Source organism: Strix uralensis, chromosome 2 (assembly GCF_047716275.1).
Source record: "Strix uralensis isolate ZFMK-TIS-50842 chromosome 2, bStrUra1, whole genome shotgun sequence".
Taxonomy (NCBI): Eukaryota; Metazoa; Chordata; class Aves; order Strigiformes; family Strigidae; genus Strix; species Strix uralensis.
In genome coordinates, this window is record NC_133973.1 from 135,610,756 (window position 1) to 135,754,934 (window position 144,179).

Here is a 144,179-nt window from a genome sequence, read left to right on the forward strand (position 1 = left end):
ACTTGATGATGCAATGGTTGATACTGGAAAGAAAAGTGGTCTGGTAATTTATCAGAGCTTGCAAAAGAGAAAGAAATGGTTGAGTGTGGGTCCAACTTCTCTTGGCAGAGATGCTACCACTGAAAGTTTGTGGCCTCTGGAGCACCACACAAGTTTGCCTGTCAGCCTTTTGTTGCTGTTGTTGTCATCGTACATACACAGAGACACCTGAACAAAAAAAAGCAACAAGATGCATGTTCTTTGCCTTTCCCTTACTAAAAACAGGGTTCATTAGAAAAAAATCAAAGGTGGAAATCATATTCTCATGTTCCTACATGAGAATGCACCTTATATCAGAGTTTCTCAAGGCATGGTGTGCAAAGCTACATCTAGTAATGCATAAAAGATCAGGAATGATAGCACCTTCATAATATTTTCAGTTTAAAGTTGCATAGAAAGGTGAAGCTTTATGAAGTTTCAAGAACTTTGAAGGTTTGTGGACCAAAATAATTGGGACCCCCTTCTCTAGACAATAAGAAATGGGAAAGGACTGTCCAGCTTCTGAAAAAACTAGAGTATCAGGAAGACTCTAGAAGATAAGCAAATACCTTGTGAAAATTAATATCTAACCCAGCATAGTCTTTCAAGCATAATCTAATGTAGTAAACTAAACACTGTGAGGACTCAGACTCTCTGTATTGGTGTCAGTGCTGCTAAGCTATCCCTAGCACACGTCTGCCCTGGGTGAACCAGCCCTCTTCTAAAGTGCCACTAAGAACAGTCTGAGAAAAAGCACAAGATGTTCAGACACCATGTTTTGGTGACAAATAGACTTTAGCAGTATGGACATGGGCTATCCCGTGCCAGTTGGCCTCAGTGGTAGAGAGCAATCATGGGCAAGTTCAATTTGCTAGTGTAGACAGAGCCTTGGAGAATGAATTACTCAAGGCACGCTCAGAAGACAGAAATAACTGGGGCTCTTTGATAGGACAGAACTTCTGCAACTTCAACCCAAAAGAAAGGAAGGGTCCAAATTCATTTCCTGAGCCTAACAGAAACAATACTTGTGCCTTCAGGGAAAGGACTTGCAGAAATGCCAACATCTTTAGCTATTTGGGCTGAATATGGAGGTCACGATCAAAATATATTGAATAGTTGCTTACTGCTCTTAGATCAAACACAACATGACAAGACCTATCAGCATCCTATTTCTTCCTTGTTTTTGCTGTGCAAACACCCCTTCTTGCCACTTCAGAGATTTGGCCTGGCTGCACAAAGTCAACAGTGAAGGAGATGAAGGAGCAGTGCTGACACGTCAAACAATTTTGGTTTTGATGAAGAAACCCTTGCATGGGCACAGATTGATACTACTCCACCCATCATGAGTGCAATCTGTTCTCGACAATGCCAGAAAACAAACTTAGGATTTGAGTCCTAACCTGGTGCCCCAGTGTCTCCAGCAAATAAACAAACAATGAAAAAACTAACAAACAAACAAAAACCCAAAAAAGGAAGAACTTCTGGTAACGTCTGCCTGGAAATCTCGCTGCAGTGGCTGCAGATAATTGGTAACAATATAGACACAAAGCAGACACACTGTCCCAGTATTTGTTGGCAAGAATTGTCCAGCAACTCAATCCAGACTGCTGAAGGGAGGGTGAGATGGGAAGGGAGCCTGAACATGTTGCACAGAGGAATTTCTATCACATGCTATGCTTCACATGTGGTGTTTTTCCCCCCACCTACTCACACAGTAGGTTTGTGACTTTAATCTGTTTATTTTTAGTGGGAAGCATGAGTAGGTAAATATGTGCTCTGAGCTGATATTTTAGGCAGGGAGGTTTAATTATGTATGTGTGCTAATTGTTGTTATGTTTCTGGGTATTATTGATTTTGGACTTGCTCCTGCACACCCCCACACCCCATAAGAGAAGAATAAGTTGTTTAGCTGCTATCACAAAGACTCACTGCTACTACTGTACAAAACGATCAGGGCGAGGGTTCCCCCGCCTGGTTCTTTTCTAAAAAAGTTGGAGCTGTTGGAAGCTGCCAAATAGGTCTTGGGAAAGAAGCCTCTTGTTTGTCTGCAGAATGAGTAGAGACTATGGCCATGCACGTTGTCCCTACACCCCACTGGCAAAATGTAACCACCAAGATGTTCAAGTGAGACACGCACTGAGCATCTGCTCTTGCTCTGCATTTGCTTCTTTTGCTGCAAAAAGTGATGAGCTCAGCTCTATCGGGAGGGAAACTGGCTACGAGCTTTGCCCACCTTGCTAAATTCTTTGATGACTTACACCTCGTCGCCTCCAACAAGTCAATGAAGCTGCTCAGGACTCAGGTCAGTAAGAAATGGAGTCTTCTTCCTCCTGCTCCCATGGTAAGTCTGAAATCCTTCAAGTAGTTGTGTAAGCACTTGGCCATGCCCCAGTCACCCCAAATCCCACAAGAAGCACGAGATTGCTCAATCATGCACAGATATTTCCTAGGACATCCTTGCACGGGAACATTTGCTGATGAAAACTTTACAACCTGGTAAATTTGCTCTGAACTTGGGATCTCTGTGCAGCTCTCTCCCGACTACCTATTTCATTCAGACTTCTTGGGTCAAAACCTCTGAGGGTAAATAGCCATTTTTTTAGAAACAGTCAAGTTCAATTCCAAACTTGATCTACATGGTTTAGGTTACATCATAAGAATAAAACACAATATAAATAATGCTGAAAACCTTAAAGCATATAGACAAAGAAATTACAAGGTACTGTAAAATGTCATGATTTTGATTAAAACCAAGAACAGAAAGGCAGACGAGAGTTTAGTCTTCAAATGACCCAGGCCAACTTGGACTAGCTGAAGACCTGTCTTAATATCAACCAAAGCTTTAGCCTGTTCTACTTATTTTCTAGATTTTAAATCAAACTCTAATTAATCACCGCCACCCCAAGCAAACAATCTCCTCTAATCACCTTGTCATGACAATACATCTTTGTAATATTGCAGATGCTTAGGGACATTTTATAAACAGGATGTAAGTGAACATCTATTAAAAAATTAACTAGATTACTGCAGTTGCTAAATATTATTACAAGTTTCATAATACTATGTGCTTTATGGCCAACATATAAAACAGCAGCTGCTGTTAGAGGAGTTTGTTTTTCCACTTATAATCAAATTTTGGCTTGTGGAAGGGTGTTATTTTTCTACCCTCATTCTTTTTCTGGGAATTGTTACACCAAGCACAGACAGAAAAAAAATGTCTTCCTCAATTTTTTTCCATGGGTTTCTTTATTTTTATCTTTAACCCACCCAGCTACTCCCCCATTGATTACTGATAGCTCTCCTCTGTTACTTTTGTGCTGCTAGAGACAGCTCATTGTGTCTGCATTTATATTGCTAAACCAGGGGTTTTCCCAGATCCTGTGTCTGGGTAGGTGCCCCAAACCAATTCCTGAATCCATATTGAGATGCTAATTTTTTCTCAGGTTCTTGAGTAAATTAAGCAATGTCGTGGTGGGTTGACCCTGGCTGGACACCAGGTGCCCACCAAGATGCTCTATCACTCCTCCTCCTCAGCTGGACAGGGGAGAGAGAATAAAAGTTTGTGGGTTGAGATAAGGACAGGGAGATCATTCACCAATTATTGTCACAAGCCAAACAGACTGGACTTGGGGAAAATGAATTTAATTTATTACCAATCAAATTAGAGTAGGATAATGAGAAATAAATCCAAATCTTAAAACCACCTCCCCACCCCTCCCTTCTTCCTGGGCTTTACTTTACTCCTGATTTATCTACCTCTTCCCCCCGAGTAGCACAGGGGGACGAGAAATGGGGGTTATGGTCAGTTCATCACCTGTAGTCTCTGCTGCTCCTTCCTCCTCAGGGGGAGGATTCCTCACACTCTTCCCCTGCTCCAGCGTGGGGCTCCTCCCACAGCAGACAGTCCTCCATGAACACCTCCAATGTGAGTCCTTCCCACAGGCTGCAGCTCTTCATGAACTGTTCCAGCGTGGGTCCCTCCCACGGGGTACAGCCCTTCAGGAACAGGCTGCTCCAGTGTGGGTCCTCCACAGGGTCACAAGTCCTGCCAGCAAACCTGCTCCAGCGTGGGCTCCTCTCTCCACGGGGCCACAGCTCCTGCCAGGAGCCTGCTCCAGCGTGAGCTTCCCACAGGGTCACAGCCTCCTTCGGGCACCCACCTGCTCCAGCGTGGGGTCCCCCACAGGCTGCAGGTGGGTCTCCGCTCCCCCATGAACCTCCCTGGGTGCAGGGCACAGCTGCCTCACCATGGGCTGCACCACGGGCTGCAGGGGAACCTCTGCTCTGGCTCCTGGAGCACCTCCTGCCCCTCCTTCTTCACTGATCTGGGTGTCTGCAGAGTTCTCTCACATATTCTCACTCCTCTCTCCAGCTGCTGTTGCACAGCAGGTTTTTTTTCTGCCCTTCTTAAATACATTATCCCAGAGGCTCTACCACTGTTGCTGATGGCCTTGGCCTTGGCCAGCGGTGGGTCTGTCTTGGAGCTGGCTGGCATTGGCTCTATCGGACACAGGGGAAGCTTCTGTCAGCTTCTCACAAAAGCCACCCCTGTAGCTCCCCCACTACCAAAACCTTGCCACGTAAACCCAATACAAACATAAAGATGGAATGTGCTTTTTGACACATATAATTTTACCCAAGGGAGAGAGCTCCACCAGTGCTGCCAGAAGGGTGACAACCCACCCTGGATCAGCTATCAGGGAGGAAAATCTAGACCAGGATATGACTTTCCTTTATCACTGCAGCACCCTGAAGGACCTGCTTGACTCACAGTCAAAGTATAAAGGGGCAGACAGACACAGACAGGGGAGCACAAGGAAGCACTGAGAGCAACAGTCATGCCCAGCAAAAGACATCAAGGTTTCTGCATGCATTGATGATGTAGGTCTATCTGCAGGTGTTTATAGGGGAATTTTAACAAGGATAAGGCACAGAGTGGAAAAGCACAGCCTTGTGTTTTTGGAAGTCTAATAGATAAGCAATGATAGCCACATCCAGGCAGAAGCAGTTGGTTTTTCCATGGTGGGTGTGAGAAGACAGAAGGAACAATGTCTGCAACAGAACAGAGGTGGAGTTGGTGTCCCTGAACATTTTCCTACAGTCCCTTCTGCAAGAGCTCCTCTATCTCTAGTCTTATTCTGTGTATTGGTGTTGGACTGGATCCTGATTTTGGTCCTCTGTGTTTCCTTCTATCCACCTTCTCTCCTGACGTATTTCATCGGTGCTGCTCCTGCCATACAGCCATGACGCTGAACCTCGGCACTGGGCTCCAACCTCTCTTCCTCCTCTATCCTGACACTACCCATGGGGACCTTCTCCACCAGGCCCTGCAGTTCAAGCACACTTTTTTCCAGAAATAAACACATTTTCCTTCCAGATCCCACCTCTCCACCTTCTGTTGACTCTCAGACCTTTGACTCTTTTTCCTTCTTTCCTGTCTTTGCTGCACCACATCACTTGCTCTCTTCTTTCATTCCCAAGTCAACACTTCCCTCCTGGAGACCAAGACCTCACACAGTATGCAATCACACACTTGAAGTTATAAACACAGCTGTCCTAAGACCTCTCCTTTTCTACCTGCACTGCCCCCAACCTTCATAACTTCAGTTTTTCCTGCCAGAACCAAGGTCTAGACCATTACTTCTCAGCGCACTGGCTTATCTCTATCTTCTAATCTAATTTCTTTTTTTGTCTCTTCACATTCTTGGCCTTGTGCCTTTGCCCCTGCCCTGTGCTCATCTGTCAAACGTCCTCTTTTCTTCAAAGCGCTGCTTAAAATTCAGTTCTCCAAGCAGCACTCCTCTTTTCTAATCACTGGTAACCGCAGATATTTTCTCATGTTCTGCCATGTGTTTAACTTGACTACTTTAGATTTCAAAGTCTCCTAGACAGGGAGTATGTCTTATCTGTAATCTATAAAATACTGTTCACATCTATGCTACTCTGCAAATGTTATCTAATAAACGGAATTCATTGCAGTGTATTTATGATCAGCTACAAAAGGATGAGGAGGACCAGCTAAGAAGTGAAGTTAACCATTTAAAGCCGTAAAAAAAGAACCCAGTCACATGAAGAGACTAATTTTGAAGTGAGATTTTGCTTTGTACTATAAAGAAATTATTATTTGCAGCTAGATTTGAGCAAACAGCTGGGTTTTGTTTCATTGCTTCTATCCAGGAGGAATTTACTCTGCAGCATGTGCTCAGATTTGTGAATAAGCATCTCACATTGCTTTGCACTAAGAGCAATTGCTGTGCTAACAGTTCAGGTCTTGAAAACCACAGCAGCATGTTCAGGACGATGTTCTGACCCTGTTTGGCTTTTTGGGAGAGTTGTAGCCCAGGCTGCTGGGAGCATGTGTACTGCCATAAGTCAGGGCTGTAGGGAATGAGATAGAAAAGATAAAAGTGGCTTTTGAAAACTAAGAATCCAGGCTGACCTTCAGTTCTGTTATAGTCACTCAAGTAGAACCTCCTCACCTTCTGCGTAGTGGGAGGATCATTTGGGAATAGAGGGAAAGGCAGTTTATAGTATTAGACCCCCACTGAAGCATCCTCCAGCTCTAAAAACTACATCACTGCAAACATACTCAGCATTTGCCCAGCCACCCTCAGCAAATGGTTTAGCAGAACATACGGCAGCAGCTGCTGTATCTTGCAGAGTCAGCACCTAGATTGCTTTTCCCTGTAAATTTAAGTTACAATGCGCGCCCGTTCCTAACATCCCTGTATTCCACCAAAGGGAAGGAGTCTGGCTGACCCACTGCCTTTGCAAGCGTAGCCTTGATGCTGGGGCCAGGAGGAAGGAAAATTAATGTTATCAGCAGCTAATAAAGCCCAATTGCTGCAAATGTTCCCCAGAGGACCTTGGCATCATCAGTTGCTGAGCCATGCAAACGACCGTGGTGCCAGGGGAGAAGCAAGGAATTGCTTTCATGTCCTTTCAGAAAGCAGTACGCTTAACCAATCATTAGCTGATGTACGCTGCTCAAGATACATATATGCATTTAAATATATATAAATATATAACAGTTGCCAGAAGTGCTGCAAACCTGGCTTCTAGCTAACAGCCCTGAAAAGCCCATATTCTCCTATAGTGTATGCATGTGCGCAATAATCTCCTTCTCATTTGAAAAATAAATCTCAGCATATAATTAATTGGAATTGAGGCTCTTGAGCAGGTTTCAACTAGTGTAGCTCTACTACTATCAGCACATGCTGATTGATGTACACCCCCGTTTGAACCCAGACAAATCCTCTTGCTTGCAGAACACTTTATCTCAGAACTACAAACCTTATACTTCACTCCATGGTAATATTCGTATAGTTGTAGCTATGACTTCTGAGGATTCTTCAGTCTAACTCATAATTCTGGCCTGGAATTAGGCAATAAAGATTATATTTTTATATATAAAGATTATCTATATGTATATATACGTAACTTAATGGAAAAATAAGGCTAAAAATGAGCACTGCTCATTATCAATGTCATAAGCTTCCTCTGAGGAGCAGACAGTGCGGGGAAAGCCCTGGAAGAGGACGTCGGTCACGTTTTATTGTTCAGGCATCACCCGGGGACCTTGCGGGGAAGGGAGGAATCATGCTGGAAGAGGGCAATGATTTGCCAATTAAAAGCTGCCAATTAGGGAGAGAAGTTGCAGGGCCCTGTGGGGAGCTGCTGAGCAAGGACAGTAGATGAGCAGCAGCTTGGGATAGCAAACTGGCCCGAGGAAAGACACAGCAGTTGGTTAATTACATGAGGAGGGCTGGAGACCAAAGGGAAGACTGTAGAAGGCACATTTTTCTATTTATTTATTTTTTATTTAGCCCTAAGTCCACACAGTATCTAAGCAACTCAGAATCACAAATGGATTTTATCCTTACGCTACCCTGTGGAGCAGGGAGATGGCCAAATGCTTGGAGAGCCAAGGCAAAGAGCAGAGCAAGTGATTTATTTGCCTGGGGTCATAGAGACCATCTAACCCAGATGATGTGAGCCCTAGATCAGCATCTTCACCACAAAGACATGCTTTCCCCAAAGAAGGGAAGCTGGTCAGCAATCTGCTGGTATTTGAGAAGAAAGGCCTGAAGATATGCAAAACACTAATAGAGGAGAGAGAGAAATTTCTCACACACACACACAAATCACCTTGTATTTTTGCCAGTGGAAACGTTTTATAACATTATTATATGTGTCCACATGCTGGGGAGAAGCTCACAGCACACAGCACTGTTGGGTCAGCTCATGAAACAGGGTACTGGGATGAGTCCTGATGAGAGGCAAGACATTGGTCCACTATGGCCATCCATGGGTTTTTTCCAGAGGCTTCATGAAAAAAACTTCTGCATCCTTCCTGACCTGGAAGCCACAGGTTTCTCAGCTGTGCTTTGCATTATCTGAACAGCTTGGTGAGCATAACACATTTTCCCCAACACAGAAGCACTCCCTTGTGGTTTTTAGACTGGCTGCTTAGTACTGATACAAAGCTGACCATTTCTGGATGATCTCCTAGCCACTCAGATCCAGTACGGTCTTTCTTGCTTCAGTGAAAGGCTTCCATGCTTAGAGGCTCTATTATGAAAGTTCACCTGAAAAAGCAGACGCATCATCTATGCAAGAGTCAGAATTAGTCCTTCTCCACCATGGCTGCTCATCCGCACTTCTTCATAAACAGGAGTTTTTAATTTTCCTCTCCCACCAACATTTTACATCACCCTCTGAAAAGTAAGCTGGATGGCAACCATGGAAATGTAATGATCACCAGGACACTAACCATGGCATCCTCATGACTCACAGCAAGTTTTGCATTGGGTTCCCTACAGGACCTCCCATGGTTTTGCCCTGCCCAGGAGTCTTCACCACCACCTCTCCTTAGAGACCATTAGAATATAACAAAGTGCAGTGGACTAAATACCAGGACATATTATCTTTGCTCAGTTCCATCTCTCAGAAAACTCTGTGATGTTCACCAGGAGAGCTGCTATACTAAGCAAAGTTAACTTGCCGTATACAGACAAGAAATTATGATTTCCCTAACTGCATTCCCTCCAATCCTCATTCCTCTTATATACGCTACTTTCAGTGGTTAACATAAGCACTTAATTCCATTACAGGAAACTACCATCCTTCCTCCTTCTCATCAGGACAAATAACTGAGGATTTTCCACAAATATTTTAACCAGTGAACTTAATCCCATTGCAGTTTCTTCAACTGTGGACTTTGGAGAACAGTCTCTTTAAGATGCTTCTGAAAAGAATAAGTTTTTGATTCCTATGCATATCACTTAAAGGGTAACATTTTATAAGAGTTGCAAAAAAACATAGAAAGAATTAAACTGGGCTTTCACCAGAACCTTTTTTTGTTCAATCTTGGACATCACTTCAAGTGTCAAGGCATTAACAACAGAATAAGAAACTAAATGCAGATCAGTAAAAAGCATCATTTCTCTCTTCCAGCTGAGTGTGGGAAAGAAGCAAAGAATTCACATTTATAATGTCATGGTACATGGTGTGACCAGATTAAAGAATTTTTGGGTTTTCTGGTAGTAATTTGATTTTTTGAGCTATTTCCTTTGTCAAGTGATCATGAAGGAGACCAGTCTGCCACCAAGCTCTAAGAGCAACATAAAAAAGTGATTAAGTATTATTGTTCTTCACAGGAAACTGTGTTTACAGCGGGATGCAGTTTGTGCTGTTCCGGCTTGGGTTCGCTGTGAAACATCTGCATAGGATTGTTTATGTTCCTGCAAAACAAGAGCAAGCTTGCAGCATGGCTGCAGAAGCCTGGCTTCATTCCTAGAGAGCTTCACACAGGTGGCATCCGATAAAGACACCTGACCCTTTGATTTGTCTTTTACGTCAATAAGTACATGTTTTTGAGGGCAGGGGGTGGGGGGTGGAAAATCATATGTTTAATTCAAAACTCACGTACATTTTCTGCCAGCTCAGTCCTTCAGTATCTATAAAAGAAAAACACAAACATACAACATTATGGGCTCATGTTTCAGAAATGAAGCATCCAATTAAACAAGTCAGTCTTTCCCAAACAGCAGTCTTTCTCCACTCCCATTATAATAAAGTTCTATTATTTTGTCAAAACAATTTTTTTTTTTTTTAATGAAACAATAAATTCTCAGTAGCTGAACCTAAAAGCAAACAGAAGTTGAAGTTGTGGTACAGAAACCCATGGAAATGCAAAGTAACAGTGGCCTTTAGTTTCTTGGTTTAACCCATTCACACTACACACGGCCCTGAGCTCCTCATTGTCCTTAGTGCATTAGAAATCTCAGGGACTCCTTGCTTTTTGACTACCACAAACCAGGAGTATCTTATGTAGTTCAGAAGAGACTGCTTCCACCTAAACAGTAATGGAAAACTAAAATTGCGTGCTAATACAAGACTGTAGGGGAAAGGAAACAGGAGCAAGTCCCAGAGTTTCTTTCACAAGTCACAGAGTTTCTTTTGTGGTGACTCCTCTCTGGATCAGATCAGCAGATGGATCCATCAGGATCAGCACAAGGCACTAACATTAAGAGGAAGCTTTTCAAAAACGGATGGTTTATGGAAGAACAGGATGAATTCGCACACACCATGACAGCAAAGTGGGAACATCACTGCCACAAACTTGGAGGAACAAGGCTGTAGCCAAGACACTATGCTCAGCATGGAGTGTGTTGTGTCAACACACAGCTAGGCTGGGTCCCTGCCAAGCCGACCAGAAGGTATCTACACTAAGCTCTCTTGGGTTGGATTATTTATGTTTTGGTATTAAAATCTGACAAATAAACCTAACAATATTTTTGGCAAGACTCCAACAGCAGCAATAGTAAGTGTTATGTTAACATAAGTTACTACTTACTACGCTGCAGTTTGCAACACATCTGGTCACAGGAAGCAGAAGACAAGTCTGCTGGACAAGTCACCCCAGAGAGTGTGGATTGCAGGAGCGAGGCTGCTCCATTTCACTGGGCTTCTTGGAGTGGTTTGGTGGCAACAAGGGACATGCTCTCTACAATGAAGAGTATGATGAACAGGATGGGTGGAATATAATAAATGAAGGGCTCAAATCACAAGCATTTGCATTTTGATAAATCATCGAAACAGAGATTTAGAAACAGAACAAAGAAATCTTAAGTCTGTAGGAGAAACAATCACCATTTTTCACAGGAACAAAACCCAGGCTCTCCAGGGGCATCCTGGCATTCCCACTGCCTGTTATCTTCTAGGATTCATGAACGATCTCAAAAACCAATGAAGGAGCTGTCACTACTTTAAGGGACATTGCCACAGGATGCTGTGGCAAATGGGGTGTCTGGGAAAGGGTGAATGTTTTTGCAGTGCAACCTCATTCATTTGAAGAGAACATCACCAAAGAGCACACAGACAATAAACAAGGTGAAGGATGAAGGCACATAAGATTCCTCACAGGAGACTCCACAGGTCCTTGGGAGCTGGTATCATTTCTATCTTCGCTATTGTATGGTAAAATTTCATCACATCCAGGACTCTTCGCACATCCCATGGGACAGTGGTAGTGATCGCATGGTTGATGTCACCACACTTCTCGATGGCATGACCGACAACCTGACATTTGCAAGCTCATGTGTCAATTCACCTGCTGAGCTCACCTGTCCTAGGCTACAAAAGAGGTCCCCTCCCTTCCTTCCCTCCTTCCTTCTTCTCAATGGCCCCATGAGCTTTATCTACCTGTGGGGTAGCTCATGCATCTCTATCAAGACAACACACACGTGCAACACAACATCAACACCTCTTTGTGCCATGCTGTCCACATGCCACACACACTCTTCCCAAATGTCCTGTCCCACAGTAGGCCTCTCTTCTGTGTGGTGGTCTCCAAGGTATGGGAATTTAGATCTTCTAGACCTATGGCGAGAAAGCGGCCTCATGTTTTTCCACAGCTGTCCTAACCAACTGAGCAATTTCTTGGTGATTTCCAAGGGGAACTTCACTTAATTTGACCTGAAAACCTCCATTCATTACATTACAGACATCCTGCTAATCTCTATGTTGTAGAGATTACTGTAGCATGACCATAAAGTCCGGCAAGAAAAGGACAGAGAAGGGAAAGGAAAACCATGAAGTCCTTTGGCAACCACACAAAGGACATCCTTTCTGTCAGAACCAAGAACAAGGGTGTGATTTATGATGAAAACAAACCTCACTTTCATAAGAAAGTTGTTGAACAGGAAAAGTGATTTTCAGTAGCTTTAAGAACGAAGTTGGGGAATTTAAAGTTTATTTTCTAGGGGTGGAAGGTGAGGAGGAATGAGGTAATGGGGTGCTTAGTCCACCTCAGTCAGGAGCTTGACAGTTTTGTTTTCCTTTGAGAGCTTTTGTAAGCTTTGCAAACAAGTGTGCCACCACAAAATCAACCATCTGGGTGCAAACCAGGACTAATCGTGTGTCACCGTAACAGGAGCTGCAGTTCTGAGTAGGGGATTTTGGTAGCTCCCCTCCAGTTGTCCTGCTGGCATCTGTATGCCATCATTTCCCACATCCCACTCACCATCTGTAGATACCACACATGTCCAAGGCAAGTAATTTCCCAGATCACTTCTCCTGCTCAACTCTTGCAACGGGACTAAAGCTCCAGGGCCCGAGTTGTCCTTGTGTCTTCCTGCACCTTGATTGAGAGAATTGAAATAGTCCAGGTTACATTTACCCTCAAGTTCAAAGTTTGCAACCCCCATTCCCCCAGCTTATTTCAGCATGAGGTTCCTATTTTATTTCCAAACATGGCCACAATAATCTTCCATAAAGCAACTGTGCTAACCTTAACCCAACGGTAACTCTGAGCTCCATGGTACATTCACAGTGGCTGATCAGACCAGGAAAATGCTGAGTCCATCCACTAATATCAGTCTAACTTCATAACAATTATTTGTAATAAAGCCCTATCCTGTGCCCTCTTTACTCAGCCAGCTCTGGTTTGCAGCATCTTCCTGGGTTCTTTATCTTAAGATGCTTTGGCAAATCTTTATTATTATTTTGGTCTCCTCAATCCCATCTATCGCAGGAGAACTCATCCATCCCTCAGGACAAATTCAGAGGGAGGCACTGAAGCAGTATCAGCAACCAAATGAGTTTGTGTGACCTCAAGGCAAAGCTAGCCAGGCTCCATCCTGTCCAAATCACTTCTTTACAGAGAAGGCAGCCCTCCATTTCTCAAATTAGTCCTTCTGGGCTTTCATGTTGCATATTTGCATGGTAAGTTTGAGCAAAAGCCATATATCAGAGCTAAAACTGTGTTGCAGTCACTCATGGATCTCCATTATATATTTTCATGCAAGAAGAGGAGGCTGCACAGCGCTCACTAACAGCTATTGCTTCCAACTGTAGATTGATGCGGTTGAAAAAAAACATTTCTGAGCACCCAAATCCTTCTCCACACACTTTTTCAATATTAAGAAATACTAGAAAGTGGGAGCTCACTACAGTGCTTTGTTAGTTCTCTGCGTCACCGCAGTCCAAACGTGGCTGCAGGGAAAATGTACGAGGAAAAGTCCAGAGAGGAAAACAAATATCCCTATTTCTGGGAACACTGCAGCTACAAAACTTTGTTCTCACTAAACTTGTGCTACTTCCTACTTCTTGTGGTTTGTTCTCATGCTGTTTTTAACCTCTTCTCAAACCAATATAGTATTTCTATTTCATGTCCAAAACAAACCAAGGAAAAAACAGAAAACACACCACATACAAAAAACAATTGAACTGAAACCTTTTCACTCCCAAAAGGATTTTAGCCACAATTTAGGTCAATTCTTTTCTTTTTTTCATAATGAGTTCACATGTTCCTATTTTAACTTATTACAAAAAGCAGCACCATAGTGCCTCTAAATAAAGAATAGGCTCTATTTTCCAATAAAATAACAAAAGTTGGTTTGGGGAAAAAAAAAAAAACCACACAAAATAAAACTGAAGACAAATTTCCAGCTAGACAGTCTGCTTTAAAGGTGATTTTTCTTATGTCATTTCTACATTCTCATATTAAGTAAAATGACCAGATGGGATGAGAAGGGGATGTCCCCCCACATGCTTTGAGAACCTGTGAAACCGATGTATGCAGAGAGCAAATGCTTTTTTATGAGCTATTGAAGCAGCACTTCTTTTTCTTGACCCTTGACATGGGATTTTAATTTCAACCACAGTGGGATCCTACTCTTGCAGGCACCACGCACACTCCAAAGTCCCTTCAAGCTCAGTCCTTGTTAGGCTGGATGCCCCTTAAGGATGCCCTTTAATTCCTGAGTGCAGACTGCTTGCAGAATTTGCTAAGCATCAGAAGAGACATGGCAATGTAGGACAATAATTCCTATTATCGTGGACTATTGAAATAATTTCTTATTGCTCAAATAGCTGTTGAATAACTTCTACATTTTGATCTAAAAGCAACATGATCAAGTGAATGTGAACCAGCCGCATTCCCAGCTGTAGCAGTAAGACACATCCAGTCTTCACTGTGACAATAGAGGGAAATAACTTGCATTTTTTTCTTCCTGCGACCACCCTTCTCAGCAGATGCTAACAGGAGAAGGGCTGAAAACTGATGAAAGAAGAGAAGGTCTCAAAGGTGTAACTACAGAGGGAAAAGCATCATCTTCAACCACCTGTCAGGACAAGGAAAAAAGCAATCACAACAGAAAAAAAAATAAATCTCACTTTGGCTCAGGATCAGTAATGCTTTACGCAGTCCCAGTGTCCAAAACAGCACTCCCCCTCCCTCACAGTACCCCAAAATAGCTGTTTATACTACAGGCTCTGCTTTTACTGCTTATTTCAAAACAAACCTTTGCCATTTCCTGACCAGAAAAGTTGCGCTTTTAATTCTGTGCTAGAGACTTTGAAAGTCAAGATACTGCTGCTTTCCACTATAAATAGCCCAGGCTTGCTATGACATCTCACTGTGACATTTAGTTCAAACAAAGAAAAAAAATCTTGACAGGAAAGAAACAAACAAAAAAGATACAAAAAAATAAAAAAAAGAAAACCACACGATAAACCTGGGAGAAATTAATTTCTGGATAAATCCATAACCTTGAACAAAATCCTGGTTTTTTTCCAGTCTTTGGGACATGTAGACACCTCATAGGAAGTGCCTGATCCTGACTTTGGAGGAGGCAGCATCTTCTCCATGTGATACACGACAGGGAAATCTTATTCCAGCCTCTCTGGGTATAATTTCAAACTATATCCTGGTGTTATTTTCACACTCCCAAAAGCCCATGGCTATCATCCCTCCAAGCTGCCTTGACAATGGTTATAACTGCATTTATTTCCCAGAGCCCCACAAGCAGTGGATTTTGCACTGCTTGCAGCTGAAATCCTCCCACCAGCGAGGACTCACATCAGAAGCTGAATATCCCAAGACAAGTGTTATGCCTTGGGCCAGGTTATTGAAAACTTAGAAGTGATTTCCTCCATGTATTTTATATCACTGGCTTTGCAGCCATTCAGGTTTCTGGGCATAAGGCTGAACAGGGATCTCCTCCACTGATAGGGGTGTAAAGAAGACGGAGCCAGATTTTTTTCAGTGGTAACCAAGGAAAGGACATGAGATAATGGGCATAAACTCAAAACCAGGAAATTCCATTTAAATATTAGAAAAAAAAAAAAATGAATGAGCATGTGGTCAAACACTGGAACAGGTTGTTGAGTTTCCATCATGGGAGATTTCCACAAGCCCAACTGGACATGGTCCTGATCAGCCTTCACCCACTGACCCAGCTCTGAGCAGCGGGGTTGGACCAAACGATCTCCAGAGGTTCCTGCCAACCTTACCGACCACGTGAGTGCACTGAGAACCGTTCCCAGACCTTTGGTGTATTCAGGTCTCAGGCACCGAGAAGTTTCTTGCAAGGAAGGGGTGCGAGCATTCTCATTCTCTCCAAGGAAATTATGGAAATTATACACAGCTTGATCTTCTTGCAAGAAGAATGGGAGATAGCAGGGCAGGTTACAGGTCTGAACTAAACTTACAGGGAAAGCAGCTTCCTAGGAACAAAGAGAATTAGGAAAACAGAGACCTGAAACAGAGACCGAGCAAAAGATACCCTTCATATTGGCTTGCTTTGCTTTTAAAAAAGGCCGCACTATCAAAGAGTAATTTGGCAGGTAAGGATTAACTAGTCTGCAGGAAAATTCTGGCCAGACCAAACATCCAGCTCAAAGGGTTTATGCTTACGGAGACAGCCAACAGCCATGGTGACAGCTACAGGACAGCAGTGACGGACTCACTGCCATCTCTAGAGACAACCAGCCTGTTATACAATCCATATGTATATATTTTTAAAAAGCAGCATCCTTAACAGCAATAAAAGCCTGTGCAAGAGACTTCCAGAGTCTTTAGTTGGCCTCTGGTAGAGACTGACATGAAGAAAGTCCCAAAGTACTGGAGTCCTACGAGACTCCGTGACAGTTCTGGCTGACAGCTGCGAAAACCTGGATTTGTTACCACAAAGACAGCAATTCCTGAACAGTGCTTCTTCTAAGAAGTAATGAATTAGGCTCTCACACTAAGAATTTTCAAAGTTTTAGCAAAAGCTCCATCACAGAGGATTCATGTTGGGTAGTCTGGGCATTCAAGGTGCATGATTACATGCTCTTTAAAGATCCCTTCCAACCCAAACCATTCTATGGAGTCTAAATCCCATACGAGGTCCATGAGAGGCTGGCTGACATGCCTACCACACTCTGAAGGGTTCAAGCATAACCCAAAGAGCCCATGGTCCTAATTACCCACCCCCAGTTAGGTGATACGAGTATCTTTTCTTTATGACAATAAAGGCAGGTACAGAAAATGGGATCCCAGAAAATTGTGAAACTCCTAAAAACTTACTGAGAGATGGAAAGCTGAGAAAAGCATCCAAGATATCACAAAAAATTCTGTTTTTCAAAAGCAGCCAAGTACTGGGCAAAACCAAAATCATGTAAGTTTTGAGTAGGCCCTGATCTGGAGTAGTATTTATTGGACAATTCTAACAGCCCTGGACTCCAGAAATTATTAAAGATCATGGTGTTACTCTTCAATACTTAAAAACTTCTTATCTTTCCTGACTCAAATAATTCAAAGACCCTTTTCTCTAGAAGTGATGAACAAGTTCCCAGGTACTCATTATCTTATTTACAACACTTCAACTTTTTACCCAAGTGCAGTGAAAGAGAAAACCCACCACCACCACCACAACCCACCCAAGATCACCAATCACCTCCACTTGCCAGTCACAGCTCTAGCTGCCTCAAGGTACAACCAAGTACTATTTTTTTTTTTTGCATAGTTTAAAGCCTTGCTATACCAATGCAACTGTCTAGTTTAATTGCCACTATATGAGATATGAGGTCACTGGATTTCAACCTGCAGCCTCTGTGCTCGTTGGAGAAAAAAAAAGACTCCAAATGACAGAAAACACAACACTCCCTGTTAACTCTGATTAATTATCCTCAATCTTGGTATTGATTTTTCCAAGTTTCCATTTCTATGCTTCTATACCAGACTGAAATGCCCCTAATGACGATTTCTTCTTGCATAGGAACCCACAAATACATCTTAAGGTACTTCTTCCCTAACTTTCTCTTCGATAAGCTACGTTAAGCTCTAAATTTATCATAAGATATGTGTTGCATTTCTATTAGAAGAAGCTCAATTCACAGATTTTCAGGACAGGGTAGGGGAAAAAACTCTTAAGTCCCACAGCACCGAAGGAAACTTTGCACAGGCTGTTCGCATTCTTCATGGTTTACATCAAACCTAGGGAGAGGAGCAAGTCCTGAGCCCAGCATAGACACACAGGCACTAAATACACTATTCTTCCAATAACAGCAAATCTCTAAATAGTCTGATTTTTCCAGTTCCTATCTTAAATTATGATCAGATTGAATATTGCCAAGGTGAAACCATCTGCTTTTGCAGGGCACCTTTGGGGATGCATAACCACCTTCATCTGTGAACCTCTTAGACTTCAAGAACTATTTATACACTAGAGACAAAACCATAGTCTTTAAGTTTCACAGAATCACAGAATCATCTAGGTTGGAAAAGACTTGAAGATCATCCAGTCCAACCATTAACCTAACATAGACAGTTCCCAACTACACCATATCCCTCAGCGCTATGTCAACCCTACTCTTCAACCCCTCCAGGGATGGGGACTCCACCACCTCCCTGGGCAGCCCATTCCAACGCCCAACAACCCCTTCCTTGGTGCAACTTGAGGCCATTACCTCTTGTCCTATCACTTATTACTTGGTTAAAGAGACTCATCCCCAGCTCTCTGCAACCTCCTTTCAGGGAGTTCCCTGACTTTTGATTTTTTTTAAAGGTCTTGTGTGTTAGGGTTCTTAATTCCCATCTATTTAGTCATGCATTCTGTTCAAAGGGTCCTCGACATGTAAGACAGCACAACTGCAAGTAACTTTTTTCTATTTTGTCCTGAAATTTCAAAAGTTCATTTTGTCAATGGGAGAAAGACCGAGACTGAAAATACTTCTACCCCAATGGTTAAATCTCTCCAGAAAACATCTGTCATTACACGTCTTTAAAGTGTACATAACTTCTCCCTTGCTTCAGTACTTCCTCTAACTTCATTTCACTTTACCATCCTTTTTCGAAAATTCACGTATGTACTACTGCAGTGCCAGAGCACATTTGTTAAAATGTGGAATTCAAAACAAGTCTTTAATGCTGTTTCACTTGCCAATTCATCCACAGCTTCCTGCCATGTTACAAGCTAATTTCTAGTACCAAAGATCACCATCACCACCATAGCTCACCCTTCTTCTATTCCAAAGAGGGACATCAAATTCATTTCGGGAGGGAAGATGCAGCTTGTTAGGGAGAAGGGATATGTAAATGTTATCTTAGATACTGATGTTTTATTTTTAGCAGCTCAGTGATATTTATAAGGCTGTGAGGACTGGATACATGGCTGCAGTAGGATGAAGTAAGTATCCCAGGGGCAGGTATGAAAAATCTGCACATCTGCAGGGCAGGACAATGAACAGTGCTGCCTGGAGTTCATGAAAAGGGGGAGAAGGCCAAATGCTCCAAGCATATCTTCTTACAGTTGTTCTCAAAAATCAAGTAACTAGGAAAAAAAAAAATAACATCTTGACCCTAACTTTTAGTTCATCTTGTATATTACTTATTATTAAAGGTATTTATATGGTGAAGTCCTGGAACAGACAAATTAAGTAAGAAAATCTGAAAAAAATTTAGCTCAATGTGGGAAAGCATCAAGACAGGAGTTTCAAAAATGAGTGATTACTCAAAAATAATGATTATTCTAAATTTCTGACATGACCCCTAGATACCCCCACCATGTGCTTCAGTTTGCCAATCTGAAAACAATTACCTCTCGTAGCAACACTAAAAGCTTTCATGTTTTTAAAAAGAGATTTGCTGACTTCAAGTAACCATCAAATAGTTAACTGTAGTTGCTCATACCTTTGCTGTAAATTCATCACGAAGATGCAAACAAAACATAAAACATCAGAATAAATTGGACCAGAACTCAACAATACACTTAATGCATTAGGAGCATTGAATTCACCTTATGCCATTTCTTAGTATCCCTTTTTGGCTGGAGAGAGCATATACTTTCACCTAAACCTGATACCATAATTTAAGGCAAAGTTCTTGGGCAAAAACACTTAAGAGAAATCTTGCTCTATATTCTCATGGCCTTTCAGTCCTAGATATGCCAGGGACACTCAAAACACTGCAAGACCCCAGGTGACAATGCAAATCTGATACAAGCCAGAAGAACCGTGTGTCATCTGCTCTGGGCTTTTCATAACTGCATATGGAAAACTACAGACTATGCCTTATGCTGGCATCTGTGAAGCACAACCAACTGTCCAATCCCACTGGCAGTAAAATCTGTATTAAATCACTTCTTGTCATTCTGCAGCAATGTGGAACTTTCAGGACTTAGATCATGGCTTGGTCACTCTTGTTGGTCACTGTTATTTCACTAAAACACAAGTAAAAAGCTCCCAAACAACTAGCAAAACCTGACCCACCTAGAATGGCATATTGGTAGGGTTATTTTTTTTACTAGAGAAAGAAATATGGTATGTTTCATTTCATATGTATTATTCTCTTCAATCCTGAGCACTAAGTACAGCAGAAACAAAACCAATACCTATTCCAACATAAAGGTAACACAAAAGTAATTCGCTTCCTAACCCACTAGTCCCATATTTGTACACTGAATTTATCAGGACACTTCTCCACTGTAATAAAGTACATTATTTTGAAACTAATGCTGATGGAAAAGAAAACAGAAGGAAAAAAAAGTGTATGAAAGTCATAGGGACTTAGTTTATAAAATAACTGAGGGTAGATGAAAAAACAACAGCACCATCTACGGGTTACTGCACGTTCTTACACAGGTGGGTTACTCAGGACAAGTAAGAAAGTTTTAGGTTGTGTATTTTTAGTTTGAGTTACTCTAGTTGGAGTTTTATCTTAACTACAGTATCAACAGTAAAATCACAGCTTAAAAAAAAGACTGACGCAAAAAGCTGTATTAGACTTTGGATGAAATCTACTTACAGTAGTACTTCAGCACCAAAAAGTGGGCAGTTAGGCTGATAGATGTATATACAATTAAATGATATGTCAAAGTCTTAAAATGCTTAGTTATTTATAATGAAATCTATACAAAACAGTTAAAAACGTGTTTTTATATACATTTGGGAAAAAAAAAAGTATTGTCTTCATTAGCAGAATGTATTAAAACTGGTTCTCTTATCCCATGTGAACCCAAACCTCTCTGTGGCTTGTAACCATCACAAAAATCCAATGTATTGCTTCAACAAGCCAAGTCATAAGGCTAATTTCTGAAACCTACCACTGTATACCGATTTAAGCTTTTAAACTCCCAAAATGGTCACTTTAAAAACAGCATGTAAGAGTAAAATACAGATTTTTAAAAGCCTTAGCTCACTTCTAAATTCTGAGGTTCAACTTAGAAAGATGCTGAACCACTTATCCCCAATTTTGAAAAACTGATTTATAGCAAAATACAGCCCCCCCACTATTTGTATCAGAATGAACACACCTGCCTGTTTCACAGGAACTTTTTAAACAGCTAGGGCTCACTTTAAAATTTATATTTAAATAAATAAGCAAAGATTAACTAGAGTAGATGAGCATTTCACGTGCTTATGGCACAAAGAAATGCCTCATACACCGTTACCCTACTTCTTGTAAAGCATGAAAACAAAAATCCACTAGCAAATCCCCTTTGCTACCACTTAGCGATTTTGCTTATTTCCAAACATTCACCAACAAGAATTTAAAAAAAATAAACTATGTTTTTAGGCTTATGAAAAAATCTTAACTCTAAGTGAGCACAAGTGCAAGAAAGCTAACCAATTCCAAAATTCCTGGGGCTTTTCCAGCACTGTCAGAGACACTTTTTCTCTCACATGCTATTTAAAAATACAAATATTTATTAAACATTCTCTGGTTTTGATGGTGTTTTGCTCAACAGCTAACAAAAAGACACAGCAAAATAACGATCCCTTTTCACTGAAAGCTGCTTCAGTATCTGGGCAAGGGCCTCAATAGCACGAGCTGTAGAATTCGCTGCAGATTTGTTTTTTAACAGGAGTACATTCCACTGTCACAGGTTTACTAAATCTTGGTAACTACACCTTTTTTTTCTTTTTTTGAAACAATTTTTAAGATGCAGCTTTTGCAATACCGTCTTGTTAAAACACACTGATGCTTCAAGGGTCCAATGAACAACTCTAATAGGCAAAGTGCTCTAAGACATCACAATACAAGGGCATCTTGGATACTCAAAATCCCAAGATATTTTAAAGTGCACTCCAGTGTCCCAATTCCTTAGGATTGTTCAGCAGAACTTCGAGAGGGGCTGGGCTCAGTGCCGTCCTCAGTGCTACTGTCCACATCTTGCTCCATTGCTGTCTCCTCATCGTCGAGGCGCTGACTGGTGAAGTTGTTGAGCTCCAGGAGCCCGCTGGGTTCCACTACCACATTGGAGCTGGAGTGACAAGGGATGGAATAGTGAGGGATAGTCTGAAAGAAAGAAAAGATTTCAGTTTTAACGGGCACAGTTCTCACAGGTAAAGGCGTCTGCGCAAGCGCAGGTACTCGTGGAAAAGGGGTATTTGGTTTCCAAGAGCAATTTTCCCAAGCTGAGGCCCGCTGCATGTTACGTTACATTACCTAAAGCTTCAAAGCACCCTTTCACTGGATTAGGTTGTGAAAGATAAAATTTGAATAATCTTGCTCTGAAGGCACTGATCTTGGCCTTGGATCCCCACTAAAGGTCTGTGACAGTATAACCAACAGCTAAACCACCAATGCCCACCATCCATCGTTCCCCAACCACAAAGCAGAGATAATACTTTCTTCAGCCTTATCTTTTTCAGGCAAGACATTCAGGTATTAGGACTAGCTACGGGGTTTTTTGTATACAAGACAGTACAAGCTCCAGCCCTGCTCAGGAGCTGCAGCAGCACAGAGGCTAAGGAAACACAATGGATCTAAGCTATTTATTTCTGCTTATGCTTTCATAGGTTCTAGAAACTAAATCTACAACTTTATACAACTGAAATTCTGGACAGTATTTTACTTTTGAAATGGTTCGTACCATACCACAATGATAAACAATACAGATTCTGAAAATATACAGATTTGAAGTAAAATAGAAATCTACCTTTGTCTATTTAGGGAAATGAGGACTAAAAACGAATACAAAAATGATGATTTCTACAAAAGCGAAGTTAGCTGCAATGAAGATTTTACAAAGTAGCATGAAAAATCTGAAAGCTCTGTACACAAATTATTTCCCACATGAGAAGCATTTTCATTGTAACACAAGTATGATACACAATAAAACCATTTCAATCCACGCTACCATTTGTGTGAACATATACCATGCCAACTTGTCTACAAAAGATTCATATTACACCACTATGAGTCCTCAGATGACTGAAACACTTCCTCAGTTGACATTCTGACCATGTATTACATCATAAAACATCGTATTTAAGACAGCAGAATCAATGAAAGTTATCAATCATCAGTTAGGCAATGACTCAAAGCATTTAGGCTAAAGATCAATAGTCATTTTATCTCCGAAGTAGTAAGACTGGTTACAAGTGAAGTTAGCAAGCGTTCTTCTGAATCCAGACCTTATTTGCTGCACTTTCCCAGTAAGCAGAACTCCACTACTTCATTTTTTTTGTGCTAATTTTATACTCAGAGGTAACATTAACAGATACTATAAAAAATTCTAGATCATAGTTCGCATTACAAAGGTCACATTTTAAAGCATTTCAAATATAAGTACTTTAAAATTAGAAGAGCTTGGTTTGTTTTCTTAACAGGAAAAAAAAAAAGGAAGACACCAAGGACACAGTGAATGATACAGTGCTAGAGAAACTCGAGTTCAATTTAAGAAGAATTACACACTTTGAGGTAGTAATCCATTACAAGCGTAAGAGTAGAAAAAGAACAAAAAACTGGGGAAGGAAAACAAAAATACTTGAACATCGTTCAGTTGCTATCATCATATTAGACACGAGTTTGCTCTGCTCAATCTTTGCCTTATTTGCTCTGGTCTTCTCTTACCTGGATAACAATTTCTGATGAACTCTCTTCAGCTTTCTTTTGTGATATATTCTGAATGTGTACAAACTGGTTTGTTGTAGGCATTCCTTGTGCATCGAGTTTCCTCTCTGTTAAAGTAGGACCAACAGCAGGAGGACTTGAACTGGATTCTGCACGTGTCTGTTGCTGGGGGATGGAAGTTGCCGTCATCCCTACTGCAGTCACCCTCGGCACCTGGGTACAAGGTGACGACTCTGCTTCGCTAGCGAGTTTACTAGTGGACATGGCCTTGTCTGGGGGATCCACTATCGTATGTTCTATGTTTGTATCAATCTGAGCTTCCACCATAGACACTCTCAAAATATCTGCTACTGCTGTCTTCACGGATGCCTGCATGGGAAATAGGTTGGTAACCGGCAACGCCAGTTTGGGCACAGAACTGCCACCTGCTACCTTTGAAACAGAAGGAGGCTGACGCCCCTCAAAAGTTATCTTTGTAACAGTGGATCCTTGCGTTATAATTGGATGCTGCACCTGAAAATCAAATTTTTGTTGTGCATGTTATAGCTAGATTATTTTTTTTTTTTATTGAAAATCTAATCAATATTTCCAAGGACAGTATGGCACAAACAACATACTTGCTATTAGGAAGACAGTTGAAACTCAGTGTTTTAACAAAGGAATTAGCAATGATATGGTAACAGTTAATTGAAGCCTGGGGAAAAGCAGCTTTTTAGGCTGCTAGATAAGGGTTGTAGCAGTATAATACCACAGCAGCCTCGTTTTCCTTTGGGATTTACATCCCCATGTGATGTTTGTAAACCCTCTTGTTTTCACATGTATTCCTGAAAGGGCCAAAGAAAAAAAAAACAATTGTACTTTTCCAAGTTAGATAAAATACGTATTTTTTTTGCCACGTTCCTCAGTCTTTACATTTTCCCCTCCCAAGGAAAAATCAAATTACTCCTGTACATGAAAGCCATATAACTTCAGGAAGATGTAAACTACAAAGGAAGACGTACAATGGAGAGCCTTAGGAGACTGCAGTGTATTCATCTTTATTTCCACAGAAATAAAAAGTGCTACGGGAACGGAAATTAATAACGTGTCATATCTAAAAATTAAAAGAAAATAATTAGGGACAAATTCCATGCACCAGTGGTGGCAGAAATTCATAAAAACTGTCCAACAAAACACGTTTGTGAGCTCTATGGATTTTTCCCCTATAACATGTGCTTCTCTCTCCTAGTGTCAACCTTCTGATGGGGTAATTAATACCAGCGGAATGAGGAGTTCTCTCTTGCCAGGACAAAACACTGCTACAGCGACAGGGTTGGTGTTTTGATTTTTTTTTTTTTTCCTTGAACAGCGACGTGTATTTTGCATGCTATCAATATTCCGTTACCTGGCTTGCTGGCTGTTTCTCTGAAGAGGCAGGTAGCTGCATTTGACTCTGGGGGGGTTGGGGTTGCACGTAGATTTTTTGTGCCGTTGGTGCCTGTTGCAGTTTGGGCAGCTGCTGCGTGGTTTTTACTGCAAGCACCTGTACTACAGTTTGCTGTGGCTGTGCCACTAAGGTAGGGAGTTGCCTTTCTTTGGCCATCATGTGGTGTGGGGGGTGCTGTGCATCTGGTTTGGTCTGTGCTTGCTCTTGCTGCAGGGGGGTTAGCTTTTGATGCCTTATAGAAAGCTGGGGCATTTGTGGGAGTTTGTGCTGGATTTGATCGGCCTGCAGGTGGATTGTCTGCTTCTGCTTAGTCTGGAAACACTGCAGAGTTTTCACTTGCAGTTGAGTCTGTTCCAGCTGTGGCTGACTCAGTTTTTGCTGTTTTTGTGCCTGCGATTGTGTCAGGGCAGATCTGTAAAACAGGCCAGTCTGAGGATCTAAGGTGTCCATTTCTTCCACTTCTCCTTCCTCAGTTCCAAGTTGTTCACTGTGTTTGGTAAATGCAGTGTGACTGCTTAAGGCCTTAATAAGAAGAAGTTAGAGCAAGTTAGTAAAGAGAAACATAAACTATAAGAATACACAATCTAAACATAATTTGTAATGTTTCAACTGGACTACTTCAACTTATTTTACTGTTACAGACTCCCAATTAATATATATAAAGATACCCTTACATGGAGATTCCAAAATGCGTGAGCAATCAACAGCTACTTTTATCATGCTAAAAATGTGGTACATCTCTACATGACAACATTAACTGCACAATTAAGCCTCAGCGGAGATTGTGTAGCCCTCGCGTGTGTCAGGCTAAGGTTCAAAGGCCCTAAGGTTGCATGGCAGTTAGATATGAAGCAGCAGGGATCAGCAGGTGGTTGAACCAGTAGCTCCTCATTAAAGCCAGAGTCTCTCTGCACAGTAAATTCTTGTTCTGCCTCTTGAGACCCTAGTCATCTTCTCCATGATTTTTAATGCAGCTCCCCATGTACCTACAGTCTACCCTATTTAAACAGAGATCCTCTCTTCTCCTTCCTTCCTCAAAATTTTATTGCAATTTTTCTTAGGCACTGCACAAATGCTGTTTGATTTTCTGCAGGATTTGAGGGAGCAAGAGATCTCCATTACTATGCTTTGTATACCATAGTATAAAGGTATTAATAAATGGCCTTAGCAAGATGAAGCAGCCTACCCAAACACCTGTGAAAATGCACTCTCTGAAGTGAGTTTATAACCCTAACACAGTACTGTCCTGTACAGTACCCTGTCCCTACACTAACACCAACATAATCTAAAGAGCCTAGGCCCGTGCAATACAACATATAGAAAAAAAACCCACTTGTTGCTGTTGAAGAGATGACATACAGACAGCAAGAACTCATCTAGGAAGCACTATCTTTTCCCCAGTGGCTGTTAATACCTCTCACTTAACAGTCTCAAGTAATCTCATTAACTGCTTCCCTTTTATCCGACCACCCTCACCATTAAAACAGGAAATATGAAGCGATTAATTTGCCCTTACACTTAGCATTTTTAGTGGCAGCAACATGACACATTCATTCAGAACAAGCCCTGGTCCTATAGAATTCATATAACCTACTGGTGTTTATAGACTGTTGGGAAAAGAAAGGGTACAACCTGCTGCATGATATGGGTAATTGCGCCTGTGGAGGATGCGGGGATAGATTTCACCACAACAGAAGTCTGCGTTGCTGTCTGCGACTGAGCCACATGCTGCAGCAGAGTCCTCTGGGGCTGAGATGACTGCTGGTGGGGCTGGGACCGATGACTGACTGAAAGTAAAGAGGTCAGTGGCACTTCTCCAGAACTAACTGCAGTAACTTCCACTATTTGCTCTGCATTTAAGCTTCAACTGAAAGCATATATGAGTGAAATAAAGATCTGAGTATGAAAAACATCTTTTACTGTATGTTAGCTTCAACCTTAAAGTGTAGATCTATTCTGAGAAGCCTCTTAAAAGTAGCAATTCAGGGGGTTTGCTTTTGTCTCTGTTTCCTAAGTAATCACGCTTGGTCCAAACCTCCTCTGGCCTCCCTCTCCCAACACACCAACTCTGCAAACAGAATTTATACTCTATTTTCAGCTGGGTTCTTTATACAGCACCAGCATAACACTGCAGAGCACAAGTTATTCTGTGGCTTTTTCACTGTTAAAAGCACCTGCACAATTGACTGCAATTAAGAACAGCAAGCCTTGCTCACTGAATTTCTACCACTGATAAACTGCAAGAAATACTCTCCAGAGCATAGGCTAAATTTGAAAGATTAGCAATTAGAAAACAATTGGGTATCATGAAAGCAAGCGAGGTTGATCAGAAATCACAGGCCAAAAAATGGAGACCTCGCCATGGGTCTACGTCACTTTTTAGAACAGATCCAGTTATGGAGCTATGTGATGGCTCTGTAATTAAATAGCGGACTGACAGAGAAATTATCTTCTGCTGAGAAAAAAACCCACAAACCATTCTATATTGCAGTCACTGATAAGACATGAATCCAAATTACTTTATGCCTGTCCATGCTAATATGCAAATATTTGCTTTAATTAACTTTTTAGTTACAAAATAATCAATAGCTGAAGGAGAACAAGCAAACTTTAAATTCAGTTGTAACATAACTTAAAAAGTTTCTAGTGACCTTCCTGAAAGTTAAAAGAAAGGTCATATTTTGATTAATATAATTTTACTTTCCTACTCCAAGAAAGGAGCTGGATAACATCAATACCGGCCTGCATGCTGTGCCAGATCCATCATGGATATCCCCCAACAGTTCCTGCACAATTGAAAACTTCATTTAAAAATAAAGTTTCTAACCTATATGGTTGTGTAGATATTCTTCCGAATGTGAACCAATACAGTGTTGTCTTCCTGAGTCTGCAGACAGACAAAAAATGGTGACACTAAGATGTGTGAACTGCTCCCTTCATCTCACGAGGAAGCACATGCTGAATCCCAGCTCCCATATAGATTAAAGTGTGCCTAATCCTTTGGTCTAGGCGCATGCAGGAGATTGCACAACAGATTATGGACTGTTTACTACTGAATTTTTAGCAGAAGATATAGCTACACAGATTACTGATGAATCCCGAGAAGCACAAATTAAACCAGAAAGGAACACTCAGTTACCTGCATTCCCTGGCAGTGTTCACAGAAACTGGGGGAAGGGACAAAAATTTAAGAGCAAAATAACCAGTTTCATGCTGTAGCATAAACTGCTGCTCGTCAGCCCACAGCAGCCTGCACTTCTCTGGTAGATTCCTGTATATCAACTCAAGGTTTATAAAAATCCCAGTATTTCAAATAGTAATCATAGCTCAGGGAAATTTTCAACTTTTGTACTTTGTATGGCTTCTAAGCTGCAGAAGAGGACTTAAATCTACAAAGATACCGACTGTAATCTCCTATCTCCCCTGCAAAGGCCTCTATTTTATGTCAACTTTTACAGCAAGACCCAACAAAAACTAGAACTTTGACTAGAAGGACAGTAGTAACTGTGTCAGTGAAACTGACTGTTAACTGGAGATCACTTCACCACTATTTATTGTACTTTTGAGTTTGTTTTAAGAGAGATCCAAGGGAGCATGATTCAAACATTCAAAATTGAAGCCAGATACAGTAAGTGTTATTTAAAAGAATAACAATTAACATCCCCCCTCAGCTTCAATTTCACACAACTTAAATTTAGTCCATACAAGGGATGGAAGCGAGGGGAGAAGGTGCAGAGCAGGCAAATGAAAAATGAAAATATCAGATTAGACTTTTAACACCAAAAACACTGGAGTTATAGATATGTACTTAGAGAATTTAATATAAGCAAGTTTTATTTCTCCTTTCAAATTGTGTATTTTCAACATACTTTTCCTTTCATTTTCCAAATAAAGTAGGGAGACCAATAATGTGGACTTAAGAAATTTAAATGGAAAATGGGTAATCTGATCCTCTCACATGTATGGGAAGTGGCTCGCATCTCGTATTCTGGGGTAGTAGGGAGCATCGGAGAGACGGGGGAGTCAAGGACTTACACAAAATGAACAGCCAGATAGGAGAAGTCAAGAGTTTAAAAAGTTAAGAGCTGAATCCCAACGATAATTTCAATTTGAATAATTTGTTTAAAAAGTGCAAATTTATCAGTTCAAAGCCTTCTAGCAAATGAAGAAACTGGGGACTACATAAGCATGCTAAATGCACATCTGCTTTAAAACCCACTTAGTCCTGGTAAGCAAGTGACATTTTGCAAATATGGATTAAACTAACTCAAAGTCTGACTCCTCTGGATATGTACCAGAAAACCAGTATACAGTCCCTGTAACTTCATCATCTACTTTTGTCTTACTAGACATTTTCCTTAAAGACAAGTGGGACAGTCTGTCCTCTCCATCAGATCACGGAAGAGAAAAATCTGTTCAACCAGGATGTCTCAAAGCAACAACCCTCTGTTTCAGTTAGAAACATCCTCCACTATGTCCCAGAAAAGCAGATGCAATCTCTGTCCCCTGCACAGGGTCTCAAGAGTGGAAGAAAAGACTCATTTCCTCTACAGCAAATTATAGTGAAAACGTAAAAACAAAACCCTTTGTAAGAAAACTCCAAAATTAAGTCCCCAGACTTCAACTGCAGTACCTTAGTCACTTACCAGTTGTGATATATTCAGCTACTAATTCCGACTCTACGACAGCAATTGAAGGACTTTCTGGAGAATGCCTCTTTTCTTGGGTCATCTGGATTGGGACAGCCATTTGGCTCAAGTCAATGGTAGGCTGCCGTGGCTTCGATTCTAACTTTTCCTTCACTGCTTTAGAAGAAAAGAAAAATATAAAATAAACCTTCAGTATATAAACCTCCGTAATAAAATAAACCTCCAATATAAATGCGAAAGTTTAATTAAATAGATAGTGAACATTTTATAATAGATTCAAACAAACTGTTACATGATAAGAAGAAAGGAATCAAGCTGATTTGAGATAGGTGCTTTTTCAATTACAAAACTTTTTACAAACTGCTGCTTAAGCAGCACGAGTGCCTAAACAACCACATGTGTTTTCACACCTGTTGTCTGCTGAAGTTCCAGCAAAGCTTTTATCGTGGAAGTAGCTGACTGAGATTCACTGGATACATCCTGGTAAATTATTGTAGGGCTTGTGTCCACAGCAATTTCATGTTCCGACCAATCTTGACTTCTTGAAGCAATCACATGGACTACAGGCTGAGAATCTGTTTGCAAAAGAACAGAGGCACATCAAGTCATCCTAGAACCATTTTACATTGGAGGTCTCCTGCCCAACTTCTTGCTTTAAAGCAGGGCTATAGTTCAAAATTAGTCCAGATTACTCATTATCCATTACCGTTTTGAACGCTGCCAAGGACGCATACTTTCATTCTGCAACACTTTAGTTTTTACTGCAATTGACTTCTGAAGTAAAACACTGCTGATGTTATGAACAGTTTCCAGAAAAAAAAAAAGATCCCGTATCTTAGCTGTTTGTGAAAGCCTTGGTTTGAATAATCAAAGTTCAGCAGGTTTCTTTGTAAGCTGAATTTGTCGTGGACTGAACTCCTTTTCAGAAGGTTTTAGCAGTTCAGGTGATCAACATGTATTCAGCATTCTGAATTAACAGCTCCTAAATTTTGATAAGTTTGTTGAATCTTCAGAACTTTTTAAAATTTTCTTAAAATGGCAGTATAGACCAACAGTTACAGAATTATATAGAAAAGGCGACTGAAAGGGACATAAGTACACATTTCACTGGGAGACATTTGCTTTTATTTGATGCAGTGATACACCTTATGGTGACTCCTGACCAAAGGCTGGGTGTTATTTATGCTGTATTATTTATTCTCCTCTACCACACAGAGCTGCATCCGTATCATGGCTTGAAGCCATGGCAGTGTCCCCATCAGGACTGCATGTTTGATGTACGTCCCAATGCACATATATAAAAGCACCAAAATTTATGTTGGTCACACAACAGCTTTCAGTCATGCAGTGGAGAGATGCTTCAATACACTCAGGAAAGAGGGTGGCAGAGCATGGGCTGCCAAAAAAAACCCAAACCACCACACCACAACAAAAGCTACCTCTGGCAGACTCGCTAAAAAGAGGGAACAGGCTGCAGGCCACAAGCATTGTAATGGCAAGTCAGAGCCCAGCAAGAAACAATTATCCCCACTTTTCACATAGGAAATGGAGGCATATAGTAAACAGCTCATAAAAGATAAATAAAGCCATAAGGGAAGTGAACAATGACACTCACTGCTAACAGGTTGGGTGAAAACCTGTGCTAAAAGGAGACACAGGGAGTTATATGAAACTAGCCAGCATTCTTGGGAGACAGTCTGTATCTTCTGCGACACCAATACACACCTTGGGAGCTCTGGGAGGACTCTGTAGAAGAAGAGCTGCTATCGGTGTACGTTTGTGGTTCTTCTTTCACTTCTGGGAGAGATGAGTTTCCTGTCTCTGCTACCCTTGATGCCTGCTGTAACGTCTCAGTCACCAACTGCCTAGTTTGTTCACTCACAACTGTTGCCTGAAACGTCACTGGCTTTGGTTTTATGAGAACCTAATTAGAAAGACAAATTTTGTGTATATTAAGAGCACTCAAGCAAACAGATCTGAGCAATCAGTACAGGGTGCCACTAAGATAGATAAACGTCTAAGATCTATATAATATTAATAATTTACTGAAAAAGTCTACCTGTAAATTCAGCAGCTCTGATTATTAAACCATAAAGCCCAAGTAAATAGCAATGCACAAGAATGTACTTCTCAGTAATTTGGAGTACTTAACACAATAAACCACTAAACAGTAATTTTTCAGGGCTGGATACAACTATTATGTGACAAGAGAAAGCTACACAAGTGAGCTGGAACATGCACGGCACTGATAAGGACAAGCACCTCTCTTCCGCAGCCCACAACAAATACAGTCTTGAACAATCAAGACAGGCAAAATATTATATCTGATAAAAGTTTAGTTATTTTAAATACTAAGTGCAACCAGAGAAAAAGCTGAAACTGAAAGCGTCCAGAAATAAGCCAGATTCTCTGTATGCAGCCCCACCAACTAACAGAAGGTTGCAGAAACAACTGGAACATACATTAACTGGAAAATAACTTCAGTAAAAAAACTTCAGATTTGATGGATGACCTATGTCCAGACTCTGCGTCTTTGTTTCTCACGATCTAGCCATTAGCTGTAGGTCTTAAACAGGCATCTAGAGCCATAACCAGACAATTTCAGCTATGTAAAAGGCTTAGTAAATCCCTTTAGCTTGCTCTAGGCCTCCAGAAACAGCTAACAAATGCTCAAGAAATCAGAATCAAGGCCACCTCATTACCCCTCTAAGTCTCATTCCCCATAGACATATATTAATCCTAGAACAAATGCGGCAACACAGTGAAAAATTATTTACTTCCCATTAAAATTTAGGGGTACATTTCAAGACAGAAATGGGTCCTCACTGTACCTGCGTTTTCCCTTGCTGACCATAAACAATTTTAGTTGGGATGATTTTGGTGGCTGGCTGGACCGTGGACCCTATTCCTTTTGGCTGTGTAACAATCATTTTTGTGATGGGTCTTGTGGCAGTGATGATAGCAGGTTTTGCTCCTGCTGGCACTGCCTGAATAGTTTTCTCCCCCTGTAGAGAAGTCAAAGTTTACAGGTTAACTTAGTGAAATTCTTCAGAGACCCACTTCTCTAAAAAAATACAGTTATAGGTGAGCGTGTGTACCATGACAACAACCTGCTCCTGCTGCTGCAACTAGACTTATTTGATACAAAAATCATTCAAAGACCAAGAACGAAAAACCTTACCGCTTTGAATGGAAAAGCTACCAAAATCCCCTTGTCCATTACTTTACCTTTTGAGCAGCTCTGAAGGGGTGAACAAAAAGGAGTAACTAAAAGACACTGACAGGTTTTTTGAAGTCGCTTCAGAGAATTCGCTTAAATTGGAACTTTCCTCAAATCCTTTGCAAATGTTTTTAATACTCCTTACTTCTATTAACAGTAACTTTGGCAAGACACCTACAAAATTTGAATTGAGATTCTAAAAAGAAATTATGATCTTTATTATCCTCATGACCAAGACATTAATTACGTATAGACTTTTTTTAAAACTAAAAGTTCACCTAATAAAAAAAAAATGCAGATTCACAGCTGTTTCACAGGAAACATTTGACTGTGGAATACTGCTGACACATGACTAGACTCCTGACAGCTTAAGACCAGCAAAGATAATGAGCATGCTTTTTTGTCGCTCTGCACAGTAACAAACCAGATGAGGAACAACATTAGTTGCGAATTCTCCCAGTATTCCTACCAATTCTCACCAAGTAGCTGAAAACCCCAAGAACCTTACTTGTTTCAGAAATATCACCACATTCCTGTGGTTCCTACTGTTAACATCACAAGATTTCCACTTGTGTAAAAATACAGCTTTAAGTTTTGTAAACTAGGAAAGTTCAGAATCTTAAAAAAAAAATGCTAAAAGATTTAAAAATAACCTCCCTACTCAACTCTGCTACTCAAGTAGACTTTTAAAGATTACGTGATTAATGCATTAAATCTCACAGTTCTATCTAGGAACATAAAGCACGTTCATCATTCATATTTACTAGCACTTATAGGTAAACCCAGTTGAAGCTGAAAACTTGATTTTGTTCTTGGTATGCATCAGGTTATCCAAAAAATAATTCAACACTATACAATACTCAGGAACAGGATGTTACAGTGTTACACACCACATAAATTGAAAGGTGGTACCCTTACTGTGAAGGGACAGTTTGGTTTTGCCCTTTACATCCAAAAGATAAATGGTTGGAGATGCAAGTTTATAACACAAGAGCCGTGGTTCTCACTAGAGCACAAACAGGCTAAGATTCTAGTAATTTTCTTCTACTTAATCCCTTCAGGATTACAAAATCATTAATCATGGAACAAAGGCAAGCTCAAAAGTTTCTATTTTCCTTTAACTTTGAAAACATTCCCAGCTTGTTTAAGCATCTTTCATACCCTGAAAAACATACTTGCTTTTCAAACATCCCTGACATTAAGGCATGCTGTAGCTGTTAAGGAGCTCATGCACAGTTTGCTTTTAATAGGGACTTTAGCAGAATGAACGCAGCAGCCACCACACAGCCTGTCACTTGGCTATCGATTTGAGACCTTGAACTCTTACTTACCCCAGCATTCAACAGCGTTGTGACAACATTTTTGCCTGGAAGCCCTTGAATTGTAGTTCCTTTTCCAGTAGTCTTTTGCACAACAATCACATTGGGTTTGGATGTCATTGGAATTGTAGTGATTTTGGTTGTAGTTCCTAAATTATTGCGGGAAAAGAAATAATGTGCAATTTGTCACATGTACATTTCCTTCCACTGTAGAAGTTGGTGAGCTATACAGGAATCATTGTATTTAAATCTGACAGCACATCAGAAAAAAAAAGGGCAGCACCTGGAATGGGAATTTATGTTCCTCAAGTCAACATATAAAGATTAGATGCCCACTCTACACATCTTCCACCTACAGTAAAAACAGGCATGCCCAGGACAGAGTAATTAATTTATTCTGTATCAGGACAGTCAGCCCTTTCTCACAAATTACAGGGGAGACTAATACAGCTTTCTCAGGCTAACATGTCCAACTTTTCAAAGGCTAGAATTAGAGGGGGATAAGGACACCACTAATGCTCAGCTCAAGGTCCTCTTTGCACAAATATTCTTCTACAGGTAACCTCTGCAGAAGAATCTACATATCAAGAATGTATGTCCTGTCAAGAGAAATACCAGCTCTTTCTGGCACTGAGCTGTTGTAATATGAGTGACGATTAGTGGATTGAAGGAAAGGAAAAAGAAAAATATGTCATTGTTACAATCAGTTCTTAAAAGTTGAGCTTAGAAGTGTGTGTGTGTGTGTGTGTGTGTGTGTAGGAGTGGGTTCTTTTTTGAAGAGCTGTGTTGGCTATTTCTGTTCCTCTCCCAGTATTTAATTAGTTCCATTCCCTGTATCAGGTTTTTGTTTACCTGCAGCGACAGGTAATTCTGCTCAGCCCTCCAAAGTCTATGTGACTACATACACCAGTAAGTCATCAGAGTTACCACACTGACATTTCAGTATCTACTCAGACCACTTTTTATCAAAACCTTCCACTTTCTCCTTGAAAAAAGTACCACTCAGTCACAGCAGAGCTGTAAACCCAAGGATTTCCCTCACGACCTTCTACCTATTAATCATGCCTGTAGATACTTCACTACATATTTCAGATTAATAATTCTAATAATTCTGGGAAAGGGAAGACATGCCGAGACAACATCATGATTTACTTAATTCTAGTGACTTCAGAGGCATCTAAAGACTGTTCCCTTAGTAAAAATAAAAAGCAAACAAAACCATCAAAAAACCCAACCCAAAAAACCCCACCATGAAACAGCAACAAAAAGAGCAGGCATCCTTTCCAAACTTTTGTTGTTTCAGGACAATCATTATCCTTATCAGGACCAGCCAAGTGTTTCCCCACATTAGCTGGTGCTCAGGAGAATAACACTTGCATTTGTGTATAAACTCACTAGTAGATCTAGACATCTTCTTCACAACTCATCATATGCACAACAGGCTAAAAAACTTACTTGTTCCCAAAGAAGCTACTGTATCAGCCCTAAATATCGTTTTGTAGAAATCAGGATCTGAAAAACTGAGGTACCTCTACCAGACTACACCCCAGGGTGGGTTTACTGGATTGCTTGTGCAGCACCTGCCAGTGACAGGAGCTGGCTGGTACCATGTCAGGTCTTTGCTGAGCATCAACAGCAGGACCTCCGAGTAATTTAAAGATATTACTAGACTAGGATAAACAGACCCAGCAGATCTTGCTGTACACATGCACCTACATAGGAAATGAGCAGACCTTCCCTGCATTAGCACTGTTAAAGTCCAGAAAAGATACTAAGAAATTGTGACTGGTGTGAGCATGCTTGGTTCTGATCCTAAAGAGACCAGGCTATACTGGCATCAAGGCTGGTCAACAGACTAACAAAGATAAGCAGCAGGGTTTGCATGATGTTGGGAGTTAAAACTTAGGTTGGAACACAGCGTAAGGGAAAGACAGGCTGACACTGACAAAAGAAGATAAGGTGAAGACTTCACAGCTGAATTTAACATACGCAGTTCACTTTATTCTGGTTCTCTGGGCGTGTGATGGAATAGAAAAGGGCAGCATCCAGATTATAAAATGCTTTCAACTGGGGCTAATACAGTTTTCTGATCTTTCTGCCCTCTAACAGAGGACGATATAGTAGTTCTCCTTCCCCACATTTCTCTTTTCCTCCCAGGCTTCCCTCACATTAGATATTTCCTTCTTAAACACAAGAACTACTGCAATCCTTAAGAACACTTTACCTCTGTAAACTTCTACCCATTATTTACTTCTTCATCCTCAGCCATTTTTCTTCTGAATTAACTTCTCCAATAAAGGTCCTAATAATCATTTGAGCATATAACCCACAGAAAAGCCCTGAACAATTAGAGCAAGTCTAAAGTTACTTTTGAAATTAGTCTCAATATTAAAGTACTCATATGCCTACCAGAAACAATATTACTGCTGATAATCTTCCCTCCCAGCGTAGCCAGTGATTTTGGTACTACAGTAATGATGCTACCACTTGTAGTTTTCACATAAGTAGCAGCCCCTGGAGTTCCAGCCATCCGAGCCCCTATAGAGGGGCTAACCGTTGGCCGCGTATACGTTGCTTGAGTTCCTGTTTTGAAGAGAGAACAAGAAAAGCTCACTGTTAGAACACGATCCTCTACTAGTATTTGTGGAAAAATAAGTTAGTTTAGAAAAAAAGCATTGGATTTTATTCAAAGAGACCTCACAGTGCAATTTATTACCACCCTTAACTATTCTTCTAGTACTTTTTAAACCCACAGAGGAATACTCAAGTATATACCAACATTAAATTACCATAAGGTTCTTCTGAAGTATTTTACCAAATGATCCATGACTGCTATATTTTAATTCACGTCCTTGTACCTAAGATTTTAATTTTCAGTAGTGTTTAGATTTTGCCTGTATGTTTGCCGCTCGGTCCCTTAGATGCCCAAGAGTTTAGGCATCTGGTGACACTAGCAGAACTAATCTCATCCTTTTCTGAAGACACCTATACCCTCCCTTCTCCTGTACGATAAACTGTTTATAAAGAACACCACCAATGAGCGGTCTAAATATCACTCTAAGAGAAAAATGTAATTTACAATGATGATACAATTTTATGGATTTAGCATTTAGCAGTACAAAAGAAACCTCCCGATGTGGTATAAATGCTGCTGATTTTTCAGACCAGCTCCTCAGAATGGAAACAGAACTGAGTCCACAAAAGAAACTTGCTCAAAATAATAATACAAGTCAACAGCTACATGAACATTGTAATTCCACTATGCTTGTACTGCTGCAGATAGCGCACTACAGCCCTTAATCGCCAAAGATCAGAGCAAAACAGTTTGTTATAACAAGAATGCCATGTGTTCAAATCCAGGAGAGCACAATATAGGTTTTACCAATTAAATGAACTGCAAAACTGCTAGATTTTTTTAATGTACGTAACAAAAACATTAAGTACTTCAACAGTTAAAAAAATATTATTAACTAATGGTTAATGCTACAATTCCCAACCCATGCTAAAAATTCAGGAAGCAAGTTAAGAGCTTTCTGAAAACTAGGATAAATCTGCCTTTCAAGTTTTCCTCATACAAGTTTACAATCTGAACAGCCTGCATTATTTCTGATCTTTAATCAATAAGAAAACACAAATACAATTAGATCCCCAGAAAAACACTGGGAGTTTAGAATTCAATTTACTGGCCTTTTTATAAATTCATTCCAGGACTATGAGCAAGTCACCTGTCCTTTAAAGTCCATATATGTAAAACAGGAATGATGCTGACATATCTGCTTGAGGTACCTAAAAAGTTAAATTAATGTAAACTGTCTAATACAAGGTGCTACAGAAGTGCAAAGTATCTGTATAGGTTACAAGAAAACTTCCTTTAGAATAAACCCAGTGGGGAAGGAACGATCATATTTTTGTGTACCAATGCAAAGAGATTGTAAGAGGAATAAAAGAGCACTCAATGCAAAAATCCTAATCTAAAATAATTATCAACAGGATTGTGAATGTGCTGTTGTGCTCACTGTTCACAAGAGAGAAGTGCTTTTTTTTTTTTTTTTACCCTAATAAACCATGTTTGATCACCTGTAAGTCTGGGTTTACCCTCCCTTCCCTTCTCAGAGCCATAACTTACCAGTGGGAGTAGTGACCAGTTTAGTTGTCATGATAGTCCCATTACTGCTAACCACCATAATAGGTGAATTGCTACTGCTGGGCAAGGTCGCTGTAACTGGTTTGGGAAGGATTTTACTGGGCTGCACCTGTTGAGTGATTATTTTAACACCTAGGAAAGGAGAAAGGTCACTGTTAAAATACAGGCACGAAAAGTTACTTTCTGAAATGCTTTCTCAGACCAAGCCCTAGTGGGCAAGTAGCCTCACAAGGCTTCTATTCTGAGCCCATATATTCTTGATCCTGAAAAGAATTTTTTTGTTTGTTTAGGTTGGTTTTTTTGCTTGGTTTTTTTTGTTTGTTTTGTTTTGCAAATAACAAGACAGTCATCATCTTTGCCTTTCATGTGCCTGTTTCAATTCCTAGACACTCCCACTGAGGCATGGGATTGCATTCCATCACTAATTTGTTGTAGTGATTTTTAACCTTTTCTGGTCCATGATTCAAAAAATAGAACATTTCCCAGGAGCCAACAGGTTACAACCAATACTGAATTGGCTCATATACAATGAACCATCTAAAAGTGAAGTAGTTCTTCATCAATTTAGTCTGTAGATTCTAATGTGTCTTAATTAGCCTAGTTGAATTTCATCCCTCTGAATAAATTAAAAAAAGCTGTCTCCACAAATTATTAGTGAGTGTAAGGAAACAACTGTGACACTGACTAGGGAAGGCTGCTTTAAGTAAACTGCCCTCTCTCCTCCTGATTTATTGGTTATCTTGAAGTCACAAAGGAATTGGGCTGAAACAAGTTCTGAGCAGAACCAGCAAGAACAAAGGATGAGGACACCTTAGTACAGCAAGGACTCTGCTCCCTCTCTCTTGATTTGTGTAGGGGAATGGGACCTCTGCAAGATTCACTCCTCACCTGCAAACCAGGAGATTCATCTGTTCAAAAGTATATCCAGGACACCTGCATCTTATGGTCTGTTCCATGGAGAGGTAAATGAATTGCATTGTCTTGGTCAAATGCCATGAAACACCCAGACTGAATTAATCCCATCTAAACATAAGCATTTATATATTTGTACACAAATTATTTTTAGGTGAACAATTTGGTCCATTTGGGATGTGAAACATCCTCCAGAGATGTTTTCTTCTTTCTACATTCACTGCAAAAGCAGTATGGAGCAAGTAAGCTCCGTACTTAAATAATGAAGTTAGGAAAGACAAACTGAAGCCTTTGTATCATCCAGACACAAAACTGAATAAAAAGCAAAGTCTCTGTGAAAACTGATTCACATCTTCCAGAAAGATTAGGTATCAGACAGTATTTCCAAAGACACTTTAACTAAAAAGAACATTGAGCCTAAACCCATGGTAGAAGGCAAGGAGTGAAGCTCTTATTGGTCAAATATTGTTCAGTGACTGGAGGATGGAGGCCTCTTATCTGTCTTCATTAGTGGATAGTTTTTCAAGGACAATGGTCCTATAATCCAAAAGGAAGTTTATCAAAGGACAGGAGTAGGGCTGTTTACTTTTTCATTCTATGGTCTATTTTACTTTGATCTAAATAGTATAAATATAAAATAATATTTTTACTGACATGATTAATATAAAATATGGACATAAAAATACTTTGCACTTTTATAGCACTTTCTCCTTTGTAATTAGATAACTTTGCAAGCATTACTTCTTACTACATCTTATGGAGATAGGAACTATTCTACAGCCAACATAGAAAGATTACACAACTTGCCCAAAGTCAACTGAATGAATCAATGTTACAAAAAGAATCCAGTCCAACTTCCAGTCTCAGATCTAATTGTATTTGTTTTGACAAGTACCTCAAAAGTAGGTTTTGATTTCTGGACCCAAGAAAAGAATTAAAACATGGATTAACTTCTTTTTCCAGTTGATACAGTTGAACAGCTCTTGGATCTTCAGAAAACTGGTGTCTTCCAGGTTGCCAATCACTTTTGAAGATATTTACATACCTTTCAATCTCTAAAGATAAAACATTTATTCCTAAAGCATGGTCTGTATACCTGAACCAAACAAGAAGAGTGACAGAACCAAATTCTTCAATTATTGTTAGCTGAAAACATTAAGATATCCTTCACCATCTACTTATATCCAGGCTTAATGCCAAATCCTGTACTCAAGTAATCATGCCTTAATTATATCTCCCCATGCACAGTTTGGGACAGAATTCTGCCCTACCTTTCTTCAGTTGTGGTTAGACCTCACCAATATGACCCAAGATTAACTCCCAACTACCTGATTCCTGTTTGATCTGAATGGTGGGCTTGATGCCAGGTGGCAACTGAGATTGCTGTGGCTGCTGTTGAGCTACAGAAGACTGCACCAGCTGCTGTTGCTGCTGCTGCTGCTGTTGTTGTTGCTGTTGTTGCTGCTGCTGCTGTTGTTGCTGCTGTTGTTGTTGGGCCTGTTGTATTTGGTGCAGCTGCTGTTTGGGTGACTGCTGATGCTGTTTGGGAAACTGTGCTAAGATCTGAGTTGGATTCCCAACCAAACCTTTTGGGGAAGGTAGTCTGGTAGAGGCAACTTTAATTGCCGATGTAGACACACCTGTGAAAGAGTAAATGGTTTAAGATTGAACAGTGCAACACGAAAGAAAAATAATACAGTTTCTTAAATACTTTTGCATTTAAACTGCCTTTACTACTGAAAAATGCATAGATATACATGAATAAACAAAGCTCTCACATAGCAGAAGTGCTCTATTCAGAAGCAAGGGAGCTTTATATAGACTTTCAATGTGGCAGCAGAACAGCAGCTAATGGAAAGACCACAATCCCAGTCTACTTCCTGCACCTTTTGTAGTACAAGTAATTCACAAATATTTTCAAAGCCTTATCTTTAAGCTTCAAGCAAGCAAAATATTTATGGTGAAAATCATTACTACAAAAAGTTAGGGATACGAGGATGACAAATATCAAACTCATCAACATTAGAAGGGAGTATCTGTTAGTGAGCACAATGTTATTTTAAAAGCATGAATGCAGTAACAGTATGTAATTTAGAAAAGTGTAGAACGCACACTTTTTGTGCTGATAGGTGATCTTACAAGTAATAAAGTGATTAAAACAAGTTTGCAGTAAGATGGAAAGGCAAAGTTCCCAGATAAATCTTAATACTTATTTCTGTCATTCCCTTACATAGCTGTCACAACATTCTAAGCAAAATTTGGCTTCATCTAAAATTCTAAATTGCACATCCATAAGCACCAAAAGAGACAAACATAATGTCCATGTCTTGGGAAGGCAGTTTTTAACCAAGTCCCAGTTGTAGCAGAAAACAGAAAGAAAATCTCTTCTCTTACTTCTCTACATTTACAGATGGCAGTGATAATGATAGAAACCATAATAAACTACAATTCTAGCAATCTAAATAAGCAACCCTTTTCTCACTGCATCATCTAAGATTTCTCCCTTTCCTTGGTCAGCTGTTTTCATTCACGTATTTAACTTTCTTTGGAGTGATTATCAGTTACATCACAAAACATTTCACCAGCATCTTCTGCAATGACACCAACAGTCTTGCAAAAAAAAAAAAAAAAACCAAACTGTTGGAGAGATATTCCACCTAATATATTTTAGAATTATAGCCTCTTCCATGATCAAACCCAACTAAAAATCCACAGTTCCAACGAAATGAAATTCTGCTATAAGCCCTTGTGCTCTGTAGATTAGTATGTTCAAGACCTGATTAACAGAAGCAATATGGAAGGCAAAACACCTCCTCAGCCTTGATTTGGTTGCCCAACTTTTTGTGGAATGGAACAAATGAAACAAATATGGACCAGGAAAAACTGCCATGTGACACTTGTCATTGTTGGGCACAGTATTTTTCAAGTACTGCTCACTGAAGCCCTTTCATTCATCCACAGCTTCCCTTACAAATGTTAGCTAGTGGCTGTGGAGGTGAAACAGTCAAGCTGGCATACATAGCTGGAATTAGCAATCAGAAACCTAGGAATTTTAATCCAGGTCCACTCAGGTCTTAATTTTTAAGGATCTGAAAAGTGATATGCTGATAAAATACACAGATAAAAGAAGTGTAAACACTTCTCTACCTTTCAGAACTGTCATCAAGTTTAGTTATCACATGAAATGTTCTAAAGACTAGGCATGCCAAGCATAAATTATATTTATTTGATGTGAACTTTGCTGCTCTTAAAGCCTGATTTACAAAACATGCAATCATCTTCAAATATTGGAAACATCAATATTCCATGCACCAGAGTTCCTAAAGCCAGTCATTTTGAGGCTATACTGTTTTAATGCTGCAAGTAAAATCTTTTCAAAATAAAAATCTATGCCACACCATCTCACCACATTCTCTTTGAAGAGAGGATCTGCACATTAACTGTTGAAGCAAAGAGGGAAAGAGTTCAACAAGAACTTTTGTGGAGTCTCTTGCATTTGTTTCATCAGTAGACTTCTTTCACATCTCCTGTGCTTTACTCATCACATGTAAACATAAAGTGCATTTCTCCTATGTTATTCTCAAAAGACAGTTCAATTGATCAGTGAAAGACCTTTTATAAATATAATGTTATTGCCATACCTTGTGCTACTGTTGACATAACCACTGACGGTGTTGATGATACCACAGCAGTCACAGCAATAGTATTTGCAGTACAGGAAGGAGTGGAACAGCTACTGCTGCTGCTGCTACTGACCAAAGAAGACTGAGAAGCAGTTATAACCACCGGTTGCTTTTGAGTAGTTGAGGCAATGACTGATGTTGGGACAAGTTTCGTAACTGCTGCATAGTTGTGGGACTTTGAAAGGATGTTGGGTACAAAAGTTGAGCTTGGAGAGGTGGTTACTATTATCACCTGAAAGAAGAAAAAGAACAACAAGAAATTCATTTGTTCTTTGCATTTATTTAAAAGCATAACATTTCAGTAATATATCTGTCTGTGTATTTATAAAGTTTTAGGGATACATGTTTATTAAGACCATTTAAGAGTGTCATAATCGCATTTGCTGGCAACAAAAAAATCTCAATTAGTGTGAAGAAGTGGTGATAAACATTTCCTTAAAATTAAATGGGTTTTTTTGAAGAAAACAACTGCTATCTAATTAAAGTAGAATTATCTCACATCTGAAGGCAAACAGACAGGAATGAACTGCTTGGCTTCATTAAACTGGGCCAGGAAGACTGAAACCCATTTTAAATGGAACCAAAGGGATTTCCAGCAAGTTTTAAATACCATTCTCCCAAACCTTGCACATACATCAAGAAATGGCCATGAGAGAATAATGATTTTTTTTCTCTTTAACAATTAACAGTTGCCGAGTCAGTAACGGGAAAAATTTTTTGATCCACAATGCTGTAAACAATCAATATTTCATCAGTGAAAAAAATGATTTAGGTTTGAAACAATTTCTGCTTTAATTAGTGCTTTCAGTAACAACAAATTCTTTCTTATCTGTCTGAAAACCATTTGTCTAAAGAGAATAAACATTACCCCTAGTGCGAGCTGCAATTACAACACCGTGAATCTGATCTGACATAGAAAAACATAGAATTCATTATAACATTGGAAGAGGCCTGTTCTTATGCAACTGACCTAGAAAACTACGCATTTCTTAAGTACTGAATATGGAGACTGTTTACATAAAGATTCCTTTTATTCTGCTTATATGTACCTCCTTATACTTACAAACACATAGTTAAAATAGAAACACACAGCACAGAAATACATCTTTTCAGATTACCATGCAAGAATATTAAGAAATTGTTCTAATAATGCAATTGTCCCAATAAAAATTTCATTTATTAAAACCTTGAAAATTTAAACTTATTAATGATTTGATGTAACAAAAGCAAATAGAAAAAAAAAGGTACAGAGGAGCAAAGACAACCTGGGTCAGCTCAAACCAGAAGTCTTACACTACCCAAGGACTACTGAAACCTTGTCTTACAGAGAAAAGAAATAATATGATAATGGCGCCAGAAACAGACTTAAGTGACAGATCAAGCAGTAAGAGACTAAGAGTTTATAATTTGCTTAAAAAAAAAAAAAAAAAAAAAAGAGAACCACATAGATAGAATAAAAGCATCAGACTTCACCACCATGGCTGCCTCTGCCTTTCCTTTTGCCCCACTGCTTCGTTTTATGGTCCCCACTACTTAGCTAAGCTGTTAATAACCTGATCTGAGGAAAACCAAAACCTTACCACCTCCATGAGCTACAGCAGGCTGACCACAACTGACCAGTGCCTGAAGGACAAGGTTTCCACATCCGCTGTTCTACCACTTCATTGCATTCTCCAGGGAGAACGTTTTCTCTGTGTCACTCTTATTTTTGCCTTCTGTCTAACCTTGATTTAATCAAAATACCCTTCTGAAATTGCTCTTAGGTTACAACCATGCAGACGATCTGAACACAACACAGTGTGATTCTGGTACGAGGCTTGCAGGTGAAAAGATTCTACGATGTGCCTCTGGAGTTTTATCCTGTTTCTTAAATAGTCAGTTAACACTAGAAATACTTCCCAAGGGTTTGAATTTTAGGGCTACCTCCATCCCACCTAGGATAACTAATTTAGGAATACAGTCAAGGGGCAACTTGCAGCTAAAAAAGGCAGATTATTCACATTAAACTTCCTATATAATCTGTAGTGCAACGGGCCAAGTTCAGCGACTCAACATACAGATATGTAGGATGAATCTGGGCATAATCACAACTTCTGAAGACCATTGTTCTTAATTCAAAGACAGGGATAAAACCATCAGTTCAAGATTATCACTTAATAACACTTGATTTAATCACACAAGGAAAAAAAAGCTTGTAAAGCATTATAGTTCAACAATGATTGCTGTCCTGTGACTAAGCAGGTTTGGGTGTCTATTCTATTTCACATGGAAGAACAAAGTTTAGTGATCTTCATGTACAAAGCATATCCAGAAAACAGATTTTTTTTGTGTAAAATTTAGAAGTATTAAAGCTCAAATCACGACAATTATATTTTTGAGATACTATTTTCTCACGTATGCAGAAATGATCAAAGTAACCTCATCAATGGGTACCAAAACTGTATCGCATCTTTTACAGCAGAAACACTGACTGATTTGAAGTTGCTTTTTTGTTGTTGCTGATTTTAATTGTTACAGTAAAAACTAATTCCTAACATACACTGAAATTAGTCCTGTCAGTTCTATTTTGAAAGACATCAAAACCTAGTCCCTGAAGAAATAAAGGCATTAACTGCCAGAAGCTTCACTAGCTAGACTCCTTCTGTGTCCTAGTCAGAGGACTTTATTGAAAGAGAATCCAGAAATGGGAGCTGTGACATTATTAGTTGTTACGACAAATCTTCCTCCAACCTACTAAAATGTCAAAACAATTCAGAAAGCTGGCATGCAGAAACGAAGAATTTCATTCATATCCAACAGCTTCACTCATATCCAACAGCACTTGTTTAAAATAGTACATTTCCAATTTGAGTCTAACAAGTCTGACATTTAATTTAAAACTACTAAAAGGGATTTCTCCCACCAAAATGATCCAGTTATGTATTTTGGCATATCTAAATCCAGCAAAAGAGGGCAGTGTGACAAGTTCAGATGCAAACACTACTATGGCTCCCTAATGAAACAAGTGATGATTTTCCTATCGTTGTAAGAGTTGTAAGAGTCAAATAATACTATGCAAAGCACACCCCAAAACTGCCATGTCAGAACAAGCAGAGGCACAACTGCAGAAAAGACCCTATCCATAGTCCACTCTCGTCTTTTTGGAGATTTAATACACTTCATCTTTAACTACCACGATATATAACACTCATACTTAATACAGCACTATAGACATTTAAGGCAAAAAAATTCTTCCTGCACAGAAGATGAGCCCTAACAAGAACAACAGGATCAGTAGGTTAAGCTCTATCCTAGCTGTGGATTCACTGCATTGAATGCAGGACATTTTAGCTGATGGTTTATGCTCACTCACGGATTTCTATACATGTATTCAGAGATGAAACTTGATTAAAGACACTGTTAAAGAACAGTGAATCAAATGAAAGCATCAAAGAGCTCTGAAGTGGGAAAAGGCCAGAAAGCAAGTTCTTCATTGCACATTACTTCAGTTAATCTTCCTTGGTTTTAAAGTTTCCAAAAATCAGGACATGGGAACTCTGCTAATCCAAATAAGAGTCATAAAACAATTAAGAAGACTAATAGAACAAATACCGTGTGAAGGTTTGAGCTCAATAGTCACTCTCACAGTTGGAAAAAAATGCTTGTTAAGTGGCCAGCCTACCATCAGTCTGTCGGTATCAAGGCCAAATTAATTCCACAGACCACCACCACCCCCCAAGTCTGCCTTAATTAATAACCGTACGAAGAATGGACTTGGTCTGAGCCATTAATCTTTTTTTACATCTTAAGAACAAAAAAGTAGACACATCTGAAATGCTTCCTAAAGCATGGGAAAGTAGTCACACCATAGATCAGGCACGTAAAAATCTGAGTCCAGTACAAAACTTCAACACGGAAAACCTTTTCCACACACTGCATTCTGGTGAAAGCTGGGCACACTCAGCTGAAATAATGCAACTGATTTTGACCACTGCAACACTGTTAATGTAGAATGAGAAATGGCACACTGGTACTGAATGGAAAATAAAGCCCCCCAGCCTTTGATCAGCTCCAAGAATAAGCTTTATAGACCCCAAAAAACTAGTCTCTAGACAAAAGGCTTGGCAAAGGAAAGCCCACGCCACCTCTCCTGGAATTCTACTACTGCAAAGAATAATTATAAATAAGGAAAATAGAAATAAGAAAGATTACCTTTGACCAATAGTTGTTACCATCTGAAGGCTGTTCAGTGGCCTATGTGATCCAGTTCTCAGTGGACTAGTGTCCATATCACAAAACCCAACACCACAAATGGTACTAACTGGCAACCTTGTTGGCAGTCTCACCAGAGAGGCCAAGAATTGAATGAGCATGGAGACTGAATCCCCTCTCATCCCTAGAAGTGGTCCCTTCAGGTCAGGGTTGAGGCACATTGGTGGGGCAGTCTGGGGGAAGCTTGCACTCCCGCTGCCTGTGCTGTACCTGTTCTGTGGATAAAAAGAGGGCTTCAGTCTCCACGGCTGTCAATCCAGGTCCTTTCACACACAGGTGAACTAAATTCATACAAGAGTTTGGTTTTCTCTTTGTTCGCTTTAAAGAGGGATTACCTTATCCCCAGTGCAATCCTTAAAAAACAGCTAGACAGTTCATAGAAAGGAAGAGTCAAACATCACATCTTATTCATTGATAAAACCAGAATAAAGTAACATTTGGCAGCTTCCCCCACATACCTTCTGTGTTGTCGTGTTTGTTGTCTGTGTTGAGGGCTTAGTGAAGGTTATTTTCACAGGCGACATGTGTGGTGGTAAGGAGTTGGCAATGCTCTGCATTATATTACTCATCTTGGGGCTGCCACTTACAGGCACTGTGATAGTTTTAGTGACAGGAGTCACTGCCTTCGGGACTTCTTTCAGGAGAACAGGGGAAGAACTAGAAGAATTCGTTCGCCGTCTTTTGCGGGGCTTTTCGTCATCATCTGAGCAGCTGACACCTGGAAAAAAAGTACTTCTTCTAAATTATATTTTTCCCATCTGTGGCTCTCAGTGCTTTCTAAAACACTACAAACTTGATGAGTCTTACACCCACTTTCAAGTAAGATAGAAACAAACAGAGGATAAGTTACATTTTATGGTCACAACTAACCTGGATCACACCACAGATGGTCTTAGTCCTTGATATAGACCACACTTACAGTGCCATAAAGAAACAAAACACCAAAAAACCCAAGCTACTCAGTTGCTGGGTTATTTCATTCAGTTTAAGAGATTAAAAGAACATAAGAGGCAGTACAGGGATTTCATTCTGCCTCCAGAAGTTTGACTAATGAGACTATACACACAAGGGGGTTGGGATAACGTTATGCATAGTTCAGTTTAAAACTTTACACTGCTGTTGTTGCTGCTGGTTTTGTTTACAGCAACTAGACTACCGAAGTTTATCCTCCCGCAGTCTTCTCTGATTTCAACCTTTGTACCTACTTTCACGCCACGCTTATCATTACAGTACCCTTCTCCCTTTCACCTCAACACAGCAGCTTGAAATCCATTTTTTTTATGACAGACTTTAACTATGGAGGTCAAACCTCACTTTATCAGCTTCTGTCTTGTTTGGTGTGTTTTGTGCACAGATACAAACCACACAATCATAAAAAAAAAAAAAAAAAAAAAGTCGTCCGGCCTCAGAGGAGTTCATTCTTCCTCACAATCATTTACTGCACACATATAAAAAAAAATCTGCTGCAATATTCAGCTGAGCAAAGGATAACAGCAAGATCAATGGATCTTAAATCCATATGAAACTTTCCAAAGTGGGCAATAGGTTCATAAATTGGTGTACATTACAGAAAAACAGTTTAATAACCTTGAAAATCTCTTACAGCTATTGAGTCACATTTATGTTTACCAAATTAGCCAGCATTAAACAATTAAAAAAAAAAAAAAGATAAGCTGAAAAGACGCAATGCCCCTATGCAGAAAAAGACTGAAGATCTTGTTCTGTATGCCTGGGGCTTAAAGACAAAAAACACTGTCACAACAAAAAGCAGTCTTGCTGGTGACCCAAGCAAACTTTGTTGGCAGTCAATCCCTAATTAGGGTCAAGATCTAATTACGGTCAATCTCCAATTAAAATAACTAAATATTCTGGCATTCAGAAAGTGAAGACGCAGGAATTAACATGGACAAGAAAGTGCCCAGCAGCACAGCAAGTGATTTCTGAAAAATGGGATTCTCTCTTAGTACGAGTACAAGCTGATTTGCAGGTACACTTCAGAAGGCTGACAGTTGTATCCACACAAAGATGGGAAACTGAACTAGAGAAGCAAAGGCTCTATTTTAAGTTTGCTTTGAACTCCAGAAAATAGTTTTAGCTGCCTGTAGCAGTACAGATGAAGCGTGGATCTACAAGTCTGGATTTCAAAGGTCTAATCAACAATTTACTTTATGGCCCTGAACAAGCCTAACAGTGATCTCCATCTATAAAGCAGAGATTTGGTTACGTGACTTTAAGGTCTATTACGGACAGGCTTTTAAGTATTGCAGCGAGTGCACTATGCAAACTTGTAACTGTGAGGTCACTAATCACATTGAAAACGTGCAGGAATTTCAGAGTCTCAAAATCCATTTGAATCAAAAATTCACATGCAGCTAGGATGTCTGGACACAGCTGCTACTTTGGTGGGTCACCAAGAAATAGTGAAGAGAAAGCTCTTTGTTTGTGGACCTCATCCGCAAAAAACACCACAAAAAACCAAAAAAAACAAACACAAAAGAACGAACACAGAAGTAAGAAAGTAAGATTAAACTAGCAGAACATTATTTTATGTTAAATACAGCTCAATTCATCTCCTGTTTTCACTGCTGTGGTTCTGCAAGAAAGTTATTCCTGTAATTTCATGTTAGAAACTACATTTGTACAAAGTTTTCGACAAGCATTTAGCTAAAAGGTAATACAGTTCAACTATAACTCACACTTGACAAGCAATGAAGCAGAGGCACGGAGAGGTTAATGGCTCAATCAGACTGTGACTTGGATGAGGTCACACAACAAATCAGTGGCAAAGTCATGACTGTAACTCAGGACTCCTGAGTTTGCTCTTAAGCAGGCTTGTTAAAACTAACATGACTGATATATTCTGAAAGACACGATTCCTTAAAAAAAAAAAAAAAAAAGAGCAAAACGAAGCACGTGAAGTGGAGAAAAAAATGAAATCTAGGGATGGACAGAATAAAAATGAGAACCTTTCATCCCTCTATCGCGTGTCTAGACTGGTTTTATACTCATTACCATGTAACAATTCAATAGAGGTCTAAATTAAATTTTTAAGAGGTTAAGAACATTTTCCCCTGAATCTTTAAACTAAAGCTGAGTGATTAGTGCATTAAATCAGAAAAATGAAAAATCTTAATGTAATGGGTTCTGTGGGCTGCTATAGCCATTAAAGATGGTGGTTTGCAGGTAATGTTGTATTTATGTACAATGTGACATTTATGACTAGCTAGAAGTTTATAAAAACATGCACATATAGCATAAAGATTAAAATAATTTTTTAAATATTGAAACTATCTACAGCAAGCATAAAAATAGCACTTATCAACTTCACTATTAATCTGTCACCTACCCTCTGATAAACACCAAATAATGACATAAGGAAACACTTTTACTTATTAAATAAAACTACCTTTGATGAGCTGGGCCTATGTTATGAGGACATATTCTGCTTTTAGAACTAGCTTATTTATTAGCCAAAGAAAGAAGCGTGGCGGGGGGGGAGCGGGAACAAGAGAAAAAGACTGTTTCTAGATGTTATGCCCTGGGATTTCCAAATTTAAATACATGAAGATCGGTATCTGGTGGGATTTCCTATGGAGTTTTCACAGTTGCCTGGGAATGCAAGCCTCACTAAGCTTCGCTTCCAAATAAATCACAAAATGGCCAGACATAGTTAATGTAAGCATATAAATGCTTGCCAAAGTACTGTATTCTAAAAAAGTCTAGGTCAGCTGTGAAAGTGGAAATGAGACACCTTTCCTAACTCAAATAAGTGACTATTATTCATTATTTAAGCAGAAGGAAGAGGGAAGTCCTCTGCAGAAGCAACCAGCAGACCCACCTTAAAGACAAGTTCTGAACAAGCTGTATTAGAAACCCACTGATATACAGCAGTCCCTATATTTTCAAAATACTTTTCACTCTTGTCCTTGCCAGTACTGCTCCCTGCAGCATTTTACAGTGAGTGGATTTATCCTGAACACAATTTCTCTGAAAAAGGGAAGCAATAAATTCATTCTTTAGACTAAACGAAGGCATAAGGCATTAAATGACTTGCCCAAGGTCAGAGTGTTTAAGTCAGGCCATGCTTCAGCCACAAGACTGTCCCTTTCTTTCCCTTTTGTTAATCAGTTGCTAGTATCACTTACTTTTGACGTAAACAGTACTTCCACTTGGCAAGACGACTACATTGGAGGCTGGACTGGCAGGTCTGGGGGACTTCACTGTCGCTACACTGCCACTTGGAACAGGGGCAGATGTTGGGGTTGAAGTGGTACTTGTGTAGGAATAGCAAACCACCACTGAAGAGGAGAAAAGACACCTTCCATATAACTGAAGTGCAGAATCCCATTATTCTATCACTATTTTAACAATTGGATTGGAAGTCAAAGACTTATTGGGTCATTATCCACATCTTTGCCTCTGCAATCCTGTCACTGTTGAATACTCCCCAGCTTGTCCTAAGCATGGCCATGGAATTAATGGCCTTGAAAGACAACACAGAAGTCTAACCTCCCCTCCTCCCATCCCCAGAAATCTGTGCTGCTGAATCTACATTTTTTTATTTGTATTAATCTAATGTTTTATTTTACAATTTGTTATTTTTCCCTTTAGCATTCATTCAGTATTTCTATTGTTTTGCTTTTCTGTAAATGACCATATCTAGACTGGTAACTGACAGAAAATAGCTACTGCCTCTCCTCAACAGTGAGTGAGCTGAAGAAACCAAAATATACCTTCAGTAATGAACAACTGATTTTGCTAATCAGCTTTTTTGAACTGTTGCTTATAAGTAGTAGCACAACGATCCAGTATTTCTCACAAAACCAGAATAAAACAGCCTGTTTCAAGAAGTGTTACACATTCTCCAGTTATATGAAGCATAATTCGAGCCTATTCAAACAAGCTAGATGGAATGCACACTAGCATTATTTAAAAGGCATAGAGAAAGCAGAAAGCAATCTTTTAAATTGTTAACTTGGTATTTTTATTCTGAAGTAAAAAAAAAAAAAAAAATCAACAAAACCAAAACAACAAAAAAGAAAAAGAAAGTAAACCAACAAAATTTTCTTTACTTTCACCAAAACCTACTTACATTCTTAAGATATTCTGAAATATCTTTCATCACTCACAGAACTTTACAAAATCTTAAGCTATCAGTACAAGTTTTTATAGTTTACAGAGTTTAACAAGTTAACCAGTGAATTTCCCCCTCATTTCCTGGCAATTTGTTTTTTTCTTTTTATTTCAGTTGCTAGTGTGCTCACTAACACAAAGCTGTCAGATCTGTGTTGCAGATGCTACAAGAGCATCTTTTAAAAAAAATTTTTTTTATATTTCTATAAATATTGTTCAATAAGAAAGATTCACAACTTTTTTAAAATATCTAACGCTTAAAATCTAAGATAACCATTTATACTGTGACATTATTTTTATATTCCCACAGACTGCAGTAAAATTCCAGCTTTCTCTCACCTTCTTTGTTTCCAGTTTCTGCAGGAACTGGAAGAGATGCGTTGTGCTGAACAGCTGCATTGGCAACAGCATTAGCCGTAACAGTAAAAGCTGTTTGTGGAACAAGCCGTGGCATCAGCGGCACCAGTCGACGACCTTCTATAGACCATTCGGAAGAGCTATTTGGTCCAGACATACTAAACAGAAACGCACATTCTGTGAGTATTCTGCCGAGTTTCCAAAATACTCAGTACACTTATTTAAGTGCCTTTTTTTCAACAGTGGAAGTCTAAAAGGCAGTTTCTAAAGACATACTAGAGCAATAATCTTCAACTTCCTTCATTTTATGAAAGCCCTTACATTTTTCCCACCTGACGTAGAAATCCTCCCATAGAAAATTTAAGAATTGCTGCTTCTTTTACTGTTTTATTTTACAGAGCCCTTAAAGGGCCAGATGTGTGTGGATGTCACACTCAAAACCCCCATATTAGTTTAGCTACTGTTCAGGTAGAGTTGGTATACTCTACTTCTGGATGACAAGAATACCTAGACATACAACAGATTTCATAAAAGACTACTGAAATGGATTACGTTACAGGGAAAAACCCTCAGCTTCTAATGCAAATCTTGTTTTACCTGAACAGGAGAGTTTCTCAGACTTATTAAAGTAGTCCCAAACAAGGTAACAGAACATGAAATGATTTAAATATACCCTGAGCATCTTCCTTAACAGAAACCAGCCTGCTTGCTCTGGTTTTCTCTTAAGGACTTACACAAAAACTATAATGCTTCCAAAAAATGCTGTTCTTATCTAGATGGAGAAGTGATTCTGTTTATGACTGTTTTACATGAGTCATTTGTCAAATCAGCAAAACCAAAATGGCAAATTATTTTTCAATGCTGTTATGCTCTTAAGCAAATCAACCCATTTAATGTATTAATATATTCTGAAAAACAACTTCTCACATGAACTATTGCAAGCAAGTTGCAGCAAAAGCTACCACAAATTAGTTTGTAAAATGCAGAGGATCTGCTCTGTTGTTAAATCCTGATACGCTTCAGCATTCTTCATACATATTCATATAGTACAAGCCGAGCTACATCAGCTGAGGTAAAAATACATTTTTAAAATCAAAAATAAGACTACAAATGTTGCATATAGCAAAGCTAGCAAAGTCGGCTTTCCTAATGAGTTAGAGAATTATTTAAGTCCAAACTGTATTACCATGACTTACAAAGAATTACGACAGGAAAAATAAAGAGATGCAGCACTTCACAATTGCACCTTGTCTGGATTATAATATCTCATCCATTCGAAGTTCAACACCTCAGGACAAACTTTATGCTTGTTCTGTAAAATGCTAAAAAGCAGAACTACTACTTAAAAAGGAGACTCGATTCAAGAAAAGAATCCTGATTTGACAATTAAATGCTTATTTTTCATTATTATTTCCCCTTCCTTTAAAGGAGTGTAAGAAAGTTGGTGGGTTTTGTTTAATAAATAGCGTATTTCTAACTCTTTAAACTTGAACACTAAAACACTAAAACGTTAAATGTCCTTCTGCAGCACTAAAACAGTATGCTAATTTTGTCAAGTCTTGGATCAGACAACTGCTCACTCCAAGTGGCCTGCTATTTGTATGATTTCCTTTTTTCCTCCCCGTAACACCTAAGCTATAGTAGTCAAACTTAAAAATCGGTGGTTGTAACATAGAAAAAGAAAAAAACACAGACACTTACAAGCCAGCTCTGTTTAAAGAGAGTTCTTAATAGTAAGACTGTTAAGTAACTATCAAAGATACATCAGCACTTGCCCTCTTGCTCCTCTCCACCTCTCAAAATCATGTGGAGCTTGCGAAAGCAACCGCAAGGAGGAACCAGCCCAGTTGATGCCAGCACAGCAGCCGCATCAAGCAGAGAACAGTGGACACTGATGTCATCAGTCAGCTTGCTGCAGCTTTTTTACTCTGACCATTTTTTCCCCTCTGTGCTGATACACTGTTTTCCACTAATCTCTGCCACCTCTTTCCCTCCCTTTGTCTTTCTATGTAGTTAAGTCCCTCTTAATATAACCTTTTCAAACGGATTTAAATAAAATCAAAGGTAAAACAGAAAATAATAAAGCTAACATGTTCATCCTGCTCATGGATTTCTCTATTTTCTCTACTCTCTGGTCTACCTATAGAAAGCTCTTCATGACAAAGGACTGTTTCTTATGTTGTACTGGGACACCTCCAGATGCAAAATGCAATGGTACAAAGTAACTGTTTCTAGCTCCCTGATGTAACTGTTTCTAGCTCCCTGATGTAAATCTGATACCATAATTTCTTCATCCATACACTGTTTTAACTACTGTTCTTTAAACCACCATCAATCTTCAAAGTTCTATCAGTTAAGGCATAATGGATTTTCCAAAAGGTACCTTTGGAAATCATGTAGAAAATGACCTGTAACTTACTTGTGTGCAATAGTCGTTAGTCGTTCATCATTTACTGCTCTTCGAACTTCAGCACGATGTCGCTCCGTTGAAATACTATTAAAAAAAACAGCAATATATTTTAGTCAGAGGGAGACATGAACATTTATCTAAAACTTCTAGCTAAAATTAAACATGAATAATCTACTCAAGAGACGAAAGGGAACAGGCATTTACATTTAAGAGACTGTCACTTAACTTTTGCTATCACAGTGAGAAAGAATGAATGTACTATTGTCCAAAATATTACTGAAGAATAAAAAGAACACTACTGTTCGCAGGGTACCCCTGCAAAACAGCTAGAATCCAACCTCCTAATGAGAGCAATAAATTTAAAGCATATGGCAGAAAAAATTGCACAGAACATGGAGTGCTTTCTTGATGTAACTTGGGCCCAAACCCCTTGAAGTCCCACCCTGACGAAACTCCAGGCTAGCACACACTCATGAGGTAGCTGTAATCCTTTTAACACTCAGTACCTCACAAAACACCAACAAAACAGTAAAGCTTCAACCACAGAAGCACAGTTGTTTTCCTTACTAAAATCTCCAAGCAGAATAGGAATTAAAACTCCGCAAGATGAAGAATCACTTCTCTGAATTAAAATTTGCTTTGTGATACTACTGATAGAAAAAGTACGCAATACTTTAAAAGAAAACAGGTCATTGGTTCTTATTTTAAAAATGCCAGGGTTACCTAAGCACTTTAGAGAGTTCTCCAAGAAGATCCTTCTTCTCTTTCGTAAGGTCTCCCTGTGCACGTAAGGCACTGATGACACCTGCGTATGCCTCCAGTTCTGAAGAATTAGAGCAAATAGTATTTCTATTTAATGCTCACAGCAAAGGGAAGAAAAGAAAGTTATTTTCAGTATTACTGACAGTATTCTATTAATTTTCAAAATCATTAAGAGGAACATGTCTTTCAATTATTTAGTGCTTTTCAAGAGAGATTGATGATTTAAAACTCTCTCAGTCAATTACTCTGCAGCGTACAGCTTTTCTATGAAACAACTGTATAATCACAGAGGATTATCTAGTTTATAAACCCAACCGAATATTTCAAGCTCCCCCTTAGCTGACAGTTCAGCCACAAAGCTTGAAGAAACAGTTCCCAAATTTGGAGAGTAGCTCAGAATTCTCTAGAAGCAGGAGAAGAAAATCTTTAACGCGTATCACTATTAAAAGTTCCATGAAAAAACTTGGCTTGAAAAAGAAATACACTATGAAATGAGCAACTGATTTTTTTGTAATGCCTTTCCTTAATTAGCATGGAAAGTATCGGCTCAAGTTTATTAAATACAATCATCACAATCTTTTATGCCCATTTACTTGATACGTACAACTGCTTGAATCTGAAAAGAATGCAACACACTCAATTAAACCTGCTCAACACAAAAGAAAAAAATCCAGCTATTCTTAAATGTAGAGCTATCACGGAGATTAACTCACAAAAATACAACTTTGATTTAACGTAAATTTTTAATTCCAGGTGACCTATGTAAATGTCATGCCATCAGTGTTTTAAAAAATAGAATAGTGAAAGGCTACTGAAACTTCTGAATTTTGTTCTACTCAGCTGGGTGAAAATACACCTAACGCAAATAATGGAGTCTGCTAACTTGCCAAAGAATGACTTGCTATTCTAAGCTTAGCACAGTTTAAGAAAACGTTACTGAAACTCCTGCTTTAAACCAGAAATACAAATTCCTTCGACACTTACATAGGTGCCTTTCATTAGGCGCCCCCATTTCAGCAGCCAACCCAAACCAAGCCCACAACAGATCCCAGTTAACCAAAAGCAAGAATAAAAGGGGCAGGCCAAAACCTAACACCTCTGAAGTTTGCTGCAAAAGGAAGACTGATGCTATTCTGAAAAGCTTTCAGTTTAGGATTCCAAAGAGCTCATTTACAAATCAAATCAAGGAATTGTGTTGAAAAGAAGTCCTGCTCTCCTGTCCTGATTAAGCAGACAAAACACAAAGCAGAGTCACTTTGGTTAACTATGCAGCCTGCACAGGGATGCTGGGTGACCTACAGAAGCATTTACAGCTTTAGTTATAAAACATTTGCTAATTAATGCAATGGTTATTGCTAATATCAACATTTATTTAGACAACCATGTGACAATATTTAAGATACTAATTATTTTCCTCTGTTAACAACATAAAGTAATTCTCAGATACAACCGTGTAATTATTTAGCAAGGACGGATTTTTTTTTTTTTTTCCTTTCTGCATTTTTAATAGAGATCTTCTACACTAGAGCTTCAAAAATGCACATTATGGCCTTTTGGAAGCTAGTAGAGATTACAGAACAGCTGTAACTAGCTTACTCACCCTTATGTCTATGTAGCAATCACTAACTCACTAATCGGTGCCTCTCTTTCCAACACAAAACACATCAAACAGCCAAAACAGGTTTCACAAATATCATTATCTCAAGTGTAAGGTGCTACCATCACCCCCTTATGCAGTTATAAGCCACGAATGCCAGGTACCACACACCTCAGGATGCATTCCAGCCTCACCTACACCAGTGCATTTCACTCACGATGGAGTAACCCGCTATCGCTCTACAGTCAACCAAGATGTTGGGCTGAGAGCTGGAAAAGTGGGACTCTATAAAGCAGAGGAATGTTGCTGGATATGACCGTTAGACAGCTATTCGCTCCCACTGCCCGTGCTCCTTCACCCTCTAGTCTTGTAGTGTGCACATTTAAACTGAGAGCTTCTCTACCGGAGGAGAGACACGGCTGCTACAGGCGCTGATCCTCTGTTACGCTGGCAGGGCCCCCTTGTGGGGACACAGCTCATGCCAGCAAAAAAAAAAAAAAAAAAAGATTTATTTTTTTTTAATTTTTTTTTTTTTCCTGTCAGCCTAGGTTATGTCATTGAAGGAGGTGTAGCTGCAGTTCTGTTTGGCTCAGCTGCACCAGCGAGGTTCTGCCAGCACACCGCCGTCAGCTGGGGTGGAAGTTTTTTTTCCACGTTCCTAGCCAGCAGAGCTACGTTAACAAAATTTAGTAGCACAGATCCGGTCCAAATCTTTTGGCATCCTGCACTTTCTCCTAGTTTTCATACTTCTTGAGCCTCACTTAAGACCTAGGGCTGTCACCTTAAAGGATGTACAGCTTAGTTGCAGTGTTGTGTGCAACATCTGTGTCACTGTTTCAACAGAACACAAATCCGATTCCCAAGGAATGAAATAAAAAGGGCAAAGCGAGAAAAAACAAATTCTCAACTCTCAGCAAATAAAGTGGATGGCTTCATAATGTATGAGAACCTTGGCACAGTTAAGAAGTACAGCACATCATCGTTTAACATTCAAGTAAAATGAGAACAAGAAAAGCTGTAACTTGACGGTCACAGGAAGTTATAGGGAGTCTCAACTTTCCTCCTGACATCATCTCCTAGATTATGCTCCTCAGAAGAAAGTATGAAAAGAAATCTAAGGGGTTTTTTCTTCCCTTCTAGTATTATGCATCATTCAACTGGCCAAAAAATCTTAATAAAAAGAAATTCAGCTCTAAGAACTCAAAAACGACTGCGCAAGATCCGATCAATGGCCTAACAAAGGATTCTCTCTCCTGCAGTGGCCAAAACTGGATGCGTGAGGGAACAGCAAGTATTTTTACCTTCCAAAATACAAAAGTATGTCTCCTTGTACATGTATATTTACAAGGACAGAGCACAAAACAATCTCCAATATGTATCTATTGGGCAGGGGTCTCAGATATTGAACTGCATTTGAAACAATGCAAAATCCTGTTGTTAAGCGAGAACATTGTTTTCACATTTCCCTGATAATCTGTGTAACTGCAAACCACAACCCATCATAATATTTTCTTGTTTCAAGTCTTTACAATAGTACCTTTACTACTTGAACTCCATCCCACAGCACCAGTTAAACCAGGGTTCCATTTTTTTTTTTTGGTACAAAAAGGTGTCTAATACAGAACTGAGAAACAAATGAAGACCCTCCTCTCACAGAGTATCCTGTTGCATGTTAATAGCCGTAAAAAGAACAGCAATGCAACACTGCAACATCGAGGCAGAGATGGACTAGGACATCCATGAGAGATTCGACCAAACCGAAACAATTCTGCTCTATTCATTTTGCTCAGGCAGAGAGCATCTGCCAAACATCATTTTAAGCCAGGGCTGTCAAACCAATGACACATGCAAAATGCAGGAAATGACTTGGAAGTTGCCTGTAGACATATTAAAGTATTTCATGGAAGCAGCAGGCAGGCAAATCTTAAAAGGGCAAACATACAGACCCACAAATTGTATCTTACTGTACCCAGTTTGCGAAGGATCCTCTTGCATTCATCTCTGCTGAGATCCAGAAGAGTTGGCCACACCACAGGCATCTTTCCCTTGTATTTGTGCTCCCACAGAGCTCAGCCTCGCTGAAACAGGAATATAAATGCAGTAAGTGCAAGTCCATCATTTATCGATTTCCCAAGCCGATAGATATAAACTCTCCTCAGCCTGCTCACAACTCCACCGACACATCCCTCCCATCCCTGCTCCAACCTTTGTAATGGCATGCCTGCCATGCAGGAATTCAGCAGTTTCGCATGGGCACGGACCTCCTACACTCTCTTGCTCAGATTCATCACCGAAGCCTTTTTACCGAGTTTCCTATCTCCTTCTCAAGCCTTTTTTTATGCTGAAACGCTCTCCGAATTGATGTTCAAGTCTCCTCCCTCTCTTTATGCACAGAGCACCTATTATAAGAACTCCTCCAGCTAACCGCACGCTCCCCCTTCCCCCCGGGGAATGCATTTAGCACTAGCCTATTATATGACAGAACGGCAAAAACACCGTGAAAATTGGCTTTCCACGTACCAACACCAGCCCCCAAAAAAACCCAAACACGGGAACACCCCCTCGCCCGATCGCATCGCGGCGAGATTCCGGGGGTGGCGGGGAAGGAGGGCGCATCTCCCCGTTGCAACGAGGATAATAAAGGAAAAAGAGGAGCCGGAGGCGAGCGGGGCGAGCCGGCTTGGGCCAGCCCGCGGCCGCGGCGCGCTCCCCAGGCAGGGAACGGTGGAGGGGGGGTGGGCACCGGGAACAAAAGCCCCGGCGCCGTCGCACCTTCCAGCGTGGGGCTGGAGGGAGGATCTCCTACAAGGGCGCCCGGAGGCAGCCACCACCCGGGGACTCCCCGCCCGCCCTTCTCGGGGCCTCCACGGCCGTCGGCGCGGGGGACCGGCGGGAGCCAGCGCCGCTGGGTCCCCGCCGGGCTCGGGGGCGGCCCCGCCGACAGGAGGGAGGGAGGGAGGGAGGGAAGGAGCGGGCGGCGGCCGCTGCTTCCCCGCGCTGGGCGGAGGGGCAACGCCGGCGGCCTGCAGGTGGGGGACGGAGCGCTGCCCGCGGGCCCGGGCCCGTGAGGGGCCGGCGGGTCCCCGCCGTCCGGGGAAGGGGAGCTGCCCCTCTCGCCGAAGGGTAGCGCCCCGGGCAAAGCGGGGAGACGCGGCGGCGCTGCCGGGGAGCGGGACCCACCTGCCCGGCCGTGCCTGGCACATCGAAAGGCTCCTCGGCGGCAGAGCCCCTCCTCCCCCCCCGGTGCCGCTCTCGGGTTTGTTTAGTGGCGGCGGCGGCGGCAGCAGCGCTTCCCCGGGCCAAGATGGCGGCGGGACACACTGCCCATGCGCGAGCGCCGCGGAGTACGCCGGGAGTTGTAGTCCCCGCACCCCTCAGCCACCACCCTCTGCGAGTGGGGAGATGGAAGAAGCGGGTGCCAAGATGGCGCGGGGGCAGCGTCGCGCATGTGCGGCGGCGCGGAGCACGCCGGGAGTTGTAGTTCTCTTGGCGTTTGTCGACGCGGTGGGACGCGGCGCCGGCCGTCCCGCCATGGCCCGGCGGCCGGGTACGGGCAGCGAGAGGGGCCAAAAGTCCCGCGCGCGTTGCTGCGCCGCCGCTGCGTGAAACCGCTCAAGAGTGGCGTGGTTTAAGCGCATCCCCCCCGTACCCCTAAACTTTAGGCATTAACGGCTGACGGCTGCTTCTGCAAAGAAATCTGGCAGGGTTGACATCAGCCGTGACGTCATTTGGCAGTCTCCAGCTTTCTGACTGAAAACCGGCACAGGTTACGCGCAGTGCCGTGTAGGGTTGTAGTCAACCACGCTTCTGTGCAAACAATAAGGTCATAAAATCCACGCCCTAAAGCCACACTCGCAACCGCTTCGAGGTGTTTTTGCGCCTTGCTGTAATTTGTCGGCGAGCAGAGAAACCACCTACTCCCAAAAGCCACAAGTGCTGATTTCAGAGCCCTGGGCCTGGTAGCTATTTTATATATCACAGCAATTATAACTTTTTTGCTGTAGATTTCCAAGAAAAGCAGTAAGTTATATCTCTTTAAAAGTCCTCAGATCAGATGAGAAATAGAAGACATCTCCGGGATGTAGCTGAAGCTTAAAAACAACGTATTACCTGTTTGTGGCTGCGTGTTGCAGCGAGAAAGCAAAAAAAAAATCTGATCCATAAAACTGTCTGTAAGGTGATCGCTGGAAAATCGTACTAAAGCCCCTTCAGGATGAGCTTTTGGTTCTGGGTCTCCATCTCACAGGGCTTCATTTTTGCCGCAGGCACTTGTTTTCCACGCTTCATCTTGCACGCTTTCTGATTTTGCAAAGCAAACAGCCGCCCTGGGGACAGACAGTTTGATGAAGAGGAGGGAAGGGCTACTCCTTATTCCGCTCTCTCCCAGAAAATCCTATTTTATAGCTTGCTTTCACTACACCAGAAACAGCTGGACATTTGCTGAGGTGACGACAAGGCAGATGGATGGTGTGCATTAAATCACAACACCTACTTCCAGATCTTCAACTGCTATTATTTCCACCTAACTATAAATAAAAATGTTTCTTCCCTGTGATCACTGATGAACATTTTCTCACTTGCAGTTTCCTATTGTTCTTCACAGTGGTATAAATCTCAAGTACTTGAAAACAATTATGCTGAACAGTACAGGAGAGCTAGTACAATTTTCCTTCTTTTTTTAATGCTTTCCTAAACAAAAACCAGCTGAAGGCAAGTAGCATCATCTCTGCATAGTACTACCTAATAAAAATAAATGCCCTAAGCTTTGCACAAAACTGAGGAAGATGCAGACCAGGTTTGTGCCAGAAGTTGAAGTTTTCCTTTGCAGGTCAGAGACTCCATTGCAAACTGATCTGGAAATGTGTCTTTTAGTTTGATTACTCTGGTCAATAGGAACAGGCAGGACAGCCTCGTCACTTACCAGAATAAAATAACTTCTTTGAGGTTTATTCATCAGTCATAACTGTGATGGTCTAGCAGAGTATCGTTTTTATTGCATCTGAGGTGTTTAACAGAATAAATCATTCGATGAGCAAGAAACTACCGAAACCTTTTTTTAAACAAAATTTATCTACTGAGGCGTAAATTTTAGCTGAATATTTGCTTCGAGTTTGTGTGTTTATTAACGTACTCTGTTCTCATACACGCTCTCCAGTGAAGTCTCTGCTAACAACGCAGCTCAGAGAGAGCACAAATACATTTTCTCAGCCCTGCTCAGCAGCTATATTCATTAAACCGCATGAGATCAATTTGGTATTTTTTTTAGATCTTTTTTTTTCAAATGTGGATGAAACTGGCCGATGGGATCAAAAGTTATTATGGGGATCAAAGGTTATTATGGGCAAGGTAGACAGATGAGTATTGACACTCACGTACGTACATATGTATGTACTCAACAAAATGGTATACGCTTCATTTCCTTCGGCACACAGAAGAGAGATGTAAAAAATGAGCCAGTTATGTATGAAGTGTCTGAAGCTGCAATTGCTGCATTTGTACAGATGTTGTGAGATGACTGTAGAATGATGATTGGTGGCTTGGACGGGTGTACTTTTTGCTGGGTAAAAAACTGGCTGGATGGCCAGACCCAAAGCATGGTGGACAATGGAGTTAAATCCAGCTGGCGGCCGGTCACGAGTGGTGTTCCCCAGGGCTCAGTATTGGGGCCAGTTCCATTTAACATCTTTATCAGTGCTCTGGACGAGGGGATCAAATGGGATGGATTCACCAAGGTTGTCCCTGCAGAGAAGCAGAGATAAGCGCCAGCAGATGCCCCAGAGCTATCCCTGAGGCCAACAGACTCTGGTCAGGAGCATCTTCCTGAGTCAAGAAGGCCTAACCAGTCCCAGGAGCAGCATGGATCTTCCCATTTTACTAAATGAAGCTTATCTGGACTCAGGATGACTGCATGTAGCCAGCTTGGATCTTCTAGCCTAATCCAGGGAGGTCACCCGAAGGAGACTTGACAGCATTTCCTTACGTCTGATGAACAAATGTCAGGAGTGTTCCAGTTATAAACTAAAAAAATTAAATAAAGACAATATGATTTAGGCTTACTCCATTAATACAGAAAAATGGTGAAATGTCCCACAGGGTAATTTTTTCAGTAAATTCATATAAAAGAAATGGATTCATTGTGAGTAAAGGAAGAAAATGCAGAATGTGAAAATGCCAGCGTTTTTTCCAGCCTTAGTTGCCTTCCGGATGTTAATCACTTTCTTAGTTCTGATTACCTACATCCTTGGTCCCTGAATCATCAGTTAAGGAGGATTAAAGTTACAGAGCACTTTCTGACTGTTCAGAAAGCAAAACGACAGAAAAACTTGTTGACAGCAGCAACATTTCATCATTTCCTAAGGAGGCAAGGCCCAACGGTGTAAAAAAAACACAAGGTAAAACTAGTTTGTAATAATCCATTTTATTTTGTGGTCGAAGTGTTACCTGAAATAAAGACTCTCAAAACCAGAAATTAGTTTAGAGAGGAGATACTGCTTTATTCTGCACAGGGTGGAAAGCATCCACAGATCAAGCACACCACACCAAAGAACTTCCAAGTATTTATACACTCCAAACTACGTGATTACATATTTTCTATAATGATTATTGGTTAGTTGCTTATCGCTCCTATCCTTTATTGGTTAGTAACATACAGTGGGTTTGTCAACTTTCTGCACAAGCTTGAAGGGTAAGGGCCTGTTATCCAGGCAGGTGTCTTAAGCATATTTGCTTAAAACAATTTTAACAAGCTTCCATGTCCCAGGATGTTTCTCGTCTTCAAGGACGGTAGCTCCTGATTAGAAGTACCTTACTAATTATTGCTGACGGTTTGAAGAACAGGCTGACCTATCTGGTACGTCCAATTTGTCCTTGTGTTTGATGAGAAACACTTGTATGGATAACAATACCTACTAAGTGGCCTTGGGTGTGATGAGAAGCATTGTGGGGTCTGCAATGTGCGATGAGAAATGGTTTTGCGGCCTACGATTCCCAGTAAACAATACATTCTTTCCCATGGATAACAAGCACATACAGTTTAAGCAATTTTTGAATAAGGCCTCTTGTTCCAGTAGCAAGCACATAGAGTTGGAGCAAATCTGAACAAGGCCTCTTGTTCAGGGTAACAGAGGCAAGCTAAGAACTCACGTAATTAAAACACCTTCAAGCAGTAAATCACTGAATTTTTGTAGCTTGGTCACATTAGGCTGATACCTTGCTCTAAATGTGTTAACAGCAGCTCACCATTAGCCTTCCTGTTACAGTCAGCAGAGAAGAAACTGGGACTCATTGGGACCTGCAGTAGCCTTCATCTGATGGTGACCTAGCAAGCAACCCTGCACACGTCGTATCACCTCTCCTGTGGCTCCGCTTCCCACTTTTATAAAGAGCATTTTAAAACCTATTGACAGATGGTGATATACCAAAGCCACGCATTATTATTTAAAACAGCATTGCTGCTGGGTATTTTTAAGAATTTGCTCAATCATATGCATTTAAGCAAAATTTGTTCCTCCTTCCAGTAAGGGAAAGAAATATAGTGACCATCAAGCCCTCCTACTTTATGTTCTCCACGACCTGACATCCTCAGATCCGCCATCAGCTTAAATAATACAATTCTCACCAATTACATGCACTGGTCTAATTAATTCAACTTTCTGGGCGCTAACAGAATAATCTGTGTCTCACCACACTTCCTTCTATCCCTGAAGACAATGGAAGGGGAAAGACAATGAGCTTGGAAGCATCAGTGGTGGGATGGCCCAAGGGAGGAGCAGTGATTTTCACGGGGAGGTGGTGATTTGTATGCAGCCCAGGTCACCAGGACAAAGCTGCGCTTCTCGGCGTTGCGGGGGCTCGTAGGAAACGAACACAAGAGCCTTGCTGTGGTTCTTGCCAGTTTATTAACAGCATCTCCACTTGCATCACTATAATCTGATTGATACAGACTCCAAAATATGCTTTTTCTTCTGAGCAGCCTCTCCCAGGTAGAAGACAGGCCCATCAGCGTGGTACTACATGAGAAACACAGCTACTGAAGCTGCTTCCTTTCTGCCACGAACAATGAATTTTCAGCTTCCAAAAGACTTACGCTGGTAATTTCAAAAGTAAAATTGGAAATCAAAGAAAAAAAAAATTATTTGTATCAGCCTGCCAAGCAATTGAGAAAAGAAGAAACCCACTACGCTTTTATACTGAGTACAACATTGTAGGTAATTTATATCTGTAGGGAATTTAAAGATGGTTTAAAGTACCTTCTATGTCTTGCATAAGAGAGAACTAGCCTAGATTTTTACAAAAGTTAAATTATTTTTTGGTCTTTTTTTTTTCTGAGTTAACTGGCCAAACCAATGGAGTTTCCACTTCTCTTATAAGGTTATTCAGTGACTCGATACGCTTTCATGACACGAGCATCTCTATTTTAATTTCATTCTATCACCCTCAGACCACTCCTAAACTCTCTCTTCCTCCTCAAACACTTTCCCAGCACATTTTTATTCCTGGCTAAGAGCAGAAGACTCGGCAACGTTTAGGTGCTGGCAGCTTGCCAGAGGAGCCTTTTATATACAACCTTGTCAGATACAGGGATTGTCACCCAGGACTATTTGTATTTAAATCCATAAAGATATTTCAACTACTTTCACGAAGATAGCTTTGTATTGCCAGTTAGTAGGGATATTTTTTTCCCTATTATAAGTAATACATATTATATTCAACATACCTATTTATTTTACAAATCATAAGAGCTTCAGTGCTGAAAATACCTAAATTCAGCAAGGCTTAAATCCATCAAAATGCCACCGTGCACTGAGTTGAGCACCTATTTAAGCACTTTGCTACGCTGAGGCAAAAACTTGATTATATAACCTCAGATAATGAAAAAAACCCTCCATTGTGTCATTCTGCAGCATATCAAAGAGCGAAATAAAGTCGGAACCCTCTGCAATCTGGGGAGGCAGATGCAAACCTCCATCCTCTTTGTAGCTGTATTGGTGAACAATGTATAAACTTGAAGAAAGCAAAAGCACTTCTTGTTACAGAAAGCGTGGGAATAGGGCAAAGTATTGAAGTTACTGCCCCACTGAGCAACTATGTCCTTATCTATGGTCCCATATGCATATTACAAACCATCGGTAACTCTAGCATACATCTGCAATTCAAAGAACATATCCCAGATTAGCATTTAGCAGAATTCCACGCTAGGATCTGATTTGCACTGTATTTTAGGGGAGCTTGCAGGGTCTCCCTCGAGTTGTGCTTCTAACCCACCAACGCACTGCGTGTTGCTTCAAAGTTTGGGACAACTCATTAGTGAATAACTTGCTCCTGATTTTGACTAAGTATTTTTACAAGGATGGATGTGCTATAAATGCTGGGGAAGTGAGGGAACATACCAACCGTAAAGGATGTATTTGATCACTCTTACGGAGACCTGACAACAAAGAAAGGCAGCTCCACAGACAAGATAAACAGTTAACAATCATAATTACTTAACGACCAATGAAACTAGGCATTTGCTTATCTGGACAATCACCAACCTTGTTTTCCCAGCAATATCATCATTTATAAACCCTTTATGCCCAACTGTTTTTGAAGGATCCCACTGATTCTGGGACACCTTGCAAATGAAAGTTTACTTAAACATACAGTATCGTTGCAGGGTGAAAACAGCAGCGGAGAAGGAAAGCAAGCTGGCACTGAGTTTGCAAAACAGAAAAAGTAACATTTTTGTCACTGCGCAGCCTTCACCGAAACTTTGGGAAAAGTTCACGTACTTTTATTTAAAAGGTTGGTCTTAACACCGGTGGTTAGCAAGGCTTGTGCAGCGAAATAGGGACAACCTGTCACTCCTGGGCTGGGGCAAGCGAATAGGGAAAATAAAAGGTGACTCAGATTCCCTCCCTTTAACTCCTTCATGGTGATATAAATGTCTGTCTTTCCGTTCGCACCTGCTGCCCACGGAGCAGCACAGTAGCCTGCCATCACCTCCTTGGGCTGGCTGAATGCTTGCAGCAGCTCGAGTGGAAGAGAGGACTGGACTCGGAGCGGTCGCTTGTAATTTAGAAGGCTGCTTTCCTGTGCAGGGAGGGAAGTAGCTGTAGGCCAGAATACAGATTGCTGAGTAAATTGCTTGGTACAGGTCATTTGGAAAGCTATGCCGGTGCACAAAACCACGTCATTTATTTGGGCAGACCCCAACATGAACAACACCCTCGCGTACAAGTAGAGTGCTGCAAAGCCAAGTGCTCTCTGGATTTCCTCATATTGAAGACCTGATGCAAAGCTTGTTAAAATCATAGAATCACAGAATGGTTTGGGTTAGAACAGACATTAAAGCCCATCCAGTTCCAACCCCCCAGCCACGGGCAGGGACACCTTCCACTAGACCAGGTTGCTTAAAGACCCAACCTGGCCATGAACCTTTCCAGGGAGGGGGCAGCCACAGCTTCTCTGCATTCATTGAATTTGAATCAGAATCATAAAAAAAAAAGATCCCAGTGAAACAGGCAAAATGCAATGGGAATTGGTTCCGATAACCCTTGAACATCATCACAGACATTGCTAACTTTCATTTGCAAAAAGTTAACCATGAGGGAGGAGCCAGGATGCTGCATTACTCCAACTTAGGGTTGGAGTTGTTGCACATTGGTCACTAGTACTGCATACTCAGTGTGCACTTGTGTGGTCTGAGGTTTGCACTCACACAGTGTGCAAGACTTTGTTAGTCCCCACCTTTGCCTCCCAGTTCTCCAGAACTCTGGGCAAGCCCTAGACAGAAACATCTTGTTTTTCATCCTGTCATTGCGAATTTCAGCACGTGCGGATACAGATCCACAAAAAGAATCTATGGGATTAACCTGATGTCCATTTAGTTCTTACAGACAGGTTATCCCAACAACAATGGGGCTGTATGACTTGCAAGAGAATGTAACAGTAGTAAGAGTCATAAAAGCATTTCAGACTTCAAATATTCTCTTGCAAATAAACTTTTAATAGCAGGAAACAGTACAATCAGAAAATAAGGGCATACCGACTTCCACCCTGGGAAAGAGACCTGCAGTTCATTTCCAGAAGTACATTAAAGGTTATTGTACAACTGATAGAGAATCCTGGATTTAAGATACAGCTGACATTGAAGACACAGCGGGGAAATAAAGCAATTAAAAAATCCACAAGAACACAGAAAACTCCATTAAGAATAATTTATCTGGAGAATACAGATTATCTGTACAACATTACTAATACAGTCCATAATCCCCATTCAATGTCAACAGACAATAGACAAGACACGCTTGGAAATACACTGAACAATACTTGGAGGATTATTCAAGACACAAAATCATCAGCATACAAATTATATACATACACTTCAAAGGCTACTCTGCAAGAAAAAAAGGGTTTTCGTGATGTGGTACTCTACAACAGAAGTTAATTTTTAGAATTTCCAACTAAGTAGTAATGTAAACTAATTTACTTTAAAAATCATGTGCTTCTAGAAATATTGTTGGGTTTTGAAAATAATTAAGGTCATTTTCTTTCCATCATATAGGAATCACTTAAAAATTAGTCTCCCCATAAAAAACATCATCCAGCAGACTTCCATAAATTCACTTTATGCATAAGCCACTGCATTCATTTCATTAGGAAAGCTCATATGCAAATATATACACATTTAGAAGATAACGGCCATAACAGTCTTGTATAGTGATTCAAACGATGCAGTATCGACAGAAGCGTCAGTCAGAAATAGCAGTTCAGAGATATGTGCCATGGTTAATTTCTTTTTAATGCTGTCATAATGTTCTGCTTTGGCTTGTTCAGAACCCCGAGGAGGAGTTTCAGCACGCACGCGCTTTTGTTTGGCAAATCAATTTGGAGGAGAAAAGGTCCTTCAATCTTGGGCGAAATATATTTAATTAATTATTTAAGGGTGAAGAAGTATATTCTTCCCACTGAAATAGGGTTTAAGGGTTTTAAAATTCACACTACCATTATGCAGTCACTGCAATCGGAAATGATCCTGCTCTCGTGTTCTCTTGTGTCAGCATGAGCATTTATGCAATCTGCACAGCAAATCAGACGGCAGTTACCTGAATTAAATCTAACCTAAAGGTAAATGAGTGTATTCAAAAAAGAGTTACTTATCTGATCAACTCTCTTATACAGTTCACTGTACACGAACGTTGGCAATTACCCAGTAAAGTGACAGCAGCCAGGTGCAGATAAACTTATCTTTAGCATTGGCTTAAATGACTATTCAAAACTACTTATAAGGAATGAACTCAGCTACATGCCCGATTTAGAATTCTGGAAAAGAATTAACACCAAATAAATCAATGTCACTGAAATTAGTCCAACGAAATATGCTTTGAGACTCCTAGTTTGAAGGGCCCTTGCCGACAATGTTTCCTCATGGAAAAGACAGCTTTTGTCTACTCACATGAAACAAAAAAGCTTACAAGTTTTGAACCGAGCGAAAAGGAATCAAATGAGTATTTTTTTTTGTTGTTTTTCCTTCATGTACTTTTTGGAAAAGACACATACTTTGGCTATTTCATATACTTGGGTTATGCTTCCTAAAGCCCAACAAATTTCCACGTCAGGGCACTTTTCACATGATTTTTAAAGATGTATCACAGCTGAATTCTTACACGATAGCACTATTACACCTGAAACAATTATCACTTGACATCAGCATTTATAAGCTTCACAGCGGCTAGATCTACTTCCTCAAACTACTAGCAGGCCACTGTTGGTGAATGAATCTTTTTCTTCTTCCAACTATCCAGTTTTCTGTTTCCTGTTTCTTTTCTCTTTCGTTTTTACCTGTGACAGACCTAACAATATCTTCACGCTAGGTATACTCCCTGTTTGATTACTTTATTTCTTAGAGCACTTGTGGTTTCTCTCATTATCCAGGCTGTGTAGTAACGACACCTTCCTAAAAAGTAAAACAGAAGAAAACAGGCAAAAGAAAAATATTATGACCTCGCTCTACACGCTCAGGTCATTTTTAAGGAAGACATACCCAACGTGCCACATGCATACTCGCTGTTCTCCACCCCGGAGCGGCCCAGCGGAAGACAGGCCCGCCCGGCCCTGCCCCCGCGCCTCTGCGCATGCGCGGCGCTGCCGCGGGCCGCTCCCCCACGCGCAGGCGCGCCGTCGGCCCGCGCGCGCTTGGCGGCGGCGGCCCCGCCCCGCGCGCGCATGCGCGCTGTCCCGCGGCCGGGCGCGGTGCATTGTGGGAAGGGGGCGGCTCTCGTCCCGGCGGCCGGTGGCGGTGAATCCTCCCGGCCGCTCACAGCAGTGTAGAGCCGCTTCCCCCCCACACCCCCCTCCTCCCTCCCTCCCCCCCCGTCCTCCTCCTCCACCCCACATACACCCCCCACCCCCCTCCCTCCGGCCCGCGGATTTAAAGGGGCAGCGGCGCCAATCCGGGGGACCATGCCGAACTTCTGTGCGGCTCCCAACTGCACCCGCAAGAGCACCCAGTCCGACCTGGCCTTCTTCCGCTTCCCCCGGGACCCGGTCAGGTGAGACCCCAGCCGGGCACTGCCGGCACCGCGTCAGGAAGGCAGCCCGCGCTGCGGAGGGGCGGGTCGGGGGGGGGGGGGCGGCGCGCTCGCCTCTCCCCTCAGGCCCCGCAGCCCTCCGCTCCGCCTGAGGGGACACCGCGGCGGGGAGGCGCCTCCCTCCCTCCCCCTTCCCCCCGCGTCCCCGCTCCGCACCTCCTCACCTAGGCCAGGGTGGGGGGGGGGACACGACCACCGCAGCGCGGGACAGGGAGGGTCGGCGGGAAGCGGGCTGTGAGGGGCCGGCGGCCGCCCGGAGCTGCCGCTCTCCCGGCGGAGGCCGCGCACGCTGTGGCGCCGGGGGGGCGGGGCTCCGCGGGACCCTCCGGCCTGCGGCGGGGAGGCGGGTGAGCAGCTGCGCATGCGCCGGAGCGGCCGCCTCTTCCCCCCCCACACACCCCCCCCTCCGCCCCTTCCCTCCCGCCGGGACGGGTGTGGGGGGGGAGGGGGGGGGTGTTGTTCAAAGGGTGACAGACGGCGGTGCCGCTCCAGGGGGGTGGGGAGTAGGGGGCTGCCTGGCTGTGAGGGAAGTGGGGGGCTGCCAGGAAGTGGGGGGGTTGAGGGAGTGAGTGGCTGCGTAGTTGTGAGGAGAGTAGGGGGCTGCCTGGCCGTGGGGGACTGAGGGGAGTGAAGGGCTGCCAGACCGTGAGGGGCTGAGGGGAGTGGGGAGCTGCCTGACTGTGAGGGAAGTGGAGGGACTGCAAGGAAGTGGGGGGCTGAGGGAGTGAGTGGCTGCGTAGTCGTGGGGGGCTGCCGGGGAGTGAGGTGCTGAGGGGTGTGAGGGGCTGTGAGGAAGTGGGGGGCTGAGGGAGTGAGTGGCTGCATAGTCATGAGGAGAGTGGGGGGCTGCAAGGAAGTGGGGAGCTGAGGGAGTGAGTGGCTGTGTAGTTGTGAGGAGAGTGGGGGGCTGAGGAGGTGGGGGGCGCTGAGGGAGTGAGAGGCTGCCTGGCCATGAGGGGTGTGAAGGAGTGCCAGGCCCTAAGGTGCTGCCTAACTGTGAGGAGTGTGGGAGGGTGTGAGGGGGTACGGGGGTGTGAAGGAGTGCACATCTGTTAGGGGTGTGGGGCAGCGATGGGGTGTATGGCTGTTAGAGGTGTGGGGCAGCTGGAGGGGCGCAGGAGCAATGGGGTGAGGCAGAGGAGCCTGTGGGGAGCCCATGCAGGGCCAGCGCTGGTTCAGGTAGTGGAAGTCTGTCAGTCGTGCTGTGTGTGCTGAGGTGACGTAGTGCTGGACGATGAGGTGTGTGCGAGACAAATAGGACACTGGTGTGTGAGCCGGCGCAGGCAGGACGCAGGAACAACCACAAAACCACAGATAAAATGCAAAGAGTAAATTTATTCCCGTTATCTCATGACCCGTGAGATCTCCACAGCAGCACCTGGGCAGAGGCACGCAAGCAGGAACGCAGGCAGCATGGAGCTCGGTCCTTGCTAGTCAGGAAAAGGAGAAGAAAGAAAAGGTCTTGGGCTTGCTGCTTTTACCTGTATGTATCCAGGATTTTTGCAGGCGTACTTCTCCGTTGTCCTTTGATTCACAGCAGAGCAGGAATCTCAAGGATGAGGCGCCTGTGAGTTTCTCACAGGCCTGTGTTATCTAAGTGCAGACATTCTACCCGTCAAGCATGCAGAGCTAAACAACAATTAGTGTGATATATGTGTTTTTCAGCACCCCAGCTGCAAGTCACTTGAGTGTGTTTACAGTCCTCCTTGCCAATCCTCTGTTGTATTCCTACAATATTTTATAGTTTTATACAGTCTAGGCAGTGATTCCCACTGTAAGATCTGTCTGTTTAACCTTCATCCATGTTTCTGACTCTGTTGTGGTGGTTTGAGTTAAGGTGAGGTGTGAGTATTTAGAACAAAATGCTTCTTAAGCAAAGAGGTACTATTCTGCTGCAGCTGACCAGTATTGAGGTAACGTAAATGGGTTACGGTCTATCCGCATCTCAATAAACTGCCATTTGAGCTTCCATGAGATGTCAGCAGATCTCTGAAAATGTAAAGTTTGTGACCGAAGAAAACCTTAAAAGCTAATGAGCAATACCTAAGCAGTGGTGTAATATATTGCATTGACATGACTTTTAATTTGTGCCAAGTATTTTGCAACTAAAGCACTTGTGCAACAGTATGCAGTGTGCGTTAGTTCAATACCAAAAAACTGGAGAAATTTTTATACATAATTTTACTCTAAAATATTTCTAGTTGCTGCTTGGATGATGCCATGCAGAGCTATGTTGGGTGATTTCGGGGGTCTGACCTCGTTTTGTTTTGTTCTTCCATTCCTCGGAGAGCATTCCTTTTGGAGCCAAACTTGTAGCAAGACTGAAGGACTGAATCCAGACTCAGATGGAGTTTGCATGTTGGAATCCAGTTGCATAACCTCCACCATCCCCCGCTAGTCCTGTAGCTACCTGAGGGGATGTCAGCGCTCCAGCCCTTGCCAGTAGAGTTTCCTAGATGTCTAGAGTTCCGGTGACTTATCCGCTGCTCCGACGGGGTGAGGAGCTTGGTGCCCGTGTCTGATCAGGATCCTCAAACTGCGGCTCTGGAGGCCGAGGGCGGCTTTTGGATCGTGTGCTCTGACAGTGTTGACTTCAGCACAAAAGGCAGCGGCCACAGCCACTTTTCTGTAACTGTAGGAGAAGTTGGGAAGGGAGAGCAATGTTGGGTGGTTCATTTAATCTTTGTGAGACTCATTTCCTGAGTAATACCATTCTGAAGAGCTCGTGCTATCTTTTGCCGTCATGCATTACTCTGATCTGGTCCCTAGCTGTTACTAGTGTCTACTTGTTCTCTGGTTGGCAGCAACATGGGCGGTGAAGGGATTCAGGCAGATTTTTGTCTGACCTTGACAACTGTGCGCTAGTTCTAGATGCACCATTGCTGCCACCAGTTTGTCCCTGTGTGGTTGCCAGGAGGTGATTTAGAGGAGTTATCCTTAACGGATGGAGCTCTGACTTGGCTCCCTGGTGCTCTTCCTCAGCTTCCCTGAGTCACTGAGAGAGGCAGGTGAGACCATGAGGGTCAGGCTCTTCCTCTGAAGACCCCTCTGGACTGAAACCCTCCCCACTAACTGCAGGGAAGCTCATCAGCATTTGTGACAGCCCGATGCGATCACCTTTAATGAGTTATCTAGTAATTAACACCCGTTTAGAAAGTAGGAGAGCCAGATTCAATATAACCTGCGTGCTAAAGGTCTCTGGTGTAAAAAGACTGTGTTAATACCATTTGGGTAAACGAAGGACACTCTCCCGTTCTCTTGTTGGGGTGATTGCACTGTCCAGGCAAGAGTGCAAGATCTGCGGTGCCAAAAATCTGCTTTTTTTAAACATTTTTTTTCTTATTTTAAGTCATTATTAAGGATACTATGTGTGAATCTCAGAGAGCAGTATTAAAAATGATTCCTGTTTTATGGCACTTACTGCCACTGGTATTTTGATATTTTGATATTTTGCAAGAATGAAAAATTAAGATGCAGAAGCGGTTCAGCCAGCAGAGATCAGAATCCAAGATTCGCCCCTTTCATCTTCACAGCTGCCCTTTACTGCACTTGCTTAAAGTAGAGGTGATGGTGAATCCACTCAGACCTGTGGATTGCCTCATGTGGGCTGCCCACCAAAAGATCTGGCGAGACAGCCTTCATTCCTAAATTGGTGAATAATCATTAATTATGTTTCTTCCTTCTTGCTCCTATGAGCAATAACTCAGTATTTGTAGTCAAAAACAACAGCAAAATTGCTTTCTTGTAGCTTCTAGCTGTTTCTTGGGTCAGAACCCATCTTCTTTTTAATTTAGGAATAAAAGAGAAGATTTAAAACCTTTTGTTTTTAAGTGGACCGAGTAATTTTTTCACTTTCATGAAATTCAGCAATGATTGGGTTGTGGGGAACTACTGAAAGAGTAGACTCTTCATGTAACTTCTCTGTGTATGTTCCTGGAACTTTGTGGACATTGCCAACATGTACCAATTAAAAAAAAAACCAACAACGCAACACTTTAAAATATCAGTCTGTTGAAGACTGATGGGTTGTAAAGTAAAATAAGTCACTGAGACTTTAGTGAAAGTTCCTTCTCCTTTTTGCTGTAGAATTATTGTAATATTACTGTAATTCTTTATAATGTAATTGTCTCTGGTGTTCTTGAGTTTGTCTGGGAGAGAATTTAACCCTAAGAGGAATGAGAGCTTGTGTAACCACTCTGTACTGTTAAATAATGAACAAATCAGTTGCGTTCATGTGAATATTTTTAGCCGTCTGTATTGTATTTTCAGCTCTCTATTTAGTTATGTGTCATTGTAAATTAGTGGCTCTGTGATGCCACGAGGTGTAAGCAAGTGCATTAAATAATGCTGCTTCAGAGGATTATTTTTGCAGGAAGGAAATGACTTTTTTTAAAAAGCTTTTAAATACAGAGATATCAGTAGCTGCTGGAGTCTTGTTAATTTTTATGTATATGTATTTACTGCATAAATAAAATAGCAGATGAGTTTTACTGGAGTGGCTGTGCAGAACCAGTCTAGGCATGTTGCTCAAAAATCCATAGCAAGAAAGTGATTGCATAGACCCCGTTGGGGGAAATATAGGCTGACTAATGCGTTTATATCAATTACTGCAAGTGTTTTACTCACCAGAGGAAACGGTATCTTGCATGTCTAAAAGGAGCCCTATTAGTAGAAGAAATGTTTCTTCAGCTTTGTGTTGTATCTCAGAGAACAAATCCAAAGCAGAAGTAAATGTAAAAAATATGCATCTAACAAAAACATACTTCAGGTGTGTGAGTACTGTCTGTAGAATGATTGCTTTTTTATTTTTATTATTTCCCTCTTCAAATATCTGCTCTGAAGTCCCCAATGACCACAATAAGAAAAATGCTGTGTTTTGGAAGGAGGTGGAGAGGATAACTATTTTAATAGCTGCCTTCAGAAACTTTATGACTTTAGTCTATAAGCATATCTCTTAACTTCTCTTTTTAAGATTAAATTCTTAAAAATTAAATGGTCAGGTTTCATGAGTAACTGCGTTACAGTCTGTTGTGTGTGTGAGACAAAGGCAGGAATATACAAATTAAGGGAAGCGATTCATGAATTTGCTGGGGAGGTGTTAAGTGATGAGCAAAAGGAGAAAAATTTTAAAAAAGATTTGATGGTACGTTACAACGGAAGGTGTACAGAACTTTTCTTAGCCTCACATAAAGGGCAGGGCTCGCTGCACTCCAACTTTGGGTATGGTTTGAAATTGCAGGGGATTTTGTTTTATCTTAAAACTAGCTAATTCTTTTGCTTACATGCAGATGTCAAAGATGGGTAGAGAACTGTCGAAGGGCAGATTTAGAAGATAAAACTCCAGATCAACTCAACAAGCATTACAGATTGTGCGCTAAACATTTTGAGACTTCTATGATATGTAGAAGTGTAAGTAAAACCAAGCATTTGTTTATTGCGTCTTGCAAAATGTGACTAACGTTTTTCATCAGAATGCTGAATTGTAATCTGTGATCCCCTGGGAAAATTAATCTCTGAGTCTTAATTGAGATCATTGTCATGGTCCAGGGCACTGCACAGGCTCGCAGATGTTGGCACAAAGGATGAGGTGGAAATGAGCAGTTGGGGAAGAGAAAAGCAGAGCTGCTCCTGCTGGTTTAATATGTTTATGGAACGCTGGTCTTCACTGCAGTTCTCTCCTCAGGCAAAGCAATGCTCATTTTGTTTATTGTCACTAGATGTTACTACATTATATAAATTTATTGGGTGTAAGTATGTAAGTTTGCATACCTCTCATTACTTAAAATCATTAATGTTCTGTTACTGAAGTGTATGTGTGGGGTGATTTGGTTACATTACACTGTGTTGTGGCCAAGAGATTTAAACATTCTTTGTATCTGTCAAGCTTTTGGTTCCTGTTATATTTTATCCAGCTAAAATCTTGGCACTGTTTCCTGTTAATAAAATAATAGCTTTCAATTCTTGTTAACAAGATAGTGTTGCTTCTAGCAGCTTACATAACAGCAGGAAACGTGGACTTGGGACTTTGTATCAGGTTTTAATTTCTAGGCTGAATTTCACTCTTGATACATAGGCAAAATCAGTCCTTTAGTTACAAAGGATAATTAAAATGCACAGGTCAGACTGAGCTCCTGGTGGTATTACACGTGGCAGGGTCTCTGATTAGCCAGCATCCCAGAAACAAACAACTGAATACTGGGAATAATTCTGAATCTGAAATGAAACTTTATGAAAATTGGTTTGTTTAAAATATACTTCAACTTAGTGACAGGTATAAACACCATCAGTTAAAATTTTGTACTTACTGGAAATTAGCCAGTTTAGACAACATAAGTTCACAGTATATCCAAATATAAAATTTTACTTAAAATATTTTTATTTAACTGCTAGAAGCATTGACATGACCATCTAGAAATCCTTTCTTTCTCCTGCACATTTGACAGATAAATTTTCATTCAGTATGGTCTTTCACAGTAGTGGTTTTTGGAATTCATAAGTCTGCATAAAGAAGCAGTTGAACATTTTTGCAATGAACATGTTTCTGTGATTGTTTCTAGAATTGTGAAACAAGTGATAAAAAACCAAAGCACAATAGTAACAAAACATTTCCTTTCTGATGCATAAATGTATTTCTATCCAGAATGTTTATAAAAAAACATAATGCTGCAGTAAATTAAAATTATTGCATCTGGGGTCTTTGATGTGAAGATAATGGGGAGGAAGAAGTATTTGTGGTTTGGGTTGGGGTTTTCTTTAGTATCTCTCTTCTCTTTTTCAGTGTTATCTTGATATCCCTGAAATGTGAATTGCATAGCTTAGCTTTCTGTTTGTTTTGAAACATCAGAAAGTGAAAATACTTTATAAAAAAGGAGAATGGCATGGCATCTGAAATTCTGGGGTTTCTTTGTGCACACACGGTGAGATTTTCCCAAAGAAATCCCTAATCTAGATGTCTGTCTTCTTACAGAGCCCTTACAGAACGGTTTTACGGGATAATGCTGTGCCAACTATATTTGATCTTACAAGCCACTTGAACAATCCCCACAGCAGACACAGAAAAAGGATAAAAGAACTGGTAAGTTTTTCATGTAAGGTTTGGGTTTTTTTTTTTAATATTAAAACAGTAAAGGCAAGTAAGTTCATGTGAAACTTTCATGTAAGTGTCAAATAATATTTAGCACTTGAGTGTTTGCATTTTCTGTACTGCCTATTCTAGTATCTTTTTGTTGATTATAAGTTAAATGCCCAAGTATTCTGCTGATATAGATTTTATTTACTAAGGAAGGTTTAATGAAACGATCTGGAAAATGAAATGTGTTGAGCCAGAGCTGATTCTGTCTTCCAAAGAAATTTCATAGCTTCCTTTTCCTTTGTATTTGGTTAGCGCTGTAATAACAACTTACACATGGTACCCTGAAATTCTTGCTACGTATTGATTGTGATCTTCGGTTCACCCGTTTAACTTCTGAAGTCTGCACCCCTTCAGACATGCTTGTTTTAGCTTATTCTGAAAAGATGATCCACGTATAAAGCCAAGATCAAGAAGTTTTTTGTGGAATTGTCGATATGTTTTGTGTCACAGAAGAAGTGTCTCTAGGTCTCTGTAGTTACAAGTATACTGACAGTTAAGAGGAATTAAACTCCTAAACTCTGCTTTTATGTTGGAAAATTACAGACAATTTCTAAATATTTCTTCATGAGTTTGAGTGTGTTTATTGACTGAAAATAGAGTTAACGACTGTTCTGTTTACTGACAGTGCATGTTCATATTAAAACAGAATTCTTTAATGGAATCGACTTGCTTATAAAACACATACTGAACAAACTCCTAATACAAGTACAGGAACCTCAGCAGTAGTAGCAAACTATTCTCATGTAGTTAGTGGATATGTGTCATGACAGCAATAAACTACCTGAAGAAACCTCCTTCTCTTGGACCTTCTCCTACTTTTTGGTAAATATTAACACTCTTAAAACTTTCTCGTCTACAATATTTGTATCTGATCTTGATGTGTTTTAATATTTTTATGGTCACGTGCCAGACGTTATCATCAATATAAGTTTGTTCTCTTTTTTTTTTTTTTTTTAAAAGAGTGAAGATGAAATAAGAACACTGAAGCAACAAAAGAGTAAGTGGGCAAAATAATTGAGTTCATAAAATCTTCATTTACTAAGGGTGACAAGATAATACAGGACGCATAACTATAAGTTTACATATATGAGAAGGATAGTTGAGTTGCTGCTTGATTCAAACAACCAGTTTAAACTCTTTCTGAATTATTTATTCACTTTTAAACTGGAAACATTCTTCTCTGGACCCCAGTAACTTAAAGGTAATGAGGATAGTAAGGGGAAGCAAATGTTATGTTTTATTCATGTTTTCTTGACACTGACAGTATTTTACATTTTGTAGTTGAGGAAGCTTTTGAACGGGAACAGGCAACTCAAGAACTGAATGAAAGCAATGAACGAAATACTGTCTCAGAGGAAGGAGGGGAAGAACAAGAGGAAGAAGCAGTCCCCTTAACACTGGAGGAAAGAGAAAACAAAGATTACCTTAAATCTCTGTTTGAAATTTTGATCCTGATGGGTAAACAAAATATTCCTTTGGATGGCCATAATGTTGTTGAGCTTCCAGAAGGTATTTTTACTTCAGACAACTTTCAGGCTCTACTGGAATATAGAATAAATGCTGGAGATGAAGTTCTGAGGAAACGATTTGAGATGACTGCAGTCAATCTTGAGTACTGTTCAAAAACTCAGCAGAAACAAATGCTTGAGATCTGTGAAAGCTGTGTTAGAGAGGAGACACTGAGGGAAGTAAGAGACTCGCACTTCTTTTCTATTGTCACTGATGAAGTAGTAGACATAGCAGGAGAGGAACATTTGCCGGTGCTGGTGAGATTTGTTGATGATTCTCATAATCTGAGAGAAGAATTCATAGGGTTTTTACCGTATGAGGCTGATCCTGAAATTCTAGCTGTTAAATTCCACACAACTATTACTGAAAAGTGGGGTCTAAACATGGAGTACTGTCGAGGTCAAGCCTACATTGTCTCCAGTGGGTTTGCTTCTAAAATGAAAGTTGTGGCTACAAGAGTCTTGGAAAAGTATCCCCAAGCTGTGTATACGCTGTGTTCCTCTTGTGCCTTAAACGTTTGGCTGGCAAAATCTGTCCCTGTTGTTGGTGTTTCTATTGCATTAGGAACAATCGAAGAAGTTTGCTGTCTTTTTAATCAGTCTCCGCAATTACTAGTAGAACTGGACAACATGATTTCTGTTCTTTTTCAGAACAATAAGGAGAAGGGTAATGAGCTGAAGGAGATCTGCCGTTCTCAGTGGACAGGCAGGCATGATACTTTCGAGGTTTTAGTGGACCTCATGCAAGCATTGGTCCTGTGCTTGGATGCGGTAAGCAGCGACTCATCCGTCAGGTGGAACAACTTTATTGTCGGTCGAGCATTTGTTCTTTCAAGTGCATTAACAGATTTCGACTTCATTGTCACCGTTGTAATTCTGAAAAACGTGCTGTCTTTTACAAGAGCATTTGGAAAAAATCTCCAAGGACAAACATCAGATGTGTTCTTTGCAGCTGGCAGCTTAACAGCGGTGTTGCATTCTCTGAATGAAGTGATGGAGAATATTGAAGTTTACCATGAATTTTGGTTTGAGGAAGCAACAAATTTGGCTACAAAACTGGATGTACAAATTAAACTCCCAGGAAAATTTCGCAGGGCGCATCAGGGGAACTTGGATTCTGAGGTAACGTCAGAAAATTACTACAAAGAAATCCTTAGTGTCCCCACAGTGGAGCATATTATTCAAGAATTAAAAGATATATTCTCAGAACAACATTTAAAAGCTCTTAAGTGTTTATCATTGGTGCCCTCAGTCATGGGGCAGCTCAAATTCAATACGTCTGAGGAGCATCACGCTGACATGTATAAAAATGACTTGCCTAATCCAGACACGCTTTCTGCTGAGCTTCATTGTTGGAGAATAAAGTGGAAGCACAGAGGAAAAGATATTGAACTTCCAGCTACTATTTATGAAGCGCTTCACTTGCCCGACATAAAGTTTTTCCCTAATGTTTATGCATTGCTTAAAGTCTTGAGCATACTTCCAGTGATGAAGGTGGAGAATGAAAAATATGAAATTGGACGAAAGCGCTTAAAAGCGTACCTGAAAAACACCTTGACAGAGCAAAGGTCAAGCAACCTAGCTCTGCTGAACATAAACTTTGATATAAAACATGACCTAGATTTAATGGTGGACACCTACATTAAACTCTATCCAGGTAAAGTGGAATTTCAAGAGGACTTTATTCCCTCAAACAACTCTGAAGTAACAGAAGATGCTTAATTTTTTTAAGCTCTAACCAATCTGTTGAAACAGCTTTTTCTTAATCAGGTTTCAACGCTGAGGAAAAAAAACTGTGAAATCTAAAAAATCACTGCAATTTTATTTCTATTTTAGGTCTCAGACTGAAGAAGCTGTGGTCAGCAACCCAAATTACGTTTTGTTAGTCTGCATTAAATGTGTTATGCGAACAAAACCAGGCCTGAAAAGAAGCTTGTGCTCTTGGCAGAGGTGCTTGTATGTCTGATTGACTTTAGGTGCTTGCTTATTTTATGGCATCTTGGAAAAAGTACATTGTGATTGTAGATCTGGTGGGGCTGTTACATATTCGCTCATGAATTAGGATAAGAAAAAAAACCTCAAATATTGAAAAGATTATAATGAATTTTGGTTCTGTTACATAGGGTTTTATTCTTTTTGAAAACTTTTTTAAAAAAAAAGTCTTTGATGTATATTTAATTGGCATTTTGGAGAGAGCACTCAGCTATTGCACGATCCCCGTGCTGTGGACTGTTCTAGGTGTGAAGTGATTGTTAGTGATACAGAGGTACTTTACAGTTTCATGAAAGAATCAACCTGTTTAATCTCTCAGTGACTGTTTACATTCCTTTGTGTGAGACACAACTTTTTTTTTTCTTTAGGCTTTTAACAAGCATGGCAGGAATACTGAAGTTCTTAAGACACTAAAATCTTAAAATTTATTCCACAAACATTTAAATCTGTTCTATCCTGACTCTGACAAAATCCCACGCATCTTATTGTCTATTTGTAAACTCATGCAGGAAAGATTAAAATAAGAGTTTGTCTAGAAGCAAGATTGAAAATATTGCTGTTATTTTTGGCAAAAATGAAACATTTTTGTACAGTTTATTGCAATTTAAAATAAAATGTGAATTGCTTTTTACATAGCACTGAATTTCGTAGTAAAGCTGTGCCTCTCTGAGAGTGTGTATTCTTTTGCAAGGTACCTTTTAGTTTTGGCAATTTTTTCTCTGTTGTTTTGGCAATCCTAGTGAGTGACATTGTCTTAAGACATGGGAAACTGTGTAATAGCGCTTCTGATCTGTATGTTCTGCTGAAGGTTTTTTAAAAGTATTTTGAGATAGCACTAAATACAGTGCTTTTAGTTGTGGAAGGTTCTGTCTAACTGAAACAGGTGGAAATAGATTAAATTTTGAATGGTTGAAAAGTCTTGCAGCTCTCCTGATGCATGCCAGTTTTATAACTTATTTACAGTTGTCCTTTTATGTACTTGCCAGTTGCAGTGGGAAAGGCCCCCAGCAACAGAAAATTGAATAGTTATAGAGACTATGACAAATACAGCTCTTAATGTTTTAATGCAGTCAAAAAATAAGAATGAATTTGAAAAAAAAGCCAACCTTTTACTAAGTAAGCATAGATATTAAAGTGGCTATGTACAGCTTAAGAAATGTTTTCAGGGTATTTTATTTACATTGGAGTAGTAAAAATTACTCTTAAATTAAAAGTATTATCTTTTCTTTCCTCTGTTACTTGTATATGCTTTCTGGCATGCTTTCCTATTAAAGCAATTGTTACCTCAATCAGTAAAGTGTTTTAGCTAATAGCTTGCTCTGTTCCTCTGAATATATGACAATAGCCCAAATCTATGTTAATGCTATTAAAAAAAAAGGCATTTTTAAATTAGATGTCATATGGAAAATTGTCTTTTTTAAAGAAGATCTCAATTACAATTTTAATCAAATAAATGTATTTAAAAAATCTTTCCCATCCTGGGAATGTCTGTGAGTTCCCCTGTTAAAGACAGCAACGCGAGGTGGTCGTGACCTCTGAGATTGTGAGCCCCCACCTCTCAGTGAAGTCAGGCTGGGTGAGCCCAGGCTTACAGGCATAATCAGAGAAGGAAAACTGGCACCCAGGGCCATATAATTGGCCAAAGGAGCTGAAGACTGCTTTCTGACTGTGTAAATGAGATCTTTTTGACCGTACTGAGGCAAATTGAAGGGAAATGCAGTAAAATATTCCTTTAGCTACTGGAGCTCAGCTGAGACATACCGTTGTGACTAGTGTTGCTAATTAGCTGGCTCCAGGAGCCTTGATGGCTTGGTGTGCTTGATCATTGCACTGCTTTTCACAGAGATGCTGATGTCTGTAATCAGTCAGAAGCTCCTCATTTAGCCTGTTTGAATTGCCCTGTTGGTGAGGAATGCCTCATTTTTTAGGCACATCAGTGGGTCACTTAGGAACCTGTAGCAGGTAGTGTGCATGGTGATGGCTTGGCAGGATGCGGAGGAGCAAAGGAGTGGCAGATTGCAGTGATAGGTACCCCTTTAACTTAAAAGATTTGTGTGGTGGAAAACCATTTACTGAAACTATAGTGGCTCCCATCTTATTTCTTTGGGTGCAGAGAAAGGATGAGACTGAAGTGGAATGCAGTAATACCATTTTAAAGAGTGACAGAGAAGTGTCTGAAAATGGGACAAATAATCATAAAAGTTAAACTTTGATTCCAATTTTTTAAACAAATTCTTGAGGCAGAGGGAATTACCATCTTAAATATCCTGCCAATTCAGGGCAGTATGTTTTTCCAAGGTGTATCTGAGGTACTTACTTTGCTTTGACCTGGCTTTTTGGCACATTCTATGTAATGAAGCAATATGTCTTATTTAAGTATCACTGCGGAGATATAAATAATTCTCGTGAAGGTGGATTTTCCTTAGCTGTTCTGTGAAAGCAGTGCTTGCCTTAATACACAAACCCTATTTCCTTTTCCCATGCAGAGTTCCTGTTAGAAATCACTATTGCTTTTTCAAAAAGTGGCATGTAGCGTGCTCTCTCCTGTAGTGCTATTTCTGTCACTGGCTGCAGAAATCCTGTGACTGCTTATTTGCCTGCCAGGATCTGCTGTACAGAAGCAGAGGACCAGAACCACTTAATGATTCTGGGTGCAGCTCTCCTGTTCCCCCCATGCTCTGTTTCTGTGCAACACTGCAAATCTCAAGAGTTGCCAGAAACATCCCAATTACTCTGAGAAGATGAAAATAAATCTCTTTACTGGATCTGTTTCAAGAAACGGTTGCTAACCTAGAATAACAATAGGTGTTACCCTAAAGTAGGCTTAACATTCAATAATTTCCAGACCTCTAATGCTCCCTACTTTCCCTAAGGAAAACAGTTCTTACAAAGAATAGCAGTCTTCCCAACATTTTGTCTAGGTATTAGTGAGACATCAGCAAAAAAAAAAAAAAAAAGAAATGGAAGTTTTAGATCTACAGCAGTTTCAAAATATGTTCATGTTCATTGTAAGTTTTGTTTACTTTACAAAATAACACTGTTAATCAAATAGAATTCAATGTGCATGTTCTATAATGTAGTAATTGTTCATTTTATTGTTGCCATAGTTGTCCAATGTTTCTATTTATTTTTTGTAGCAAGCTTGCTTTTTTCTTAAACCGTGCCTGTGTGTCTTCTGTTTTAGTTGGCAACAGTTACCCCTGGAAGTGTCCTTGAAGGGAAGGCAGCTACTAGAAAAGTTTGTTCAGGGAGGCTGAGGAGCAGCCGTGCCGCAGTGACAGAACAGGTGCCCACGTAGTCCCTTATTCCTTTGTTTTGTAGTGTCCCAAAGCTGGAGAGGGACATTTTACAAGGGCATGTAGTGATAGGACAAGTAGTAAAGGCTTTGAACTGAAAGAGAGGAGATTTAGATGAGATCTAAGGAAGAAATTCTTCCCTGTGAGGGTGGGGAGGCCCTGGAACAAGTTGCCCAGAGAAGCTGTGGCTGCCCCCTCCCTGGAAGGGTTCAAGGCCAGGTTGGACGGGGCTTTGGGCAACCTGGGCTACTGGAAGGTGTCCCTACCTGTGGCAGGGGGGTGAAACTGCATGATCTTTAAGGTCCCTTCCAATCCAAACCAGTCTGTGATTCTAAATATGTCGGTAACTGTCCATGTGACTGCCCATGGGATCTTACAGTAGATGATGCTCTTGTGTTGCAGTGGCTACTGCACAAGCGTTTTGTATAAGGCTCCCGGTGTACCCCTCATGCATATTAATTGACATCAGTACTCTTTAGGAATAAATTAGTTTCCTAGTTGTAGAACTGGGTGTACAGACTGAATGATGTTTTTTACCATCCCCTAAAGCCACCCGTGCTATCCACAGACCTCCCACAACCTGTTACGCATTCATGACCATGTGCTCCACCAGCAGCAATGCTATAACAAAGCACTTGTGGGGGCAACATGGGGTCCTTCTTGGTGAGAAGCTGTGCTGTGAGCCTGCGGGCATACCTTGTGGAGCCCAGACTAGGGCACAGGCTTCCCTTGCAGCAGGTAGAAGAGAGGGTCCTATGACAACTCTACTAAAAGATACTCAGCAGTACTGATTTACATTTAAAACCAGATCTCTGTGAAAGCCAGGGCTGGAGGCAGTTCAGCACATCTGCCAGTAGTTTCAGGTGTCTCATGGCATCTCTCACTGAGCGGTGACTACTGAGTCTCTGGTTATCTGTGCTGGTCTGTAGTTAGAGCTGAGACTACACACGACTGCTAGAGCCTGAAAATTAAGCTTCTGTTGCCTCTTCAGACAGCAAATGTCCGAGGATCTGAGGACAGGGCTGTGTTTCCTTGCTCCTGGAAGAAGCTCTAGAAGGTCTACTCAGCTGTGACAACACCTGGCATGGCCCACAAGCCTCAGTGGGATTTTCTAGCAGGTAGATTCTGGTTACCAAGAGACTTCAGCATCTACTGTCAACAGGACATGGTGTTTGAGGGGAAGAACTTACCACCAGCACTTTCCTTTTTTGTCCTCCCTCGCTCCCAGAGCAGAACTTCAAGCTTTGTGGCTGTTTTCTAGTGAAGCAGCAGGGCACTTCTAGTTAGCACCTCCTAACTTGGTGAAGGAAAGATGTTTATGAACTATTGCGAAGGAGGGTCATGGGTTTGGGTCATGAGGGGAGCAGGAGAGAGGTGGAAGATACATGAGGGAGCTGGCCAAGGGCAACAGTTTGTTGGTAGTGTGATGTCCAAGCCTGTGTAATATATAAGCCCAGAGCTAAGCCCAGATGGGGCCTGGTCTTCTCCTCCATCCCCATCCGCCAGCCTGTGGTGGTTTTGGGCTGAGCAGATGCAGGCTGGAGGGCTTTGTGCTGCTGATGGAAGGGTTACCTCGCACAGAGCGTGGAGGAGAAGCCGGCTGCGAGGGCTGACAGTGCTGGGGAGCTTGGATCCGCCTCTGTCCATGTGGGTCCACCATTGCGTACACAGCCAACGAAAGGCACACTTGACGTCCTTCCTAAGCTGGAGGACTTAACACGTTGGAAGTGAATCATCTGTTTTATTAAATCAGAGGCCAATTCCAAGGACTGCAGCCCAATTATGCCACATGTTGTACATATCGTGGAGAAATAGGATCCATATGGGCAGATCCTTACTGGTGAGCACGTCCCGCTGAAGAATAGCCTTGGGTATCTGCCTGCAGGGATCAGGCTTAGCAGGATTTAGGCCTTAACTCTTAATTTATAGTGTTGAACAGCTCTCAAGAAGAGGGAGGGATCTGTAGGAGGTACGGTACAAAGTGGATGGTGCTGTGACATGCGTTTCCCCCCTAAGGAGCGAGGCTTGCTGCCTTCGCCTTGGTGAGGCTCTGTGCTTGAGGAATAAGCAGGAATATCACGGTCTGGCCTGAATTCCTCCCTGGAGGAAAGAGACAGATGATATCATTGTTGGAGTTGTTTGGACATCATAAAGGTACTTATTGAAATGAGAAAAATATGGTTTTAATTCCTTTTTTAATAATGAAAAAGCAACGGAAAGCTACGAGTGCCAGGAACCTCACTGAGCAAAGAGTCTTTGCACCCTGGAGGACTTCTCTTTGGCTAATGAATAAGCACTTCTAGGTCACTTTTTGGTTCATCTTTTGTGTGTGTATATAAAGTATGCAAAGCCAGATGAAGTTACTTGTTTGTCTTGCAGATGTCAACCTTGCTGAGCAATGCTTTGATTAAGAAGAAGCACACCCAGTGTGAAAGGCACACGGCTTACTCCTGGGAGACTCTCCACACCGTACACAGCTCCTCCTGAACCCTGTACCCTAAGATCCAAGTGCACAACTGTTAAATTAGCAAAATACATGAGCCTAAGCACATGCTAATTATTAGATAGTTTCCACTCCACTCTGAAAAGATTAAGTGGAAGTATGCAACTGGGCATTGACTTTAAGACTTTCCAAGTTCACCGTACAGAACTACACCTTCCAAATCAATGCCGTGCATAAGGCAGGGTACCCTGTTCAGTGTCTGCAGAGACGGCAGAAAGCTTGAAAGAATTACTGCTTGGCAGGTGAGCAGACCTCTCTCTGTTTCGCTGTTCTTATAAACTTTAATCCCCGTAAGTGTATCATCGTTGCAGAAGATGTGTTTATTGAGAAACCTGTGGCTTCAGTGTGGATTTTGGCATATGCAGAGGCACCCTTCTGTGTTATTATAAAAGCTGGATTTGGAAAGTACTTGTAATACATACAATTTAACATCAGGTATTCCTGTATTTTCCAGACTATTTCACGTTCTTATTCTAACAACAGGGGATAATGGAACAGATTCGCAACTCTAATCCTGACTCTTTACACCTTTCAGGCAGGACAATACAGCTAGAGCCTGGATGCAATTTTCCATCTGAGAGTGCACCATTGCTCCTGGGAAACCCTTCAAGGGGAAAAAAAAAAAATGCTGAAAATGCTGATGCAGCCATTTTTTGCGCTATTTGCTTCTCTGAGGTATGCATAAGCTACTGCACACCTTGCTGCTACACGCTCCTTCAGGTCTCACTACTTCTTTTCTCCCAGCACTGATATGCAAAGAGCTGCAAGGAGGACAGGTCTTTCCAGGGCTAGATGCTATTTTTCTGCCTTTGTATGGCCTGTAGTTTTGTGCCTAGCCTGCTGTCCTCTAAAGTCATGCTCTTCAAAGGTCATTGTTCTTGAATGCTTGTGTTTTATATTTCTCAACTGGAGATGCATTGAAAGGCTGTGGGTTTTTGAAAGTGTTTAGCATTACCTCTCTCTGGAAAGGAGCTTTAAAGTGGTGTCAAGCTGGGCATGCACAGTTAAAGGCAGGAAAATGCACAGATTTTGAAAATCTCCATTTAGGAACAAAATTGAGCATCTGAGTAGAGCACTGGGGCTGTATTTGTTTAGCTACCTTGTCATTACCTTGCATTCCCCAGCTGGCTTTCAGTAGATACTGTGACAATGAAATCTTTCTAAACAATTTAAAAATTGGCCTTTTTTGATACATCCCCTCATTTTAATTGTGGTTTGAAGAATAGAAAAAACCCCATTGTATTCCATTTCTGCTATTACATATTACACATATATTTTTTCTACTTTACTCCATTTACTTTTCCCTTTCCAAATTCAGACCAATAGTCTTCCATTTTTTTTTTTTGCTTATGAAGTTGCATTCTCTTCTCAATTCAAGTTCACATTAGTCATTGCTTCTGATCTTTACAAGACTTTTCTATTCTGACCAGGACATATTGCAAGATGTATCGGGCTAGGTTTACTGTTTAAACAAACCATCCATTTTCTCACCTAGCCTCCTGTTTCTCCCCCTGTCCTAAAATGCTGCTTTTATGGATCCCAATTGTAGAAAAGCAGCAAGTACCTATTCACTTTTCTTCAAATACCAGTATTCTTCAAATATTAAAGATTTGTGATTTCCTTCTGTAACTTTGGCTATGCAGGGAGCCCAGCCAAGGGAACTACCCTTACAGTCTTTGGGGAAAAGGTGACCTTAAAACAGCTCAAACTGATGAAAAATGTTTCTAGGCTTTACACTGGCTGTCCCCTAAGTGTCCCCTCAGGTATGAGTGCAGGAAACAGCCCTTACTACAGTAAGGGCTACTTTAATCAGTAAGCTACAATCCTAAATAGCATAACCCCCAAGGGGTGATTTACCCACAGACTGTAGCAGCTGGCAGTCAGAATCCACTTGCAACAGCTACTTACTCTGTTTCCTCTTTCTTGAGTTAACCAGCTTGTTGTTGGTACAGTCATTACCTGCTGTTTAAATTAAATACATAGCAAGCCGTCACAGATGGCTAAAAAGTTGCAGTGTTTCTACTGTTTCAAGGCCAGGTTGGACAGGTCTTTGAGCAAGGTGATCTAGTGGAAGTTGTCCCTGCCCGTGAAAGCGGGGTTGGAACTAGATGATCTTTACGGTCCCTTCCAACCCAAACCGTTCTGTGTTTCTGTGATACTGTTTCTTTTCTCGCAGATCAAGAATGTTATGAGATGTGATTGCCACACAGGCAGTCAACTGCTGAGCATGCTTAGCAGAAGATGTTCTAGAAATAAGGATTTGTGTTAGATACCAGATTGTATGGATCCATACTTTGCTGTTGGATCAGGTCATATGGATCCACACGCTTTACTGTTGGCACTTCTTTATCTTCTCTGCACTGACTCTCAGCTTTTAATTGATTTGTATCATCATGTTTCACTCCCTATTACTCTGCATGAATGGTAAACCTTGCTGATCATGGCCTGCTCTGATGTCGTGCAGATCTCTGGTCTTTGCAGAGTAAAGCCCTGTGCTCTGCCCATGCTCTGAGCAGAACAGGGAACCTGCAGTTGAAAGCAGGACCAATGCACCCTCCTGAAGATGAGAAGATGGTTCTAGGAAGGATTCCTTGTTGGCTAGGGACACACGTGGACTCACTTTCTTTTGTATGCAAAAGACCATGTAGATATAATCATGGATAGTCATATGACCCCCATTTCTGGAGTATTTTCTATGTTGTCGATCTATTTATTCTCATAAAATCTCTGGGATGTAAGGCCCAGTTATCGGGTATCTGAAGTGACTATGGCCTCCATTTGGTCACACGAAAAAGTTGCAGTGAATCAGGACACTATGTCAAGGTCTCCCAAAGCCCTGCCCAGTGCTGTAAAACAATGTCTCTAGCCCAGGAGACTCACAGATATGACATGATGAGAGACAGCAGAAACGAGACAAATGATACTTAAAGAGAAAGGGTAGCAGGGGTGAGTTAGTTTGAGGTAAATGAATGTACAGTCCATGGTATTCATAAAAGTTAAGAAGACAACCCCTCCTAACATCAGTATCCATTCGGATTCACGCTTTGTCAGCAGTGGACAAGGAAGGATCACCAGCAGAGAAAGAATCTTAGAAACTCATCCCATATGTTTTTGGTTATTTAGGCATCTTCTTTTCCCGTAACAGCACCATCTCCTCTTGCAGTGACAGCAGTTTATGAACGGTTCCACTTAATGTCTTCATGCCAACACTCTCACCCTAGGACTAAGCATCTCTGCAGAAAAGAAGGTGGGAGCAGGTTGGAGACAGGAATGTGAGTGTAAGGAAGGAGCATAGGTGGGCAACATCCATTCAACAGATTAAATACCCACAGCTGACTCAGCCTACCTCCTGTACTTACCTAAGTACAAAAAATTAATCTAGTAATTTCTTCATTTCCAGCAAATCAGTATTTCCTGAAGTATTGTGATACTTTCCTTGAGCTGAGCAGAGCTCCACTAGGATTTTAATTTACAGACAATTTGGTAATATCTTATTACATGTAAGAGTTGTGTTAGGTCAGATAAAAATGTGTCTTGCATTCCTTGCTTGTCCCAGAGCTGCTGCACAGTAGATGTTTCAATGTGCTAAAGGCATAAAGAGTTATGAGAGTGCAGGTTTAGAGGTTTTTTTGGTAGGGATATTTGAACATATCACAGCCTTTACAGAGTAACTGCTTCTCCTGGGCTGGGAAGGAATTTGGGAACAGAGCTATAAAATAATTGGTGGTTTTGATTCAACAATAATAATGAATAATAATAAAAAAAAGAATCTTTTAAATAAACAGTCATAATCTGGTGTGAAACATAATTTTATAAATTTTTAGTCATCTCAAGATTAAATTGAAGACAAATTAAGACAAACTTGTGTGGTTAGATGTCATCAAAATAAAATATTTCATCTTAAAAACAGAGTTTCATTCATCGTGAATGAACCATGCAGGAAAACAAAGCAATTCACAGATCATTTTCCCATCTTACAGAAAGTTTCAGCTGAAAAGCTTGGATGAATACTATATAAAATCATGTCTGTACCACCCCAATCTAACTCATTTTCATAATAGATAAAGACAAATTACATCTTCCTTTTGTTTTGTTTTGCTTTCCAATTTATTAGATTGTTTATCTAATTAGAGTGAGTGCACAGCTGAGCAGTGAGCAAACCTTTTGTCTAGAGTTGGGTTTTTTTGCTTACTTTTATAGATAAGTAACAAGTGTTGCTGCAGCAGGGTGAGGGGAAGAACATTTTTGGCATTTGCACAACTTGGTATTCCTTTTCCACATGGAATAAAAATATGTGTAGTATTACAGAGTGGTCACCTTAGACCTGACATTCTTACATTTCCTTCCTGTATTAAAAAAAAGCAAAGAACAAGAAGGAAAACCATACACTAGGAAAAAAATGGCAGAAGCAATTTTTCACTAGGAATGGAAAGTGGGCAAAGAAACTTTGTTTTCCACACAGGTGAGATCTGAGATAAATGCAAAATAGTTGTGTATCTGCAAATTTCCTGGAGTCCTTGAGATCAGAACAGACTTTCCAGATGCTGCAGTTAAATCTTGAAAAGTTGTTCTGCAACATTATCCCACATTTATGATTCCCTACAAGCTCAGCAGAACTAAGTGGGAAATGAGCTTTTTCTGTGCTCTCAGCACTTCACTAGACTTGTATCTAATATGTAAAAATGATGTTCTTGTGTTCATTGTGTGGTATTATCTCTTTGTCACGGTAGAGATGGACACGGCAAGCGATTGAAGCAGACAAGATGTCTAACCTATCTACGCTCTTCTTTTATATCTGCTTCACAAAGCCGTGTGCTCATTTGATTGGTTACATAGTTGTTTTTCAACATTGCTATTGGTTAACTTTTACTCTTCTTCTCTGCTCCTTAGTATGTGCAGAATTGCAGCTCCTCCATGCTACTCCCTTGCTCAGTTTCTCTTGTTTACCCGGCAAACGTTCCTCCTTTCAAAGGTACACTGGAATCTTGTCAAGGCCAAATTCTTCTTCAATCAGGCTGGTGGCAGACCCGCTGCCTCCCCCGACAATTCCCCCTTTTTGTATTTGTGCTAGAAATATTGCCTGAGCAGTCCTCTGTAGGGCCCTTTGCAGAAGACTGACAAGACAGGGCAACATTAAAAGCACAGTCACAATTATCAGGATCACTACCCCCACAGCTTTGACCAGAGTATCAACCATCCAGACAGCCCCCAACCTTTAAACATCCTTGTTAGCCAATCTAAGCCATCATCTTCTGTTAAACGCTTGACACCATCTTTTAGCTGCTGTATGCTTTTAAAAATAGATTCTGAGTGGTCAGACAAATTCATGCAACACATTCCATCAAAATCTTCACACCCATGTCCTTGTGCTAAAAGCAAAAAGTCAATAGCAGCTCTATTCTGTAAGGTAGCCTGTCTAACACTATCAACATCAGTTAAAAGACCACTGAGGGCTAATGAGGTAGCATTAGTTTGTTTGCTAAGCCAACACCCTAACTTCTTTAAATTTGCTAAAGCATTTGCAACACCAACTCCTGGTGCAAGAATGGAGGATGCAATAATTTCACCTGAGTTCCAGAATGTTACTTGGTCATTACATTCAGAGGTAAATTGATAAACAGTCCTCTGGATTTGTTTCCGATGCCTAGCTACATTCAATATCATTGTGGCATTTGGTGTCAAAAGGGTGAGACAGCCGAGGCTGCATGGACCTCTGTTTAATTTGGAGGGAATACCTCCCCATGCTCGATCTCCTCAAATTAAAAAGACACCAGGAGGTAGAGCAAGAGGAACAGCAAAAGACCATGAGACGTTAGTTGAGGTATAATTGCACCAAGCGGCTGAGTTATGATAAGCAGCATTAATTGCATTAACATTTTGCCCTCTTTGTGCGGAAGTATTATAAGACTAATTAAAAAACACACAAGCATCCATTATGACAGAGCCTAGCAACTCTAGTTCTTGGGGTTCTTGCATAACCTGTGGAAGGTGACTATATATACCATCCCACTTATCTGTACGCTTTTTTGGAGAGTTGCAAAGAGAGAAAGGCTGAAGGGTTTCTGGGTTTGGCCATGTGTCTACTGGCAATCCCACCAAACACATGGAGAATGGATTTTCAGGGTTCGCAGTAGAGAGGCAGAAAGCTTCGTGATGTGTCGTGTTTGCCAAAGTTACCCAGACATTCTGCTTGGGTTGTGGAACTACCCATCCTTCTCCCTGATGCAGGTTCCAGCACAGGCCGAACACACCGAGCAGGAACCCAGCGAGGGCCGGCATCTGTAGAGACACAAGCATAACCCCTGCCCCGGGTTAATAGCTCACATGGTCCACTCCACTGGCCAGTACCTAGATCTCTAACATGCACTTTGACGCCCTTTTGCAAATCCTGTTTCGAAAAAAAGAGAAATGTTGAAAAAGAGGAGGCAGAGAAGAATTATCCCCATAATGGAGAAAGTTGAGAACATAAACGGCTTTATCTAGACGTGCCTGGGGGGGTTCCCCAATCATTCCCCCTTTTTGTTTTTGAAGCTGCTGCTGCAGCATGCCATGTGCACGTTCAACAATTGCTTGCCCTGTGGGGGAATGTGAAATGCCTGTAACATGAGTAACACCCCACATATCAAAAAACGTCTGAACTTTCTTCGAAACATATGCAGGGCCATTATCTGTTTTGATTTGGCCTGGTACCCCAAGCATAGAAAAAGCCTTCTGCAAATGTCGAATCACATCTTTTCCCGTTTCTCCATTATGTGCTGTTGCTACTAAGGCATGAGAATAAGTATCAATAGAAACATGAACATATTTCTGTCGGCCAAACTCCTGCACATGAGTAACATCAGTTTGCCAAATCTGTAAGGCTCGCATACCTCTGGGATTAGTACCAAAGTACACTGGTGTGTGAGTTCCTTGGCAATCAGGGCAGGCAGCCACAATGGAACGAGCTTCAGTATGAGACAAGCCGAACTACTGTCGTAGAGCTCCAAATCCTTGGTGAAAAAATTGATGTGATAATACAGCTTGTTGCTTTATGTTAGGAACAGTACTCAGAGCCATGGCAGAAACAAGAGCGTCCGCTCTGACATTCCCCTCTGTATAAAACCCTGGTAAAGGAGTATGACTACAAATACACATGACAAAGTAGGGTTCTTTTGGTTGTTGAATACTCTCCCAGAGTTCCAGGAGTACTTCAAATAACAATTGATTGTCTGACATAGTTAAAACTACTTTGTCTAGTCAAGCAACCAAGTTGGCTGCATATGCTGAATCAGTTACAGTATTTACAGGAGAAGTAAAACTAGAAAAGACAACAGCCACAGCACTACTACCTGTGGAGAGCCCTTTTGATGTACCACCTTGTTCTTCCAGTCATGGTTTTCATACCATACCACTGCTGCTTTACCTGTTTTTCCTGAACCATCTGTAAAAACAGTAAGGCCGTTCACTGGTTCTGGTTGGCTTAAATTTTTCTGACCAAATGGTACTTCTCGAGCAAATTTCAGCAGCGGGTGTGATGGCAGGTGATATGATATCTGTCCCTGAAAGCCTGCCATGGCTGCTTGCAGCTCATAATTATTTGCCTGACACCATTCAAAATACCAATTTTGAACAGGTAAAACGATTGTAGCTGGGTCATGCCCTGTTAGTTCTAAAGCACCAAATGGCACAGTTTTGTCAATTAGTACAAAGAGTTGTACCAATTGAGACAGATCTATTAGAGGAACAAATTTCTTGTGTATAGATTGCTCCACCATGTGAATTACATTTAATGCTTCCTTGTTTAGTATTCTGGGTTCTGCTGGATCACTGGAATTTTTTAATAATTCCAATAATGGTTGTAATTGAGAATTGGTAAGTCCAAGACAGGGCCTTATCCAATCTAAGGATCCCATCAGTTTCTGTACATCATTGAGAGTTTTAATTTCAAGGTTAAGTTTCACAGGTTGGGGCACAGCCTGCTTGCTTGTAACTGTCATTCCCAGATATTTCCAGGGTTCTACCTTTTGTACCTTTTCAGGGGCAACAACCAATCCATATTGTTGTAATGAATCTCTGGCCAAATTCTCCATGTTGTTCAACTGCTCCTTGCTGTTTGATGCTAACAGGATGTCATCCATGTAATGGTAACAATAACTAGCAGGAAATTTTTCCCTTACAGGTGACAAAGCTTGCACTACAAACCATTGTCAAATTGTTGGCGAATTTTTCATGCCTTGTGGCAAAACCTTCCATTGATACCTGTTTGAAGGTTCTGCATGATTTACAGAAGGCACAGAAAATGCAAATTTCTCTTCATCTTGGGAGGCTAATGGAATAGTAAAGAAACAGTCTTTTAAATCCATCACAATAATTTCCCAATCTATCAGGATCATGGTAGGTGAGGGTAGGCCCGGTTGTAGGGCTCCCATCGTAGCCATGACAGCATTAATTTGCCGTAGGTCATGTAAAAATCACCATTTTCCTGATTTCTTTTTGATTACAAACACTGGGGTATTCCGTGGGCTATGAGAAGGTTCAATATGTCCAGCAGCTAGCTGTTCTGCAGCCAATTCTTGCAGGGCTTTTAATTTCTCAATTGACAGGGGCCACTGATCCACCCACACAGGGTTATTTGTTAACCCGGTTAATGCAAGTGCGGGTTGTTTAACACCCTGCAGCACAGTGGCCCCCGTCAAAAATCTGTGGTAATTCTCACACCCCACTGGGATAAACAATCACGTCCCCACAAAGTTAAAGGTGTTACTGTGATGTAAGGTCAAACTGTGGCTCTCTGCCCCTCAGGATTCACAATCATGACTGGAAGAGCAGAGAGCTCACAACGAGACATTCCTCCCAACCCCACAATTCCTGTGTCTGCTATCACTGTGGGCCAGTTAAGTGGCCAGTCGGTGCAACAGACAATAGTTACGTCTGCTCCAGTGTCCAGAAGTCCCGAACTTCAACAGAGGGAGGATGACTGTCTCAGTTGTAGATGGTGCATTTCATGGATGGACGATGCATCTCTATGGGTTGTGACCAAAAGGCCATCGGTGATCCAGTCAATCCGAAGTTGCCAACCCCACAGAGGCGCTGCTCTGCTTTCGGGACACAACTCAAAAAGGGTATAAGTTGAGCAATACGACTTCCTCGTGGTATAGTTACAGGTGGATAAGGAGTAGAAATCATAGCACAAATCTGTCCAGTAAAATCGGCATCAATAATGCCTACGTGAACAATTAATCCATTCAAAGTGCTGCTAGATCTCCCAATTAATAGGGCACTCAACCCCTGTCCTATAGGTCCTTGCGCATCGAGCGGCGCTTTAACAATGTCTTTTGTTAAAAGTGTTACTATGTCGGCAGTGGATACATCCAATCCTGCCGACCTGACAGTTTCGGCTGTGAGCTGCTCACAGAGGGGCGGTGAGCTCCTAACACATGGGAGGGTTTTGTGTCGTCGCGTGCCCTCTCACGCTCCTTTTCTTTTTAATAGGGCCTTCCATGTGGACAATATTGTTTCTTCCTCTTTTGTTATTTGTTGGCCCATAACTATAATCCCGTTCCCGGTGGCTCACCTTATCAGGTGTCGAAGTTCAGGTCCGGACCAGGCAGATTCCCACTGCTCTCAGCTTCACCGGGCTCCGTCTCCGCTGCACGTCGTCCTGCAGCCCACACAGAGTCTCTCTGTGTCGAAATCACGTCACCTTCTCACGTCTTTGTTAGAATGACATCGGGGTCACCATTTGTCGCGGTAGAGACGGACACGGCAAGCGATTGATGCAGACAAGATGTCTAACCTTTATTATCTACGCTCTTCTTTTATATCTGCTTTACAAAGCCGTGTGCTCATTTGATTGGTTACATAGTCGTTTTTCAACATTGCTATTGGTTAACTTTTACTCTTCTTCTCTGCTCCTTAGTACATGCAGAATTGCAGCTCCTCCATGCTACTCCCTTTCTCACAGTTCCTCTTGTTTACTCAGCAAACGTTCCTCCTTTCAAGGGTACACTGGAATCTTGTCAAGGCCAAATTCTTCTTCAATCAGGCTGGTGGCAGACCCGCTGCCTCCCCCGACATCTCTTTGCCACTTCTTAATACATGATTCAGCTCAAGCATTTGGTTAACTGTTCCTGAGCATGCAGATTGACATTGTGATGCAGGGAATTATTAAAATGAAACCCTCACTATGTAATGAAGGGCATTTTAATGCTCAGGAGCAGGTGTTCCTACAAGTGTTTGAAAATGACACCTATTTTGCAGCAACCTCTGAAGTACGCCAGGCACTGCACTAGTGTAGTACTTGGAGGCCAAAGAGACCAGTGCTGTGTTTGACAGCTCTAGCTTGCTCTTGGTTTTATTTGCTTTTACTTTTAGGAATAAACTGTGCCCATATCTCATTAAGGATGAAAAATTACTGATGATTCCTTTTGTTCTTTGCAAAGTGTTGCTCTCTCACTGTCATCACACTGAATCGGGGTAGGAAATGGGAACGGAAATGGGGACTGCTGCTGCGACCTCGGCTGCTCGCTAGAGAGCTGCCAGGAACTTGCAGAGCTTGGCTCCCTCGCCCTGTACAGGCAGAGATGGGGCATGATCTACACATCTATTCCCATGTCCTCCACCCATGCATGGCGCTGGTAAAGAGGTTCACCAAGAGGGTACCAGCTCCCTTACACTGCTGTGAAGACATCTCCCATCCATCCTCCTTGACTCTCTGTCCGTAGCAAGGGGTCCTCCAGACCTCACAAAAGCGTGAAACCCCTGTCTTCATCTGCATATCTAGCCCCCTCATGAACGTATGACATCATGTGATGGATATGACATCATGTGATGGACCACCATGTTCAGGCCTGTGCAGAGCATGAGTGACCGTCGCTAAGCTGCCACTGAAGGAGATGTCTTCTGGATGTGGTTTCCCTTGGCCAGGCAGGATGCCATCACCTGCCTGCACCATTTTGGCATGGGAGAGTGGACCCAACGCTGTGCCACTGGTGTAGAAGAGGATGTACCACAGCAGGAGGACGTGGAAGGACCAAAGGAGTGAATGTCCTATGCAGCTTGTGCTATTCCTTCTAGTTTTTTTCCCCATTGCCTTCTCAACAGCAGTTAGATGTTTAGGTGCACGATTTTGTTGCAGTAGGAATGGTCACAGGGAACTTCAGCAGAGCCCTTCTCTGCCTTTTTTTTTGTCTCCTAAACCACCAGGATCCCAATTTATGTGTGACTTTTTCCATAATACACTCCAGCAGAGTTACTTTGATCCTACCCAGTGGAAGGATGGTCCACAGACCTCAAAATCTGTTTGCTCAGGTGTGTTCCCTTTTTTTTTTTTTTTTTCACAAAACCCTTAATTTCTCAGTCTTTTTGTTTTAAGGAGAAAGATTAGTCAAGTGAACTTCTACAACAGGTTTTATTTGGCTCCAAGTTCAACTCTGTTGTGGTGCTGCTGATGATCCTTTTATTTTCCTTCTAGAGTGGTTGTGACAGGTTGGAACACCTAATTTGTGCAAGCAGACAGCCCAGAAAATAAGGAAAATGCAACAGCTGGAGAAATCCAGCTCCAAAAACTAGAATGGTTTCCTCATGCAGATTTCTCCAAATCACAGCTAAGAAGGGGCATGGCTTGCTGAGAAAATGTGTGCCCTGTAAAATAAAAGGATTAGGAAACCACTTTATAGCTTGTGAGATTTATGGGTTCAGAACAAATGGTGTAGTTCACTTGGCCTGCAGCTCTAAAGGAGGCCAAAACAAACTGCTTTAAAGCTTTGGTTCAAAAGGAAGGCTCAGATCCCCCCTCGCGTGGGTCTTTGTAAACGATGGGAATACGGGAAAGAGTCTTGTGTGTCCTGCAGCACCTCTAAGCTACCACTTTATGTTGCCTGAATGTGGTAATATTGAAAGGTAAATTTGTTCCAAATGTCCCAACACAGTGGAAATGTCAACCTGGAAACACAGTGATGGCACAGAGATTTTAAAAATACGTGTTACGGGAAGAATTGCGGAGGAAGTGTGCGATGTGACCTTTTTTCTGTCTCGGAGAAATAAAAGCAAAAGGCATGGCATCGCCCTGCTCTGTTGAAGAGAAGAATGGAAGTTGTTTGGGGATTAGCAGAGCCAAAGAAGCTTCATTTCATCTTGATTTGCATTTCGAAGAGGAGCTTGCCAGTGTGGATTCTCTGATGTCTGATAAAGGGTGAGCCCACATCCAACTATACCCTGTAGTGAGGGGAACTTAAGGGTCTCTGTCTCCTATAGCTCTGCAGGACCTGTCTTCCTTCCCCATATTTGTATGAAATCAGCCAGTTGATTCAGAGGTACTAGTGGAAGGTTTGATAAGCTCACACAAATAACCCAACACAATTACAGGGTTTTAAAATTTTTTTTTCTCTCAGAAACTGGGCTAAAAATATCAAGTCAAAGAATAGCATATGTAAGAGCATGCAGAATCATTAACACCATTCTGTCTGGAAACCTAGTATATTCTAGCAGACAAACAGGGTAATTAATTTACTTTTTTCTATTGAAAAGCTGGGTATATTAGCATTTTTTTTGTTTTTAAATGCGATACATATAATAGAATTGGATAACATACTGAAGTCTAGATGAGTATACTTGATTATCCCCAATAAGCAGCTCAAATTGAATTTATTCTGAAAGATACAGTCTTCCAGCCCAGTCGCATAAGGACTCACTTTAGCGTGACCAGAGCAATTCTGGCATCGGGGTGTTTGTCCCTGTCTGATTGCTTCAGATTCGTTCTTGACACTGGGAGCCCAAAAGGACTCCCAGGCTGCTGACAACCTTTATCAAGCCCAGCTGCTGAGGAAGGATGCTGATTGTAGGCAGCCCATAGTATGTCATGGAGAAAACATTTCCTTCTTCTGTGCTTTCCAAGTCACTGAGGTCCTTCTGTGCAAACAGAGACAACGCTAAATTCCTGCTTGGCAGCCTTCAGCATGGCCCTACGGAGTCGTCTGCCTACCACAGAGAGCCACCTGCATTTAAATATATTCACCTTATTTGCATGAATCTAAATGTGCTCCGGAGCAGTAGGGATGTGCAAGGCAAGCCAGGAAAGAGAGCATCTGTCACCAGCAAATGCATCCAGATTTTCTAATGAGACTGGTGATCCTGGATGCCTCAGGTTTCAGCTGGTAAATTTGCAGCCCCTGCCCAAAAGGCTTTCGGGCGGTATGTTTGTGGCCAGTGCCTTTGAAATCAGGTGCCATCCAAACATCTTTCATATAATTTCAGATTTCTCAGTACTCCAGCCATTCCAAGAAATTGTGACACTGAGAGACCATCAAAGGGATTGATTAAAGATTTTAATAATTGGGTTTACTGGATTAAAAATTAGAATAAAATTCTTGTTTACTCACCTTTCAACAAGTGTTTGTATGCTTTGGTGCTTATATCAAAATACTTAGCCAAATGGCCTGATTTTGAAGGTCCAGAGATTGTCTCAAATCTCCCATGCAGAGAGCCTTGCTTTTTGGACTGACTTTTTGCATTATTTCAACAGTGAAAAGCAATAATTTGGGAGCGGGAATTGATGCCAAGGAGCCTTGTAGAACCTATGAGTCTTCCACTCTCTGGCCAAGCATTTCCCTCCACCTTGTGGGTTGACACTGAGAGAGCAACTCCAATAATGCTGAGAGAAGAGAAGGAGAGGTTTCTGGGAACAGCAGCCAAGTCTGTCCTGAGGAAGTCTTTAGGGCTTGATCTGTTGTGGATTTGAGCTCTTCAGGCTTGCTCTGAAATGAAATATCAAGTGACAAGAGCCACATTCACTGGTTCCTACATTACAGCAATAGTACAGAGAAAAAGATCTTCCCAGTTCTGCGAGCTGAGTAGTTACTTTTAGTTTATCTTCCCCGTTCCCAAAAGGCAAGACACTGGACAACTCCTCTGTTGTTTTTTTCCCCTTCTGGGAAATGATGGACTTCCTTGGTTTGCAGCATCACTGAAATTGCCATTCTGTGTAAAACTGCAGCTCAGTATCTTGCTGCAGACACTGACCAGACCCAGCACCACAGGGAAAACTGCAAAAATCTCTTTAGGATGTATTATGAGGTGAGATGCCTGAAGGAAAAGCTTTCTCCTGGCCTCTTCCTTCTCCCTAGTAGCTTGAGGTTCAGCCACACACTAAGCCATAGGTATTTATAGCCTCCCTTAAGCCTAATATTACTGATTACAGCTCTGGATAGTGTTTTTATCCTTATACAGCTAATCCTTCCTTTGACGGGTACTGGAACTAGCCAGGACCAAGGCATGGACCATCTACTGTCCTGAAATAGTCCAGGTTGTGTAGTTGTGCCTGTTCCCCAGCGTGGTTTTGGCCATGCTCTCCAACAATTTCCAGGGAAGGCACAGCCCTTGGGTCACTCTCAGCAGGCAGCGTGGTTGAGGCCACTGTGTTTTGGTGAGTATTTGGGTGTGTGGATGTGGGCTGTGCTGTGCAAATGGTCTTCCAGGCCAGAAATCAGTCCCTGAAATATCTTATTTACTAAAAGAGATGTAGCCACTGATATTCATGTGGCTTTGAGCTGCAGAGACACTGGTTGTCCTCTTGTTTTTGGGTTACTGCCTGCCTACAGAGAAGTACTGGTGGAGTTAGTAGGCTTGGAGATGAAGACTTGATGGAGAAGGCAGCAATGTTCAGGGTGGAAGAAGGTTGTTTTCAACAGGGTGAGTAATTAGCACTAAAGGAGGTCACTAGAAGGCAGGGTGGATTCTTCACCGCATGAAGGCTGCAGAGTTAAATTAGATATTTTCCTGTAAGATGATGCTCCAGCTGGATGCAGGTGTTTTAGTGGAGACAGGGGCTGTAGCTCGCTCCAGCAATAGCCCTGCCTCACAGGTGCAAGCCTGCAGACCACGGGAGAGTGGGTGCTGTTTGCTGTTCTGTGTGCGGGGACCTTGCGGTCTGTGTTGCACGGGAGGTCAGGAAAGGGGACAACAGCAGCCCCTTCCAGAGGTGAACATCCTCCTGAGATTCATTTTGGGTGATATCCCCTTGTCCCTGTGAAAGGTGGTCCTGTTCTGCCAGCACAGCCAATGCTTGGCAGATGTTTTTTGTGTCTCTTCTTCAGTCATGCTTGGAGGTGGAGAGGAGACTTTCTCTACTGGATGTGACCAGTCAAAAGGAGAGGAGGAGTAATGACAGTGAGGAGACCAAGGTATTCGACAGAGCACCTATGAGCACAGCTGAAATGTTGCAAATGATTTAAAAATGGTCTTCACTACCAAAAAATCACTACCAAAGTTGAAAAGGTAACAAAAAGAAGCTCATATTGCCTTCTTTTTCCACTAAATCCTCTAAACCTTTTAATGTTTCACAGCTGGTATGAAGCCACATCAAATATCTGACCCCAACTGCTCTGGAGTTCCCTAACTGTCTCTTTGGCCCAACCAGCGGGTGATTAGGTGTTTTAGTGTCTCACTTTGCAATGCGTAATTGAATTCAGAGCCTAAATTCGTTTTTCCAAACTGATATACTCATGTAGGAGCCTGCATTTTACTGGCTTTCAACAAAGTAAAATATTTAACGCTCCAAGTGGGTCAGGGTAGGACCGCACGCGTAGTTGGGTACCACATCCCAGGTGATGAACAGATTTGCTAAGTGGGCTGCTAGGTCGCTCACTTTAGCTCTTGATTGCTTACGATCACGTCTTCACACTCCAGTGTTCCTGTAAGTCCTTTAGGTGTTGCAGTATTGAACATTGCTAAATACCCCTTAAAATCTGGACCTCAGTCTTTTGCTTTGGGCAACTGTCTTGCTGTCGCAGCAATGATCTCCGGTCATTGGCCAAATATCTTTCATGAGATGAAGATGAACCCTGTAAAGTCATTATAAAAGTAAAAATTTCTACCTAGACTGGCAGTTCTATGTTTACATCTTTCATCTTTCATTTGCAGCATTATGTTTAATCCATTGTCTGTGACTGTAGAATAAATCCAGAGTAAGGACTACAGGATTTGATGACGATAAGCCAGTTTTTCACTGCAGGTAAATTGGCAGTCTTACCTGCTCCACTGAGAAATTGAATTTTGCCATTGCTTTGTTGCATTCTTAAAGGTTGCTTTTTTTTAAACAGCTGCCAAAGCTGAATAGTGGCTGGTTTGTGTCCAGTGAAGAACAGACTTGGACTAAATGGAACAGCTGCACAAAGATGTTCAACATAATAGGTAATGTGAGTCTTTAAACAAAACCCAGTGCCATCAAAGCCAAAATCCGAAAAGCTCTTAACAAAAACCATATTTGTAAAGAACAGATGGAAAAAAAATTGTTCTGAGCTGTATAACAAGATCACATCAATCAGCCCAGCAGCAATGGCATACAGAAACGTTCACACATGACCAAAAAGCATAACCAGAACCAGACACGATACCGATATCTCCAACTCCTCAAAAAGCAAGAGAGAGTCAGGGTGAACAACATCCTGGGAGGCTGAAGACAGGCAGGAAGCACATCAGTTATGGAGGTGTTTTATGTCCATAAAGCTGGGGTTTGGGAGATTTAGGAAAGCATCATTCCAATACATTTTTCAACAGATCAGTTAAAAATACAGCCTCGAGCTCTCAACCGGTCTTTTTTATGCGTATTAGAAAGCCAGTGATAATTGAGCTGTCCGAAAGATGAAGCAAAGCACTCCAGGATATTCCCCTGCATGTTTTTATGATATTTTTGCCACTAGATGTCTCTGCTGACCTCACAGTGCACCGGACAAGCCGCTTTCCCTGGTGAACTGGAGAGACCAGGGTGGAAATCAAGCTGTGGCAAAACCTGCTTGTGACTTTAGTTCCTAGGGTTTTGCTTCTGATTAATAATTTCTCCTGTTTAACACAAAGATAAGAGTCAGCTGAGAAAGCTCTCACAATCTCATTTTCTTCAAGTATCAGAATGGGAGTAAGACACTTGCTGTCATCCATCGTTGCTCCTACTTCAGAGCACTTGTTGCCTACTCTGACATTTTGATTCTTGTCCGCTTCCCATCTCCCTGATGGTCTCTTTGCTTGTTTCCATGGGGTTTGTTCTCCTTGGATCTCATTCGCACCCACAAGTGTTGTGGACTAAGAGCAGCGATGCCTTGAAAGCACCCTGTGGCCAGCACAAAGGGCTGTGGGACATTGTGTAGAGCTCAGGGTGTCTGAGCAAGGCACCATTTCAGTAAGTGCTAATGACAGACATGAGAATGTTGGCAGGGAAGTCATAGAAACAACCCGTATGATCAGGTGTGAATGCTGACTCCAAGCTCCTGTACTCCAAGATGTGAAGTGGCTTGAGGCTGGAAGCCATGTCAGATGGTGCCTAAGCTGTGCAGCCCAAGGACTGGATAAAATGATGACAGCCATGGCTACGTGTCCTCTGGAAGAGAACTGATGGCCTTCTGCTGGCTCACAGCAAAGTGGGTGAGCTTAGTGCACCCTTTGGCCCTGGCTGCAGGATCGCCCTCAGTGACTGACAGCTTATACTGCGAGTTGGGGAACAGTTGCAAAATGGAGGTGCCGGAGACTGTAGCAACGTTGGTACTATAGCTCTTAAGATGTAACCCAGCTTAGAGATGAAGCAATGCGTGCCTGAGGTCAAAGCTCCAGAGGGTTACTCATACTGCCCTTGACGCTACAGCGGTGCTGTGCCTGAGGTTTCCGATGGCCCAAGCAAGAGCAAGCCTGGTGTTACGGTGATGTTTTGCACTTGTGACTTTAGCAGTCCCAGGACTGCAGTGGAAGCCACTACCAGTTGCCTGAGATGTGAAACTTGGTCCAGAATGGGTTTTTTGCCATTAATTTCCCTACAGGGACTAGCCCCTGCCCTAAGAGACCTTCTCCCTTCTTGGATAGACATGAGGATGCCCTGGGTAGGATTTGTGGGGGAACGTGAAGTCTCAGGATTATAATTTCTTCACTATTACAATGAATAGATAAACTCAGCAAGACTTCAAAAAATCTTCATCACTTTTCCTTTTTACAGCTCACCACTCCGTGTTCCCATTCATTCCTAACAAAACTGAGAAGCTTTCAACACCAAATGACACCTTCCCAATTCCACTGTGTTCCCACGACAGTTCAGGTCAGTATCCAAGTGCAAGGAAATTCCAAGGATGTTCAGAGCATATCTCAGGGGAGGAGCCTGGAAGAAAATATCAGAGAGTTCATGTTTTAACAGGCTACCCTCAAGATAATGGTGAGAATTAGAAAGTTTTGTCCCCTTTCCATTATTTAGCTCTGTATCTCTGTAGCAATTATCAGAAGGGAAGTGCTGCACGGGATAGGTGGGGCTTTGACAAACAACTGTACGATATAAATTCTGTGTCTGGCAAATATGGTCAATATATCTTCCGAACTCACATGACAGCATGCTCAGTCTGAGTTTAAAACCAGTAACTGCAGGAGGAGAAGGTGGGATCCAGAGCTTGGGCTGGTCCCTGAGTCTGATATGGCATCTCCACATAACAATCCTGAGAATGGGAGGATATGTGACTCCCTCCTCTTTTTACCTGCTCCCGCTAATGGAAAAGCTGTGCCTAGAACTGATGTGTGTTTGAGTGCAAATCCCTTTTCTCCTTTCCTCATTTATTCTGTTTGCTTTCTTTGTTATGATTTGGGTCAGCAGTAAACCTTGGCATAGAACTGAGTGCTGTTTTGAATTGCAAAGGGATGCATTCCCATTCTAGGTGAGGTAACACACTTAACATCTCTGTTCCTCGGTTTGACTATCTTAAAAGTAGAGAATAGCAATATTGACCAAAAGAGGTTGTGACATTTAAATGCTTGACAAGTGCTGGGGGACAGAGGTGTCACTGAACTGCATGAGCTCCTGTGGCACACTGAAGAAGAAAACTAGTAAGGTTATATGTGCAAATCATGCTCCAGCATGGAAACTATTTTGAGGAATCCAATAGTTAAACATACAAAAAAATCTGCCTTAAACTTGTGATTGCATCTGCTGAAATCAATTATTAAATTAATTATCTGTGCTTTGTCATAGAGAACTGATAATGACCTTAGTACTTAGTTACATGGGGACTTCTTCCTCTCTTTGAAGCCTGGATGAGTCTACCTTAATTATCTAGTTTGATCTAATTCATCATCTGGCTCGTTGACTTTCATTCAGTGCTTCTTACAACATGCTCCAAAACCTGTGGTGCCTGGACTACTTTGATCATAGATGGAGACAGGATGTTACAGCCACCGGTATGAAGAAGCCAAATTGGCTCATTACTTCATTAAATCAGGGCAGAGAGAAGAGCTGGATCCCAAATGGGGATACGATGCTCTCTTTTTCTAGTCCCTATCAGCTCATCAATCCAGTAGCTGCCATCTCTCCCACTGACTCTGGACAGATATCGAATAGGCTTTGTGCAGAGCATGAATGTCTGGTTTATTGATGGTACCAGTTACACAGAAAAGGCCATAAACACAGTGTGAAAGGAAAAAGATACAGGACTGAGTTTTTTGGTTTTGTTTTTGTTTTGTTTTTTTTTTACCATCTTCCTTCTCCTCATAAATAATATAGCTGATTAGGTTTTCCTTTCAGTCTTGGTCTCTCTTTTCTTCCAGGTGACCTCCTGAGCTGAATATGAACCCTTGATCCTCACTCATGGAGTAAGGTTGGACCTCGCTTGGCCAGGGTTCCCTGATGAGGCTGTGGCACCATTGATCTTGGAAGCAAATAGAACTGACCATATCCGTACTAATAACCAGCACAGGTCTCAGCTGGCCATACAGCTAAATTTTATGTGTGGTCCTTAGAACAGTTTTGGCCAGTCCCAAACAGTCCTGTAGTTGCACAGGCCAGATAGCCTTCCTGGTGACGAGGAGGGATGTGACCAGCCTGTTCTGGAAAGCAATAGAGATTAATGATAAAGGTACAGACCCTTCCATCTCATCTGGCAATGCTCATTCTGCTGGCATGTAGAGAACAGAGATACTTAAGTGTCTGCTTTAGAAGATGTTCTGGTAAGATGAGCTGCACAGGTCACGGTGTTTCAGCTTTTTATGGGTTTGTTCAGTTCTGTCCCTTCCCGTATATGAAGTGCATTTGGGAACTTAATTCTAAAGCTGGCAGGGGAAGGGATGGGGAGGGAGCAGAAGAGGTTTTATTGGATCACTTTTACTTGGGGCTCATGTCTCCAGCTTTCCAAGGACACCTTGCATCTCACTGCTTTGCTTGAAGTGTGAAGTCAAGGAGTTTGGCAGCAGTTGAGCAGTCACTCCTCTCTGCTTTAAAACCTTCCCTAATTCTTTGTTCCAGTAAGAACCACTGTATTCAAAGTGGGAGATCATATCCAGGGTGGATGCTGAAGGCAAAGACGTAGACAAGATTTTGAGTAAAGTTTACAAGCAGCTTCTCAAATGGCTTGAAATCAGTTCCGTTGGCTGATTTCAGTTGTTTCCCCAACTCATCCCTCCTTTGCCTTGTAAACTGTTTGTACAGAGGGACAGCTACATCTATACTTTGTAAGTATTGTGTTCTGGTTCTGTATCACATTTGGGTCAAACCAGAGATGAGATTTCCAAACTGCAGGTAACCCACGTTTTTCAGTAAATAGGTCTGCTATTAAGAACTTCTTACCTGGTGATTCCTGGGACAGCGTTTCCAAACAAAGCAGGTAAAACCCCTTTCCCTAAGCTGAATCCTCTTTCTGTAAGAGCAGTCTTCACCCCCAGGCAGCTGCAACACCACATCAGAGCCCAGCTGTCAGCTCCCACCAAACAGCAGTGCTCATTGAAAGCAGGTAAGAACCAGGAGAAAAAGAGAGATGATGAGTAAAGGGGATGGGGAAGATGAGGAAGAACGATAACCAGAATGGCTCTAACCCCATTGCTACAAATTGCGTCTTCTCCCAAAAGCCTTATTTTATGAACAGATGCTGGGGGAGAATGTTTAAAACATAATAGTTTAGCTGTATTTAGATTTAGGCTACATCAGATCGCCAAAGTATTTCTTATTCTGTTTGCACTTTACATGTGTTTTACAGTGCCAGGAACTACCCATGCCAAGAGTCAGTGATACGTGGACACACAGTCTGTGTGACATTGTCATAAATTAACAGTGATTTTTATCATTACCTTGCTGCACACAAGGACTGGTGCCGGATCAGTGCAGCAAAGGGAAGTCATCCATGGAAATGCAATCTGCGTGGCTGAACGTGGGTAAGGAGGAGACAGCAGGAGTGCTGCACAGGATTGACTATGCACCACAAATTAGATATGAGGGGAAGAAGCCAGTGAGATTTTCAGACAATCTCTCCTTGTGCAGTTAGGGTGGAGTTAAGCTCAAGGACTTGGCAATGCATTTGGTTGCAGAAGCAGCAGAAGTATGAAGGCGAGTGGAAAAAGGTGGAGGTGCTCATCACTGAGGGCAGTAGGAGGCAGATGGGACATGTGTACATTGAGATTCAGGTCAACTTTAACCACCTAAGGGCTTCCAGTAAACAGTTGACTGGACCCTCCCTGTGGCCCATGGGAATAAGAGGCATTTCCAGAGGGTGGCTGTAGGACTATGTTAGATGGCTGACTTGGGGTGGGCTTGCTTAACCCTGACGAGGCCCCGCTCTCCCTTTTCCCTGTGGGAGAGCACTAGGTGACTATCTTGTGCTGGACTTAAGTCAGTGAAAACTCCCCCTGCTCTTACAGAGGAAAACCCAGGAAAATGCAGGCGTGAATGCCCAAGTGACAGCTTGTAAGAGACACGGCCAACAATCAGCTGCAAGTGTGAGAAGGGTGAGAACAGGAGGCTAAAAGAAGGGCTGCCTGGGGTGCCAAACAGGAGAGATTATTTTGAGTGGATCAAAGGGAAGGGAAGCAGGACATGATAATGTGGGACAACTCTTTTCCAGGATGGGATCTATTGGGCTGCAAGCTCACATCTGCAGGGAAGCAGCAGGAGCTACCAGGTCTCTTAAAGCAGGACTAGATGAAGAAGCGATACATGTGCTCTAAGGAGCAGTCCCAGAGCAGGCAGGAGACATCTGTATCGAAAGACATCTCCAGCTCTTATTTCATCATTGTTTTAGAAGGAATAGTCGTTCATTTGGAGACTACTAGGATTATTGTCAGAAGTAAGGCCGTAATCCATGGAGCAAATCCCCACCTGGCCTTACTAAAGGAGGTGACTTCACTACAGTGAATAAAGCTGCTGCAGCTTTTCTCAGAGGAGGCTGTGGAGATGCTTTTCAGCCAACGTGAGTCACGCCGTGCATCCAACTCCCACTCCTGATCCCTCCGGCTCTGGGGACCATGAGATGGCGCAGTTACCCTGGATATCAGATCGCAGCTGGCTGCACACTGGCCAGGTATCTTCCTAAAATATGTGTCTGCTCCCCAGCTGCACAACTACAACCATGTGTTAAGGAGCTGCTGCTTTATACACTGTATAGCTACATCACCTAACCTCTTTTTTTTTTGCCTTCCCAGGGAGTCAGTGAGGTACTGTGGGACAAGAAATAGCAGTCAAGCATATTGCACTCTCCTGTTAGTGTCTCCAAGTGTGCCCCTTGCAGGGATCCCTTTCCTCTCCTTTTCTTAAATAGGGCTTTAAAAAAATAAACTAACGGCAAATGCATTTTATGTTTCCCCCCTGGAAAGCACTACAAGGACATTGCTTGTTTTATTAGCAGGGCAGCAGGATGCAAAATAACAGACACAGACCACATGGCAGAAGGTGTTGGCGGTGACTACCCTCCTTCCGCATCTCCAGGAGTGGGAAGAAAAGGTCTGAGCGTTGTGTCCTGTTTACAGGTGGTGTTCATTGCCATCTATCTTTGGGTCCCTTCTGGGCTTGTGAAGGGGTGGTAGCTCCAGTGCACTGGCTAATTTCCAGGGAGGGATGCTGCCTTGAATCTCCCTCAGGTTCCCCATCATTTTGAACTGGATCTGGGTTTTTTTCCTGCTTACACTTCCCAGTGGTTGGGTCATCTTGGTGTGTGCTCACAGACTGCCCCAGAGGTGATGTTTTTCTGTGGAAAATCTGCATCTGCTCATGAACTGGCACACTCAACCTCATGCAGAGAAGACAGCCTGAGTCCTGCATTTCACATGAGCTTCATCCTGGGAATAAAAATGCTTTGGGATGCAGAGAGCATTTCCTCCCTGGGATGCTGTATTTACCAGTGCAATGGCTGCAGCTTCACTCAACCTAGAGTTTGCCTTCAAAAGCTATGGTGAAGCTGAGGCAGATGATGGATCTTCTTCAGCTCCTGGCAGTCAGCATGGCCATAACATGCATGTGGTGTTACACACATGGGTGCGGTATGGTGCTGCATAAGCGCCAGTATGGAAAACACACCCTGTCAGTAGGCTTTGGTATTTGTTCCCTAGAGCGTCACTGATCCTGAGCGTGATACGGTGTGAACTCACCCTCCTGCTCCACAGGCGCATTTTGCTATGTCTATAAATGCCCTCCTAGCACGTCAGGCCCTGATTCTTATCACCTGTACACTTGAGAGATCAAAACAGCCGTAGAAAGGCTTATCCAGACTCTGCTGTGAGAGCCCCTGCCTGCCCCTGGCCACATTCCAGCACCACACTGGCACCATCTCCTCCCTTGGCCAAAAGTGCAGATCTCCAGCTTTTGAGGCAGACCACTGCTGGCCAGAAACCCCGACAAGTGCAGATGCTGCCTTTGGCTTCAAGGAGAGAGTGGACAAGCAGCCCATATAGAGCAAGGAGCAGAGAGGCCACTTGTCTGGGCATGCCCACCTCTTTTGAAATGCTTTTCCAGTTGCTTTTCAAGCTTAGTAGGGTGTCCACCATATCCTGCCACAAGCAGGACCAGTGTTTTGGGAAGGGTTAGCACAGAAAAGCCCTTTCGTGGCACAGCTTCACCCTACAAGCACTGCATTGAAGTGGCCAAACTATGAGCCTGGCTTTCCTCTGAGCACCTCAGAAGCCCAACTAAACCCCCATGAGATCTGACTCTCCCTTTAGGAGTGCCCTCCTCTACCCATCAGGTGCCCAGGGTTCCTGAAGGAACACCCTTCAGGGCTTAATTAATTATATTTAACATTTTCTTTGCCTTCCAAAATTGCCTCCCACCTTCCCTCGGCAGTTTGTGTGACGCTGGTTCCTGGACCAGCTACCCAAAACCTGCTGGGTCTCCCACTTGGGTGGGCTGAGATGTGGAGATGTGATGCTTCCAGTCCTCCATTTCATCTCTGGCCTCGGGGCAGTGTGTTGGGATCAAGGATGGGGACAACTGCTATAGCAGGCACCTGGCCACCCTTGACATCTCCGGTTGGGTTGCACTTGAGCTTTCCCCCACGCTCCTCTGATGCCCGACCCAGGCACCGCGTCTGCTTTTGCTATCAGCTCCTTGTTGTGAGCTGAGCCCGGCAAACCTACGCGTTCCTCCTTGCTTACACACCACAGCTTTGTTTGTTTTAATCAAAGGGGCCCCTGATAATTATTAACATATTTAATTATTTTTACTCTGAGTCACTCAGCTTGGGTGTGGAGTGATCACAAGGATTGCTTTACTACAAAGACCCAGCCCTGGAGCATTTGCACCACCAAGTAATCGCCCTTTGCAGATGGAGCTCCCATTGATGCCTGCCTCACAGCTTGCCTTTCCTCCCAGTTTGAGCTGTTTTTTGCTTTGCTGGGAAGTGCTGGCCTCAAAAGGAACAAAATTGGGCACATTCAGACAATTTGCAGGGCTAAGGCTTTGCACGCTGAGGTTGCTAACTCCTGGACAGAGCTGACAGGGCATGATGTTCATCTGAGCTGTGCTCCAGCCCCGCACCTCATGGGGGGATGTTATCCATCTGACCCCCATGAAAATTGCACCACCCCATCCAGTACCCCCCTCCCAGGCTCACCAGTGAGTTACGTGACCTCACACCAACAATCAGAGCACACTGCAATTAGCAGTGTTTGTCTGAGGAAACTCATAACTCTGCACTTCCACATGATTTATGAGGTTCCCCAGCCTGGGCTGGCCTGTGAGCCGCAATCATTCCCAGTCCCGGCGGTTCACGGTGAGGCTACCTGGGGCGGTCTGGGTGTTCTTCCTCTCCTGCTGTCCATGGGGGCTTTGCAGGGAAATGCTGCCCTTGGTCAATGCCTGCTGTGAGCCCCCGAGGTCCAGGGGGTTTGGCTGGGGACCAGACCCATGTGCCCAGGGTGTCTTTGGATTGAGGTGCATCCCTGCCATCCTGAGTGAGCTTGGTTCCTGCTCCCTCCTGTGTGCCCCAGGACTTTCTCCCCAAAATAAAACAGGACGCTGTGATCATGGATCCCACAGGATTGACTTGGTTCTGAGTGTCCAGCATCCAGGAGAATCCTTCTGGCTGGTGAGCAAGAATTACTTCCATTCTGCCTGACCAGTGATGCAGGATTGCATTAGCCAGATTTGTAGACACAAGAAAATTGAGGGAGGGACTCAAGGATGCACAAAGGAGGCCTTGGCAAGGCTGGGAATTGAGCAAAAATCTTCAGACACCTTAAAGAAGACGTTTGCTCTTCTTGAAATCCATATTTAAGAATAAGTTTTTGGTTAAATACATACATAAATATTTAGACACAGAGAGAGAGGAAGAGGTGGAAAGAAATAAGTTTCACAAACCAAAAACTGCACAATTTTAAACAAATCCAATCTGTTAATAAAAACCAGAACACTGATGCTACTTTAAAAGGATATAAGATAAGGGCCAGTCTCTGCTTTCCTTTGAGGGAAAAGATTGGAAAATAGTGATCAGGCTGTTCCTACTATGGTTGGGCTCTTGCTCAGAAAGCCTTTTTTTTTTTTTTTTTTCTGCTCCGAAGTGTTTTATCAGCATTTTCGTTAGCTCTAATAATAGCAGCAAGTCTTTTGTCTTGGCTGTTTTCACTGAAGACTCCAGAGAGCAGAGCTGGTGTCCTGGCATGTAAAAGCTTATCCCCACCAAAGCCCATTTCTAGTCTCGATCAGGGCTTTGGTTGAGCAGCGATCACCCCAAAGTCCTTGTATTTTTGGTGTTGTCTTGTCACTCTAAAGTCTTTGCGTGTGTCTCCAAGCAGCCCCCAAAAGCCACATGGTGGCAAGCTGCCTGTGAGACCCCATAGGCAGGAGGTGTCTGGGGAGGGGTCAGAAGAAGGTGTGTTTGGACCTGATTTTTGCTTCTGTGCCTTAAGCACAGCCTGGACCCTGCGATGGGCATCCAGCACCTCTTGCCAAGCACCATCCCAGCCTCACACCCCCTTTCCTGTGGGTGTTTAGCAGCTACAGTCCTGCTTGCTTTGGATGCAGCAGAGAAAAAGCAAATGCATGTGTGGGGTGAATTCCCAAGCTCAGCTCCATCTTTACCCAGTACAGGGAAGAGTTGGGCTTGTGAATGTATAATTACAAAATAAGAGGGACTCCTCTTGTTTAGAAATTCTGCAAGCTGAGGTGAGTGATAACTGGGAGAGTGGTGCCCAGCTCCACCTGTGGATGCTGCCACCAAGGAAGAGGGACTTGCCCGAAGTGGGAGATGACAGCAGCTGGAAGGTGCTGTGGGAGGCTGGAGAGAAGCATGGGGAGAAGCACCTGAGGACCCAAAAGTTTGCAGGAGGTGGGAAGAAGCATCATGAAGAGCCATCTCTCCTGTTCCAGTTGCAGCAGCTGAGCATCATCGCAGGACATGTCAGGATCTCAAAATCTCTGCATTACTTGAGCCTGGGTTAGATCTGATCCAGATAGGCTGCCTAAGCTAATTCCCAGCTTGCACGAGCAACTGTCCTCACAAAATGGAATGATAGACCATGAGTGGTGACTCTCATTGCTGCTGCTGCTGCTGAGAACCAACCTGTGCCATTGTAGCATCCTCTGCTCCTCAATGCTCCCCATCCCCTCCACAAACCACCAGACAAAGCTCCTTTATTGCAAGGCCAGAGAAGGGAGGGGAATAAGCAGGACCATTAAAGCTGAGACTATATTAAGCTACAGAAAACCACAAAAATAAAGTTCCTGCACTCCCAGCAGCGCTAAACCTGTCCGCTGACTTCCCCTCCAAAATCAATCTCGACCTGACCCGGGTGGGAAAATGCCTGTAGTCGTAACCACACTGTCGTGAAAACACAAAGCGAGGCATTTATCTGAGTGTTTGATTGCACAGCTCGGCGCTGTGATTTGCTCTGCTCTGCAAAATAACAAAGCCAAGACGCTGCAGGTAACAGTCAGGCCAAGAAGTCTGCGAGTTTCATTCCCTACAAGTGAGTTTTGGCACAGTAGCTACTTCACACCCAATTAATTACTTCAGCACCAGATTATACTTGCAGGCTCCAATAGAAGTGATAATAGGAACCAATTAAATTAATTTATATTTACTTTGTAAGCATATTTTCCTTTGGTAAATCTTTGCTTTAATTTGACAGATTGGACTCCAGCATTTTGTTTTTGTTAGGAGATACGGCCCTAAATCCAGAGGAACAAATCCAAACCTGTAAAATCAAGAAGTCCTTCCCTTTCAAGATTCAAAAACATGTAGGACGTGGAGTTAAAAAAAAAAAGAAGAATGTATGCACGTGCCCGGACTAATAAAAACATATCGTGAAATGTGCAGGGAGGTGCCAACACGTCTTACTGGAAGAACATGAGCGTGAGCTGGGTTGGAGGCGGTGGCTGGTGAGATATCCATGCCAGAGCTCGAAACGGAGATAAACTTTCATGTCACAGCGGGCAGGCTCACAAAACAGCTTGAACGGGAGAGAGCCACGTTCTGCTGTCACCTGCTGTTGGAGAACTGGCTTGCTAAGTGCAACTGGTTAAAGTGGGACATTATATTTTGGCATAAACCTTAAATGGTTAAATACTTTTGTGCTGTAGTAGCATATGAATGTCTGCTCCTTTTGCACCCAGTTTGGCTGTCGATACATCTGGGAATAGCTGAAGGCCTTTGTGTCTTTCATGAACTCCCTGTAGGATGTCTCAGAAGTGAATGATTAATAAACAATTGCATTATCTTATCCACATCTTGGGGAATAATCCTAATAAAGTATAGTACCAGTCAGCTAAAGAGTGGCCTGCCAGAGACAGAAAAAGCCATGAAACCGGACCTGTGCCCCAGCATGTGATGATGTATATGTATATCCCTGTTAGCCTTCCCTATCCCACTGGCAGCCCGCCCTTCCCCCCCTTCCCCTCTCCAGCATTGTTCTCACTAGACTCCAAGGGTTCATGAAGTGAAGAACTTCTTGTCACCCCTGTGAAACCATTCCTGAAATGTTCAAAGCGCCTTCTGTCATTTCTTCTCCTCTCTTCTCCTTTGAGCATCTATCACAGGAAAGTGCAACTCTAGCAAAAAAGTCCTTGGAAAACCAAACCTGGGGACCTGCCAGAGCCCTCCACTGCTGCAGGACAGGCTGATCTGGTGTTTTCCCACAAGCTTCAAGCAACAGACTGGGAATTGTCCCTTGTTAAAAACCTCCATCAAAGTGGGTAGAGTCTTATTGGTGGGTTCCACTGATGGCATTAAATCATGGACCCCATTAAAGGTAGCAGGGCTAGGGACACCCAAGATGACAGCGTGGCCCTGTGACTAAGAGATCAGGAGAGAAATTTATTTGTGCTGATGATGGTGGGCTGGACATGTGCAGGATGGGAGCAAATACATGTCCTCATGGACCCTCACTTTTTCTACATGGAGAGGAGCTGGGCTGAAGTCTCTGCCTTCCTCTGAGCTGGCAGGAATGGGGACATCATGGGGAAAACCTGCCCCTTTGTTTCCCTGGGGGATGAAAGGCAGCTCACCAAAGTTGCCAAAGAGGCTTTGGGGACATTTTAATGCCTTTGGAAAGCCGTTGAGCTCCTTCTGGGCTCTGGAAATTTGCTACTTCCAATGTTGCTGTTTTCTCAGCCTAGAATAGTGTGTGGATTTTACAGCTGTAGAGTTGCTACTCATTTTTCACCCTCTGGATGGTGATTTATGGCTTCTGGAACAAAGGTTAAACCTTCTTCCTCTCGTTGTTAGTGCTGTTTCACATGCTTCACACAGATTGGTGCCGTTGCACTCGGAAGAGTTCGTTGGCCAAGGTCCCATAAAATCCAATTTTCTCTTCATTGTGGATGTCCATGCTTTAAGTCTGGGAGATGTGTGGGTATCTCATCTCTGCAGACCTCCAAACAAGAAATCTTCAGTGCAACACAGTGGAGAAGGATCAAATAAAAAAAAAACGATCTGCAAGACAACACAAGTACTCCCATCACCTCTGGTGTATACTAGTGAGGCAGTAACATCAGGCTGCCACAAAGTTCTGGGTAGGTCCCTGTTTTCTTTGTCGATGTGAAGGAGTGTTGCCCACTCAACAGTATGCTGTGAAAATAGACATGCATTCGGCAGGTCAGCAACCTTGTTTGCGCCCCTCCAACTCTTCTGCAAAAAAATCAAGGAAGTAAAAACATTGTGTGAAGTGAAGGACATGCTGCATCCTTGCAGTCTAGACTTCTCAAAACCTATTTTAGCTAATTTCCTTTTTCTGACTCATCATTTTCCCTTTTGAGGCTCAGCTTGCTTTCTGCTGGTGACTGTGATGGAGAACTGCACGTGGACAGTCTCTGTGGCATTAGCTGCTGCATTCCCACGAGGCTGGGCTGTAGACGGGGGTCATCACTGACAGCCAGAGGTTGGTTCTGAGCTGAAGGTACCAATACTGATTTGTGCATCCCATGACCCATCTGCCAGTGACACGTGATGGATGAAGCTGTTGCGGGTGGTCAGTGTCCTGAAGCTAGAGGAAGGCTCCAATATACGGTTCTTCGTCCGCAGTGAGACATTTAACTGCTTTACCACCACACCCCATGAGCCATTGTTATACTTGGCTTATTCTTCCACCAGATGCAGGTTTTCTGTTTTAAAGCAAAACTTAAAAATGAAAACTATGCGAGGAGAGATTTACGGCCTGCGTTACCACTGGGCCAGGCAGTGAGGGCCTTAAAAGCTGAAGTCAGTCTGCACAAATATTCAAGTTCTGCTTTTCACCCTCCGTGAACTCCATCAGATTGGCTGAGAATAGCCTCTGTGCTCTCCTGTCTACTGCAGTTAAATTTGGACATCCTTTAGAGCAAGAGATGACACCTAGCCAGGCTGTGCCAGAAGAACCTCGGAAGGGAAACTGTATGAGCCACCATTTCTGGGACATGCTCAGCAAGCCATGAGGGTATCACATTATCATTTCTGTGCCTTCTCCAGCCCTTCCCCATCCTTAGTGGAAGCCTCTTGTGAGCCCTGAAAGTGTCACTGCTTGTTCCTCTGGCTCCCTCTGAAAAGCTAGTTTCTGCCTTAGTAATTTTAGGAGAGGAGACGATGTTATCAAACAACATGAACGTTTTAACACCATCAGAGACCCACACCAGACTGAGAAATGAGACTCCTGGGTTGTTAGAATTCTTGCCTCTTCACCCCTCACCCTTCTCCCTGCTTAGGTCCCTCATGTGCATTGACTACATCAATAAAAATCTAGTTTGTGAGTTGTCCAAGCTATTGCTATGTCAACCTATTTTGAAAGGTCCCCCAAAATAGTGAAAAATCACAAAAAGATTCAAGAGTCTAGGAAAAACAAGTCTCATGCTAGATCTCCACCTGCTTCACTTACTGAGGGAAGGTCAAGAGGAGGCTCAAGAAGGGTAGAAGTTCATCCTCAGGAGAATATACCCAGAGGCAACAGAGCCTTGTAGTCTATCAGAGGTCCAAGGCCGGAACCTAAAAGCAGACATATTTCATTTCAAAATGAGGCCCAGTGCTTTAACAGTGGGAATGATTAAGTGTTGAGACAAAATACCAATGAAAGTAGTAGATTCTTCCTCTTCAGATATTTTCAAATTGTGAGCAGATGCCTGCTGAAACAGAGGTTTTAGCCAAGCACAAGTTATTGGGTTCCTTATTGGAGTATGCAATTTTATGGTCCATATTATATGGAGCTCAGAATAGATGATCTTATGGCCCACTGTGACTTTAAAATCTAAGAAATAGGTAGTTCTGGATCGAAAGGAGCCAGGTTTCCTCTGCATTTGTGTCTTGAGGCTGACTGACTCTGCTGCCTAAGAAGACACAAAATCCGATTGAAGCTTTTCTCATTTAGCAGCCGTGCTGTTAAAAACGCAGACTCTATTTCCAGGTTGAATTTGTCTGGCTTCGGTGTGGTTGTGGGTCTGCCTCTCTCTGCTTGACTGGCTAGAAAACCTTGCTCTCAGGAGGATACCAAGCAAAGCCTCTTTGGCCTCTGATTTCCTTCAAGTGGTTGAGCTTGGCCAACAGAGTCAGATGCTGTTACAGTGGGAATGGACAGACATGAGCACGCGCACACGCTCACAGTCTGACAGAAAGAAGATTGCAATAGCTTCATTTCTTCAGGCTAAAAATAGAGAATAGTGAAGGTTAACATTAAATTATAGGAAAAATTATCTCTTCAGATGGAGGTTGATATGTTTGAGAACATCCTTTGTCAAAGCGGTTGCTCTGATAGCAGAGTCAGATGACCCTGAAGACCTTGTCAAGTCTTTTGGGATTATAGACTAAATATTCATGTCAGCCTGACTTTATTTATTCTTGGATTTGTAAAACGTGAGAGTCATTCAGTGCAGAAATCTGGTCCCTACTCAGTTTTCATGAGAGGTTGGCAGCTCACCCTCTAAAAATAAAAGCTCAAGTGGTATTCACTGTCCACATCATCTGAGCCAGTTAGGATTCAATTAAGAGCATTTCTGGGCTGTATTTTAGGAGTTAGTGTCTGTCAAGATTTTACCTTGGGGTTCTTGGGTTAAACCTTCCTGTCTCGGTGTCGTGCTGTGTGGAATAGCTTTGCTCTTTGAAGGAATCCATCTCCCCTGTCTTTCGCCCCCACACCCTCCCACAGACATGAGGGTGAGCTGATTTTTGGTATGTAGTAATAACAATTTGTCAGGATGCCAAGTTCAAAGCCTCTAACCTACTGCCAATGCGAAGCCCAAGAGTGAGGTCACAACTAATCTCAGACTTCTGACCTCCCCGTCACATCCACCATTACTGGATCAGAGGAGAGAAGTGGAAGGGCTTATTTTGAAAGGTTTTAGATTTCAGGTGAGGTCAACAAAAGATTTGCCCAGATGGAAGAAATCAAGAGGATAATATGGAGCATATTAGGGAAGATGAAAGGCGTCATGTAAAGCAATCTCCTCTTTAGCCTGGAAAGGAAAGTCTAACTACCAGGGTAACCTTCCGGTAGTGGCAAATAAGCCCAAGCCATCAGAAAATGTAGCAGAAACCAGGCATTGTCCTGGAGAAAGCAATGCAAGCTTAGAGATTCAGAATGATGCTGCTGGGGTTTTCAAAAGCTCCTAAACAGAGTAGGCTTCAACCTCTTAAGTCAGTGGGATTTAGTTTCCCTGATACTTTTGAAAAACGTGAGGCATCTTTTCGCATTTTGAGGAGTGCACATAGCTCGATAACCCCAACATGGGGGCTCAATTCGCTGCAATTCTGTATACGAACATTTTGAAAAATATGGGCCATATGAAAATTAAAAATATTTGGGGACTTCACCTAGAAGAACTAGGGCATTCATGCATCATCCAGCCCAATTCCAGCTCATTAGTCACCTAACAGACCTGGTGTTGCCAGGTTATTCTGCAGAGAGGTGTTCACAGCCATGTTGGGTGCCTAAAACAGACTTGGGAAGAAAAAACAGCTTTCCTGACTGCCAGCTCTGAGCCATCAATAAAATTGAGAAAGAACCAACAAAATAGATTTCTATTTCGGGAACCACCTTTTGGACCAATGACAGGATTTCTGGTGAACTGAATTTTTCTTTAGAGGGAGGCAGGGAAATCCCATAGAGATGTGTCTGAAGTCCTGGGACATGGGTACAGTCCTTCCCTCTTCCAGGTTTCTCCCTGCTGTGGTGCTCTTTGCCCCCATATGCTTTCTTCCAGCTTCTCTTCCACCCCAGTTTGCCCCAGTCCTGATGCCCTGGAGGAGTTGGAGTACTAGTGAGTCCATTGCTGGGGATACACCACTTGGACTGGAAGTGGGTTGTGTTGGCATTCAAGTCTGTATTTCATCTGCTAACAAGATTGCATCAATAGAAGACTGTGTCTTGGGCTAAAAGGAAAAATTATACAGAAAAGAAGTCAGCACTCCCATTACAAGAGTAAGATGGAAGTTTTGTTAACCTGAGGTAACGGAAACGTGAGCATTGGTGGACAAACAGATCTTGGGGCTTGGAAGGGGATCCAGCCCCAAAGGACGTTTGCTGCTCTGTCCAATGCACTCTGAAAGGACTTGTACGAGACATTCCATGTTCCATTCCTTGGACACTTTTGTTAGTGTTTTGGACACAGACAAGGAAGCAGAGATTACGCCATCAGCCTCTGTGCACATGGTCTCTATCTGGGGTTAGCTGGGCCATTTTCATCTCAGAGCGGATAACTGCACTTTATGGGAATACTATATATGTGTTGCATTTATTAGTATAAACACAAATGTTGTTACAGGCATAAATCAAATCAAAGTTTAGACTTTTCCATACAAGTTCCAATGTGTATCATAGCCAGCATCATAGTTAATTCAATTGTTTCCTGGAGTTTTTGCAGGCCCAGGGTAGAAAATAAATCAAATTTTGCTACAGACAGAATGGGACACATGAAGGCTGCAAATGTCTCCCAGCTATCCCTGTGAAATCTGCTTTTAGCACCTCTTCCCCTGACTTCTTGTGGAGCAGCCCCCAGACAGGAGAAGGGTGTGATGCCTCTTGCATGAAAATAATCATCTGTCAGCAAGGAGCATCGCAGGTGGTTTGCATACAACTCCTACGCTGACCAAGACACTCTCCCGGGTAGATGAGCCTACCACGTCTCAGGCAGACAACCACTGGACGTACACCAACAAGATAAGCAACATGTTTTCTGTTGCAATCCAAAGAACCTTCAACCCGCTGTAGAAATAATACTATAAATTATAGTGGAAACGAGTCTTAGCAGGAAATGTGGGTTGCTGTGTCCAAAAATAACAGCAATAGCACTGTGAAAACAGAGCAGCTGATAGGAAGGGAGTACTACTCGAGATGTGGATTTTTGACTCCCGTTTTACTCATCCTATTGGATTTCAGTGGGAATATTGTTAGGGTGAGGAATGGTTTGTCATCGGGAGCAGCCTGGAGTCCTGAATCATCAGGGGACAGGTGCATGTTCCATCAAGGCATCTCTCACTGGGCTCATCAGATGGAGCTTGTTGCTGAAGAAGTGAACCTAAATCTTTGGGGACAATTCAGCCTTTATATAACCCAGAGGTATTTTTTTTTTTTTTTCACATTACAACCATTGCATTTCACTCCATTTCACTCCAAGTGCATGGGGACCCATTTTCTGTAGCTTGTTTTGTCTGGTTGTTTGTGTCAAAGCTTTTCCCAGTGGTGGCACACAGTCATCTTTCTTATAAATCTGGTATTAGCTGTAAAAAAAGTCACATATTTTTATATGGCAAAGTTCTAGTGAACTATCTGAATCCATTTTTTAGGAAGAAATTATGTCCTGCACCTACATGGAGTGCAGTAAAAGGACAGTCCCTTCGATTGCTGACTTGTGGCATCTTACGGCATTCAAATTCACATTGCTATTAAATAACAGCAACTGGTCTTTACTCCCTTCCTGTTCCAAAATATTGTCTACCTTTGAAATGATAAACATAACATAATCATGAGAGAGATGGGAGAAAAGTCCAATTACAGATAATTAGTATAAGGACATATTCTAAAGAAAATCCTCACCCAGGGGAAAAGCAGTAGCTGATGTTCCCCTGAAGCTTTGACCCAAATCTTCAGTCTTCAGTTGCCTGTCTCCTTTTCCACCTGCTTTGATCAGTGAAACCATTTACAATATTAATATTTTATTTATAACATTCCTTCATATCTGCTCAGATGAAGAGGAAGAGGTACAATCCCCTCCATTACAACTGTGTATTCCTAGATTGATTTTGCTCAGAAAATAACTTGAACTGTTTTTAGAAAGGCAAGCAGAGAGGGATTTAGGTTTTCCCATTAAGAAAAGAAATGTGAATTACTGAGTTGTTATAAACTAGCCTAATTTGGTCTAAGCAGAACAGAGTGGAAATTAGGACCTGTCACTTTTCTTCTTCCTCAGATATAATGGAAGATGGAAATGACAAAATAAATATAAAAAAGATCAGATATGATACAACAGAGATGCTGACAGAATTAATCCTCAGTCGCGCTGGTTATTATTATAAGCAGCTTTAACACTATAGAAAAAAAGACTCCTACTTGTTTTATTAATTTTTCAAGTTCCAAAATGTTAAGAAAAAAAAAGTGAACCATGACTGCTGTTATTCAACCAGTTTCTCTCCATGGGAAGCCTTGAGCACTTCAATCAACTTCCTCAAGCACCAGTTTTTGAATCTGCAAGATCACATTTCTCCACCTCAGAGCAAAGAGCTGGACTTAAGGAAGGCCACCTCCCCAGCTCTGAAAAGCTCAATTTGGGGATTTTTTTCCTGAATCCAGGTCGATGTTTAAAATGAAAGTGCTTTGAGCAATATTACTAAACCCAGATCGCTGCAGAGATATCAGAGTGGGAAGGTCTGGGAGACGTGTGTGCAATTCTGCGTTACCGTCTGCCTACCCCCACTGACGGCTCAATTTATAAAGGCAAAATTACTCATCCCATAGCAATATGTTTGGCACGAGTGAGAGGAACTCACGCTTCTGTAACCAAATGCCCTGGCGAGCGCAGAGGCATCGAGAAGGCTCGGCTGAGTGATTTTTGCTTGGCTTCATTTTGGCACCCATCTCCAGCTCCCGCTGAGCCCACATTAAATGGAGCAAAAAATCAAACTGTTTCATACTTGTTTCAAAGGAGGCGAGTTTTCACAGCTCCCAGGTGATTTCTAACAAGCTGTGCCTACAGCGAGGTCCCTTCTGGTTCTGGCACAACTGCTGTCAGCTCTTCTACCAAAAAACAGTAGCCCATGACTGATGGTGTATGGAATGAAAGGTTGCTCGCTCTTTTCCTTGGTTTTCCTTGCTGAGTGCAAAGCCTGCTGTAGGCCCCTTTGTTCTCAGCAAGAATGGAGATTAATCATTTTTAAAATGAAAGGCAGGATTTGAAAGACACGCCCCTTTGAGATGAGCTAAGGTGATTGCAGAGTGGGCTCCACGAGCAGTGGGCAAGCAGTTTGATTTTTTTCTCCTGGCTATATGCTTTTATTGTATGAAGGAGACACTTGGGACTGTGCATGGTGAATCTCAGCCAGGCTGAAATTAGTGTTTTCACCAACTGAATATCAAGTTGCGTCTGCTGAGGATCAGCATTCAGCACTGCCACCACGAATTTCGCAGCACATTAATTAATCTGGAGATCCAATCAATATATCTCATGATCCTGACAGTACTGCAACAGCATGCTCTGGCCATCTGAACCTGAACTCACCAGAATGAATTAAGCGATGCATTAGCTCCTCACGTCATTTCAGGCTTTCCAGCAAGTGTTTGCACTCCACAGATGCAACAGTTTAACACCTGAGTTACTCAGGTGACTTCTTCATAGAAAACATCTAGGTCAAGGGAGGACTATTTTTAGGTGTAGATCAGCATAAGCAAAGCCCAGAGGCCACACTGGTTTCCCCCAATGAACTAGTCCAATGCAATCTGACATTTCACGCTGATGCACCCAGGACACAGCCCTCCTGCGCCACTGATGGTTCTGAAAATATCATGTTGTTAATGCAGGTCCTGGTGGAGCCTGTCATGACCAACACACTTCCAAGGAACCTCAAAAGGTCCACAGCTCCTGCTAGGCTTCTTGCTGTTGCCTGGTTGACCTTAGCTGAAATCCATGGGCAGAGCGTCTGTCACCAACTTTTCCCTGAGTAGTTGAAGGTCCTTGCTGTGCATCTGCATTACGTAGGGTCAATACCACCAGATCCAATCCTTCCTTTCTTTTTGCGTGCTCCCTACAAGGAGCAGATGGATGACCCGTCTGGTGATGACACCAATCACTGTCTTGTTATTTCTTAACTGGAATTTGTGGAAGGAAAAAGCTACAATAAACCAACTTCAATTCTCCTCCTGCTATCTTTGGGATTTTTCATACAACGTCAAGGTCTGTCCCCTGTTGGGATGAGACCAGTTCGTGGGAAGTTTTGGACGTCAACCCGGAGTGTGATTCAGCCTTTCCAGTCCCAGACCAAGCAGCTGCAGCCTTCTGTGCCAGCAGCATAAGCTCCCCAAAACCAACCTCCCACCCCCAACAACCAGCAACACAAAACAAAGGAAGTCCCTGATGAAAACCTAGTGTTAAAAAAACCCTCTCAGAACTATAAAGCACTGCATTATCATCCTTTAAAAACAAGGACAGGAGTTGAAAACTTTGTAAACACTTTCCCATGCACAAAGGTCAAAAGCTTTTACAACCCACAACTATAATGAAAGCCAAATATTGGGAAGCTAAGCTACATAAGTGGTGCCATTTAATCATAGTTTAAGATGTTCCCAGCCCTCAGTATTGTGGTGGTGATACCAAGGTATCCAGGTTTGCCAGGTGGCTTAGCTCTTGAGCTTTATTTGTCCTAAACATGGGTGTTATGGTTATGGAGAGTTCAGAGGTTAATGGTGCAGATACAAGGCACAGGCTTATGTGGGAAATCTGAAAACTATTACATATATTTGGGCTCCACATCTTGCCTGGCCACACACAGGCCTGTTTAATGCCTTCACAGACCAGAGTCTGCTGCAAGACAACTGGAGTCAAGGTTTGCAGTTGGGTAATGGAGATCCAAGCCTGGAGGCAGTGATCTAATCTTTCACATTTTGGGTGTCAATGACCTTGAGAAATGTGAAGTAACAGTGGATAGCGACCATTGCAGGTTTTTATGTTAACACCTGGAAAATAAAAACGATACAGGAGGAGGAAAATTATTGCTCCAAAATGGACTACCTCCTTAAGGTGCTGGCTGATCGCATACATCCATACTCTGCAGTGCCAACTCCTTCCCTTCATGCAGTTGTATTTCCCTTTGGCTTTGTTCCCTAGTGTAAATCAACCAGAGTCTGGCTCAGTGCTGGTGTCAGGTATCAGCCCCGTGCTTGGTTTCAGCCCAGCTCCTCAAAGCTTACCATAAATAAAGACAGAGTGGTGTAGGAAATCAGCAGGTGGATGACATTTCTTCCCCAGACCTTTGGCAACTAGCTGGGACTCTTGTGATAGGGTCTTCAAATAGTGTTGAAAAAAATCCCCTTCTGACGACAGTAATTTTAATTAAGTAACTAGCTTGGAGAATATCAGAAGACACACAGTTGAGATAGCGATGCTTAAAGATAATTTAAACCTCAATTAAAATGCATTAGAGTTCCTGTGTTTTGGCTGTTGTTTTGTTTTGTACTGGTTTGAGATTGGATGGGAGGCTTCTTTCATAGAGGAAACCCAGTGTATGACTCAGGTCTGGGAGGGCAGAAGGCATTTGATGAGTTTCTCTTTCCTGCTCTCTCTCTCTCCTTCACAATATTTTTTCACTAAAAAATAAAAATGCCTGAGGAACCAAAACTCTCTCCCTTCTCCATCAAACCATCACACTCTCCATGTACCACCAGTGATAAACTCCGTCTTTTTCCCATGGGAAATAATCATCTTACCACCCTCTTCCTTTAATTACTGAACAGCTTGCACTTAACTTCTTTTTTTCCAGTCAATTAACACATCTAGTTCAACTCCAAGCACTTGCTAGCAAAATGTAACCACCACAGAATTTTGTTGCTTCTATTTCAGACCTGCAGAAGGCCTGGTGTGATGAAAACCTTGTCTACTAATCAGTAGCAGATCGGTGTAATAAGAAATGTTCTCCCTACCACAGACGTTGCCTAGCAGGAGTCATCCTTACAGCAGAGCTGGGTGTGAAGACTTTTGTCCTGCTTTGTGCCACAAATAGGGTAGCAGATTTGGGAAGCATCTGTGGTCCATCACTACAGAAATGCCATCTGCAGGGTTATCATGACTGCCCATGTCTGGGTGTCATATTTATTGTCTCTGCCCCATCACCCTGTCTGTCCTGGCCAAGGGAAGTCCTTTAACCCTGCCAGCTCTGCCACTGCAATTCAATAGCCCATGAGCTATTGAAGGAGGATTTATCTGGGAGCTAACCTGTATGGGGTCCACCACAGGAAAGAAGAGAGTTGAGGCTTGTGTGGTATCATCCAAAATGATCTTCGGTTGGCCTTTCTGGGACTGGGATCTTTGATTATCGCAGAGTGCAAAGGGAAATCTACAGCTTTAAGAAGGTGAGAATGCAGAAGAGATGGCCAAAACCAGTACCAAACATATCTAGGACCACGGGAGTTGCTGTGCTACTTTGACCCACATTTGACATATTGTCTTCAATAGCAGTCACCACCAAACGCTCCCAAGGAAGGTGTAAGAAACCCCATAGCTATGGGACTCACCCACTCCACAAAGACCACACAAGTCTGAGATGGAGTGTAGCTCCCAGGCAAGAAGACCTCTATTTGTTTCAAATCCTTGATGATCTCTTCAAGGAGGCAACCACTCAGCTCTGAACTTTGCTGAGATCTTGGAATTAGACAGCTGAAAGGGGAAAAAAAGGCAGAATTGAAATGTTTGAAATATCTGTGGCAAATTCCTGCCCCCAGGCTGGTGCTCAGAGATGGGTCTCTGCTGCTACTTGTCAACTAAATTCTTACTTGAATTGTTAGTGAAGTTCATTTCCACAGGTTAAATCTTCTGGAGGCCTTTAGCAGTTAGAGATGGATTGGGCAAGAGGGTCTCACAGAAGTAGCCTGTGCTGATAAAGAAGGGGATGAGGCAGCAGACCATGAGAAAGGGGTGAGGAGGAGCTGACAAGAGGAGAGCAGGAAAAAAAGGAGGAGTATCTGCCCTGAATGGCAATAAGTTGAAATATTGGAGATTCACAAGCAGCCAGTAAGCTTGATTAAAGGCTCCCAAGTCCTGACATGGGGACACCTGAGAAAGCCCAGGGCCATGTTAGTTGTGACCGGTGGACACTTAGTAGGAGAAGGTCAGCTCTGCAGAAGACATGGTCAGAAAGTACTTCCCCACAAGGATTGTCTGTGATCAAAGCCCCTGCTGCTTGGTAAAATTTATAGGTGGATCCAGGCAACATCCAGATCCATCCACAGCAGCCATTCACAACACAGCCCAACAGACCCGAGGCTGCGGTGAGCAGGGCATGGGCCATCACAGCCATTGCAAACCATGCATGGGAGGTACATGGTTTAGAAGAAGACATGCACCTGCTTCTGTGCATTTAGCACTGATACCCTGGAGCCTTTCTCCACCTGGGATCAGCAGCACCCAGTAACTTCATCTACCCAGTAACCCACCAGGTACCTAGAGACCTCTCTCCTGCTGGAGACAGAGGGAAGCTCTGCAGGGGAAGGGGACGATGCTGTCACCATCTCCCTGGCATCCCAGTGTCTCTGCAAGGAACAGTGCTAAGGGAAGGCTGGTGGTGGCCGTGGATTTCTGACCCACCACAAAGTGGATTGGAGATGCGTTTCCCACCAAACAACACTGTGAGCTTGTGGTCATTTTGGGTAAAGATATCTTTAATTTAATCCACAGGGCTGACACTCACATCACAACATCCTGCAGAGGATTTTATTTAAAAGGGAGAAGCAGCATATTGCAGAGCAAGGGTTGGGGGAGAAGACGATGTACTTGCATGGCATTGAAAGTCTATGGTAGATGCAAGGAAGTTAAAGAAGAGGCTAAATTGATTTCCTAGCAGGAGAGCTGAATAGCTGTGAGATGATGGCTTTGCCAGCCACAGGTTTGCATTGTTATAACTCTTCTGCAGTTGAACATTCTGGTGTTACAGGTAGTTGACACAGATGTAAAAGTTATTGGTTGAAACCCCCCAACGCCTTTCTCTATTTCAGCCTTTTCCTTGTTGCGCTTCAAGAATTTTTTGCCTTGTTCTGTTTATTCAGCCAGCTTCAGTGTTGGATGTATTTGAGTTTCTTGCCATAAATGCCTCCCCGTTTAAATGTCAAGACTGACTCTTTAGGAGATTATCAGCCTCAGGAAGAAATTAAACATGCTGTAATAATGTGCTGTGACCCTGCCACATTCTTGCCACGGTAGTGGGTGTTTATGCAGATAATGAGACCATCAGAAATTAAAATAATTGGTTTTCATGTTACAAAGAAGATCCATTTCTGAAGGGAGGTAAATCTTCATTCTCCAGTACAAATCTGATATAAAATTCCAATTGCTTTTTTACAGGGAATGTTGATTTCTTTTTAATGTGTTCTGGTGTTTTTTCTTCAAGGGTGGCAGGAGGATTTCTGAACACAGAGACCAAAAATTAAAATACTTGAGCTTTCTTTTCAGCAGAAAAAAAGACAGAACATTTGAATAGAAGCAAACAAAAAAAAAAGTGTAGTTTTTCTTTTTCCATTGAAAAGCATTTTTAATCCCCCCAAAAGGTCTGATGAGGCAATATTTGTCCATGTCTGCTCTGGGGGTTTAAGTCAATATTTGCTGGAAGTTAGAAAGAGATTCCTGCTATTGATCTGTGTTTGCTTATTTTGGATTTTCTTGCAGTTTTCCTGATGCATTTGTTCCTTGCCAGAGTCTGAGACAGGACACGGGATTGCTCAGGGGTCTGGTCCAAACTTGGCAGCCCCCCTCACTTAAGCACACTTTGCACGCCACAGTCAGGAGGCCAAAACAGGGTCCTGCTGGGTTAAGGTGGATTGAAATGTGAAGGAGAGCTCTGGGGGTGCCCAGCTGAGAGTAGAGCTCAGTCTACGCAGCTCTTGGGTGGAGGATAAAATCTTGTCCCCACTTGCTTCATGCCAAAGCACCTGGCTGTTCCCGATGACTGGACTGGGCACCACATCACCCCATCTGCATGCTCCCAGGTCTACAAACCATAACGTTGAGGCAATCATTTATAAACGCTTGCCAGGAAGGAGTTCAACATTTCTAACACCCTGGTCCATGGACTATTTCTTTCACCTGCCACGTCTTTTGGCACCATCCTCTTCCATCCTGTTGGTGCTTAGAGGCTCCAGAGCAGAAATACAAGTGCAATCACAAGAACTGGAAAAGAAACAGATTCAGTCCACTTTGCTGAGCTCACTGCAGAGGATGGGCTTGAGACACCCACCTGGAAAGTCTTCTGAGAAAAATATCGACTGCTTATGCCCCTTGCTTAATGCTCTTCATCTGGAGAAAGTTAAAGAAATCCCAACCCTCTCTCAAACACAAGAATGTATTTAACAGTTTAGCAGAAGGTCAAAATTAATTTCTCTGCAAGGAAATAATGTCCCACACATATAAGCATTTTGCTTCCCATAATTTTTGTGCTAATTGGACTGTGCTTAGCTCTGGGCTGCAGCTCGTTCCTGTGTTTACATGTAGCAAATATGGACAGACCCACATTGAAACACATCCAGAGTTGTTTTCTTTTCTCTGACTGGACCCAAGAGAAAGCCGCTGCTCCCCAAACCAAGAAGAAAAATAATTCGTAAGAAGCAGCTGTGGGAGGTGGAATCTGGCCTTGGTATGGAGAGATGAACATAGGCCAAGGTTTGAGCCCAGATATACAAGGCAATGTGTCTACCACGTTGAGAATTAATCAGGGTCCTACAGTTGAACGCCTGTAACTTTTAGCATCCCCATGCCCTGTGATAATGAAATACACAGTTTAACCTGATGATCCAGAGAAGACCTTGGACTTGAGGACCTTAATAAGAAAAAATGGTTCAATCTGTCACGGGTAGGGGCAAGTGAATGTAGTGCAGAAGTCAGGGAGCAACTCAGGTTGGGGTCAAATGAAAGGGTAGGAACATGACAAGCCCCTCTTCCTCTCTGGCTACAATCCGGGCAGCTCAGTGTCATCCAAATTAGACCAAGTGCCCTCTTTGTTACAACCACTGTAAATCTTTCATTGCTTTAGGCCATCAAGCTCTGGACTATCTCAGAAGACCCAGGTCACGATCTTCATTTCCGTGCCTCTCAACATCCCTCATGTAAAGCAGGACTTGTCTCCTTTGAGATTTCCAAGAAGGAGGAAGAGCTGATGACCCCTGCTGACAAAGGTGCTGGGCTGAGACAGAAACTGGGGGGAGTTTAAGCAAAGATATGTGTGAAGAAAACTAGTGAAGGGCTCTAAAGGAGGCTAGACGAAGCACCCTGTCTGAGATGTACCTCTGGAATATGTTCCGTTGGGCAAGCCTGGGGGAGCATCCTTCATTTTTATCACTGTCCTGAAGCATGTCTTGAATCCTGCTTCGATGACTGGCTTTGGAGACAACATTTAGGGTTTGCCCATGGGATAAATGATGTTGGGATGTGAGGGGCTGCCGGTGCCCATCTGCCCACAGCAGAGTAAATCACACTTACAAGACTGGGGAAATGTTTAGGGGGACAATCTCTGGCCACAGAAAGAATCAGGAGCAGAAGTAGGAAGAGCAAGGAGCACAGGCACCACATCTGCTTGTGTAGTGCCTGTACTCCATGCAGCATTTTTAGTTGGTGAGGATCTCAAAAACTCCAATTTGCTCAATTTCTTTGTGAAAAGGTGGGTTACAGCACACATTTATGCGATACATCTTCACAACTCACATCACAAAATCATGGGATGGCTAAGGTGTTGGGACTGTCTCCCTACATGTTGCTTTTCACATTCAGCTTGCCCATCTCTTCTACTTTGGGGATAGCCAAGGATATCCCCACTGCAGGTGACTGCACAAGGTGCAATACCCTTCCTGCTCCTCTGTGTGGTGGGACTGATATATGCATCATCAGTGCTTATCCCAGGAAGAAAATAAGACTCCAAGACTCAGAAAGATTTTACCAAGGATTATAAGATAGGGGGTACCCCGCTTTCCCAAAAGCAAGGGCTGCCCTTGACCCTATGATTGTGTCCCACTCATTTGTGGTGACACCAGCGAGTTGTGAGCTGCTTTACAGGGCACACTTGCTCCTCAAGTGGCTCCAACACAAGGGGCAAATCTTCAGTCAGGGTAAATCTATGTGACTCCATGGCACAGAGACATGGAGAGCTATAAAGCATCTGGGGTCTAGGCTCAAGTTTCCCAGCAGTGAGAGCTGGAAAAGACCTAGGAGAATTTCAATCCATTCGTCTTGCTGAGGCAGAATTGCTCCTCATAGTGTATTTTCTCTTGCTCTGCCCTGTTTTATTTTAAAAGCAATGGGGTGCTCCCCAAGGTGCTTTTGGGGGGATTCTTTTCAGCCTGCCTTGTCAAGGCTTTTGAAACAGATGAACACAGTGGAGTCAATTGCCAGGAAACCAATCAAGCTCCTTAGGTGTGGAAACACAAGGTCGGACCCCCCATGAATGGGTCTTTTCAGGGAGCAGTGTTTTGCCCTAGGAGCAAATCCCATTCCCTCCCTACATCCCTGCTGGGTTTGAAACTAGTGATTTTCTTTTTTTTTTTTTTGTGCATGGCCCAACTGTCCCATGTCCCCTTTTCCATTTCCTCCTGTTAGAGCTCAACGTTGAGTGCTCCAAGGTCAGGGCTGCTGAAGGAAATACAGACTTTATTGTTTTTTAACATTATAAAGATAAATGTGCCCATCAGGATGGTTCCACTCACCACTGCTAACCCTTCTGAGGGCATGCAGTGGTGGCCATGAAAAGCCCCTGCAGTCAATGGGGAAAGAAGCCTTCTTTTCTTCTCTGCATGAAAATCTACACCACAGATCTATGGCATCCGTGTCAAAATCTGTGCCAAGCTATGTTGGCTGTGGGGCAATAGGGGTTTCAGCCTTCAGTCCTTGTTGTTTGTGCTGTGTTAGACCCCAGCCTGCTGGATCCAGCTCTTATTAGGGTGGACGAGAGGGGACTTGCAGTGGTTCACATTGACTGAAAGAGGATTGGGCCAGAAAAGATACGGGGATGCCAACCTCCCAGAAAAAAACAAACCCCCAAATTGTCTTAGGGGGTCTGCAAATGAAAGCACGATGGGGAAAAATTAACCATCTTGTGAGTATGCCAAGGAATGTAAGGGAAAATCAGAGGGATATGGAAGGACCCTGGGTTTGGCTCCATCATATTAATCAATAGTCAGTTTTGGCCTCCTGTATCCTCTTTGACCCTGAAACAACCCAAACTGTTTCTTTCTCATGCACAAATGTCACTTTGTTCACCAGTCAAAGGCAACTTTCTTGTGACCCCATTGTACAGAACACAGCAAATCTGGAGAGCAGATTGAAATACAAAACAAAGAAAACTTGACAGCAGGAATTGGAGGAGGCAAAAATGTATCTCCCCCTGGAAATTGTCTGAAGGACAAGTCTGAGACTGACTTTTCAAAGGGCCACATGAGCTAACAGTCTGTGTTGGGGCTGCTTTACAAGACAAGGCTTCGAAACCATCAGAAGGCAAGTCTTGCATTTGTGCCGAAATAGAGATGGGAGATCGTGGCACAACTGCTGCTGAAATACCCTGATTTTTTTTTCAGACTAAGCAGGGTGGATCATTTGGAGAAGTAGACACATTTTTGGATACTTGTCAGCTCTTGAAAGGCTTATGGCAGTTCTTTGCAGCCCCATTTTCTTTCGAAGGCTTGCACTGGAAAGTTATAATGGAAGACATAATTCTAGATCAATGAATTTCTGCTGCTCATGTGAATATATTACTTTGTGTGTCCTCTACTCATGTGGATATATGACTGCTTTTTTTAAGTTGCTTTGGAACCAATTTCTGCTGAAATCATGTGAGTGTGTCTGAAAAGATCTTTCGGGGCCAGAAGATCGGGGGATAAAAGCCCTCCCTGCAGGAACAGCAAGTGGTTGTGCTGGTGAACGAATGTGTAGCACATGGGCACACTCATTTCTAGCCTGGGGTCTTCGCTGCATCAGCTAAACGCTGGCCTGTTGGCGTGATTCAGAGCTCAAGTCTTGGCCGCTGCCAGGGACCACAGCAGGGTTCTGGTGAAATCCCAAACTGGGTAATGAGAATTTTGTAAGCCACAAAATATCGCTCCTGCAGACTCAGCTGAACCTGGGCCCGAGCTGATGGAGAATGCACCGTGGCTGCACCCCACCAGAGCAGCTGTGGCTTTCCAAGCCCCGACGTGCAGGTACATGCCAGCAATGTACCAAATGAGCCCCTGCACCGTGTACAGGCCAGGCTATAAGGTCTGGGCTTGGTGTCCCACCAGCAGCACGTAACAGCTGGTTGTGATGGCACATCAGCCAGATCAAGGTCTCCTGCCTGATTTATGCAGAAATTTGGAAGGGTGATCTACCCCATCCCTTTGCATAGTCTTGAGTCACTCAGCTCCTCTTTGCTGCCCTAATGCTCTCCCATGCTCCACCGCCTCTGCAGATCACTAGTTACTCACCTCTTCCAGAGCCCAGGGAGGCATCACCACGTGGTGAGCCAACAGCATGTCCCCTGGGGCTTTTCAGGCACCTTGTGATGGTTAAATGGTTTCCTCCATTCTCTTTGTTTCCAACTGAGAGATTAACTGGGTTTCAGGACACGGTTTTAATGTGGTGCGTGAAGTAGCCGGGGGTCAGTGTTTGTGGTTTGCCTGTTTTAGCAGTCTTATTTGATGATCAAAACATGAGGAGGCAGGCATGGAGGGATTTATATACAGGAGGTTCATTGCCAAGTTCTCCAAACTATACCATACTGAACATCACTGCCTTCCAGCTTTATTATGCCTTTACTAACCTTGATTTCATGTTTTTCTTTGCATTGCTTCCCCTTCCCATTCCCCTCTCTTCTCCCTTCTCCTTCTCCCCCTTTCCACTAGTGGCAAAAAATGCAAGGCAGAAGGGAGACATGGAGCAGAGACAGGGTATTGTTCTCAAAACCATACTTTAAAGCAGTTGATTGTTGTCATCTATGGGTGAATCAGTGCTTTCTATTGCCATTGCTGGGGCTGTACAGCTTTGCTGCAGCTGACCATCTTCCCTGTTTCAGTGCAATAACACTCAGGAGTGGTGTGATACCTCTGAATATTGTGAACATAAGGATGGAGATGGTGAGATGAACATTTCTGTCTCTGAAGCTGGCCAGGCCAGGGAGAGGTGGCTTTGCCTGGGGAGGACACACTGGAGTTCCTGATCAGGACACTTAAAGCAAAGGTAGATAAATAAATGGCAAGTCTTGAGGCTTGGACAGACAAGTTTTGATTAAACTCAGCCAAGTAATGCCATGAGTGGAGGAAGACCCTACCTGCCTCAGGGCCAGGCTGGACACCACTCACATATCCTAGCAGGAGCCCTGGCTGGGGATGCTATAGCCTCATCATGAGCTAAATGAAGCTAAATAAAGTCACTGGGAAGTCTTGAGGCATGGTTAGTCTGATGTTGGGGCAAGAGAGGTGGTAGGTAGGGCTTCATCCACCTGGGTGTTTTCTGTGTGTGTCCCACAGCTCCTTCAGCTTTCCAAAAATCAGTGTTGTGGGTGGAGGAGGCAGGTCCAGAGCTCCAAATACATGGTGTCCATTCTGGGAGAAGAGTTTTCTGGATCCTGTGGCTGTTCAAGTGAAGGAGCATGACATCTCAAGATACTTCAAGCCATGGGGACTTGTTTTGTGCCTGGGGTGGAAAGGGAGAGGTGGGATCCCAGCCCTCTCCAGGCACTTTGCCCATTTCTTAGCTGTCTTTACTCAGGCAGCACTGATCAGCTCTGAATCAAGAGAAGTAAAGGGCAATGGGGCCAGTTTTAAAATTAGACCTGTAAGGAGCCCTTATCTCTAGCTAAGCTTTATCAGACGGGCAGGCAAGCCTTATCCCAACCTGTAATCCCCTCTTCTGGAGGCTCTTGAATGCCAGTGACAACAAAAATGTGCTGTGTTGAAATCATCGCCTGAGGAAATATGAAATATCACACAAGGGCTCCCCCTTGCCCCCCATCCTTGGCCACAGTCATGTTTCATCAGTGGATAATCGCTCGCTTTGCAGCAATTGTTTCAGAGAAACCAAAGCATCTTCCCTCTTCTCCCAGCTCACCGTCTGCAGGGCACAGGGAGATTGTCCTGCTGGTAGCCCCCTTCAAAGAGCTCATTAATGTCACCAGGGGATTTTCCTGCTCTAATAATGCTGGTGTTGTTTTAAATCCAGCCGTATCCGATTCTTAATGTTTTACTTCAGATCAGGTGCTGGAAGTGTTTGATGTGGTGCCAGCCACAAACCAAAATGTATTCTGCAGAGGAAAGGGCCGGAAAGGATAAATCCTACCCTGAGATGAGGGTCCTGAATGGAAACCTTAGGCCCAAATGGCCTGGAAAAAATGAATTTAAACATTATGCTTGGCCCTGAGGCATCTAAATAAAATCCTGAAACCAAACAACTCCCCCTTCTTACTCCATTTGCCTTCTTTTGGAGTACCTCTAGTTTTGCATCGTGCACCCTTGCACTATTTCTCCTAGCTGGGGGGGTCACATACATCCCATGGGCTTTCTCCAGCCTAGGCTGGTGGTTGAAGGTGAAAATCAGCCCATCCATGAGTTTGGCTTTTTAATTTAACTCTCTCTGGCACCTTCTCTTTCAGATGCTTAGCATGGGTCAGCAGTCCAGCCCCAGGTGAGGCCTTGGAGCTGCAAGACTTGATGAGGTGAAGGTTTCCACCTCTCTCCACTGCAACACACGTTATGGAGCCGTTGTTTGCTTACAGAGCCGCTCTAGGATTCAGTAACTTGAACTAACATGCTTCCTACAGGCTCTTCACATTCACACTCCCTCTGCTTCTATATTTTTAATGAGCTCTTGACATTTTTACTCTTTCCCTCTTTGCTGCAGGAATGAGTGTGCGATCCGCAGCCCTCACACTCTGCAGCTAGTGGGACCAATTTCCAGGTGTCCCGCAGATAAAGTGGTGTAGGAGCTGTAGGATCCTCATCCATAGACCCCCCCCCGGCCCAGAGCCTTCAGCACGTGTGTCTTGTAAAGCATGTTGTACATTTCCAGGGCTTCATAAACAGCAGCCAGTGGCTGCCAGAGAAGCAGAGATGAGAAATCTTTCTTCCCTCCTGCTGCCTTCCCTCTGTGTTGAGATCTGATTGATAAACCAGCAATATACAAAGTTACGCATTTACCTCACAATTTCTCTTAATCACCTCTGATAATGGGTAGTGTTGGCTTGAGTTTTTTTTTTTTTTCTTTTTTTAAGAGTGTGTTATTATGTTCTGCTTCTCCCCCACTGTTTACAACTTGTTTTTTGCCAAGAAGGCTCAGAAATGCCTCCTCCAGGCTTCATGGGTAATCGTCTAATCAAAACCCCAAGGAGGAGAGGGAGAAAGAAGGAGAGGGAAGGAGCCTGTTTTGGCTACTGTAAACAGCTCCAACATCCAGTGGTCAAACACCCACTGTCTCATCCCACACGGTGGATTAGGAGGGGCACGAATCTTTTGAAATCCCCGAGAGCCTGCGTGCTGGTGGAAGGGCCGGTCTCTGCTTGGCACAGCCACAGGGTAGGCAGAGTCACGACAGTGATTCAGAGGAACAATTGTGCTGGTGACTTTATTAACTGACCAGTTTAGTGGAAACAGCTTGGCAACAATCAACTGATAACCATCTGGGGAACAAATAAAGGCACTTTGGCGGTGGGACTATTCCTAATAAACCGTCAATGATCAGCCAATCGCAATTCAACTCCTACAAAACTTATACACATGAATATATGTAAGAAAAGGAGACAGAGAGCAAAAAGAGGAAAGAGAAAGAGAGGAGGAGGGGATAGGAAAAGGGGAATCACTACTGTTGTATCCCGTATTGTCACAGAATAGCCAGCTTGGTCCGTAGGTGGTGGGTTGACAAAGACATATGTGGGGTGTTGCCTCTATATAGTCTTTCTTGTGTATGTGCAATAGGTTGCTTCAGAAAGTTCTCATTTTCTCTGGCTTGTACCTGTGCAGTTAGGCAAGTTCGGTCTCTGAGCAACAGGATGGAGGAGGAGAGAAATGGTCCATCGCCCCACCTCTGCAGAACTCGCTCTGCTTCTCCCCCACAGGGCATCCCACTCTAGTTGCTTGAGACATCCTCTTTATGAACAGTTCCTTGTTTATGAACAGTTTGTGACACCCACTGTGGTCTCATCCAGCATCTGAAGACCTAATGTGGTCTCCTCAAGCTCCCTCTGCAGTCAGGAGGCTCCTCCAGCACCTTGAAGCACAGCCTCAGCAATGCAGATATTTGCCTTTACCAGCAGGCAACCTTTTGGGATATTCTGCTGAACAGAAAGCTGGGCTTTCATCTGTGGTCCATGGTCCTGCCACCAAGTCAGACCCCCGGCTCTCTGCTTGGCCATTCATTTCCCCAGACTGAAATCTCTTTTCACTCCATGCTCCCCTGTGCCACAGAGGAAGAGTAGAAGGAACAGGGTCAGAGAAATACTTTATGTGCAACGCAACCAGTATGGTTTTAATGGGACATGTGAAAAAGGTCCTTGATGTCCTGTTGGCACAGGTCTGCCTGAGGCGAGAGGGCTTCTGCCAGGTCCTGAGAGCCTTCTGCCTCCACCTTGGAAAGACAAGCAGTGATGCTGGAGGGTCCAGTGCTTCAAAGAAGAGGTTAGCTGCTTCGCAGGGGGTTTTGGTCCTGGAAGAGACCCCAGCAAATACCTAGATTCAAGTTTCAAGCTTTTCTAAATGTATTCAAAGGGATGGGACCTGAGCTAAGGTGCGCTGGCAGCAGGGAGAAGAGGGACTTTCTTGTGCACAGACATGCAAACATGCAACAGGAAGGTGTCTTGCTTGACACAGCCAGGGGCTGGGGAGGGTGCTCTGCACCCACAACCTGCTATACCCTAATATATATGTATTTGCAGTTATGCCAGCTGCAATATTTATGCGACACGGCTGGACGCCTGGAGTCTGAATTACTCCAGCAGTGGGAAGCCACAAGTCACAACGCTTGGCACAGTGGGTACATACTTGCAGCACAGAAGTCCCCGCAGAGAGAGGAATAGGCTGCCAGCTGCCCTTGCAGTCTCTTCGCTGTTAGGAGCCCTGTATAATTTGAATGCAAATTCCCCTCAGATGAGGTGACACTTTGCTTTCACCCAGAGGCAGATGAAAGATCTGCTTGAGCATGCAGACGGAGACGGGGGCCTGGCCCACCCAGCTCAGCGGGAGCTGCAGGACGGCTGTCTTTGTGGCCGAGGGCAGCCTGTTTGCAGAGGGGAGCGATGCTGGCATCTCCTTCAAACGGATTCCACTCACTCCAGCCTTTTCTTAATACCCGCTTTGAGCTCTAAAGAAGTTAAAAATCTTTGGGCGCTCTTTCTGAACTGACACACGGAGCAGAGCAGGCTCCCAGCTCCCAAGAGCAAAGGGATGCTCAGACAGTGTGGGTTTGTTTCGTTTCAAGGATGTGTGCCTGGATCACTCCCAAGCGAGACAAAAACAAATATGCAAAGTGCATCAGGACAGAAATGAAAGCGGCAGTGGGTCATGGCTTTCCCCACACTCAATGGTCTGAAGATCTAAGGCGTCCCTCAGATTAGCTTGCAAGGAGCACTGCAGTCCATGAAGCACCCCCCTCCCAGCCAAAGATTTGATGACTCTGTCTCTCCCAAGCTATCCCATTCACACGTTGCCAGCTAATTTGGACAAAAGGCTCTGTGAAATTTTAGCAGAAAAAAAAAATATCGGCAGTTCTTGAGCTTTCTGCTGAGAGTTTGAACTGAAAATTTTCTGTGATTTAAAGGGAGAAGGCTAAGAGAAATACATGTTCTTATTGCGATCTCAACATGAATTATGCAGGGCTAACTAAGAGTTTTTAAAGTCACGAGAGTGACAATGAAGGTGGAGCGCAGGACAGCAAGGAGCTGCAGAGTTGAGCAGCTGGGGCTGAGTGTGCCAGCTCAGACACAATGCTGTGGGAGCCCCACTGTACCCTTAAAGTCCCCTGCTTTCCCTCTAGAAATATTGCTGAAACATTAGGAAGCCACATGACCCAGCCCAACTTACTGCAGCCACCCCATGCAGCAGAAATACAGCTCTCAAACCCGTAGTGACCTGCTGTACCTGTGGTCTGGTGGTGCATACCCTGGCCAAGGCCATCCCTGGAAAAGGCACCAGTGGGAGGAAGAAATGGCCCTACAGACATGACAAGGCTGACCTGCAGTCACTGCAGTTGCCCCTTGTGTGGGTGGAAGACAGGCAGTCCACAGCACAGTTGAGCCTCCACCACTTTGCGACCACCTTTGACATGGCCAAAACTTTCCCCTATATGTCAAATCAATCATGTTTCTCATATCTCCTACTCCACAGACCCTCTTGGGCCAAGTCATACCCCAAGCTATTTGTAGGTTGAGGGACAGCTAAGGCATACAGCTTTCCTCTGGGCTGGGAAGTCATGTAAAACCAGGACCTGAGATGGGCTGGACTTCATGCTTTGTTCTCAATATCTCATTAGCTGTTCAGCTGGGAGGGGTGTGTGAAGGGCATTGCATAAATCAGGAATCTTCCTAATATCACCAAGTCTAGCTCCCCTTCCCTCTCCGCTGGAAGAAATAATGATGCAGATGGAACCTTTACTTAAAGATCATGCCGATGGCTTTGCTGTGTCCTACAGAAGTCCTGAGGCAGCAGATTTCATAACTAGAAATCAGCAGGGGCTGTAGATGGAAATTTGCTGAAAAGGTTAGCCAGAGGGGAAAGGCTGCCTGCACAGCTGATAAATATGCCATCTGTAAGGGTGTAAATCATCCCTCTAAGGCACGACTCTGTAGAAAGCTTGTAACACTTCTAAATGTGTGTACCAGTTGTCCTTTCCAAAGGGAAAATTGGTTAATGGTTATCAGGAGCTGTGTGCCTCTGCTGTGCTCTCTGGCTCCTCTTCACCTGGTGGTCTTGGGGTAGAGAATAAACTTCATTTCTGGTGATGCTTCCCCAGGTTATATCTCATTTCTTATGCTTTGGATGTGATCTTCAGCATGACTGGTGCGTGATGAGAGAAGAAAGGAGGGTAAGGATTCCCATGTTCTACAGAAAGAAAGGTAATTGCTTTTCTGTGTTACAGACCTTGGATGTTGGACCTGGGCACCTAAATCTACAGGTCAGAGATTCACTAAGACCCTCCACTCTCAACAGATGTGTCTATGCTACAATCTTTAGATGGCAAAGTTATGGCTTTCTGAGATGTAGAAGTGCAACTTCTGAGTTGGAAAAGAGTTGGTGATCACCCAGATGAGCTGCTCTACTGGCAAACCTGGATGGGTGGAGGGAGAGCAGCTGTGGGTGGTCTGGAAGAGCATCTTCTTCCACTAGCACAGCTACAGGAAGAGGCTGTCCCATGGCTAGTATTGCCTGGTATAATGACCATGCTGATGGGATGTTTCTAGGGTAGAAAAAAAGGTGACCTACCCAAGTGGAATCACCTCCACGTTGAGAGTGGTTGCTGCTGTCAAAGACAACGTTTGACTGACTTCATCTGACAGTGATGGATGGGACATCCTAAACTGTGGGCTTCGTCTGTGTCCCCTCACCCTTCCTGCACTGAAACACCCTGTCTCCCCACCTGAGGCATGCAGGATGGAGCTTCTGCTCTTTGCTGATATCCTTGTCAAGGTTGCAGCAACTTCTGCTGTTTCCCTGCTTGTTTTACCAACCTCTGTAATAACACTCTGCTTTTTCCCTGGGCTTGCAACACCTGGAAAGGCAATTAAAGTCCTGCTCTGCCCATCTCCACCTTCCCAGGTCAGTAATGAGCAGGTTGTATAAGTCCCAGGTTCACTTTCCAGGCTCTCCCAACCCCGAGGAATGTAAGCAGAAGGGGACAGCATCATGGGGGTGGGGAAAAGCCAATCTCTTAAATCTCTCTTGCATCCCCCTCTCAGGGTGGGTACAGCCTGACTCAGTCAGTGCATCAGAAACACAGGGATAAATGGGAGTGGGATGCTATCAGAGCTGGTCCACGGAGGACTTTCTGGTCTGCTGAGCCTGGTAAGCAGTGACATCATTTCCATTAGCGTCGGCTCCATGGAGCTACAATTCATCAGGCACCTCGCTGGGAAAGTGGCGGGTTCCTTTGCAAGATGAAGCTGAAGGCAATGCCTGAGCTGTAATCGTAACCAATATAAATTACTGTGCGTGTATCTTTATGATCTATATCTAATGCAAATGCTGACTGTCTCCAAGGTAGTAAAACATCTCCCCCAGAGGAAATAATAACAATTATCTTACATTATCTGCAGCCAATGTTTCTGTTAAAGCTTAATATTTAAGGAACTGTATAAAGTAGTTGCACATTTATAAACCAGAATTTTAACACTTATATAAGACATTTCTAAATGTTAATCAGTTGATCCTCACCACTCCAAAAAGTCTTAATTGAGTGGTAAATAAAGAGAAATTTCTTTATGCCTCTAAGGATGGCCATAGAGGTCGTCACTATTTTTAGCAAAGGGGCTGAAACTCAGACACTTGATGTTAATACCACAAGATACCATCACAGTCATGGGCTCGGTATGTGTAGGTAGACACACATGCACCTATATTTAATGTAAGCAAGATGCTAATGGGACGAATGCATCATAATGCACAGATGTGGTTCTGACATGAAGAAGTAACAGAGGTTTTGGCAAACGGATAATCTCCAGACATGCTTATGTGTTCATACATAGGTGAGGTTGGAGATGAACGTTGCCATTTCCCACATCCCACTAGGAATGCCTGAAACTGCCCTTCATAAGTAGGTCCGTAAAGTTCAGGAGAAAACATGGACTTCCCTTGTGTCAGAAGCTTGGATGCAATGTCAGAGCCATGACTGCAGTGGAAACACAGAAGCAAACCTGACTTGAGAAAATAAATAAGTGCAACTGATTTGGAGTGCTTGAGTCATATTAATTTCATGTGCAATTCTCTTGAAAACAACCAAGAATGGCTCAGAGCCATTCTGTCTGTAACAGATGTTGGGATCTCTTTACTAGTAGTCGAATCTCTTTGCTGTTGAGTGATCTTAACCCACTGCTTGTGGGCCAGATGCTGCTCAAGGTCTTTTCCTGTCACTCGTGGCTGGGGAAAAAAGAAAAAGCAGTAGAGGTCATGTGTGCTTGGAAGACACAGCCCAACAGTAGTGCCTGACCACTATCACTTGCTCTGGATTACTTGTTTATGGATCAGCAGGGCAAGGATGGAAAATGGGGGAGGCAGCATCTCACCGATCAACATGACATTATCCAAGCTGTTTGAAAGCTAGATACAAACAACCCTCATGCCTCTACATCTTGCTTTTCAGAACAGGTCTTGAAGACAAAGACAGGGTTTGGAAGAGCAGGTTTTACTCTTGTGGTTACGAGGTTAAAAGAAAAAAAAATTCCCCCCCAAAAGAGGAAAGCTTTACTAATTAAGGCCCAATTGGAAACGACTGGTTTGCACTGGCACGCTGCTGCTCCCAGAAAGAGCTGGACTGACGTGTCTACAATCACTCACATGAGTAAGCACTACAAAAACACAGTTTGGCCTGCAAGGAGCTAATAAGCACACAGATAAAATCTTATTTTGAAAGCAGCAACAAAGGACACTTGATTTATATCTCAGTGGGTGACTTCATATGTTTTGCAGAGTTTCTCCAAAATATATCGGAATTCATAATTCATTTTTACAATGCATTAAATTAAAATAATAAATGTCAGGAAGTTTTCTGAGAGGAAGAAAACTCTGTAGGCAGCACTGAGGGATCAAAAGAGATTTTGACAGGGAGAGACTCGTGTTGACTTGAGGGGCTTTGGATCAGGCTCGAGATTGGCAACAAAATGGACAACAGTTAATAAAAGCATGCCTGTTAGACGTGCTGGAGCTTGGGTAAGTCAGAGCAGATTGGGAGCTGACTGTGGCGTCTCAGCGTGAGTCGCAGGGATCTGCGTGTTGGCCGGAGCCTTGCCCCAGTGCGTGTTGCGATTCCGTTGCTCATCTAAATGGCAGCAGCCGCAGATGAGTCAAGACAAAGGAAGTGAGAGTGGAAGTGGAGGAGAGAGTGGGGATTAAAGGATTTAAGGAAAAACAATGTTCAAGGGGAGAAACCATTCCAAAACCTACATTTATCCAAGGAAAAGAACTGTTGCATTAAAAGGCCATATATCATTTCTGGAGTTATTAATTTCCTTCATGTTGGAAGAGTTATTATCTCTGTGTGTTTCCGTTCTTTTCCTTAATGCAGGAATATATCACGTGCTTCTCAGCAGAGGTAGCATTTCATTTTCTTATGCACATTAGGAAAAGCACGGGACAAAGCCTAACAGGTAACTCTGCTCACCTTGTCTGTAGCACAGCAGCTTCAGACATTTACAGGACTTGTGAGCCATCATTTGAGTTGGGCAATGTTGTCCCTGTCTGTACCTACAAGAGATGTGTTTTGCTGCAAAATGCCAGTCATGGTTGGTAGGCAACTAGTGCTTCTGTTGAACCAGGGCTGATGGGCACTTGAACCATCAAGCAACTTGACCCCTTTGCAATCTAAACTACAGGAGTCGCTGTCTGTCCTACAGCAGTCACTGCCAAAATGCTCTATAACCAAGAGAAAAACAACACACGTCTCTATTAAATGGATGTCCTATCTTTTGGTGCTATATAGGCAAGATACGAGCTGTATCCTCTGGTGGTCTCAACCTTTCATCAGACTCAAGCATCTCTGACACTTCTTTTTCAAGATATCCATTTCTTTGTCTCTCATAAGTGTGTGATATACCCAGTTAAATGCAAGAACTGCTATAGCCACCCCATGTCCCCTTACATGGGGTCAACAGGCAGCTCTACCTTGTGCAACACCAGTGAGAA

At 42.6% G+C, this 144,179-nt stretch overlaps 2 protein-coding genes and 1 long non-coding RNA gene across 39 annotated transcripts; 1 reads left to right on the forward strand and 2 right to left on the reverse strand.

Annotated features, from left to right (window-relative positions):
- Nucleotides 1-8,154: 8,154 nt before the first annotated feature.
- Nucleotides 8,155-60,826, reverse strand: EMSY (EMSY transcriptional repressor, BRCA2 interacting). 18 transcript variants are annotated; one of them, XM_074860472.1, is made up of 25 exons: nt 60,688-60,826; nt 59,477-59,585; nt 55,872-55,971; nt 55,158-55,232; nt 52,721-52,896; nt 51,394-51,546; nt 47,707-47,966; nt 42,956-43,229; nt 40,643-40,954; nt 38,385-38,534; nt 36,668-36,841; nt 34,271-34,407; nt 32,551-32,724; nt 31,445-31,643; nt 30,130-30,294; nt 29,717-29,872; nt 27,898-27,957; nt 26,703-26,857; nt 25,029-25,592; nt 23,645-24,157; nt 14,523-22,084; nt 12,545-12,661; nt 10,877-11,026; nt 9,950-9,977; nt 8,155-9,761 (listed from the first exon to the last, which is right to left on the reverse strand). In XM_074860472.1, the coding sequence occupies exons 2-21, from the start codon at nt 59,544-59,546 to the stop codon at nt 21,890-21,892; spliced, it is 4,062 nt and encodes a 1,353-aa protein (XP_074716573.1). In that variant the 5' UTR covers nt 59,547-59,585; nt 60,688-60,826; the 3' UTR covers nt 8,155-9,761; nt 9,950-9,977; nt 10,877-11,026; nt 12,545-12,661; nt 14,523-21,889. The 18 variants fall into 18 exon arrangements, with proteins under 18 accessions (XP_074716573.1, XP_074716577.1, XP_074716570.1 ...); XM_074860476.1 differs by having other exon boundaries at nt 23,645-24,013; nt 29,717-29,875; XM_074860469.1 differs by having other exon boundaries at nt 8,155-8,606; nt 29,717-29,875.
- Nucleotides 60,827-68,473: 7,647 nt separating this feature from the next.
- On the reverse strand, nt 68,474-70,594 carry LOC141939878 (uncharacterized). The gene is made up of 2 exons (XR_012627775.1): nt 70,532-70,594; nt 68,474-70,444 (listed from the first exon to the last, which is right to left on the reverse strand). It is a non-coding gene; the product is annotated as an uncharacterized LOC141939878 (long non-coding RNA).
- Nucleotides 70,595-70,876: 282 nt separating this feature from the next.
- THAP12 (THAP domain containing 12) lies at nt 70,877-115,014 on the forward strand. 20 transcript variants are annotated; one of them, XM_074860491.1, is made up of 16 exons: nt 70,877-71,039; nt 76,367-76,487; nt 78,046-78,153; nt 79,171-79,207; nt 79,492-81,375; nt 87,386-87,751; nt 88,045-88,184; nt 95,527-99,681; nt 101,011-102,761; nt 103,407-103,497; nt 103,586-103,676; nt 105,463-105,561; nt 107,052-108,229; nt 108,473-108,647; nt 109,511-109,789; nt 109,911-115,014. In XM_074860491.1, the coding sequence occupies exons 1-6, from the start codon at nt 70,951-70,953 to the stop codon at nt 87,415-87,417; spliced, it is 2,271 nt and encodes a 756-aa protein (XP_074716592.1). In that variant the 5' UTR covers nt 70,877-70,950; the 3' UTR covers nt 87,418-87,751; nt 88,045-88,184; nt 95,527-99,681; nt 101,011-102,761; nt 103,407-103,497; nt 103,586-103,676; nt 105,463-105,561; nt 107,052-108,229; nt 108,473-108,647; nt 109,511-109,789; nt 109,911-115,014. The 20 variants fall into 20 exon arrangements, with proteins under 20 accessions (XP_074716592.1, XP_074716601.1, XP_074716591.1 ...); XM_074860500.1 differs by adding an exon at nt 84,895-84,996 and having other exon boundaries at nt 95,527-102,761; nt 109,911-110,092; XM_074860490.1 differs by having other exon boundaries at nt 95,527-102,761; nt 107,052-107,951; nt 108,037-108,229; nt 109,911-110,092.
- The last annotated feature ends 29,165 nt before the right edge of the window (nt 115,015-144,179 follow it).

Coding starts and splice junctions, on each gene's coding strand:
- EMSY (XM_074860471.1), bottom strand. CDS start 59,546: ATGCCTGTGGTGTGGCCAACTCTTCTGGATCTCAGCAGAGATGAATGC. Junction 55,972..59,476: donor GAGGATCCTTCGCAAACTGG/GTACAGTAAGAT, acceptor CTAATTCTTCAG/AACTGGAGGCATACGCAGGT. Junction 51,547..52,720: donor AGAAACTGGAAACAAAGAAG/GTGAGAGAAAGC, acceptor TCTCCTCTTCAG/TGGTGGTTTGCTATTCCTAC.
- THAP12 (XM_074860508.1), top strand. CDS start 70,951: ATGCCGAACTTCTGTGCGGCTCCCAACTGCACCCGCAAGAGCACCCAG. Junction 71,040..76,366: donor TTCCCCCGGGACCCGGTCAG/GTGAGACCCCAG, acceptor GCTTACATGCAG/ATGTCAAAGATGGGTAGAGA. Junction 78,154..79,170: donor GAAAAAGGATAAAAGAACTG/GTAAGTTTTTCA, acceptor TTTTTTTAAAAG/AGTGAAGATGAAATAAGAAC.